Here is a 144,179-nt window from a genome sequence, read left to right as displayed (position 1 = left end):
AGGATGGCTTGTCTTTGATTCTGCTCAACCACCACAGGAAGTAGCTAAAGTGGCGAAGTGATGGTAGAGGCAGAGATTGAAGCAGATGAAGTCATCATCATCATGAAGCATCAAGGGCCAGAAATCCATCTTGGAGAGCAAGCCAAGGATGGAGAGCTCGGATTGATGAAGAGTGATGATCGACCAAGGAAGGACTAGAGGTAATTGCATGTTGGGTTTAGCATGGTTATCTCTTCTCTCTCTGGGTGGCCGAACCGGTTATGTGTGAAGGAAAAGACGTTAAGCTTGGTTTTTGGCTTCAAAAGTGGAGGCTTCTCTCTTCTATAAAAAGAGTGAACAACCACTGTTTAAAGCAATGAGCTAGAAGTAAGCAGTAAGAGTGCAAGGCATAGGATTCTCAGAGCTACCTAAGTTTACAGATTTTCTTCTCCTTTAATGTATTCTGTTTAGTATTTTTCTGTTTAATTTTGTCATGTCTTGAGTCTCATGGAAAAAGGCAAACAGTGAGGTTTGTATGAAAAAGCCATAGAGCGGAAAAAGGCAGAGAGTTCAAAATTAAAAGAAAAAGCCATAGATGTCTTAGAGTTCCTTTGTTCATCTATGTTGTGTTTCATGATTCTGTGGGAATCCCCTTGTAAGTTGGGTTAGCACTTTACAGTTTGTAATTAGATTGATTATAGTGAAATTCCATCATGTTTGTGATGGAGACTGGATGTAGGCTGCACTGCACTTAGCAACTGAACCAGGATATATCTGGGTGTAATCTTCTACTCTTCTCTACTACATTTCTGTTTCTACTGCACATGAGCAAAAATAAAAAATATCTCGTGCCAAGTGACGAGACAAAAAGAAAAGTCTCGTGGCTAGGGACGAGACAAAAGAAAAAGTCTCGTGTGAAGTGATGAGCTAAAAACAGAAAAGTCTCCTCTAAGTCCAGCAAGTGTTAGCAAGCAAAAAGGGGGCTAAGATTCAACCCCCCTTCTCTTAGCCACTGAAACCATCAGTGGAGTATCTTGTCAGTTCTAACATAAATAGATATTTATTTTATATGCATTATTAATGTAGAGGATTTTGCTTTTTATAGTTTAGTTATTTGTTCATGTAGCAAATTCTCTCTTATTAATTTAACTCTTATTGTTCTGGGAGTTGCATTAATTTATGAATGATGATAGGAAATGATTGCATCATATCTTAAAAATGTTAACCATCCGGAAAAATTAGGCTTAATTATATGATTCACTAGCCAATTCAAATGAAACAATCCTAGGATAATTCATATCCTACTTTTGTTTGAATAATACTTAATGATGAAAGCTGATTTAATCATTAGTATTATTTATTATTATAGATAACTTCTAGTTTCAACATTGTGATGAATGAAAAGAGTCCTGAAATTGGAAAATGCCTATAATAATGGTTTTGACAATGGATTGAGGACTTAAAGTGGCATCAACCCTAAGTATTCCCTCAGATTCATCAATCTTAAGCAAATCCAACTGAGATTGCAAAAGAGATGCTGGCATATAATGTGTCCCTTCTGCTCTTTTATTTAAACGAACACTTAGCACCTCAGCAGAAGCTTCCAGTAGTACAAAGCTAACAGCACTTGTTACATAACTTCCCAATTTGTAATCAGGGTCACTTGATCTTAGTGTTTCTCTATATTGCTTCTTCAATGCAGAACACCCAAGAATCACACCATTTCCGTTAACTGTGTTCTTTTGTGGCATCTCTTAGTGATTCAAGCCATGGCATCCTTTCTTCATCAGTGAGTGGGATTCCGTTGCCCATCTTTTCTGCAATATTTAGAAGAAACGAAATAGGGGGGAGAAAAATTAATAGAAATGTTATTTCAACATTGCTAAAAGCTGTCTATATAGTTGGTAACTATGTAAATAATTTGTAATTTTAGCTTAAAAGCTGTCTATCAAGAACAATATTCCCCAAACTCACAGCATCAATACCCTCTTGATAGTCCACCCAGCCTCGGAGTTCGAAAGAGGCCTTGACTCGGTTGTCGTGGTAGACAATTTCAGCAAAGGTGGTCTTACCAATCCCTTCAACGCCCACGGTTGCAATCACAGACGTGTTGCCAACGGTACCACTGGATCGATCAGATAACAAATAGTCAACCATCTCATTCTTTTCTTTTTCTCTTCCGTAAACATCAGCCTTCAGATACGAAGATCCTTGCTGTTGCTCTTGATCTTTCTCACCTTGTAATTTCTCGGTCAGCAGAAGAAGATGCTTCTGCTTTGTCATGACTTCGATTTTTTTGGAGTATGAACTCCCAATCAGGTTCAAAATCCGCAAATGCATCTGCATATGCGCTGTTTCGCAGCACCTCGGACAAACGGTACATCACATCATGGAAGTGATGCATCCACTCCGCCACGACTCAAGTTTCAGATTTCAGATTTCGGATTTACAAACATGGTTTCCATTTCTGTTAATGAGTGAAAAAGAGGTAAGAAATATAAAGAGGCAAGTAACCAAAGTTTTTCATAGTTTTATAAGTCATAAAAACAGAATTCTAGATCAGGGAAAACTAAGCACTTAAGTAACTAAATATTTACAAAAAGCTCAGGCCAATCATCTACCATTCCTAAATATTTACATAAGTATGACCCCTCAAACACACATTTCCACTCCCCAAATTCTCTCAAACAAATTAACCAACCTCTCCTTCACTCACTAAACAACAACGGTAGCCCAAGAAGCCCCTTTCCCCTTGGATATGAAAGCTCAGCAATCATCACCAAAGGAATAACAACACAAAATCAAATAAAAATGGCAAGGCTTTTTATTCGTCCTAATTGCGTCAAACAACACAACTATACCTCATTTCCAAGCTCATCTTCTTGCTCATGCTCACCTGATATCTCCTCCAAAGATCTTTGGCCATGTATATGTAATTGGGGGAGTATTCTGTTTAATTTGGAGAACCAAAGATCAAACTTCAAGTGCTAAATGCACTTGATGCAGCTAAGACACAATTCTATCACTTTACAGCAATTATCGTGACAGGAATGGGTTTCTTCACGGATGCCTATGACCTGTTTTGTATCTCCCTCGTAACAAAGCTACTTGTCCGCATATACTACCTGGTGGACGGTGCACCAAAGCCGGAAACGTTGCCCCCCAATGTCTCCACCGCAGTTAATGGCGTAGCCTTCATCGGAACACTTTCTGCCCAGCTCTTCTTTGGCTGGCTAGGTGACAAGCTCGAGAAAAAGAAAGTCTATGGCTAGGCTCTGCTGCTTATGGCGATTTGCTCTGTCGCTTCCGGCTCTCGTTCGATCAGGAACCAAAGTTGGTTATGACGACGCTCTGCTTTTTCCGGTGGGTTTGGAATCTTGACCGGAGGCATATTTGCAACCATTGTCTCATCGATATTCAAGGCGAAATTCGATGCTCCGCCATTTGAGGTCGATCCGGTAGGCTCAACTGTTCCAGAAGCAGATTTTGCGTGGAGAGTAATTCTTATGGTTGGGGCTCTTCCCGCTGCACTGACATACTGTACTGCAGAGAGTTACTCACCACGCAAAATCTGCTCTTGGAACAGTTGAGCCTACCGGATGATCAACCTCATATGGTGGAGCATCGAATTTCGCCTTGAATATCGATGAGATAACGGTTGCAAATATTCCTCCGGCCAAGATTCCAAACCCCTACATTACCAAGACGGCAGCTATAAACGCGCCGCGAGTTTTCTTGTTTGCCTCCGATACCGAATCCGAGCCAGAACCGGAAAAAGCAGAGCGTCATCATAATCGACATTGGTTCCAGCGGAAGGAGAGGCCGGATGCGACAGAGCAAATCACCATAAGCAGCAGAGCCATGCCGTAGACTTTCTTTCTGCCGTAGACTTTCTTTCTGCCGAGCTTGTCACCTAGCCAGCCAAAGAAGAGCTGACCGAAAAGTGTTTCGATGAAGGCTACGCCATTAACTGCGGCGGAGACCTTGGGGAACTTTCCCGGCTATGGTGCACCGGCCACATGGTAGTATATGCGGCCAAGTAGCTTTATTATGAGGGAGATACAACACAGGTCATAGGCATGTGAAGAAAGTGCTAAAATGTACTTGAAGTTTATGTTTGGCCATGTATATGTATAGCTTTATCTAATCCCAAATAAACTACACAAAAACAGTTATTCTTCAAAACAAAAGGACAAGTAACGACCTAAGCTTATTTGGCTAATGTAACATACCACAATTTTCTTTCTCTAATGATGATTACTGAACATGTAGTCACATAATGTATGCATACATAGTAAAGTTAAACAAGAAGAGTAAAAGAGTGAGAAAAAGAATATGATTAGAAATTAGATATGAAAGGAACTTACCAGCAAGAATGTGAGAAACTTTAATGAGTTTTGAGGGAGAGGAGCAGAAAGAAAAGAGAGTGAAGGGAAAAAGAATTGGTTAGCACAAATGAAATGAAGAGAATGGACAATTATTTATAGGCAAGGTTATAAAAATTAGACTAATCAAACCGTTTTAGTTACTGATTTATTAGTCTAATTGGTTTAAATGTGATTTAACTAAAAAAATTATTTTAAATAAAATAATAAATAAATATTTTAAAATATAATTATAGTTTATATAAATTTTAAAATGTCATCTAAATTTAAAACAATACATAAAATACCTTTAATCCAAGTGTTAAGAAGGATAATATTATATGTAAAATGAAAAGCTAACTAAAAGACCAAAGTTTATTAAAATCGTAATAAATCTATATACAGTAAATCAAACAATTTTTTATAGTTAAGTTGGCAATAATTTCATGTCCTATATCATAATTAGAAGGAAATAGTTAGTAAACAAGTTAAACAACCAAGGAAAACTAAGAATAAATGAAGCAAGATGAGATCCATATATAATACAGCAATATATTGTGTTCCTGAAACAAAAGAGGATTATAGTGACAAGAAGGACCTTTAACCCTTGAATGGCTATAACAATTCAGAACCCAACTGCTAATTAACTGGAGCAATTAACAGCAATTGCATGTGATTCATATGCCAGCTGATTTCTAAATTCCTGATGTGCTCACTAAATCACTATCCACTATCTCTTTTAAAAAATTCAAGAACAAACTCAGAGTGGTTTCTCAATCCACTATGAGTTTGAGGAGAGCTGTAGATAATTATCATGCATCAATAACTGAAATAATTAATTTTTAATTATTGTGATCATTTTTTTATGTATTATAGTTGAGGTGTTAGTTGACTATTTTCACCTTTTAATTCTCTGTTATAGTTAGTCTATATATATATATAGAGAGAGAGAGAAAAAGTACACTTCTAGTTAAATAAATAAGAGAATACAATTGAAAGAAATATTATTGATATATTAAGAATTCAAAATCTTTTTTGTTGCACAAATCTTTGTTCTCTGCTTCCGCTGCATAATTCATTGCAGAATCAACTTTCCACAGTTGTGAAACTCTTTCTCCCGTTTTGAGCAACTACACGACCCACGAGGCCACGACATTGTTTGGTATGTTTTGGTGAGGACCTATTTCTCTATACACACAGTATTATTATGGTCACATTTCTCACTTAATGGCCACATGGGATTTCTCTGATATGCTCAACTGTTCTCACAAATAAAAGAACTTATTTATCTTACAAAAATAAACTTAAGAACCTCGAATATAATAAAATTTAGTTAATAACAAAAGTTTTCAATTTAAAAATTTTTTGAAGACCAAGTATATACTCCTTGAAATTCGTCGAGGACGAAAGTTTCACTGGCTATGCTATTTTTTAATGGCATGGGCTCCTCTTTTTATTACAGCTTTACAATTTGTGGGGTGTAATTCACTGTTATAAAAAAAATACCAAGAGAATAAGAAAAAAAACTGTAATGTAAAGAGTCTAAAGACATGAATAAGAAATTTTACCAAAAATGAAAAAGACATGAATAAGAAGAAAAGAAAAGAATGACCCAAAAAAAAAAAGAATAAAAGAAAAGAAACTCGTTATGACAATATAAAAATTAAAAATTTTATTATATTTGGTTCTTTATGTTTTTTTTTTTTTTGGTGACTGGTTCTTTATGTTTTTAAGATCAAAAGACAAAAGAAATGTTTCAGTTTAAAAAATTATCTTGGTAATGTTTCAAAAAAAAGCAATTATCTTGCTATTCAATTTTTTATATTAATAAACTTAAGCATACTGTTGATTAGAGCTAGCGATATTCAAGGACTAAAACTTTTGTTATAAGTTATACGAAACATTTCAAGTGCACTGGAGAGTACTGGTGCACCAGTTATTTTAACCGTTGATTTCAATTAATATATATTATATATATTTTTTATAATTCAGATCAACGGTTAAAACAATTGGAGCACCGATATTTCCGATGCACTTGAAATGTTTCCTAAGTTATATAACACATAAATTTTGATACGAGATTTTCCTTCTTTTTAATGGATTTTGGATATAAAAATAATTTATTGCTCTACAGATATCTAGGTTAAGTTGAATTCATGAACATACATGGTTAATTATCTTATGACTCATAAATTTACTCATAAATATGAGAATTTTTTTTTTAACTTTTCAATAGAAAAATGATACATTTTCTTGTTCTCATTTTTAGTAGAACCCAAACACACTCTTTTCCTTTGATCAAAGAATAATATTCTTTGAATTTTTTTTATAAAATTGAAAAAATAAATAAAAAGATATTTCCAAAAGTCTTTAATTTTTATGTTTAGAAAGCTAGTTTATTTATTACTTGCTATTTTATATTATTTTTCTATTCGAATCTTATTTGTTTTTTCAAAATTTTTGCATGCGCATGTGAAACACTTTAATTCCCAAAATACGGATTGAAATCTTTCTGAAAATGCGCAGCTCCATTTCTTAGCCTGCATCCGCGAAATGGATTTTCATATCATTTCAAGCCAGGTGCCTACAAAATGGGACAACCATATCAGGTGCAGCTCCCACGAAATGACTACCCCCATTTCCTTGGTGGCAGTAGCGAAATGGAAGAAACAACTCTAGGGACACCAGGCGCGAAATGGAGGCACTGATTGTTTGCCAGCTTAATATTGTACAATGTTAATACTTAGTTGCTAATAAGAACATAAATTGAATCCAATACAAAGTACTTAATTGAGAAAGCATTCTTTGTGCACTAATTGTTATTATCAAATTTGTCAACAATATATTATCTACCTTAGATTTTCAACTATATCTTAATTAACTTTGCTGCCCTTTAATGGTAAGTAATATGAATCGACAATACCCACAAAACATATAGCAGCATAAAAGTTAAGCAGCTTATCCGAAACTGTACAAGTAGAAGGAATAACCTTTGTTGTAAGGTTGCAAGAATTTCACTAAGTGAAGGTGCATGAACTAGCAAATATAAAATGCAATTATATGAATGAACCCAAAATCTCTTCTACCATGATAATAAGAAAAATGTGTCACTTCTATAAGAGGTAATAAGCTGCAAGCTCATTAGCATCAAAATTACAATATTCCAAAGTAGCTTTTCTGAGTTCTTATGGATTGTCTGCCTATGATGATATCCCATAAAACAATTTTATAAGAAAGCAGTGGCATAATATCAAATCAATAATGAGCAACAACTAAATCATACACTTGACCTGCAAAAAAATCATTATAGGACTAGTTTGAATTGGCTTTTGAAAAAAAGTATTTATTTTTTTATCTTTTTTAAGAAAATCATTTTTTACAGATAAAAGTTATATATTTTACTTTGGGTAGACTTTTTAAAAAGATTTTTTAAATATTAAAAACGTCTTTTGCTTTTGTTTTTTTTTTAAAAGCAAGGTATTACTGGCTTTTAGAAAAAAGCAAAGAATTTGCTTTTTTAATAAAAATACTTATTCTCAAAAGATGTATCAAAATGTGTTTAAAACTTAAAGTATTTTATTTTTTTTTATAAAAAGTACTTTTTTAACTCAAATAAGCTAATTCAAACCAACACATAATCAGAAAATTCTTACTCCTAAGTACGTCCAGATAATTATGATCAACTGTCCACATAATTCTGCAACACACACAAACACAAGTAACCTAGAGATAACATTTTAAACAAAATCTTTTTCAATATAAGGGCAATAATATCCACTTTTCTACATCAAATTATGACTATACCATAGAGTGAATATGAGAGTGTCCTCAACTCCGCAGTGCCCCCATTTCGCACCAGGTGTTCCTGAGTTATTTCTTTCATTTTGCTACTGCCACCAAGGAAATGGGGGTAGCCATTTCGTGGGAACTGCACCTGATATGGTTGGCCCATTTTGTGGGTACCTGGCTTGAAATGATATGAAAATCCATTTCGCGAACGCCGGCCAAGAAATGGAGCTGCGCATTTTCAGAAAGATTTCAATCCATGCGCATTTTGGGAATTAAAGTGTTTCACATGCGCATTTAGGTAAAAAAGCCCATTGAGCAATATTAAGAAATTTGCTACCACTAATTAAAAGATGAAGTTTTCTCATTTTCTATTTCTCAAGTAATTTATACTTGGGAAAATAAAATGAACGATAGAGGGTTTCAACCTAAAAACTAATCTAACCCATGCTCAAAGGATTTGATAAGTGTTGCCTTGCTGATCAAGTATATAAAATTATAGATGTGAAATTATCTAAAGTTCCAAACCAGAGAGAACTGTTAAGGGAATTTCTTAGAGAAGAAAAGGTGATTTTGGTGTAAAATGATGATACTGAATTCGTTCACTTGTGTTGAGCTTCTGCTTAAGTATTTATAAAGTGAAATACAATGACTAGTACAGAAGCAACTAAGTGCCACGTCATTTAAGTGACTAACTAACTTTCTAGCCATGCATAACATCCTTAACTAATCTAAACCCCACAATTTAGACAGCTTGGCAGTACATAGAGCAAGAGTATAGTAACATTAACAATAAGCTTTAGGTAGCAGTGGCAACAGTATTTCTGGATCCTGTCCTTACTTTATTTTCATTATAAAACTCGAGATCAAAAGCTGCAATTAAAACGTCCTTTGCCCTGTTCCATGTCAATATTAAGCAGCCATTTGGTTAGTGTAACAGATATCTACAAATAACATTAACATTAATGTTATTCGTACACTAAAATTAGTTATTAATGTATTTGTATATAAATACATATATAGTTTAATTTATTTTCAATGTGTATTTTATACTGGTGGTTGATTTTAGTGTACACGTAGTATAGTCGTTCCAATAATCCAATTATTATAAAAAATGCTATTCGTACACTAAAATCAGCCACTAATATATTTGCGTGTAAATGTTTAATTTATTTTTAATGTGTATTTATATTCCAACATGTATTTTATACTGATGTCTGATTTTGATAGCTTATTTTAGTATATACATAGTAAAGTCGAATTATTATATGTAACGACAGTATTAGTGTAAGTGTAACTAGGGATGGCAAAATTCCCCGAGACGTGGGGATCCCTGTGGGGACTGCCCCGAATGGGGATCCGATTGTGGGGAATTTTCCCCGCGGGGATGGGGATGGGGGACAAAATTTCCCCGAAGCAGGCGTGGGGACCCGAGCGGGGATCCCCGCCCCGTCCCCGCTATTCCCCGAAATTTATGAATTCCTTAAATTATTCTTAATAGTTTATTTCTCATATATGTTTTTTAGTCATTTCTCGCACACACATATATAGAAACCCAAAACTCCTAATTTTTATTTGCATAACCCTTCTTCAATTCAGAGATCCCTAAGGCTGTCCATACTCCATCTAACCTCTCTGCAGCCACCCCCTCGTCACTCTTCTCACCGAATCGTCACACCTCACCGTGCCATCACCCTTATCGCGTCGTAATTTCTATTTGCGGCGTTCTTTTTCATAACTCTGCCGTCGTGTCCATTCTCCTCTCTGTTGCCACGTCTCTTACCTCGTCCACTGCTTTGTCCTTTAACTCGTCGTTGCGTCCCCCTATTGCGTTATTTCGAGAGAAGTCACCATCGTATCATTTAGACTTTTTGTATAAAATCTTGCAGTTTTTGTATAAGATAGATACTTGCAGCTCTATTCATATGAAAATTAATAATTAGTTAGAACTATTATGTAGATGGGGAATGGGGTCCCCGCGGGGAATGGGGCCCTGTAGAAATGGGGATGGGGAGCAATATTCCCCCACGGCGGGGAATGGGGCAGGGATGGGGAGCAAATCTGAGGGCGGGGATGGGGAGCAGGGAGGCATCCCCCGCCCCCGCCCTGCCCCATTGACATCCCTAAGTGTAACAGTGTCATCTTTAAATTTATGATTTCCGCAACTTTACTGCATAAGTTATTTCATTCAACCCAAAATGATAAGATTTTTAGTAAATTACGAGAAACTCACATGGTTTGGCAAGAATTTCACAGCACAGACAAGTAGAGAACAACCTTCACTTCAGCGTTTCCCCTTATTTGGGATTGTGACAGCTTCAGAACCCTCTCTTAGGTTGCGGCTGAGTAAAGCTTCCTGATGCAGCTTTAATTTGATAATTTCCCTTCAGAACTACTTTTGGAGCTTCTTAGGATAAATCTAATTCATACCTACCTTAACTCCCATGAATAACTCAATCATCAATTTGTAGGTTGGGAATATGGGCTATCTTGCTCCACTCAGACGCTGTTTTGTAGAAGAGTTTCTGGGTCAATATTGAACATTCTTTGATGCAAAGACAATTCAAGGATGACGGCAACCCTTCTGGCAAGGAATAAAGCCCATGGCAACCATTAATCTCCAATTTCTCAAGGGCGATCAAGTTCTGAATGCCATTCATGACTCTGAGATCTGAGAGCCTACTGATGCGTAGAGACTTGAGACTTCTTGGAAGAAGATCCTTATCTGGAAATGACTTCATGCCAATGCATCCACCTTCAATCTCTAAATGAGTTAGAGAGGGAAGCCTATGCAGATTCCACTCCTTTTGAGGTACAAGCTTGTCAGAAAATGAAATTGAAAGTAAACTTAAACTGGACGGCACGCCCCCATCAGGAAGAGACTCAAGTTTTGGACATGTGTCTATAAGCAATGACCGAAGTGATGTAAGAGTTGCTAGATTACTGGGCAATGAATTCAAACTTGTGCAATTAGATATTGTTACTGATTTAAGATTGGGAGCAGGCAATCCTCTCTCTGGAAAGGATACCAGGTTAGGGCAGTCCAGGATTCCCAAGGACTCAAGTTTCAGATTCTGATCATGAAACCCCTCAACCATCGACAACAACTTGAGATTGGGACAACCCTTGATGTATAGAGTTTGGAGTCTTGGGAAAAGATTTATGGAGATGGATACCAGAGATTTGCAACTACTGCTTATGCAAAGATATTCTAAGAGTTCAAACTTATTATTGTGTTCTCCAAGAGGGTTAAGGAACTCCAGATTTGGACATTTGTGGATATAAAGTGTTCTCAGGGAATTGGGGTGCAGAGCATCAGCAAAGCGCCTGCCAGAAAAACAATCGGTAAGAAACAACTCAAAAATATCTGAACCAAAAACTCCATCTGCTAGCAAATCAAGATTCTGGCAGCCTTCAATTCTAAGGCTTTTTAATCCACATGGCAGATTGCACAGTTCTGATGCATCTGAAACTTCCACAATGTCTAATGAAGACCTAAAGTCAAGCATATCTCTGTCAACCTTACTATTGGTAACAACAGGGGACATTATGGTTGTTCCTCCCTCTTGAACTTCCGGGGCATGGTGTGAGGAGGATTCGGGAGTCACTTCAGCCACACTTGTGAGAATCTCAGTGCAGTGTTGTTCTCCACCCATCAACTCATGGTCATCAACTATCTTTGGGTGTGGAGTCTCAAGGCGATCACATCGAGATATCTTAATCTTAAGTGAAGGAAGGTGTCTGGGCAAGTCATGCAGCAGCTCCGGGCAATGCATCACATAAAGCTCACGAAGGCATGGAAATTGAGGGCTTTGATCATCTAAGAGAATCCACTCTTTCCAGTTGGGCATGTCGACAAACCACAGGATCCGCAAAGACTGAAACGGGACATGTGAATTGGTCTCACCATAGAATTCATTGCCTATTGATCTCACGCTGTCACAACCTTGAATATAGAGCTCTTCAAGAGATGGAAGTTGTCCAAGTGGTGGCAAGTAAGGCCAATTTCTACAGTCACGAATGTGTAGGGTCCCTAAAGTCCAGAATGATACATCTCCTAACCAACCAGGAAAACTTCTTTCAGGACAGCCCAATATGTTGAGCATTTTTAGCTGTGTCGGCGGCTGCAAATATTCTAGCGCTTCTCCACAACCCGCAAAGCGCAGTTGATTCCATCTCAATGTAAGACTTTCTAGACGACTCTTTTCTTTCAATCTAGCTTTGGAGGCACTATTAGCATCGGCAATGTTCTGCAAGTCTGTGATGCTCAGTGTCTGAATGTTTGAAGCATTAGCCAACTCTGCCAAATTCGACCCTGAATTCACGCTGAAGCCATGTAGTGTTTCAAGATTTCTCAAACTTGCCAGCTTTAAGGACATGTCTTCCAGCTTGGTGCCCCTGAGATCCAGTTTACGCAATCCAACCAAATTCGCCAGAGTACTTGGCAGCCGATGGAGATAGCAGCAGAAAGACAACTTCAAAGTTTGCAAATGAGACAAGGCGCTAATTGAATCAGGCAGCGTGCATATGTCAGAGAAAGAGAGGTCGATGTGTTCAAGCCTTCGTAGTTCTCCAATCCCATTTGGCAAATCTTTTTTCCGAGCCCCTGTAAGTTTCAGGGAAACTAGGTTGTTAAGAGACCAAGGATTCAGCGTGAGAAAGGGGTCGGACAAGATACTACTTGCTTCATTTTCATCAGCAACCAGAGATAGCTTTCCAGATTCAAACTTTCTCGCCAGTCCCAGGCTTTCACGTTCTCCGAAATCATGCTGTAGAGACAAAGAAGGCGAATCTTCAATCGACAGGACGTAATCTGAACGCATCTTGATGGCAACATCCCCTCTTGATGTGGTGAGGATGACCGCGCTTCCACAGGCAGCACCAGCAAAACATGGCCGAAGGGTTTCCCAATGTGGAAGATCTTCAACATCGTCCAACACTAGAAGAACCTTTTTGGGCCGCTGCAAGCACTTGTTTAGGCGACGTGTCAGTTCAGTTAAACTGTCGTCATAGTGAAAATCTTCATTGAAACTATCGAGAGTTATCTTGGCCAAACTCTCAGCATCAAGCTCTTTGGGAAACTGTATCCAACCACGGAGGTTGAAAGAGGACTTGACTCGTTCATCATGGTAAACAAGGTCAGCAAGTCTGGTCTTTCCAGTCCCGTTCATGCCAACGATGGCAATCACAGACACGCCAGTGCTACCATTCGCTCGATCATCGGACAGCAAAAATTGGACCATCTCATCATTTTCTTTGCAATAAATGTCAAGTGTTAGCTTCTGATGTGAAGTTTGTGGTTGCTCACCTTGTTCTTCTTCTTGTTCCGCAGTCTGGAAGAGAAGGTGCTTCTGTCTTGCTATGATTTCGAATCTCCGAAAGATGAGGTCAAGTTCGGGTTTGGCATCTGCACCTGCTGCTTCTCCGGATCTGAACTTGTGCAGAACCTCCTCCAAAAGATACATCATATCTTGGAAGTGACAGAACCATTCCATCACGTCCCTGCTTGTAGATCTGGCAGTAGCAGAGCTATTCGCTTCCATGTCATCGGCCACAGCAACGATGGTCAGCAACAACTGCCGCGGAACATCCATCTTCATATGTTTCAACAGAGATTCCTTGAATTTTGGATTTTCAAGCTCATTAAGCATCTCCCTAGGGAAAGCGGACAGTAACCTCCTGCTCCTGCTCATGGCCATGTGGAAATTATCAAACGTTTGCTTGAGACGGCAGAATTCCGGACAACAGCAAAGCAATAATATATCAAGGAAGGTGCTGCTTCTGTGTTCTCTGGTATTTGCTTGGTTGCTTCTTTTTTATTCGTTGCTTTCGCCTCAAAGCACACGACAATCCGTGGTTTCTGATTGGTAAACATCTTATCGCTAGGCAATTTCTCATTTTCTCTTGTTGACTTGGTATCCAATCTCCAAAGTGTGAGTCAAGCTTTCTTCAACAGGACAAAATTCTAACGAATGGCTAACCTTTAAGATCTTTATTAGTAATTACCTAAATTAGTCCCTGATTTTAGAAATGGACATTTTAGTATTTAAAAAATTAATATGTAAAAATATCTCTAAAGTTTTATTTTAATAGAGTAATTATCTAAATCAATCCTTACGAATTTTAAAAGTAGACATTTTAATTTAGAAAAATTATCAAAAGTACCCATGAAATTTACGAACGTTGACAAAAGTATTCATAAATTAAGAAAATTAACGTTGTACCCATGAAAGATGGATTTCGTATAACAAAAGTATTCAAATTCTAATTTTTGTTGCTTTTTTAATAAAATTCCTAAACTACCCCACCCTAATCCCATTCTACCGTCACTCCCTCTCTTCTCTTCTTCCTCTCTCCTCACTTATCCCTCAAAAACCCTCACAGAGTCACAGAAACTCTCTTCCTACCTCCTCATTGCCGTCCACCACCCACCTACTCCATTACCGCCAATCTCTTCCCCTCTCACTGCTTCTCCCTCTCACTATTAAGGTGAGTACAACACCTTCATCGCACACCTGTGACCCAACCTGAGGAGAATGTTGCCGTGGCGCGCCTGTTGCAGCCGAAGAGAACGTCGTCGTGGCGCATCTGACCCAGCCGAGGAGAACACCGTCGTCGCACACCTGAGAAGAGAGAGGGGTCGTAGTACTCTTGCATGCAGAAAGCGGGTTCGGTCAGAGAAGAAAGGGAGGCGGCACTGTGGATGGAGGTTCTGCCATTGACGATGTTACAGTCGGCTGATGAAGAAAAAGGTATTTCTTTTTTTTAAAACATTTTTATTTTATTTTTCTTCTTTTCAGAAATTGATTTAGTTATGATACTGTTCTATTTTTTTTTAAATCTGCTTCTATTTTTTATGAAGGCTGAGATTGATTTACAGAAGATTCAGTTGATGGCTACTTCTACTTCTGATTTTTGCTGAAATAAATTTTAAATTGGATGAATGGATTTCTTGATTTTTTATGGTTGATGGCTTTTTCTATTTCTAGTTTTGTTAAAGTGAATTGAAATTAGATGAATGGATTTGAAAATTTTATGTTTTGAGTATTTTTTGGTGTTTGATTAATTTAGTTTGGGTATAGATTATAAACTTATGAGTGAATCGGTTGAGGTCCGATCCTCTACCACTACCACCACTACCATTGATTTCGGTCTGGTTTGTTGTAGGAGTAGTTTTGGATTCCATGGCAAGAGTTGGTGCAAATTGAGTTATGAAAGGTTGAAAAAGTGAGTTGAGGTTGAGTGTAGGGTAGTTTAGGAATTTTATTAAAAAATCAACAAAAAATTAAGATTTTGATACTTTTGTCGTATGGAACCCATCTTTCATAGGTACAACGTTGATTTTCTTAGTTTATGGGTATTTTTGTCAGCGTTCGTAAACTTCATGGAACCCATCTTTCATAACAGTCTCTCATCTATTTTTCGGCTTAACTCACTAAGGGAGAATGTAAAATTGACACAATTTTTTGTTAACATAGTTTTTGTCACATTATAAATAAAAAAATAATATGTATGTGCCACATGGATATATATATTAAGTTAGTCTAATTATGGAGTAGGAATTTACTTAGTTTTTTAAATTAATTAATAATTTAGTGATTAAGTTGAGATTCAAATGAAAATAAAAAAATAACTTTGATTATACTTACTTCTTAACTATCACACTAAACTAAGTTATATTAAATACAAAAATATCGAATGATTTCAACTTTAAGTTTCTTGTAGAATACCTTCTAATAACTTTATTGAACAACATTTGTCATGATCCAAAATGAGCCATCACCGGATTCAGGAAAATAATCCCCTAACAAATCTAACTGACTCAAAGATAAATTGAATAAGAAAGTTACAAATATTTTAAATAAATTTACAATTTCTAAAATGAATAATTATATATTTTTAACAAAAGGTAAAATAAATAAATATAGATAGATATTGCCTATGACATATAAAGCATATACATTTAGGAACTCTACGAAGAATAAGTACTCATTGCAGATAGTTAATTTTGAATAGAAAGTCTCACATAATTAAGTATTTGTTCCTGAAAAATATTTTTAGAAAAATGGGGTGAGTTTTGCAACTCAGATACTAGACAATACATCTATAATCAACATGAGATAATATAAATATTATTATCAAAGTAATTTTAATTAGAAAATAGTAGTTGATAATAATAAGTGAATCAATAAGGGAGTTCTCATACAGAAATCAAATCAAAAGTCCACACTTGGGCGGCTCCACCTCTATGGGTAGTCCTTTCCTCTAGTGTGTCCATATGGAATAACAGATCCAACGTGTGGCCTATATGTTAGGCTAGCAACGCCCCTGCTAGTTGAGGTCTAAGCCAGATGCATCTAGGTTAATGTCATAACCATCGTTAACTACGGTTTTTTAATACGAGCCTCCCAAACCAATTCAAAATATATAATTTCGAATATAACAAATTCTTTAGTCTTTCAAACATGAGGTATCAAATTAAATAATACTTTCTCATCCAATTCATATTCAATCATATTTTCTCAATTTTAAGGCATTTCAAACATATTTTACAATTTCAAAACAAGTGAGTACCAACAAAACTTCAATGCTTCAAAAATACATATTCGAATAAAATCAAATACTTTAAAATAACATAAAACTTGTTCATACATACATATAGTCTCATAAAAACATATAATCTCATGTGCATATTAAAATGAGCTTAACAAAAATCAATATTTAGTTCTAATAAATCAATTATTAAAATTAACTTTAAAATCCTTTGATGATAATCTTTGTAAGTATAACTAAGTTCAAAGCACCGTATATCAAAATAATTATAGACGTAAAGTCAAACAATTATAAATGTAAAGCCTACTCACAATTTGGTCCTAAAAGACCGAAAAGACCAAACCCGGAATACCAAATTAAAGGGTGAGGATGGTTGGAATAGAATGGATCGAAAGAACGGGCAGTGACAACAACTCCAACTAATCCCACTGCAATAACATTGTAATAATCACAGCTATGGCGGTTGAAATAGAACAGAACGGAAACAAGGTAGCATCAACGGAATAGTAGCAGAGCAAAAGTAGAAACGAGGCAAGTTAAAGGAGATGACCTAGACCATAACAGAGGCACTTTAGCGGCGTCTTCTCTAGAAACCGCAACAGCGACATAAGATCTGGTAGGATGCTTAAACCAGAAGCAGAGGCAACCACCAGCAGCGGTGCCAGCAAGGAACGACTCTGATGGCGGTGTGCAGCTCGACAGTGACCTTCTTCCCCAGCAATGGCAACAGCAGCAATAGCTTACACCACCGCTACCTCTCTTCCCGGTGACGAGCTTTGTCGCGTTCTCCTTCCCCCTTCATGAAGTCTCTCTTTCTCTCTTCGGCCTCATCGGCAGTACAGTAGTTCGACGACGGCGAGGCTAGCTTCAATGGCGGTGGCTAGGGCTCCAGCAGTGACGGCAATGGAACCTCCTCTGTTCACCATGCCTCTCTTCTCTCTCCTCGGGCTCCCCTCAGCAACACGACGGTCCTCCATGCGCAACCACCACTTGCAGCCACCACCACGACAGCGTGACCCTAACCAGCGTCGTCCTCCTTCCTCACCCCCTTCTTCCTTTCTTCTCCCTCTCTGTTTTCCCTCTCTCTTTTTCCTCCTTTCATTTTTAGCCATGTGTGTGTGTTAGGAGAGAGTTAGGGTTTGGTTTGAGAAAAGGGGGAGTAAGAGTATTGTAGAGATTTTACATTCTATCCTTCTTACAAAAATTTTCGCCCTCGAAAATTCGAAAATTGATATAATCTGCAAAAATTTACATAGTTTTAGCACTTTACCAAATATGAGAAAGAAGTATAATGAGGTGCAAAAGTTACAAGATAGGTTTTTGTTAAAACGATGCGATTGGCATTCACCTACTATCGTTCCCTTGACAACTTAGATATACATAGCACTTTTCACTTAGTTTGTCAATCTCCTCAAAATACACTTTTACTTCATAATCTCTTGGTTCTGTTGTACATCTCCTTGGTAGTAACCGGTCTCACGTCAAGCCTTAGAATTACAACTTTTTGAACTTCAACATCGATAAGTTGTGTCCTAACAAACTAACGTATCGCTTGCTAATCTAGGGATCACACGTGACACCGAAACACACTCGAGTTTACTCAAAAGGACACTCGAGTTTATCGGTATCGATTGATCATAACTTGATTTTAAAGGTGTAAAATTATCAATATTTTCTTTTCTTTTCATGTGTTTCCTACTTTTAGTTGGTTCATTTATTTCAAAATTTTTTTTCATATGTTTCCTTTGCTCGTTCTAAATATTTTCTTTATTACTATACTTTGATTGATTGTGTTTGAATATTTTGTTTTGTTTATTGTTATTGATGTTTAGAAGTAGAAATCTTCAGGTGATACCATTTTTTATATACTAGCTTCTAATTTTGGATGCAACATCTATGTCTTTTTTCTAATTTGCTCTTTCAATTATTTGCAATACTTGTCATTTTGGCCTTTTTAGAGTCTTCATGATGTTGATGAGGAATATGGTGAAAATTTTTTCGGTGATTTCAACATTTACTTGTGCCCTAAAGCCTTTTATGCTATGATGATATTGTTCTGCTGGACCTTATTTTGTTTTGTTTGCTTTCTAGTTTTGTTGGAAAAAAAATCTATATTCTATCTAGCGTTGTCACATCTTGTGGTATGATTGCTGAGTATGGTGCATACAGAGGACTAAAAATTATAACCTGCGAGGAATAGTTCTTCTAAACTCCCTCGTTTCTTTATCCAAGTAATGGTAATCGTTATGTTTAGGAACATTAGGTATTCTTCTTGGGATAGTTTATGTTGAAGTATGCGCTATAATCGTGCCACGTGATTTGACGTATCATTCATTTTTCTATATTTCATATCGGGAGTTTCTTGTTTCAATTCTTGTTGAAATAAATTTGATTATTTTGTTTCATGTCCTACATCTTATGCAAATCTTGATTTGATCGTGCTTTTGACTATACCAGATATTCTCGACAACACAAGTGCTAACATTTCATTCCTTTACGTGAACTATGTAACTCCTTGATGTAATTTGCAATTGCTTTACTGTGTTACATCGTATCTTCTAGTATTCTCCTGGAATTCTTGTTCCAGATCTTCTTTGAAAATGTTTTTTGATTTGATTCTTCTCTTACCTGATCGCGTCCTTAATCATCCTCTTAAATCTTTGTAAAAATAGTCATTGATTTTGGTTAACCTCTTTTTGTGAACTTTGTACTTCTTTAATTCAACTTGAACTTATTTTGACCTAATACACCATATTTTCTTTTTATTATTTCCATCAAAATTTCTTGATTCAGATTTTTTTGTTAAGATGCGATTGACTCTTTCTGACACACTTCATTATTCTTAAGCATCTTTCTAGCACAGTTCCAGCACGAGGGTAGCACAACTCTCGGGTTAGCACGCATGAGGGCCAACAATGCATACGACGCGTGCGCGTCAGGTACGCGCACGCGTGAACGGCCAATATGTAAAATCGACGCGCACGCATCAGGGACGCGTACGCGTGATGGTGTTTGTGCTACTAGCACAGTTCCAGCCCCAAACCAGCACAACTCGCGGGTCATACACTCATTTACGTCGATCTCCAGGGTCACGCGTACGCGTCAGGGACTCTTACGCGTGGTCTAGTGAAAACGCATGCGACGCGCACGCGTGAGGTACGCGTACGCGTGGGCTTGCTTGTGCGCAAGGCACGTGTCCAGCACCACTCCAGCCCAACTCTCTGTTCAATCCTGGGTGTTGCGTATTCACGCATGACGCGTACGCGTCAGCGCGCGTCGCTCATCCCCCCTCCCCCCTTTTTTATTTTATTTTTTATTTTTTTATGCAAAATGTAGAATGCAGAATGCAGATGCTAATGCAGACATTATGAATGAACACTAATAAAAATAGAATAAAATAAAACTAAGAATAAAATAAAATAAAATAAAACTAAGACTGAAAAAGAACGATCATACCATGGTGGGTTGTCTCCCACCTAACACTTTTAGTTAGAGTCCTTAAGTTGGATAATTGGTGAGCTCCTTGTTATAGCGGCTTGTGCTTGAACTCATCCAGGAATCCCCACCAATGTTTGCAATTCCAATAACCTCCGGGGTCCCAAACTAGGCGCAGAAAGCCTTCAAGCAAGTTGAAGCAAGTGACAAGGCCCCAAGAGTGTTGATTGCTAGAATGAATTCTAAGGCCCCAAACCTTACTTTTGCACCCGTCTTCGTGTTGATCACCATTGTTCCAACCGGATGGCAAGCAATCTAAATTCCCAATAAAGTACCCAAACAACTTCCTAGACCCATTTAATCGAGCTTTACACCAACTCTGACAATTAGGCCTTGAGCTTCCAACCCTAACGAACCTAGGATTGTATTGCCAACCACTAACCATCTCTCTTTTACGCTTAAAGCCACAAAGAGCTCTAAGTTGCCCATCCGTCTCAAGCAAATCATATTCAAGGGGAATTATAAAACTTAGAGATAAGAGGTTTACCCGCTTGAATGAAAGGATGGATGGTGATGGCTTGGGGAGAGGTGTTTCCAATGGCCTTACAAGCTCCACTCCCTTGTGCTCTTCTTTGAATTCTTCCACCTCCTGGCAAGCCTCTTCAACTGTAACCGCGCCCTGATCAAATTCTTCTAATTCTTCCCCATCACTCAAGTCATAAGTTGGAGGTTGAGAAAAATCTACCTCCACATCGTCTTCAGATTCACTTGGAGAAGGTTCTTCAAATTCAAGGGGTTCAACTGCAGATGCAGGTTCATCACTAGAAGGACTTGGTTCATGATCATCATCACCAAGGGGACTTACCTCTTGATCTATTCTGTCCAATTCTTCATAAGAAACATGCCTTGAAGGTTGTGCACTATCCTCCTCAACATCGATTTCAAGCTTCTTGGCGGAATTCTCTATGACTCTCGATTCCCATGGAGGTTCAGCATCTCCTAGGTCTTCAACCACTTCTTCTTCTCCGATAATTATGGGTTCCTCCAATTGTTCTAGTACAAAATCACAATCCTCATTTTCCACCGGAGTTTTTAGTGACTCTTTCATGCTACGTTCTTCATTAGATTCTCCACATGAAGCCATGGGGGTTCCTTGAGTGTCCAAATGTTGGGAAGCTAATCGATTTATCGCTTGCTCCAGTTGATGAAGAGTTGCATGAAATAGATCCACTGTTTCCTTGAGACGGTCCCTTGGCTCTTGTTCCTCTTGGGTAACGTGATTGGGATTATATGGCTCATGGATCAATGGATATGGAAAAGGTGGCTCTCGGGAGTAATTGGATTGGAATTGGGGTGGCTCTATGTATGGTTCATATGGCTCATAAGGTGGTTAGTATGGTGGATAAGGGTTAGAGTCATATGGTGGTGCTTGGTAACACGGGACTTGTGAGTATGGTGGTCTAAGGGTATATTGAGGAGGGGGTCCATAGGTATGTGGTGGTGGTTGATGACACGTATAGGAAGGACATGGTGGAGCTTGTTGGTAACTACAAGGGGGTCCACCATATCCATCATCTTGGTACGCATCCTGGAATGGCTCTTGACCATAGTAATTTGGTGGAGGTTGGTTGTAACGAAAGGGTCCACCATAACTATTGTCTTGGAATGCATCGTGGAATGGTCGTTGCCCATGGCACATTGGAGGAGGTTGTTGCTGAAAGGGTTGATCAAATCTTTGTGGCGCCTCCCATCTTTGATTGTTCCGACCTCGATGCATGTTCTCATTATAGCGTCCATTCCATACAACATAATTTGAACCAAACTCATAGCCAAAGTGATGAGAATTCATAGTAGCAAATAAAAACAAAAACTAATAAAAATAAGCAACTAAGTCCTAAAGCTAATAAAAACTAACAAACAAGCAAAAAAAATATTTACAGTAACCAATAATAAGGCACACGTTTGCAATTCCCCGGCAACGGCGCCATTTTGACGAACGGATTCTTGTGTGGTCTAGAATTCACAAATAAGTTCTCGTTGAAAGTATAGCTTCTAAACCAACAAAGAATCATTTCATACAAAAGTTTTGGTTGTCACAAGTAACAAACCCCTAATAAAATTGATAACCGAAGTATTTAAACCTCGGGTCGTCTCTCAAGAAATTGCAGGGAAGTGTACTTATAATTGGTTATGAGATTGTATCTTTTTGGGGTTTTGAATAAGGAACAAGAAAAGTAAATTGCAAGAATTAAACTAATAGCTAAGAAAGTTCTTGGCAAGGATTGATAATTAGAAGTCTTATCCCTATTATCCTTCTCAATTGTGATGAGAATTATCTATTGCTCCCACTTAGTCAACCTCTAACTATGAAGGTAAGTCAAGTGGATGAATCAATATGAATCCTCGAGTCCTAGTCAACTCCCAAGGAAAGACTAGAGTTAGTGGAATTCAAGTCAATTAGCAACTTTCAATTATCAATCAACAAAAGAGTTTGATAACTCAAGAGTCTCTAATTACTCAACCAAAGCCAAGAATATAAAAAGCTAATTTAAAACCCTCCCAAGTATTTTATCAAACACTTGGAAGGCACAACATAAAAGCATAGAAAACTAACAAGGAATATTAAATCCAAACAACCAATTGCAAACATCAATGACTAACAAATAATAGAAGAAGCAATAAATATGAAATACCTCAAATTGCATTAATAAGAAATTGAATCTAACATGGAGTTCATAAACCAAATTGGGGAAATAAACAATTCAACAAGAGAAATAGATAAACTAAAGTTCTAGAACTAATAAGAGTAGAAGAGAAACTAAATTAAACTAAGTAGAAATCCAGAATTAAACAAATCTAATCCTAAAATCCTAAACCTAGAGAGAGGAGAGAGCCTCTCTCTCTAGAAAACTACATCTAAAACCTAAATTTTGTGAATGAGAAGTGAATGAATGAATCTCCGTGATTCCTCCACTCTATAGCCTCTAATCTATGTTTTATGGGGCGAAAACTGGGTCAAAAACAGCCCAGAAATCAACCCAACAATTTTTGATACGTCAAGCACGTGGCTCTGTCACGCGTACGCGTCGTCCACGCGTACGTCTGGATTGAACTTTCGCCAGGTCATGCGTACGCATGACCCACGCGTGCGCGTCACCTAAAAGCATGACAACTATGGAAAATTATATATCATTTTGAAGCCCTGGATGTTAGCTTTTCAACGCAACTGGAACCGCCTCATTTGGACTTCTTTAGCTCAAGTTATGGTCGATTTAGTACGAAGAGGTCAGACTTGACAGCTTTAGCAATTCCTTCAAATTCTTGTATTCCTTCTACTTTTGCATGCTTCCTTTCCATCCTCTAAGCCATTCCTGCCTTATAAACCGTGAAATCACTTAACACACATATCACGACATCGAATGGTAATAAGAGAGGAATAAAATTAGCAAAATTGAGGTCAAGGAAGCATGTTTTCAATCATAGCACAAAATCAGGAAGAAAAATGTAAAACATGCGAATTCTATGAATAAGTGTGAGAATAGTGGATAAAATCCACTCAATTAAGCACAAGATGTACCACGAAATAGTGGTGCATCACGCACCTATTGAACTGGGCCCAAATGGGTCCGTGGGCCTAACCGGCCAGCATTTAAGTGAACCCAAACCCAAACCTAAGTAGAACAATGTAAGTAGTAACAACCTAGAACAAATAAAACAGAGTTTCAAACTAATAATTATGTCCTAACAACCTTCCACAAGCAAAAAAGAGTTCTAAATTTCTACTAGAGACCTACTGCTAAAGCTACAAACTATGTTCTAGTTCTTCGCAACTACTCTAACCATGGCCACATACAAAAAAATTTTCCATACGGGATTGCAAAGAATTAATCAGAACAAAACTAACCTCAAAGTCGGATGTCCCGGCGTAATGCGATGTCTCGTTCAGCCTGTTGATGTCTCCGACGTTTACCGCCTGGCATGCCATCGCATTATCAGTCGATAATACGGTCAGAAAGGGATAATAGAGAGGAGAAATTGGGTTGACAAGGTCAAAGTGGGGCCCAAAACACGCTGTGAATGACATATACTTATAGGCGTCAACATGTCTTATCTCGTTTACAGTGTATACGAGATATACACGTGTTAGGCTGCCGTGTCTTATCTTGTTCACACTGTAAACAAGATATGTGCATAATCATCTCGTTTACAGTGTAAATGAAATAACACTGGGTTATTTATTTTGGTAATTATTTTTTAAATTATTTATTTCAGTAATTATTATAATTATTTTATTTATTAAAATAAAAAATCTTGATAATATAGAAAAAGAATAATTTTAAGTAAAAAGATGAATTTTGACTGAATGACTAAAATAGAATAAAATAATATATTTAAAACAAAATAAAATACTTTAAATATATGAAACAAAACTAAAATTTAAATAAAAGTTAGAAGCAAAATAGGAATTTAACTTTTTGCATCTGGCAAATTAAATCCAATAAAATATAATAGAGAAGTTAAGGCAAGAATAGGTGTGTGTCTAGCAATGGCAGTATGGATCGGGAAGTGTGAGTGTATGTTGGAATAACTGAAGATGTAAATGGAGGAGATGGTGCAAAAATCACCATGTGAGAATAGAGATGAAAATAAAGAATTTTTGTGAAAAATTTTAAAGTGAAGATGAGAATTATATCTCTCACTCCGTAGGAAATTTTTACTCGTATATATATATATATATTATCATCATTTTAATATGACTATACTACGGTGATTACGATAACTATAGTATTTTAAAATTAGAGTAACATTTTTTATTTGTTTAAAAAGTATTGCTTGAAAAAATGTTATAAAAAAAGCTAAAACTAAAAATTGTTTAAAGTTATATAATAATTTTATAAATACTAATAACTCCATTATAATAAAAAAGCTAAAACTAAAAATATTGTTGAATTATCATTAATTATAAGAACTTGCATTGCTCTTTTTGATATTAAAAAGTAAAGAATTGTCAAACGACAAGACCTAATATAGCAGCCATATTTTTTTTAATGATAAAAACGCTAATATTTGAATATTAAAAAATGTTATAAATATGAATTCTTCAACATTTACAATTTTTTTGTTATTTTTAAATTATACTGTATATTGTATTTAATATTTAAAAATTGGATATTTATTGTTTTTATCATTTGATATAATTGAAAATATTAAATTTATTTTATCTTAATAATAATAGAGTAAATTACCAACTGTGCCCCCGATTTTGTAAAATGCTAACAATAATAACCTTAATATTTGTTAACGATAATTATACCTTTGAAAATTTAAAAAACGCAACAAATCTGCCAAACCGTGAAGAGAGCCCTTCTTCGTTAAACGGAGCTTGGTGATGTGGCAGACGGAATTTCAACGTGGCATCCGTTAAACCCTAATGTTTTTTCCAATTCACCAGAAGCAGAGGCATGTCCAATAACAATCGAAGGACACAATCAATGGAAAATAGTAGCTCTGAAGGGCTCGAAAAACACGGGAGCAAGCCCTATGACGAGACATGCTTCTGTCGTCTTCAGGTGGTGGCGTTGAAGTCGAAGACGAGAAGAATCCCAGGAAGATGGTTTTTCAGGTATTCTCTGTGGAAGGTATGTTTGAATTTTCTGGTGAATCTGTCCCTTCCCTATTGAGAATTGAGCTTGATGAATGGCTTTTGTGCTGGGCAGACGAAGAACATTGGGTGCCGTTATTTTCAGTGGATGGACGAAATCAACGAGAAATCTGTTGGGCTGGAGGAATCATCCAAGAATGGAACACTAGTATGCAATGAATGTGGAGTATTGAAAGAGAGATTTACTAGTGTTGAGACTGAGACCATACACAGAGATGGAAATGATAATGGAGCACATAAAGAGAGTTGAATTGTTTCTATGCATCCTTCTGTGTGGAATTGTACTGAGTTTGATTATGAGTGTGATTTGTTTGGTTAGAAACAATTGTACTGAGTTGAATTGTTTCCATTGACTGTGTCCTTCGATTGTTATTGGACATGCCTCTGCTTCTGGTGAATTGGGGAAAACATTCTCTCTCATCTCTATATAAAGGAGAAACGAGACTGAAGTCCTTAACGGATGCCACGTTGGAATTCCGTCTGCCACATCACCAAGCTTCGTTTAACGGAGAAGGGCTCTCTTCACGGTTGGACAGATTTGTTGCTTTTTTTTAAATTTTCGAGGGTATAATTGTCGTTAACAAATATTAGGGTTATTATTGTCAGCGTTTTACAAAATCGGGGGCATAATTGGTAATTTACTCATAATAATAACTCGGCCATTACATCTTGGTCCGTTCCATATTATTCGATAACTACCACATATTACTCAGAGAACAAGTCCTGATCCATTACCTATAACTTGGTCAATAAAATTTATACATTGGCCCAAATAAGTTATAACTCGGCCCATAATTCAAAAATGGGATAGCACTTAGCATAACGGTATGATGATTCCATCACACACGTTATCACCAACAATTCAGTGAAATAGTCAAAATAGATGCTGAGAATATCAAGGTAACTACATTGTGACTCTCACCACAATCATAACTTATGATTCGCTAACTCAACATATTCGAAATGTTTAGTCTCTATTCAGTCTATATAATATAACATTAGATCAAGGTAAATGATATCTAAAAAACCTAATACTCACTCAAGTCACTCTCGCCATATCAGTTTCAAAAGCCTGGTACCACTTGAAAAATTTATGATGGCATTTTAAAATCACAGTTCAAAATAGTTTAATTTAGGGTTAAGTACGATTTTAGTTCTTAAGGTATAAGCTATTTTTTTTATTTCCAACATTTTTTTACATACAAAATCGTCTCTAGGGTTTAACTTAGTTTTAAAATCATCCTTTTAAATTAAATTTTAAATTTTATTACCAAATTACCATAACTAAAAATGATATATATATAAAAGAGAACGGATTTGAAGAAGAAGGGAATCACGTAGGGGCAGGGAAGAAGAAAGGGGGAAGGAAAGGTGGGGGGAAGGGAATCACGCGAGGGGGGAGGGAAGAAGAAGAAGGGGGGAAGGGAGGGTGGCGACAATGCTGGCAAGAGAGGACAGATGTCGACGCCAGCAGATCAGTGAAGAGGACGTCCGCCGCCTCATCGTTCTACTGATCCTCCTCGCTAGCTCGCTGGTCCCTGTTACTCCTCGTCGCTCGCCGCTGCTCCTCTTCCTCGCTAGTTCACCGCTGCTCCTTGCTGCTCGTCGCATGTCACCGCTGCTCCTCGTCGCTCACCACTGCTCCTCGCCACCAGGTTCTAATTATGTTTCTGATTAAGTTGATTATTTTGCTTTTGTTTCTGATTTTGTTAATTAAGTTGATTATTCTACTTCTGTTTCTTTTAGTAATTACATTGTTAAATTTGTTTATTTTGTTAATTACATTATTGTTGTTGACTCTGATTCTATTCTGATGGATTCCATTATTTTTTATGTTTTTGTTTTGCTTCTGATTATATTCCATTCTTCTATTTTTGTTTTGCTTTTGATTCTATTCCATTCTTCTGTTTTGTTGCTGCTGTTGAAATTATGTTGTTGCTGTTGAAATTTTAGTTGAAATTTTGTTGAAATTCTAGTTGAAGAAGAAGAAAAAGAAGAAGAGATGCTGCTGTAATGGAGAAGAAGAACGGGATATTTTGGTGAAGAAGAAGAAGAGTATTTTGATCCAAAAGACAATTTTAAAACTAAGTTAAATCTTAGAAACGATTTTGTATACCAAAAAAAATTGGAAACAAAACAAAAATTTCAATCTATACCTTACATTAGAGACTAAAATCGTATTTAACCCTTTAATTTACAACCATAATTAGATGCACAAATAAGCATAGTAGGATCATAATTAGATGCATGCAACCAGATATCAATACTTTGTTATAAATGTCAATTCAGAATTACCTACTAACAACAAAGTTTAATTTACAATGAGATACATGATTAATTATTCCTTGAAAATCTAAAATCAATTAAGACCGGAAATACAAAAACAAGCTAACATTCACCAAAAACAATAATACATGACAATCATAACTAGAAGACCAACAACTAAAATCAGAGACTAACAAACTATTCAAACAGGTAATAGAGGCAGCCAAGGCCTTGGATCAATGGCAGCTGGGAGTTGCATTCGGGTTCGAATTTTCAGTGAGGAATATAGAATCCATGTTAGTAGTAGTATACCCATGTAGTGTGTGAGAATATATTATGTGAATGTGTAGTACATGAGTGTAATGCTTAAAATTGGGGGTTGTCAAATCCACTTGAAAAAAAAAAAAAAACAGGTACTAGTGCATGCTAACATTTACCAAAATCACAATCCTAATACCAATAACCCAAATTTTCTATCACAGAGTCAAATGAGAGAGCAGGTCAGCAGGGTCAAGGAGAGAGCGGGATTTTCGTGGTATGGTGGGGACTCGCTGCGCTTGAGAATGGCGACGTCAAAAGAGGTGGAGCCTTCTAGAATGAGTAGTGTTAGCGGAGGAAGTGGAATAATCAAAGAGTGAAAGAGAAGAGGAGCGAGGAGTCACGATGAATTGGTTTTTTCTTTTCCAAATGTGGGAAAAGGAAAAAGATGAAGAACAAATTTAATTTTTTTTTTTTTTAGATTTTTGTTTTGTGTTGTTTTGAGGAATAAATTTGGTTTTATTTTTTAAATTATTTGAAATTTGATAAATACAATAGGGTTGTTTTTATCAAACATACAAATAAGAACATTTAAGTTTTTTTTATAAAATTAAATTGAAGGATATTTTTGTCTTTTTAACGTAATTGTAGGGATGTTTTAAACTTTTAGAGTAAGATAAATAGGTCCTTTCGCGGACATTTTCGTCCATAACCATTGAAAAATACTTTTAAGTTCCTGACGTTCTTAAAAGTTGGACAGATCAGTCTCTCCGTCTAAATGCCTCCGTCAGACTCAACGGAAAAGTCTGACGTGGCTCCCGTAATGCTTGTCACGCGTACGCATATGCGTCACCATGAATTAAGCAAATCCTCATTTCTTCATGAATTCTCCACTTTACATGTTTTTTTTTTCATTTCTTTCAAGCCATTCTTGCCTTCAAAACTTTAAATCACTCAAACAAACATATAAAGGCATCGAATGGGAGAAAAGTAAATTAAATTTAGCAATTTAATAGCATAGAAAGCATGTTTTCAATCATTAAGCACATCTAGGAGAAATTCACAAAACCATGCTATTTTAGTGAATAAATGTGAAAAAAGTTGATAAAATCCATCAAATTCAATACAATATAAACCATAAATTTGTGGTTCATCAACTTTCCCACACTTAAACATTAGCATGTCCTCATGCTAAACTCTTGTAGTTCATCAACTAATATGCAAAATACGTCTACCTATTTGGTTAAAAATGAATCAATCTCCAAGAACATATATGAACAAGTAGGGCTAAGATAGTATGATTATTTATGAATTCCACTAATTCAAATCTCAAAATGAAGTATAAATATACTTGCAAGAAGAAAGCTCGTGAAAACAAGGAACAAGGGATTAAGCATCGAACCCTCAACGGAAGTGTTTGCACTCTAATCTCTCTAGTGTTTGAGGGTCAATTCTCTCAGTTCTCTACTAATCTTGCTTTTTAAAACTTGCTCTTCTTCTATCAATCAACATATATTCAATGCATGAATACACATATCAAGAGGTCTTTTCAAGGGTTGTAATGGGGTTAGGGCTAAATTTAATTTACTTTTCTCTCATTCGATGCCTTGATATGTTTGTTTGAGTGATTTAAAGTTTTGAAGGTAAGAATGGCTTGAAAGAAATGGAAAAAAAAGCATGCAAAGTAGAGAATTCATGAAGAAATGAGGATTTGCTGAATTCATGGCGATGCGTATGTGTGTTCACGTGTACGCCTGTCAAGCATTACAGGAGCCACGTCATATTTTTCCGTTGGGTTTGACGGGGGCATTTAGACGGAGGGACTGATCCGTCCAACTTTTAAGAACGTCAGGGATTTAAAAGTATTTTTCAATGGTTAGGGATGAAAATATCTGCGAAAAAAAAGGTCAGAAACCTATTTGTCATTTACTCAAACTTTTAATAAAGATAATAAAATAATATAGTAATAATAAATAAATACTAATATGGATAATATAATCTATGTGTCACGTTTTTATTTATTGTTATTTTTATTATATCGGTATATATTAATTGAACTCCACTAGAGAGACAATGAGAAATCATGACATGAGAAATCATGACAATGTGTACAATGAGTTTTAAATTTGATTCAATACAAAGAAAAAAAAGAAATACAAACAATTATTTTAAAAAATTAACATCTCAACGCTAATTTACTCAAAGAATTCACCCAAACATTCTCTTCCTCCCAAACTTTTTGCCACCCCCCACCCTCATAAATCATCCCATCTCTCCGGCGTTAAAAGCTTTCTCATTGGCCATTAGTGTCTACCCCCTGTAGCCCCCTCTTCCATCACCATTGTGGAATCGTCATCAAATAACCATCCACGTAGTTATTAAAATAACCATCTAGCTACCTAGTGAAATGACCATCCAACATTTGCTAATTGTATATACTTAAACTGAATTAAAAAAATAACCATCCAATTAAGAATTAAAATAACCATCTACATATCTAGTGAATTAAACATCTAGCGCATTCGCGGGGTGAAGAGAGTCGACGACGACGCATGGAGATAGGGGAGGAGATCCGGCGACGGAACAGCTACGCAACGACAACTTCGACTAGGCGAGGTTGCGAATCTCCCCCGTAGTATTAATCAAAATTAAAAACTAAAATACCTTGATAATGTAACGTGGCAATGGTGGTTCTGATGTCAACGGGAATGGGGGCGTCCATAAAAGGAGAGGCTGCAAGTAAGAATTTGCCGGTCTTGAAGTTGGCTTTTAGAAGAACATTTGTGGTCTGACCGGGTGCTATGACAATGGTGTTTGTGTTGAATGGTTTTATGTATGTGACATCAACCTCAACCATCGTGAGTTTGTGTCCTGTTACTTTAAAGAAAAGCTCTTCATTCTTCGCACCATTTATTAGCAGCGTCGACTGGGCGGTGTCGGACCGACTGTGGGAGAGGGGCTGCACGACTGGCGCGTAGCGGAGCTTCGCAAATGACGCAAACTACGCGACTATGCTGTTTGGCGTTCGCGGTGCGCACAGCAGCGTTAGCCGAAGCTATGGACGACAGCGGCTACTGTCCGTGGCAGCGCGGCATCGGTGAGATAGGAGGAGACTGGGCGAGAAGGAAGTTTGTCACATGGGGGAGAGGGAGGTTGTTTTTGATGTATACGTAACTGTTACAAATCTTTATTTATTTTGAATTTTAAATTGAAAATTATTAAAAATTAATTAACTTAATTATCATTTGATGTTAATTTTAATTTTATCTATTGTACACATTATCCACTAAATTTATTGGCTCCCCATACTTTCTCATATCAATTTATCATCGTACTGAAATAAATAGATTTATTATAATTAAGCTTTTAATGTTATTTTTATTTCCCATTACATTTATAGAATATTAAATAACAAAGTATTATTATGCTTAAAATAGTTTTGCAAAATGAAGTCTGGTTTTATTTTAAAGATACCTTTGAGACTATAAGATTCAATTTCTACATAATTATATATCTTCGTGAAGACTAGTTTCACTTCACAAAATAGAGTTCTGTATAATCTTAACAGTTCTGAAAGGTGGATACTATAATGAAGACTTTATAATTGTCTTCATATAAAAATATTCTCTTTTGACCTTTGGATGATAGATTGAATGATTAGATTTTAATATTTATAAAAGTGTTGTCTTTGTTTAAAGTGTGGCTAAATAAATAAATCACACTTTTTAACAAAGCATCTTCATAAAAAGATGTTTTTACCATCTTCATTTGAGTAATTGCCTTTCTAAAAACCCCGTGGAACAAAATAAAACAACGAAGTAACGAAGCTATAGATAAATACGACTGCGAATTCCTCTACATATGCTGACATATGTATAAATATATTGTTTCAACCATAGGCTTAGTTTCCAGTCCAAAAAAAAAAATAGAAAAAAGAACAGGCTTAATTTATTTGCCTTTTTGAAGTCTTATTTTGGCCATCTCTCATCTCTGAATTGCTTATGCAGAACAAGAATTGTACCCTGAAAATTCCGACCAAACACAGGATTTTGTTCTGAAAACGCGACAGTGCCAGATGTGGTTAGTACTCCCCAGATTCATATAAGCAATATATCCCAGCTAGAGTTGGAAAAGTGCTCAGGTTAATTACCCTAGCTTCTCCACCATAAACCTGAAACAATAAATTCATTACCGACCAAGTCCCAAAAGAAATGAAATATACGCTATCAGCCTGTAACAGAATCACAAGCCTCAATGACAGAACCTAACATGACCATGCATATATAGTTGTACCCGCAAACTAACCGAGCAAAATATGGATTATATAGTTCCTTACTTGGCCACTTTCAACCAGGTACATTTACCATCAGTTAAGTAGTTTAACCCTTCTTTAAAACCCATAAACCAAAAACGTGACTTATATGGTAAGATGAAAAAGAATTGAAGCATGATGGATAAATTGAATTTCATGAAATTTCTATACCTTTTCTGGGAAGTGTCAAAGGTAGACCAGGGTATCGACCTACATGGTAACGAAAACAAAAAAAAATTAGTTTTAGTGCATGATACTATAGCTATTGGTGTTAAACAAAATTACGTCAATTTATAATACAACAGAAATCCTGAAAAACTTGTGATAATTATACCTCAGGCACAAAGCACAGAAAGCAGGCCATCTTGATGCATTCCAAAAATATTAACAGAACATTGCACTTATTGTGATCCAAAGCACAAGGAGATTCATACACAAGCAGAAATGGCAACTTATCAAAGGAACACTCCAGTTATTCATTCTTCTAGATATCATTTCTTCGCACAATGTTTCTGTCGCGGATATGGGAAATGAGGGACCAATAGCTTCCTGTAGGCTGACAGAGAGGAGCAAGCAATGGACAATCCACAATATCAAGTTTTGATAAGGAAGCTGGAAGCCCCTCCGCAGGTAGAGAGTCTAGCTTCTTGCAACTTTCAATCATCAGACTTTTGAGAGAGACAAGGTGTTGAAGACCAGCATGACTCAGAGACTTGAGATCTTCAAATCCTATGATATGAAGATCAGTTAAGCAAGATGGAAGCAGTCCTCCATCTGGAAATGAATCTAAACCAATCAACTTCCCCTTAATCTCCAAGTACGCAAGCGATGTCATTTGACGAAGACTAGACCCTGCTTCGGGCAACAATTCGTCACAGTTGCAAATTGATAACTCTTGAAGATTAGTAGGAAACCCTCCACTCGGGAAAGACACTAGCTTGGGGCAGTCCTTTAGCTGCACCTTCTTAAGGTGCGACAAATTCTCAGTAGAATCGCTTGATATCTCAAGAGATTGAAGATTAGGACAGCCTTGTATATGGAGATCCTGAAGGGCCCCAAAAGAAGATAAGAGAAACACTTGCAGCGTGTGACAACTGTCTTTCAAGTGCAAAGCCTCAATTGCTTGATAACGGTGCAAGTCATGCAGTGATGAAAAAAGAACTAATTCCCTACACTCGTTGATGTGAAGTAACTCTAACCTTCCGACATGTTCAAGAGTACGCAGAGATTGAAGCAACTGACAATTGCATATAGTCACCTTGGTCATTTGTTGGTTCCCCCACATCATTTCTTCAGGCAGGGAAACCAATGAATTACAATTAGTTAGCTCCAGTTCTTTCAACAATGGAACCCTTGGAAGTGAGTCGGTAACAATGCTACAGTCAACAATGACTAGTTTTTCCAAAGAACCCAAATGTTGGGGTAAGTTCCCAGCAAATTTAGGACAACTCAAAATGTGAAGCTCTTTAAGAGAAGGGAAGTGCTCTTGAACATCATCTGATGGCAGCCACTTCTTCCAACTAGGCATGTTCTTAAACGTCAAAGTTTCAAGGGACCTGAAGGGTGAATTTCTATTTCCATAGAATTCAAAATCCACGGTTTCTAGCCATGTCATTTTTTCTATCAGGAGTGTCTTCATGGAGGATAATTGCCCAAGTGGTGGCAAACTCAAGCAGAAGCTGCAATGAATGAGTTTTACAGACACCAAGTTAGAGAATGAAGGGTTGCCTAACCAATCTGGGAATGTGTTACCACCATAGTTTTCTATCTCAAGCTTCTTCAGATTTGTGCATGGCTTCAGGTTGTAAAGAGTGATTGCTTCATTTTCTACATCATGGATAGTCTTGGTCCATTTTAACACCAGCTCGTCAAGAAATGTCTTCTCAATCAAGTTGGCCCCTAGTGCATCCTTGCCATCATTGACATACTGTAGATTCACAATTGAAAGTGAACCATGAAGTTGAGATAGAGCTCCCAACTCAGTAATGCTTGATCTTGCGCTTTCGCTCACAACAAAGGTAGTAAGATGCCGAAGAAGCTTCAATCTACCAAAATTTGGTGGCATTTCTTTTAAGGGAGCACCGGTAACATCAAGCTGGAGTAAATCAGTCAAATTCTCCATATCTTTGGGCAAACTTTTGAGATAAACACAGTTTGATAGCAGCAGGATTTGTAGATGATACAAGGAACTTGCGAATTCTGGTAATTCTTCAATCATTGTGCCAGAAAGATTCAGATACCGCAAATGTTTCATGTGCCCAATACTATGCAACGTAGAAATTGGATAATCAGGCAAAGAAAGAACACGAACACGCTCAAATGTTGGTATCAATCCATAAAAAAATTGATTAGTTAATGCACCAGATGCACTAGAGTTTGCCTCTCTAAATGATAGAAAGGTTCTTAACTGTGAAAAATAATTTGGAGGTTTATCAGGCAGACCTTTTGAGAATGACAGGTGACGAACTTTCTCTGGGATCATCTGAAAGTTACCTTCCTCAATGGAGTGGAAAAACTCGCCCCCCACGTATTGTGCTAAGTCACTTATGAGGTCATGCATTGCAACACATGACTCACTCTTGGTTGATCGTTGTAGTAGTGACCTTGACAACAGTTCCTGCAAGTATTCCTCACCAACTCTGTGCATCGTTTTAGTCTTTGATGGTTGCAGAAAACCCTCAGCCATCCATAAATGGATTAGGTTCTGCTTATCAATATCATATCCCTTTGGAAACAGAGAACAATAAGCAAAGCAGGCCTTCAAATACGAAGGGAGAAGCTGATAGCTCAATCTCAATGCAGGTAATATGTTGCTCTTGTTAGCTGGCAGATCCCACATTTTACTTTGCAGTATGTTGTTCCATTCTCCAACATCAGTCACTGAACGTAAAAGACTCCCCAGAACTTTTGCTGCTAAAGGAAGACCTTTGCATTTTGTTGCTATTCTTTTGCCAATCTCCACCAAAGCTGGATCAGATGTATCAGGTTCAGGGCTTCTGTTTCCAAAAGCATAGTAGGCAAAGATGTCCCAGCAATTCTTATATAGTGGGGAAAGTGGATAAGTGACAGCAGCATGCATGGTATCTGCAACATTTTTATTGCGCATGGTGGCAAGAATAACACTTCCAGGCATTGCATTGGCAAATACCATTTTGAAAAGGTCCCAATCAAAAGAGTTCAAGGACCAAAAATCATCTAAAACAAGCAACATCCTCTGTGTTTTCAGCTTCTCATTTAGCTGGACTTGAAGCGCGTCCAAGCTCTCACTTACTGACCCGCAAACCTTCTTGGTTAAGTGGACCACATCGGATTCCCCCGAAACTTGAACCCAAGACAGCGTGTCGAACATCTGCACCACCCCACCATCGTTGAACAAGAGCTGAGACAAAGTGGTCTTTCCGACCCCTGCCATCCCAACAATTGCAACAACACATACAGGTTCCACTTTCTGCTCCATCGCATCTTTCATTTTTTGAATGATTTGCTTTTTGTCATTATCTCTGCCAAATACCTTGGACTCATCTACTATACGGGTTGTCGGTACATACAATAGATCAGTACCACTTGAATACAGGCTAGATCGCTTTTCTAGTTGTTCTTTGAGGCCTAAGCAATCTTTTTGATCCCTTAAAATTTGTATTCTACTGTTTATCTCAACAAGACTAGAAGTCAACTTATTGGTAATATGCAAGAATTCTCTTACCCTGTCCATGGCCTTGTATGATCGGTCAACTTCAAGAGCAATTTGGTCTAGAACGTCCTGCGCCTTGTAGATAACTTCTCGAAGCTCATCAAGCCATATCTTGACATATGGATTGACGATCTGCTTCTCCTCTGCATCATCAAGTACTGTATTCACCGATAGCAGTTGGAATTTCAGCTTCTCGGCTGCTGCTTGTGCTTCATTTGCTGCTGAAATTTTCTGACGAAACAGTTTCAGAATTTGACGAGAAGCCAACCTGTCCAGCAAGACTTGCAAGAGTGCTTGAACGAATGCACTCAACAGGAAGGCCACCATTATGATTTCTTTGTGAGTTGTGACGCTGACACTCAATACTTTCACAAAGAACACCAAGCAGAGATCCAAACAAAGTGAGTAACTTGCAATAACATGTGCTCCCAGCTTAGCCTTTAGCTTGACCCAGACACACGACCCTGCTATTTTAGTTGACTTGGAAGTCTCCTCCAACAAGTGCTGTTGACTACAACATATCAAATTAAAACGACCAGTGTTTTTTATATTCTCAATTATTATATGATATATTCTCAAAGGAAATTCCCAGCGTAAAAAAAATGGGGAGCCACTCAGAAGACATCTAAAACATTTTTTTAAAAATATTTTTTAATAATTAAAATTTAATATATATAATTGATTAAACCGTATTATTTCTGTCATCATTAGATCGGACAAACTGATTTGGCCGAAAAATCGAAGAACCAAATTTTAAATTGATCTAAATTAATATATTTTTTTATAAAAAATTACTACAATACCTTTATTATAGAAAATAACTAAAATACTCATATTATTTATATATATATTAATTTTGAAAATCATAAATCTTAATCCCATGATGGCTTAGAAAGAAGAAAAAGGTTAGGATTTAAAGTTTTTAAAATTAATATATATTTTATATATTAGTAGTATTTTATTATTTTCTATAATAAGGATATTGTAGTTATTTTTTATAAAAAAATATTAATTTAGATCGATTCAAAATTTAGCTCATTCATTTTTGGTCAAATCAATTTGTGTGATCTAATTTATTTACTTAATATATTAAAACTGGGTTTTTTCTTAACTAATGGAAGTGAGGTGTCGATTCCTCATGAATCCATTTTTTCGCCAAAATGAATGCACTATTTTCTCTTCTAAGTTTATTTTATAAAAATATCTTTATTATAATTATACTATAATTAGCATTTAAGTAATAATGCATAATTATACTAATTTAGGAAAATATCTTTATTTTTAGAAAATACTATTCTCATGTAATGAAAGCACTATTCTCTCTTCTAAAATTATTTTTAGAAAAATATCTTTATTATAATTATATTACAATTAGCATTTAATGAATAATGCATGATTATACTAATTTAGGAAAATATCTTTATTATAATTATATAAAATAATCTACTTAATATACTAAAATTGGATTTTTCCCCAACTAATGAAAGTAAGGTATCAATTCCTCATGAATTTATTTTCTTTTCAAAATAAAAGTACTATTCTCTCTTCTAAATTTATTTTAAAAAATATTTTTATTATAATTATATTACAATTAGCATTTAATGAATAATGCATAATTATACTAATTTTAAAAAATCTTAATTATAATTATATAAAAAATTAAACATAAATTTATAATTCTAATTGCTATAAATATGATACTAACGTTCATAGTGGTAAATTGATATTACAATAATTAATTTCTATAATTATTTTTTGTACTACTAAAGGCTATATATAGTGTTTCTTTGTGATTAGTGACTCTAAATCTAAGAATTAAAATATTCTTTTTTTCTAATCTATTATTCTTTTTTGATCGAGCAATTGTTTCTAAGGAGTTTTGTAGGTCAAGTTCAAGTCACATTCCCTCCACATTTTCTACGTTTGTTCGAAAATATTCAAAGTGGAGCATATAATGAGATTGAATTTCCTCAATTTAGGTTCAGTTTTGAAAAATTCGTGCCAACATTGAAGATGCAATTCAAAGATTGGTACTATATTTAAATTTTCTTCTCTTAAACTTTTTGTATTAAAAATAATTTTATAACATATTGTGATTTTTTCAGAAACTACCGGCCTTCTGGTGCATTAATGCAATGCTATTGAGAAGAATAAAAGTCAATTTAATTTGACAATTTTGACAAGAAGATAGTCTGAATTTGTACGGATTCTAAGTGTTCGATCTTATGATGTTATTTTGCTTGGTTGTTACGAGAATGATTCTAATTTATACGTATTTAAGGATTAGAATAGATTAAATATTATTTAAATAATTTAGTTCTAATATTAGTAGTTGATTAAATTAGTTTTAGAGAAATTTAAATTGTTGTCTCAATTATATATTATGACTATTCTTTTTGGATATGTTATTTTTAAACTTTTTAATATGAAATTTTTTTATTATTTTTAAGTTTGTTTTCTTTTTTGGATATATGTATCACCTTTTTTTTTGTATTTCAGATTAGTAATGCAATTATTAAGAGAAATGTAATTCATCAATAAATTAGAATGATTAAAAGTTTAATTATATTGTGTGGACACAAGATTGATTATTAAGATTAAGGTGTGAAAAAGGTAAAAAGAGTCACAATACATAGTTTTGCTTTCTTACTAATATATAAAGATACGTGAAAGAAAAAAATTAAAATATCACCATTTAAAGAAAATTGTTAATCATGCATATGAAAAGTGATTGGGGAATATACATGGATATAAAAAAAATATTACTAAAAAATAATTATATATATAAAAAAAATAATCATAACAAAAAAAAATAATTAATATATGTGACTTAAATTTTTATATGTACAATTAATATATATATATATATATAAACAAATATTTAGAATTATTTAACAAAATTAATATCTATGTATAGATAAATAAAGAAATTATTATGATTTATAAAAATTACACATACGATGACATTAATAATAAAGAATAAAAAAATTATTAAATGATTGTAGGCTCAAAAAAAATTAATCATGATCAAAAAATAATTAATATAGGCGATTTAAATATATATATATATATATAAAGTACATAAAAAAGTATTTAAAATTATTTAACAAAATAAATATATTCTAAAAATAAAAAAATTATTAACTAAACAATTAATATATATACATATAAATAAATACGTAAATTAGTATGATTTATAAATATTATTACGTGTAGGATGATATTAATGGAATAACAAAATTATTGAATGATTGTAGGCTAAAAAAAATTATTGACTTAATATATATGTATACTTAAATAAGGAAAGATTTAAAATTATTTAAACAAAATAAATAAATATATCCTACGAATAAAAAATATTGACTAATTGATTAATATATACTGGTAGTATAAATAAAAAACTATTAAATAAAAAAGAAATAGTATGTTTTTAATTTTGGGAATAAAACGTAAATAATTATAATATAATAATTTGTTTAATTATTAATATTTATAATTGTTATTTTAAATCATAAATTTAGAAAAAAAGTAGATTAACAAAAACGATTAATAACTATATTAGAGTTGATACACATAATACTAGATTAAGAAAAAATAAACGCATAACATGTTACTTTTTATTAATCAAATTACTACAATTTAAATTAATTTTAATAAAATAATTTAAAATTAAAATTTCAACCTTATCACGTGCATAGTATGAATTATTGAACAATTTATTATCATGTACATGGTACAGATTATTAAACAATTTCTCATGTATTTTTTTTCAAAATAAAAATACTGTTTTTACTTATAATTATTATTCTTTATCAGTTTTTTTATTTAAACACTAATATTATTTATTATTTTTTTATTTTTATTTCTCACATTTATTAAAAATTTCTTTTCAATATTTTAGATATTAATTATTGTTATTTAATTAACTTATTTTAGGTATTTATTTATTAAAATTTTAGGTATTAATTATACCTCAATTATAATATTAAGACTTTGAACATAATTTTAATTTAATTTTGGACAATATAAAAAATAAATAATATATATATATATATATATATATATATGATATTTTAGGTATTAATTATTATTATTTATTAACTTATTTTAGGTATTTAATTATTAAAATATTATATATTAATTATATTCCGTTTACCATGTTAAGACTTTAGATATAATCCCAATTAAATTTTGGACAATATCAGAAGCAAATATATATATATAATATTAAATTAGACGAGTAGATTTTAATTTTACATAAAATAATATAATAGATATAGAGTATAAATAAATTTACTTGACAAATATAATTATTTATAATGTGATATTTTATTATAATAACATATCTTTGTGTATTGATTCCCTATATAGCAATTATATATATATATATATCTTTTTAGTTTATTATTTTTCTATCACATAACATATTTATTATTATATTTCAAATTATATATATATATATATATATATATATATATATATATATTTCTTTTTAGTTTATTATTTTTCTATCACATGACATATTTATTATTATATTTCAAATTTAGAGTTTTCTTGATCTAACATTGCGGTGAAAAATGCCAAGCAAATGAAATGAAAAAAAAACATGGGTTCCAAACTAATCTTTTTTTTTTAGTTTTCAAATATATTATTTATTTTATTTATTTAGAGTAATAACTAAATTTATTATAACTATAGTAAAATTATCTTTAAACTATTAGTATTATTAGTAAATTTTTAAAATTATTGACATATTAGTATATATAATAAGTAATATTAAATTTTCTTTCATGTTTATCATTTAAAAAATTTATAATTTTCACATGGTCTTTATTCTAATTTTTTTTTCATACCTAATGACTATTGACTACGATCCTAACAATAGTATTACCTATAGTAGATTATACGAAGAGAAAGTATGGAAAATAAAGATAAGAATTATAAGGCTATAGAAAGTCTCATTCAAGTTTGAGGAGAGCAAGATGTTTTACATAGAAATAGTTCTAATAGATGATAAGATTAGTTGATTCATTTACTAAATTTTTTCAAGTAATGCTAAGTTTAATTTATAAATAGAGTTTAATTTTGATGCACTGACAGTGTTAAGCGTTTTACACAGTCGTGCAATCACATCCGTTCTTTTGGATGACCATTCACTCGGTTAATGTGAAAGGTATTTATTTTTATTGATGTGTCATTACGTAATCGGATACATGTGTAAAACTACTTTACACTGTCAATGCATCAAAATTAAATTCTAAAAAATATTTGTAGTTCATATTTTAAGTTAATTTTATAAGTACACCATTTCACAAGTTAAAAACAATTCTTTTTAATAGCTTTGTAATAAATGCTAATAGCTTTTATATTTAATTTATTTAGCAATATGATAAAATTAATTGTTCAATCAAGAATTATTTGACAAAAATATTTAAGAATGAATTGGTAGAAAGGAAGATCTATGTCTTCTCAAATTTTGAGATTGAGAAATTAAGCAGAATATATCTTCTGACTGTACACACGTGCAAAATATCTTTTAAGATGGAGTCACGTATAGTACATACGGTCGATGACCATAAAATTCCGAATAATCATTTTAATTTGCTTGCCCATGATGATATTTGAAACAAACAAATGAATGATTCTACTTATTTGATACGTAATTAATTTATATTAACCCACACAAAATTATTTTTCTTTTGATTTTAAATTTTGCCAAAAAATTGTATAATACTAAAATATGATAGCTCGAACATTACGACGACACTTATACTATTTAATACTAAAATATGAGCCTGTTTAAAACTTTAAACCGCAATACCAATTTAAAAATACTTTCGTTCAATAACGTACATCCATAGATACCATACAACTTACAAAAACTCATAAAGAGTACATCCATATATATACGTATATATATAAATAATATTACAAGCATTAACCAATACAAGTTCCTATCCCTCTTACAGAATATATCAAGGTAAAGGCGAGGGTTCAATAAACCATAACTAAAACAATATAGAGCATCTCAACAACAACTAAATAAACTCTTTGTGACTTCTGCGCCCATATCCTGAAAGGAAAAAAAATGTAGGGGGTGAGAACATCATCCTCGAAAGGGTTCTCAGTAGAGTGTTTTTGGAAATTATTGTAATAGGGTACGTGAAGGTAAACCGTACCAGTGATTAATAACCGTCTTATGCCTCTTTTCAAAAACAACGATTTGTAATAAAAGTAAAGTCTGAAATCTTTTATGAAAAAGGAACTGTTCAATTCTCAAAAACTCAAAAGCCTTTCAAAAAGGTTTATCTATACTGAACCAGATTAGCCTTTCATACTTTTCCAAACCAAAAACAGAAAAATCGCAACCAACCATCAGTCCATCTCATTTCATTCACAGCCCTAGGCCCAAACAATCCAACAGCAACTAATCCACTACAATCCAACAGAGTTTCAATCGCAAACACAAGTAGGAAAGTTCAAGCACAAACAAACAGTTACAGCAAGTAGAACAATTAGCAGTTAATCACAAGTAATCACAAAGGCAAACCAAGTACAATATACACACCCAAACAATGTCACATAGATGCATATGATGCATGCCTGTCCTAGTGGCTGATGATATCATCTGTCGGTTATATAGCCAACCCGACAAGTCCTGGTAGCTAACTATTGGACTATCCCTCTGTCGTGCATCCCCAACTCGAGTTATACTCAACATAAACTTGATCATAATCATAATCCATATCCAACACCCCACTAGTGTATATTCACGGGGGCGAGCTCATCCGGGGCTTTCACAGTGCCCGGCCACCCTTACGACATAGGGTCAACAGAGTCTCGAGTCTCCACCTGGAGCACGTGGTGGCTAACCACTGCTTTCTTCCAGGGAACTCGTGTCTCAGATAGTGGAAGTGCAAAATCACAATTATCAATATCTCAGCATATATGCATTCATTCTCAACCATGGATCAACATCCATCTCAGCCATCCGGCTTAAATTCATAATTCATAGTCAGCCATACGGCTCATAACTCATTCGGCAATCAGCCATAATTCAATATCATACACAGCCATTCCGACTCATAACAAAATAGCACTTCCACCATTCAACATCATCAAATTCATAAAATCGGCATTTAAGCCATAAATCACTTTTCTCAATTCATTTCACTTTGAAATCAAGTTTCAACTCTTTTCAGCCTTGGCTTTAAAGATCGCATTTCTCAAATCATCTAAGGCTCATAAGCCCCTTTTTCTCAAGGTAGGTTCCCTTTTTAAAACAAAGCCACTCTCGGCATCCTCTTCCAAAACTTCCAAAACCATGAAAAGTTAAAGATTCATTTTGAAACATTCAAAATCATCCATCCAACAATGAGATTTTATAACAAAAGTTTCTCGACAGAGTCTCAAGCCTTTAGGGGAGAATAACATAACTCATTTCATCAAATTCACTTAAAATCATTAAAACCTTGACTTCCTAATTTGAGTAATAAAATAGGTTCTAAGCCAAATCGAGTCATGTAATCAATTACCCCTTTCAAAGCCATTTCCTTTACTTAAACAAAACCGGCTTCAATTCCATGATTAAATCTGAAGCGTTTCAAACTGCTAAGAGAATCATCTTTGTTGTGTTAAACTAGAGTTCGAAGGATACTCTGAAGCTTATTTAAAACGTCAGAATAATGAGGTTCATCAATCGAAATCCAAATCCTTTTAAAATCGCGAAAACTCTTCCAAGGGGCAATCTTTATGTAATAATAAAGAAAAACATAAACCCATTTTACCTTTTTAAAACAGCTTCAAAGCAAAATTCTCTTTCGAATGCCTTCCACCCAAAGACATACTATTTTTCTTAGAAAGTAAGGAGAAATCAAAATTCTCTTTTCAATAATTCTTTCAAAGCGTAGCTTCATCGCTTTCACAATTGTTCTAAGTAAAGTTAATAAAAGAAGCCCTAAATTCACAATCCTCCAAGTAAATAGGAAAGGCATTAAACTCATAATTTCTACAAATGACATTTCAAATACAGACTCGGATTTTATAAAAATTTCGGCAACATCTCCCCTAAAACTTGGATTTTGCCACCCGGTTCGGGTCCCAACTAAACCGTTCCTCAATCCCTTTCAACAGTCCAAAATCCAAATCAATTCAAAATCAAGCTAAATCCAACAATCGCCTCATTTGCATATCTCAAGGAAACCATTTCAAAACTAATTCATTATCAATCGATAAAACTCATTTTTAAAGCTTTAGAAAAATGGTTCAGCAACAATTCATTTATCAAAACCAAATCAATTAAAACAAACCAGGCTAAATTTCAAAGAATATTCTATTTTTCACATTATCAAGAAAGTCAATTCAACTCAAATCAATTCCCAACGAGTTAGACTCAAATTTCAAATCTTTAAAGAACCAATTTCAAAAACAGTCCGTTTCACAAAGCCGCACAATAATTTAGCCAAACAAACATTTATAATCATTCGAGATAATCAAATAATACATAAGGCTGCTACAATCACCAAATTCACATTGTCTCAGATCATTATCCATATATAATAATTCTAATATATAAAATATAGCTTTCGGAAAGTGTCCCTACTTCGACAAATTGAAACTATAATCCAGACGCTTCTCAGAAATCCATAATCCATTCGTCTCGACTCAAAACCAACGCGGCAGCTTCAAAGCACAGCCCCACACATTTTCGCAGCAGCATAAACAGCTCGAAACTAAGAAAGAACGGCTGAACCGAAACAGTGGCGGTCTCCGAGCCGATTCAGCGGCAGCCCGGCAGCCACCTCAAGCGGCAGCGGTGACAAATTCCAATCTCGACAACTGAAACCAACACGCAGTGACTATAGTATTCTCGGAACTCAAAGGAACAGAAACCACAATTAAAACCCTTACCGCCAAACTTTTTCGGCGACGGCAGCAGCGTCTCAAGTGGCAGAAGCTCAGCCCGGAGCTCCGTCGGTGATCCCGGAAGTCACAGAACCTTCCTTGGCGGCCCAAATCACGGTGACTCAGCCTGCTCCTCTTCCTGTAGCGATTCCCGCAACATCACAAGCCCAAAGGGGCAGGGAGTGGCAGAGCTCAGCCACGGTGAAGCAGGGCGGTACAACGGCGGCCAAGCATAGCCCTCCAAACGGCAGTGACGCGGCCACAGCTCCTCTTCTCCGTGCTCGTCGGCGATCGTGAAGCACAAAGGCAGCATCTTCCCTTTCTCAGCGGACCAGAACAACGGAGACAGGAGGACTCATCTTGCTCCTCCAGCCCGCGTCTTCCTCTCTGTTGGCAAGGATAACGACTACCCAGCTCCGGCGACGGCGAGCTCGCAGTAGCAGCGGCGATATCCAGGTGCGACGGCGGCGCGCAAGACAGCGTCCCTCTCTCTTCACCGCGAGCTCCCTCTCATGCGCCGCCCTCCACTGTTAGCCTCTTCCTTTTCTTGTGCAAAGATGGCAACGGCGGCGCTGGCCTCGCGGCAAGGACGACGGCTCGGATGACGGGATCGACGGCAAGGCGCGGCTCTACGGAGCGGTGATGCATGCGAAAACGGCGGCGGTGAGGCAACAGACGCGACCGGCTGTGGCGGCAGTACCCTTCCTGGCCGGCGCGCTCTCCTCCTTCCTTCTTCCGCGACTCAGTCTCTCTTTCTCTTTTGCTTCTGTTTCGTTCTTTTCATGGAAAAGGAAAAAGGGAACCGTGTGTGCTGCTACTTGGGGGGAGCTGGGTGTGGGGAAAAAGGAACCGGGTCGGGTAACGGGTCGTTGGGTTAGGGTTTTATTATTTTGAAAAATTAGGGTTAGGGGTGATTTGGTAATATCACATAAAATTGAGAATGATACTATAATTGAAACCCAAATTAAATCTAACACTAATTGCATATAGAAAATATTATTTGCTCATCAATTTTATAAATTATTTTCAATAAAATGTCCAAATCAAATAATTAGAAATAATATAATTGAATCCTTTACTTTTCCAAAACAGTAGTATCAATATTTTAAGATATTAATTATTTAATTCAAATCATATAAAATTATTATTATTTCATAACTATCAACTTTATAATTTAAATATAGAAAATAATCCAATAATTGTAAAATTAGATAGTAATCATAACTATCTCAAATTCAATAAATCACAACTTGCCTTAATTATCTTTAATAAAATAATTTCTGAAATTAAGGTTATAAATAACTATATGATTTGAAACTTGATCACAAGAAGACTTTTCAAAGATTCTGGGTCTTACAATGATGACTAAGTAATTTTCAACTCAAATCACTTGATTCAATGCATTTATATAATTTGTCCTAGTAGTACAATCAAAACATGAGTATTCAAACCCACTAGATACTAGTAAATTAAGGCAAAGTTTGCATTGATGAAATTCAATCAACAAGCAACCCAATCAAACATCAAGCAACCACTTGCAATTTATTTAAGTAGCAACAAGTAAACCAAAACTAATATAACTACTAAAATAAAAATTAAATGCAATAAAGACTAAGTAAAACAAGAAGAAGAACATGGAAAAAGCAAGAAAAGAGAGGGGTGGAGGGGGCGAAAGTGTGTTAGGACTTTAGGAAAAATACAAACAGAATTTTGCCCAAAACAGCACTTGTGCGTACTAGGGGTGTCTGCGGATCGGATATGGCCGAAAATTCGATCCGATCCGGACAATTTCTATCGGATCAGATCGGATATGATATCCGCACTTTTTAGTGCCGGATCCGATCCGATCCGATCCGCACATTTGCGGATCGGATCGGATCGGATATCGGATATATCCGCATAATTAAACCTTATCTTTTTAATCATATTTCTATGTAAAAAAATTTCGATAAAAATATTTCTTTTATACTTTTAAACTTATTTATTCCTAAAATATTTTTAATCAAACTCTCTCTAAATAACAAAAATAAAATAATACAATATATGAATAATAATTACTAACTAAAACCTACAAACAAGTAAATATAATACCAAACATTTATATTTATTTATTTTTTAATTATTATAGTGCGGATCTGCGGATCGGATACGGATATTTACCGTGGATCTGTGAATACGATCCGATCCATGGACACCCCTAGTGCGTACGCACACAAGGTGAAAAGTGGAAGGTGTGCGCTCGCACAAAGTATGCGAGTGCTCCAAACAGAGAGGGAAACAAGACGTGTGCGTACGTAGGGGTGGCAAACGGGCCTAAACCCGCCGGGCCGGCTCGCGTAACCCGCCAAAAAAGGTGGGCCGGGCTGGAAAATTGGGACCGCCAAATAGCAAAAGCCCGCTTAACTCGCACCGCTTAAACCGCTGGTTTTGGCGGGCTTTGGCGGGGCGGGGCGGGCTTCCCCGCCGGGCTTAGTCTTTTTTTAGCAAGGGGTATTTTTATAATTTTTTTTACCAAAACCCAACTTCCCCAACCCAACTTACAAGAGAATGAAGATGAAAATTGGGTGTTTTAGATTATGTTTGTTTTGTTTTAGAGACAATATTGTTAATTATGTTTTGGATTATGTTTATTTTGCTTTGGAAACAATATTTATAATTACAAAGACTTTAATGTTTGTGAATACAAAAATTATAATTTGTTTATACTTTTAGAAATTATAATAGTTAAAAGTAAAAAACAAAAGAGATTTTTTTATATCTTTATATATATTATTTAATAGTTAAAAGTAAAAAAAAAAAAAAAAAAAAAAAAAGAGGATATTTGGCGGGCTTAGCCCGCCGGCCCGCCAGCCCGCCGTTAGGCGGGGCGGGCTAGGATTCTGGGACCGCCTCACTAGGCGGGGCGGGGCGGGCCAGCCCGCCAAATGGCGGGCTTCTGGCGGGGCGGGGCGGGGCGGGGCGGGGCGGGCTTCCCCGCTTGCCACCCCTATGCGTACGCACAAACAGGTGCGCACGCACAAACACTTTTTTTTTTAGACAAGGATCATGCGTGCGTGCGCACAATGATCCGTGCGCGCGCACGAATCCGTGTGCGCACAGAAGCGAAAAGGGGTAAGGGTTCACACGCATAGGGTGTGCAACCGCTTCCACCAAAGGGAGTGTAAGGACGTGTGCGTACTCACATGGTGGTGCGCACGCACAGAGCGCAAAACAGAGGGAGATGCGCGCACACATAGCGTGCGAGCGCTCCCAACAGGAGGCATGCAGGATAGTGTGCGTACACACATGCCCTGTTTTTTCCCAAAAAAAAATTTTCAAATTCTAAGGCACTTTACCTTAGCCCAATCAAAGTTCAACCCCACAACATTCAAAAACTCAAACATTCATTATCCATATACAAAATTAACCTATCTACTCAAATTAAACTAATTCTAAGCTAACTAAAACAAGCAAAGATGCAAGAAAATCAAACTATAAACAAGGAGAAATGGTAAGAAAGATGTTACCATGGCGGGGTGTCTCCCACCTAACACTTTGGTTTATAGTCCTAAGTTGGACTTTTTTGAGGAGACTCTTGCTAGGATGGCTTGTGTTTCCACTCCTCCTTGAACCTCCATCCAAGCTTGCACTTTAAAGCTCCTCTGGGATCCCATATCCGAGTTTTCCGTTCTCCTTTTTGCGGATTTTTATGCTCCAAGACGGACGGACAAGCTCCTAATTGACCCTTGAAGTACCCCAACACTCTCCGTAAATCACTGAATCGTGCTTCACACCATGCTTGAATCCCAAAGCTTGAATTGGCTTTCTTAATGAGCCTTGGACTCCTTCGGCAACCCACACTTCTTTTTTCACCATGTAATAATCCAAGAAGGACCTTGAGTTGGTAATCCGTCTCCAAGATAGCATATTGATGGAGGCCAATGAAACTCAATGGTGAAATTGCCACCCACTCGATATGTTCTTGGAACGGAGTTGCTTCCTCACCAACTTTCTCTTCCCCATCACTCAAGTCATAACAAGGATGTTGTGAGAAGTCTACCTCCATGTGTCCCTCAAACTCAATGGAAAGAGGCTCATTAGGCTCATTGAGGGGATTGACCAAGGAGGACAAAAAATCATCTATGATGGAATCCTCATCTTGATCAGTCTCTCCCAATTCTCCCTTTCTCTCCTCCGGTTCACATACTTCACTTTCTTCCTTTTGTTGCACTTCAAGCTCTAACCCTTCTTCTTTCTCTTGTGACTCCATGCTCTATTCTTCACTACATTCATTGGTTGATCCCTCATATTCCTCAAGAGGAATGCCTTGATCGGATGAGCGTAGGAGGATTAAGCGGTTTACCGCTTCGCCTATGGTAGCCATGAAGTGCCCTTGTGTCCTTCGGAATCCTTCTTGCTCTTGGAGAAAGGCTTGAAAGTCTTGTGGTTCTTGGGCCAAGGGTTGAAAAACTTCACAATTAGGTAAGAGGCAAGGTTCATTAGTTGGGAAGAAGGTTGGATATGTGGGAGGTAGTGCATGTTGATGAGTATCTTGAGGTGATATGTAAGAAGGTGTATGGTGGTGGTGGTGTGGTGTTTGAAAACATGGTGATTGAGGGTTATATTGGGGTATGGATCATAGGTATATGGTGGCGGAGGTGTATAATCAAGATGAAATCCACCATATCCTTGGTTTGGGTATGCATATTGGGAAGGGTTTTGTTCACTATAGTATAGAGGAGGTTGCTCCTTCCAAAATAGATGCTCCAATCCCATTATGCAATCCAAAATTGAGGTTATAAAGCCCTACAAAGTGATCACAACCAAATTCCAAACCAAGAGGGTGATAACTCATAGAGAAAATTGAAAATAAAAACTAAAGACATCAATTAACAAAAGAAACAAAATCCTAATTAATAGCAAAAACAAATAAACCAAAAAGTATCTATTCACACTATTCACATATACACAACAACCAAAATATAGCACTCATGACGCTAGCTCCCCAGCAACGGCGCCAAAATTTTGATAGAGAGAATTATGCCAATTCGAAAAACTAGATAAAGTAATTCCGTTGTGAGTATAGTCCAAACCGGCAATGGATCCTCTCAATCAAAATTCAATTCAAGATATTGTCACAATTCAATACAAAATTAACCAAGAGTATTTAGACTCCCGTGTCGTTCTCCCTAGAAATTAATGACAACAAGTGCGTACAATTTTGGTTGTGAGAAAGCAAAGGGGGTTTTAATGATTGAAAGCAAACAAAATAAAAGAATAAAAGAACAAGACAAAATTACAATTGATAAACTAATAAAAGAGTAAAAGAACTATGTTTGTAATATGGATAAGTAATACTATAAAGTAATGGAAATGTGGTTCAAAACATAAAAGAAACCTTGACTTGGAATGAGTTAAGAAATCCCTTACTTACCATAACCACAACTATGATAATTATGATGGATTAATCTCACTAATTGCGTCAAACAACACAACTATACCTCATTTCCAAGCTCATCTTCTTGCTCATGCTCACCTGATATCTCTTCCAAAGATCTTTGGCCATGTATATGTAATTGGGGGAGTCTTCTGTTTAATTTGGAGAACCAAAGATCAAACTTCAAGTACTAAATGCACTTGATGCAGCCAAGACACAATTCTATCACTTTACAACAATTATCGTGACAGGAATGGATTTCTTCACGGATGCCTATGACCTGTTCTGTATCTCCCTCGTAACAAAGCTACTTGGCCACATATACTACCTGGTGGACGGTGCACCAAAGCCGGAAACATTGCCCCCCAATGTCTCTGCCGCAGTTAATGGTGTAGCCTTCATCGGAACACACACCGCCCAGCTCTTCTTGGGATGGCTAGGTGACAAGCTCGAGAAAAAGAAAGTCTACGGTATGGCTCTGCTGCTTATGGCGATTTGCTCTGTCGCTTCCGGCCTCTCGTTTGGTCGGGAACCAAAGTCAGTTATGACACGCTATGCTTTTTCCGGTGGGTTTGGAATCTTGGCCGGAGGCATATTTGCAACCGTTGTCTCATCGATATTCAAGGCAAAATTCGATGCTCCGCCGTATGAGGTTGATCTTGTAGGCTCAACTGTTCCAGAAGCAGATTTTGGGTAGAGAGTAATTCTTATGGTTGGGGCTCTTCCCGCTGCACTGACTTACTGTACTGCAGAGAGCTATAAGTGTTTGAGCTCTCGCGATCTTGAAAACTTCTTCCAAAGCGTTCATGGTTTTTGCAAAAGGAATCCAACCGATTGCCCTGAAGATATCTTTCTGGAAGAGATTCTGACTGTAAAATGCAACATCAAGCAAGAACCATGTACTCGCTGTTCCAAGAAAATGTAAACCATGGCGCAACACGAATTGCTTAGAGAACAAACCAAAATCCTTAGTTTGATCTTCTTTCTTAGATTCCTCTGTTTGGAGATCCACTTGCATAGCTCTAGACATATCTTTTGCAGCCTGCTCCATGTTCTTTGCAACCAACGCCTTGTAATGCGGGATTTCCGGCATCTTCGTCCTCCAATAGTATGTCAGTGCAGCGGGAAGAGCCCCAACCATAAGAATTACTCACCACGCAAAATATGCTCTTGGAACAATTGAGCCTACCGGATGATCAACCTCATCTGGTGGAGCATCGAATTTCGCCTTGAATATCGATGAGATAACGATTGCAAATATTCCTCCGGCCAAGATTGCGCCGCGAGTTTTCTTGTTTGCCTCCCATACCGAATCCGAGCCAAAACCGGAAAAAGCAGAGCGTCATCATAACCGACATTGGTTCTCGGCGGAAGGAGAGGCCGAAGGCGACAGAGCAAATCACCATAAGCAGCAGAGTCATGCCATAGACTTTCTTTCTGCCGAGCTTGTCACCTAGTCAGTCAAAGAAGAGCTGGCCGAAAAGTGTTTCGATGATGAAGGCTACGCCATTAACTGTGGCGGAGACCTTGGGGGAACTTTCTCGGCTATGGTGCACCATCCACATGGTGGTATATGCGTCCAAGTAGCTTTATTATGAGGGAGATACAACACAGGTCATAGGCATGTGAAGAATCTCATTCCTGTCAGGATGATTGCGGTGAAGTGATAGAATGTGTCTTTGCTGCATAAGTGCTAAAATGTACTTAAAGTTTATCTTTGGGCATGTATATGTATAGCTTTATGTAATCCCAAATAAACTACACAAAACAGTTATTCTTCAAAACAAAAGGACAAGTAATGACCTAAGTTTATTTGGCTAATGTAATATACTACCACAATTTTCTTTCTCTAACGATGATTACTGAACATGTAGTCACATAATGTATGCATACATAGTAAAGTTAAATAAGAAGAGTAAAAGAGTGAGAAAAAGAATAAGATTAGAAATTAAGATGAAAGCAACTTACCAGCAAGAATGTGAGAAACTTTAATGAGTTTTGAGAGAGAGGAGCAGAAAGAAAAGAGAGTATAGGGAAAAAGAATTGGCTTAGCACAAATGAAATGAAGAGAGTGGACACTTATTTATAGGCAAGGTTATAAAAATTGGACTAATCATAAAATCATTCTAGTGACTGATTTATTAGTCTAATTGGTTTAATTGTGATTTAATTAAAAAAATTATTTTATAATAAAATAATAAATAAATTATAAATAAATATTTTAAAATATAATTATATTTTAATATAAATTTTAAACTGTTATCTAAATTTAAAGCAGTATATAAAATGTCTTCAACCAAAGTGTTAAAAAAGATAATATTATAGGTAAAATCAAGAGCTAACAAAAGAACCAAATTTTATTAAAGTCGTAATAGATCTACATACGATAAGGAAAACAATTTCTTATAGTTAAGTTGGCAATAATTTCATGTCCTATATCATAATTAGAAGGAAATAGTTAGCAAACAAGTTAAACAACCAAGAAAAATTAGGAATAAATGAAGCAAGATGAGATCCATATATAATACAGCAATATATTGTGTTCCTGAAAAAAAAAGGATTATAGTGACAAGAAGGACCTATAACAATTCAGACCCCAACTGCTAATTAACTGGAGCAATTAACAGCAATTACATGTGATTCATATCCCAGCTGATTTCTAAATTGCTGATGTGCTCACTAAACTACTATCCATTATCACTTTTAAAAAAATTCAAGAACAAACTCAGAGTAGTTTTTCAATTCACTATGAGTTTGAGGAGAGCTGTAGATAATTATCATGCATCAATAACTGAAATAATTAATTTTTAATTCTTCTAACAATTTTTGATGTATTATTAGTTGAGGTGTGAGTTGACTATTTTCACTTTTTGGTTCTCTGTTATAGTTAGTATATATATATAGAGAGAGAGAAAGAGTACACTTCTAGTTAAATAACTAAGAAATCTTTGTTCTCTGCTTCCGCTGCATATATAATTCATTGCAGAATCAACTTTCCACAGTTGTGAAACTCTTTCTCCCGTTTTGAGCAACTGCACGACCCACGAGGCCACGACATTGTTTGGTATGTTTTGGTGAGGACCTATTTCTCTATACACACAGTATTATTATGGTCACATTTCTCACTTAATGGCCACATGGGATTTCTCTGATATGCTCAACTGTTCTCACAAATAAAAGAACTTATTTATCTTACAAAAATAAACTTAAGAACCTCGAATATAATAAAATTTAGTTAATAACAAAAGTTTTCAATTTAAAAATTTTTTGAAGACCAAGTATATACTCCTTGAAATTCGTCGAGGACGAAAGTTTCACTGGCTATGCTATCTTTTAATGGCATGGGCTCCTCTTTTTATTACAGCTTTACAATTTATGGGATGTAATGCACTGTTATAAAAAAAAATACCAAGAGAATAAGAAAAAAAATGTAATGTAAAGAGTCTAAAGACATGAATAAGAAATTTTACCAAAAATGAAAAAGACATGAATAAGAAGAAAAGAAAAGAATGACCAAAAAAAAAAGAAGAAAAGAAAAGAAAATCGTTATGATAATATAAAAATTAAAAATTTTATTATATTTGGTTCTTTATGTTTTTAAGATCAAAAGAAATGTTTCAGTTTAAAAAATTATCTTGGTAATGTTCCAAAAAAACAATTATCTTGCTATTCAATTTTTTATATTAATAAACTTAAGCACACTGTTGATTAGAGCTAGCGATATTCAAGGACTAAAACTTTTGTTATAAGTTATATAACACATAAATTTTGATACGAGATTTTTCTTTTTTTTTTTATGGGTTTTGGATATAAAAATAATTTATTGCTCTACAGATACCTAGGTTAAGTTAAATTCATCAACATACATAGTTAATTATCTTATGACTCATAAATTTACTCATAAATCTGGTATAATTTTTTTTTTTAACTTTTCAATAGAAAAATGATACATTTTCTTATTCTCATTTTTAGTGGAGTCCAAACACACTCTTTTTCTTTGATCAAAGAATAATATTCTTTGAATTTTTTTTATGAAATTGAAAAAATAAATAAAAAGATATTTCCAAAAGTCTTTAATTTTTATGTCTAGAAAGCTAGGTTTTTTTATTACTTGCTATTTTATATTATTTTTCTATTCGAATCTTATTTGTTATTTCAAATTTTTTGCTTTTAGTGTAGGGTTGATCTGCATTGAGCAATATTAAGAAATTTGCTACCACTAATTAAAAGATGAAGTTGAATAATTTTTCTCATTTTCTATTTCTCAAGTAATTTATACTTGGGAAAATAAATCTTAATATGAACGATAGAAGGTTTCAACCTAAAAACTAATCTAACCCATGCTCAAAGGATTTGATAAGTGTTGCCTTGCTTATCAAGTATATAAAATTATAGATGTGAAATTATCCAAAGTTCCAAACCAGAGAGAACTGTTAAGGGAATTTCTTAGAGAAGAAAAGGTGATTTTGGTGTAAAATGATGATACTGAATTCGTTCACTTGTGTTGAGCTTCTGCTTAAGTATTTATAAAGTGAAATACAATGACTAGTACAGAAGCAACTAAGTGCCACGTCATTTAAGTGACTAACTAACTTTCTAGCCATGCATAACATCCTTAACTAATCTAACCGCCACAATTTACACAGCTTGGCAGTACATAGAGTAAGAGTATAGTTAACTCTATTAAATGTTCCAAACAAAACCAGGTGCTTAGTCCAACCACTCCATCCATGAATAATAATATCCCACTAACATAATATAACATAAACATAACTCTTATAAGTACAACCCCTCAAACACACATTTCCACTCCCCAAATTCTCTCAAACAAATTAACAAACCTCTCCTTCACTCACTAAACAACAACGGTAGCCCAAGAAGCCCCTTGCCCCTTGGATATGAAAGCTCAGCAATCATCACGAAGAGAATAACAATACAAAATCAAATCAAAATAGCAAGGTTTTTTATTCGTCCTAATTGCGCCAAACAACACAACTATACCTCATTTCCAAGCTCATGCTCACCTGATATCTCCTCCAAAGATTTTCCATTCGGCTCAGGCACCAAGAATGTAAACAAGAATCCTAAAGTATTAACCACTCCTAATATCAGCAAGGAATTCTTGATACCGATACCGGGAGAATAACCGGCATCTGCCTTGGTCTTGTCCAGACTCTGCGTCAAATATAGGAATCCAAAAGCACCAATCATAGCACCAAGCTTGCCGGAAGCCGACGAAATCCCATGGCACGTAGAGCGGAATCAAAGATATGTCTAAGTTATGCAAAAGATAGGTTACGAAGAACATGGAGCAAGTATGCAAGTGGAACTCCAAGCAGAGGAATCAAAGAAAGAGGATCAAACTAAGGATCAAACTAATTTTCTTTTTTAATCATCATCCGGTAGATGTGAAAGGAAAATAAACAGCAGCACGCATAGTGATTGCCACATTTTCATTGCGGGTGGTGACTAGAATAACACTTCCAATAGCAGCATCCATAAAGGCCATCTTGAAGAGTTCCTAGTCAAAGAAACTCTCAGCCCAAAAATCATATAAAACCAACAAGAACTTCTGTCCAAGCTTGTACTCCCAACACTAGAACCCGTCAATGACTCATAAACTGTTGCAAGCACCGATCCGGATCCAGACCCAATTCAACAACCCAATCCAAGTGAAAATTCTGAAGTCTCAAATGAAGGAGTAAAAAAAAAAAAAGCCCCAATTAAGAGTGGAAGAGAGAGCAAGGCCCTGTTTGCGCTAAGGACTACCATATGTGAAGGTGAGGGTGAGAGTACACTAGGAATGTAGGAGGAGAGTTAGTTAAGATTCAGCGGGATATAGGAAAAGTGGGGGAAATAGAGTGGGAGAAGAGAATCAGTTTGTTAGAGGTGGAGTCCCTTCCCTAGACAAAGAAGGGAGTGTTACTGCTATAATTTGCAATCATAATAGTCAATTGTCTATCTCATACCTTCTTCTATTTTTCTAAGCTTTGCTACACTAAATCTGAATTTTGTATTGTGAATTTCAATCCTAACAATTTGGTGCTTTTGTTGAGAGAATTCAATGGAATCAGGAACTCCCATTTCACGGCCCGAGGATGTTTGCAAGCAAAATCGCTCCGAGATCGCTGCATTGCAACGCGGCCAGATTGAGACGATCGCTCAAATAGGGGGTACCCAAGAGCGGCTCGGTTCCGTTGAGACCTCTGTCAAGAACATCGAGAAGATGTTGCGTGATTCGCTGAAGCTGAAACAACCCATTCCGGAGTATGGAACGCCCAGCGACTTCTCCGCGGTTAAAGGAGATTTGCAGCAACCTCGCTGGCCAAAAGGGGTGAAAACAGAGCTACCCATGTTTGACGGAGAGGGGGTGAAAGAGTGGACGTTTCGGAGAATATTTCGAAGTATATACCGTGCCAGAGGCGTGGAGAGTACGAATGCTTTCATTCCACATGACCGGTCCCGCTTATACATGGTATCGTTGGTGCGTGAACAATTCCATTAATCACACTTGGGAGAGTTTCTTGGACGCGCTCTGCGTTCGGTTTGGCCGCAACATCTTTCATGACCCCAAGGTAGCCTTGAAGGAGCTCAAACAAGTCACAACCGTGGCAGCTTACCAGCACCAATTTGAAGAGCTCTCGAATCAAGTAACGGGGTTGAGTGAAGAATGGCTTACCTCATTATTTGTTGTTGGGTTACCTGAGACATTGAAGTGTGAGCTCATGTTGGCTAAACCCCGCACGTACGTCGAAGCTGTGGCACTGGCCAAGCTTCATGAACAAAAATTTTAAACCAGCAACCTAAATTTGAGGCCACATGGGAGTAGAACCATGGGAAGCTCCTAGCTCGCCCAACTGGGTGCAAATCGCACTCCACCTCCACGCTCTCCCAGCTGCATCCCACCAGCCACGAGGATGAACACTGCATCAGAGAAGTCTTCCAACATGCTTCCATCAGTTAACCAAACCCACAAACACCTTTCTACTGCTGAAATTAAACAAATGAGGGATAAGGGGTTGTGTTATTACTGTGATAAAAAATACTCCAGAGGCCATAAATGCAAATCAACGTACTTGTTGTTAGTAGAGGGAGAGGAGTTGGAGGAGTTAACTCGGGAAAGACCAGATGAGGACAAGAGCTTCGAATTGGACATTAATTCACCACAATCTGGTCCGGAGGAAGGAGTAATGGAGATCAGCTTCAACGCCATGGTGGGTGCGTATCATCCAGAGACTATTCGGATTGCTGGAACTTGTGACGGTCATCTAGTTATGGTGCTAGTTGATGGCGGCAGCACTCACAATTTCATGAAAGCAGCTACTGCCCAGAAATTGTGCTTGCCCCTGACCCCAGTGCACCAGCTGAATGTGTATGTGGGTAATGGGGAGTGTATCAGTTGTGCGTCCAAGTGCAACGCGGTGCCATTGCATATGCAAGGGTATGGTTTTCAGTTGGAGACCTTCTGGCTGGACATTAAGGGTGCAAACGTTGTTCTAGGGGTGCAATGGCTTATGCAACTTGGTGATATTACGATGAACTACATGCACTTGACCATGGAATTCAAAGTGGGTGAAATTACTATCAAGCTGCAGGGGGAGAGGTTGTTCCAGCCGGGGGCAGTAGGGAACCGAGTCCTCAACAAGATGGTGTCGGCAGATGTAATTGCCTCATTTTTGCATCTGCGTGTGATTGAATTGATGCCTACAACAGAACCGAGTGCACAAGATGAAGAGGTACAACTGTTACTAGATGAGTATCAAGAAGTATTCAAGGAGTCAGAGCAATTACCTCCACAAAGGGAAATTGAGCATCAAATTCACTTGCTGCCCGAAACCAATCCAGTGAATGTCTGGCCCTATCGATACCCACATTTTCAAAAGAAGGAGATTGAGAAGCTGGTTGAGGAGATGATGCAGGCAGGGGTGATTAGGGAAAGTCACAGTACTTTTTCCAGCCCGGTGTTGCTAGTGCAGAAGAAGGATGGTAGTTGGCAGTTTTGTGTGGACTATCGCGGCCCCAATGCCATTACAATCAAAGATAAGTTTCCCATTTCCACTATTGATGAAATTTTAGATGATCTATACGGTGCTGCTATTTTTCCATAATTGATTTACGCTCTGGTTATCATCAGATTCGAGTACGGGATGAGGACATTCACAAAACAACGTTTCGGACACACCTTGGACACTATGAATTTGTCGTGATGCCTTTCAACCTTACCAATTCCCCTTCCACATTTCAAGCCACGATGAACAAAGTGTTCAAACCCTACCTTCGAAAGTTCATTGCGGTTTTTTTTTATGATATCCTGGTTTATAGCAGATCTAAGGAGGAACACCTTGTTCACCTTAGAATTGCTCTTAGTATGTTGCAACAGCATCACTTTGTGGCCAAATTCTCCAAATGTGCTTTTTGTTAAGAACAGGTTGAGTACCTTGGGCATGTGGTTACCAAAGAGGGTGTCCAGCTAGATACCTCCAAGATTAAGGCAATAGTGGAATGGCCAAGGCCGACGACCTTAAAACAGCTTCAGGGGTTCCTTGGTCTAACCGGGTATTACCGCAAATTTGTGGCTAGTTATGCGCATCTTGCTGCCCCTCTTACTGAACTACTAAAACGCAACAACTTTCATTGGGATCAAGCTGCTTATTGTGCCTTTGAGAGTTTAAAGTTGGTTCTAACACAAACACCGGTCTTTGCCTTGCCAAATTTTAGTCTTCCCTTCACTGTAGAAACTGATGCCTCATCACAAGGAATTGGAGCGGTGTTGTCTCAACAAGGACACCCTATCACATATTTCAGCAAGAAGCTCAATAGTAGACTGCGGGTGGCTTCGGCTTATGTACGGGAACTCTATGCCATTACCCAGGCTGTCGCTAAATGGCGCCATTACTTGTTAGGGAACCAATTCTACATCAAGACAGACTACCAAGGCTTGCGGGAGCTTATGAATTAGGTGTTGTTAACCCGGATCAACAGTTTTATCTCACCAAGTTGGTGGGATATGACTTTGAGGTAGTATTTCGCTCAGGCAAGACTAATCATGTTGCTGATGCACTATCGCGACAGGATGAGGATGTTGAGGTTACAAGCTTTCAAGCATTTTCAACGGTGCAATCATCGTTGTTACCCTCCCTCTTGCATGCCACCGCAGAGGATCAAGAGACCCAACTCCTTATTAGTCAATTCAAGGAGGGAACTCTGCCTCCTGACTTTCATTTTCAGGTAGGATTGCTGGTGTACAAAGGTAGAGTCTGGGTTCCTGATTTTGATGGTCTGCGGTCTCAATTACTTAAGGAGTTCCTCAATACACCCATGGCGGGACACACCGGAGAGCTCAAGACGTTTAAGGCATTGGGCAGTGCTTTCTTTTGGCCTGGCCTGCGAAGGGATACTCACAAGTTTATTCAAGAATGTACAATTTGTCAATCAACAAAATATAGTACTTCTAAACCACAGTGGATGCTCCACCCATTACCTGTTCCGAGGGGACCATGGATAGAACTCTCCATGGATTTTATTGTGCAACTTCCAAAATCTTCAGGATATTCCGCAATCATGGTGGTGGTGGATCATTTTAGTAAGACGGCACACTTTGAGGCCATGCGTACCGGGTTTACCGCTTCTTCGGTGGCTAAGATTTTCATTGGTTCGGTGGTTAAGCTTCATGGGTTTTCTTCAATCATAGTTTCAGATCGTGATCCCTTATTTCTCAGCAGGTTTTGGCGTAGCTTATTCAAATTTAGTGGTGCACAACTGCACTATAGTACTACCTATCATCCTCAAAGCGATAGGCAAACCGAAGTTACTAACCGTTCATTGGAACAATATCTTCGTGCCTTCACACATTCACGACCCCATCTCTGGGCCTCATTTTTAGCTTGAGCGGAGTTTTGCTACAATAGCTCCTTCCACACGACCATTCAAATGACCCCTCATGAGACTCTACATGGATTTCCCATGAATTTACCCCCTGGCTATATTCCTGGATCTTCCCCAGTTCTAGAAGTAGATCAGTTTTTGTGCACAAGAGAGATTCTCAATGATGAACTTGGTTTTTACCTGCATTAGGCACGAATCCGCATGAAAAATCAAGCAAACAAGCACCGTTGTGATAGGGAGTTTAAGGAAGGAGACTGGGTTTTGCTCAAATTAAAACCATACCGGCAAATCTCCTTGTTCCATGGTGAACACCCGAAGCTGGGGCGGCAATTTTTTGGCCCATATCGGGTCCAGTGACAAGTAGGTAAGCTTGCATACCGGTTGGAGCTGCCCGCCAGTAGCACCATCCACTCGGTGTTCCATGTTTCAATGCTGAAGGAGTTTCATGGTGAGCCACCAACCACATCCCCTGTTCTGGCGACAGCACCTGCTACCTTCCAACCGCTGCTTTCGGTAATTATTGTGAAACTCACGGTGATGAGAGAAGGCAAATCAATTGAACAAGTGTTGGTGGATTGGGAGGGAACAAACTTGGGTAGATAGAGAAGAGTTACAGAGGTTATTTTCAGATCTTGACCTTGAGGACAAGGTCATTGTCGGGGAGGGATAATTGTTGCAAGTACTGATCCAGATCCAGACCCAAACCAACAACCCAATCCAAGTGAAGGTTCTGAAGTCTCAAATAAAGGAGTAATAAAAAAAAGGCCCAATTAAGAGTGGAAGAGAGAGAGGGCCCCTGTTTGGGCTAAGGACTACCATATGGAAAAGTGAGGGTGAGAGTACACTAGGAGTACATTAGGAATGTAGGAAGAGAGGAGAATCAGTTTGTTAGAGGTGGAGTCCGTTACCTGGACAAGGAAAGGAGTGTTACTGCTATAATTTGTATTCATAATAGTCAATTGTCTATCTCAAACATTCTCCTTTTTTTCTAAGCTTTGCTACACTAAATCTGAATTTTGTGTTGTGAATTTCAATCCTAACATAAACGTTGGTAGTTAAGTAGAGAACATCAGAATCCTAAGAGACAGAAACCCAAGACCGCATATGGAAGTACACGTTCATCACTGAAGACAGAGTAGTTTTGCCAACACTGCAACTTCCTCATCCATGGTTCCAAGTATACGTTGTTTGATTGTTTCTTTCACAATGTCCCTGCCATAAACCCTAGCCCAATCTACCCTACTAGTAGTAGGCACATTAGATAGCAGTGGGAACAGATTCTGTGGGTCTTCCCTAAGGCCCAAACGGTTTTTATATAATAAAATGGAAAGAGTACATAAAGAGTACGCAAAGATAATAAAATTGTGAAAGAATAATGAAAGAAAAGAAAGATGAAGAAATTTTATTGATTGTTGATTGATTGAAAATTGTAAACTATGAAGGTAAAACTAAGTATATATAGAGCATTGGCCTATGAAAGATAAATACAAATAAAGATAAGATAAAGATAAGATAAGATAAAGGCTAAAATTATAATTGAATTTGTGTATTCTGTTTGGCTAAATTTGTGGGCCGTGAGACGTCTTTATTGTTGTCATGGGCTAAGGTGGAAGAGTGGTTTAATACGCCCCCGCAAGCTGGAGGATGAAAGATGTCAAGAACACTAAGCTTATTCATATTAAGATGGAAGGGTTGAGAAGACAAAGGCTTGGTGAAGATGTTAGCCAGTTGCCCAGGAGAGGAAATTGGGAGAAGTTTCATCACTCCAGCTTGAGCTTTTTGTCGAACCAAGTGACAATCAACCTCTAAATGTGTAGTCCGTTCATGAAAAATCGGGTTAGCAGCAATATGAAGAACACTCTGATTATCACAATATAAAACTGGTGGGCGAATAGGAGAGATGCGTAAAAATTGTAACACATTTAGTATCCATTGAAGTTCACAAGTTGTGTTGGCAAGTGCATGATATTCTGCTTCCGTGGATGAGCGGGTAACGGTGGTTTGTTTCTTGGTCTTCCAAGAGAGTAAAGTACTTCCTAAGAAGAAACAATAACCTGTTAAAGATCACCGAGTGTCAGGACATCCGGTCCAATCAGAGTTTCTGATTCCCTTGGAAAGAAAAGTCCTTTGTTGGGACTAGTTTTCAAATATCGTAACACATGCTTGGCAGCTTGAAGATGAGATTCAGTAGGAGATGTCATGAATTGACTTAATTGTTGAGTGGCATACATGATGTCTGATCGAGTAGTGGTGAGATAGATAAGACGGCCAACCAAACGGCGATATACAAAAGGATCAAATAGCAGTGGACTTTTGTCTTGATAGAGTCTTGTGGTACTATCCATTGGAACAGAGGCAGGTTTAGCACCTAATAAACCAGAATCCTCTAAAAGTTCAAGAAAATATTTTCTCTGAGATAAGCAAATTCCCTTCACTGATTGAGCAACCTCAATACCCAAAAAATATTTTAATGGGCCCAAGTCTTTAATTCGGAAGTGTTGGTGCAAAATAGACTTAATGGCAGCAAGTTCAGAAATGGAATTACCAGTGAGAACAATGTCGTCAACATAGACTAAAAGGATAGAAATTTGATCACCAATGAATTTAAAAAATAGACTATAATCAAATGAGGTCTGCTGATATCCATGAGATAGCAAAAGATGAGAAAGTTTGTCATACCACATACGACTAGATTGTCGTAAACCATACAGTGACTTTAGTAGCTTACAGTATTGATTCGGTTGAGCAGATGTAAATCCGGGTGGCAGAGTCATATAAACATCCTTAGAAAGATCCCCATGTAAGAAAGCATTATTGACATCCAACTGATGTATCGGCCAATGCTTCATAGAGGCCAATGCCGAAACTAATTTGATGGTGGCAGGCTTGACAACATGAGAGAAAATTTCCAAGAAATCAACACTTTCAATTTGAGTGAACCCTTTAGCCACAAGGCGTGATTTATATCGATCAACTGAACCATCAGGCTTGCATATGATGTGATAGACCCATTTACAGCCAACCGGCTTAACCCCTGCAGGGCAATCAACAAGACGCCAAGTTTTGTTCAGCTCAAGAGCATCCAACTCATCTTTCATAGCACTACGCCAATTAGAGTGTTGATTGGCATTCTTAAAAGACTTTGGCTCAACGTCAGAATATAGAGATAAAAGAAACTTTTTATGTGAAAATGAAAGAGAAGAAAAAGACATGACTGAAGATAAATGATACTTGCACTTTGAGGGAGATTGATTTGTAGAGATGAGAGAGGAATTACACAAGTAATCAAAGAGATATGTTGGAGGTCGGTGAGGCCAGTCGGAATGACGAGGATGAGGTTGCTCAAGTGGTGAAGAAGGTAACAGGGGATGAGAAGGTAATGGTAGACTGGTGTCTAGTGCGGAAGGAGAGATGGGTGTGTGTGTTGAAAGTGATTCGGTGGTCATGGGTTCAACTTGGTTAGGAAACGATAGTGAGGAAGAAGGAGAGGTTGTTGGAGAAAATAAAGAACTAGATGGAGTTGGGTCAATGGGCATTAGTGAGGGTTTAACTGGAAGACTAACTGAATCTTGTTTTTGAGAAGGTGTATTTGGCAATATTGGGTTGAGTGTATGGAATTAGACATTTTTGTGACTAAGGGCAAGATCATTTCATAAAAAATCATGTTTCTAGAAGTATCAATTCTCTTATCTTCTAAAACATAAACAATATATCCTTTAAAACCATGTTGAAAGCCAATAAATACAGCCTTTTTGGCTCTTGGATTAAATTTTGATCTGTTTGCCATTAGCGTAGAAACAAAACATAAGCATCCAAAAACTTTAAGGTCATGATAATTTAGTGGATGATTGAATAAAATTTCAAATGGTGTTTTAAAATTAATTGCGGATAATGAAACTCTGTTAAGTAAATAAACAGCATGTCTAACAGCATACGACCAAAAAGATGATGGTAAATTAGATTGAAACATAAGAGCACGAGCTATATTCAAAATATGTTGATGCTTGCGCTCTACCCTTCCATTTTGTTGAGGAGTTTCAACACAACTACGTTGATGAATAGTGCCCTTTGAAAAATAAAAATCATGTAAAATAAATTCTGGTCCATTATCGGAACGAATAGTTTTGACTTTGGAGTTGAATTGTGTTTCAACTAAAGTAATAAAATTTTTTACATGATTTTGCACTTCTCCTTTTAATTTTAATAAAATAACCCATGTAAAGCGATTAAAATCATCAATAATAGTAAAAAAATATTTATGATTATGAATAGAATTTTGTCGAAACGAACCCCAAATATAAAAATGTAATAAATCAAAACTTGCATTGGCTTTGTTAAAACTTTGAGAAAATGAAAGTTTCTTTTGCTTAGAAAGATGACAAATGTCACAATCCTCGTCATGATGCATGAAGATAAAAGGAAATTGTTTATGTAAATGATTAAGTCATTGTCCAGAAAGGTGTCCTAAACGAAAATGACATATATTTGAAGGTGTAATGGGTGGAGATTTGATTGAATTTATGGAGCGTGTAGTGGATGAATTTTTACCGAAATTGGGTTCAAAGACATATAATTCCTCTCTCATTCTGACCAAATCAATCGTCCCCAAATTGTTGCTTTGTAGAGTGCAAGAAGAAGATGAAAAAGTGAGTTCACATATGAGTGCTGAAGTAATTTTTGAGACAGAGATAATATTAAAGTTGAAATAAGGTAAATAAAGAATATCATGAAGAACCAAGGATGGTGAAAATTGAACGATGCCTTTATAAGAAACAGTAGTTTGAAAACCATTTGGTAAATGAACAATAATAGGAGAAATTTGTATGTAAGAAATAAACCAAGACAAATTTGATGCTATGCAAGGTTCTGAAAATCGGACCGGACTGGCCGGTCGAACCGGTTCAACCGGAAACCGGCGACGCAAGCGGTCCGGTCCTCTCCCTATAACCGCTTGGGAAATAACCGTCTAAAAACCGGCGAACCGGCCGAGAACCAGCCGGTTCTCTTAAAACGACGTCGTTTTTTACTTTTAAAAAAAAAATAAAAATCCGATAACACTCGTTCTCCACCCCCCATTTCCCCATTCACTCAGATTCACCTAATCACCTCACAGCTCACTCCAAGGACTCCATCATCGCCGAACCCTAGCCCTAGGAATCCCGAACCGTAGCCCTCCATCGTCGCCGCCGTTCAGAGGTCGTCAGCGCCGCCGCCGTCCCAAGTCCTCAGGAACCCAGTAAGTCAGGTGAGTGCTCCTCGTCTTCATCTTCTTTGAGCTTCTTCTTCAATTTTTGATCCATATTGTTTCAATTCTTCTTGGGTCTTGGTTTGAAGTTTGGTTCTTCTTCTTCTTTGGTCTTCAGTCTTCGTTTTTTAGACTTCAGTCTTCGTTCTTCGTTCTTTATTCTTCGGTCTTCCTTGTATGTATGGTTCTGATTGCTGTGAAAATTCGTTCTTTGTTCTTCAATTCCTTGTATCTATGTTCTTTCTTGTATGTATGTTTGGATTGGTTGCTAATGCTGAAAACTGTCTCTGTTATGTGATTTGTATCCAGAACACCTAATAGGCTAATATTGCTGTTTTAGTATTTTGCTGTTTTGTAATTCTACCTGTTACTCTGTTTTGGTCTAGAACACCTAATATGCTAGACAATTGTAACTGTTACTCTGTTTTGGTCCAGAACACCTAATATGTTGAAAACTTACTCTATTATGTAACTGTTACTCTGTTTTAGTGTTTTGTTGTTTTGTTAATGCTGTAAACTTGTAATGTTTTGCAATATTGTTGAATGCTGTAGGCAGAATTTAGATATGGTCTTGTTAATTTCATATCTGTTTTTAATGCTGAAAACTTACTCTTCTTGGGTCATGGCTCCTGTTTTTAATTGCTGATGGCTCCTGCTTTAGGTTAAGAATATGGTTAATCATTGTGTTGTGGCTCCTGTTTTTAATTGCTGATGGCTCCTAACTTGTTATTGTTCATTGTGTTGTGGGGCTATTTTTAATTTCATATATGTTTTTCATTGTGTTGTAGTTGCTGGTTTTGCTTTGATTTGTAGTTGCTGGGTGAAGGTTTAGTGTTTTGTAATTGCTGGCTTTGTTTTCTAATTGTTGGTTTTGCTGATGGCTCCTAATTTTTTTGTTCAAATTTGCTAATGGCTTTGATGTGTAGTTGCTGGTTGTGCTGGTTTTGCTGGCTTTATTTGTAATTGCTAGGTGAAGGTTTAGTGTTTTGAATGTCTGATATTCTGATTTGTGATTTTTGAATCTGAAATTAATTAAATCATTGATTTTGTGTTGTTGAAATTGTTGATTAAAATGGATTTGTTATGCTGTTGTTGCCGTTTTTTAATTTTTAAGTATGATGTTTTTTAATTTTTGTTGAAATAGTTATTGATTTCAGGGTTTAGAGTGATTATTTGTTGCTAGTATTTAACTTTTGTTGTTGTTAAGTTCTGTTAAGTTGCTACATTCAAACGTGCATTGGCCCATTCATCTTCACTTGCAAATTGCAATAACAAAAAGCTTCTCATTTGATGATCCATTAACTACCTCATTTTCTGGTACTATTCCTTTTGTTATTGGTTTAGCTGAAGAAATTGGAGGGGCTGGATGAGGAGACATTGATGCCTCGGAAAGACACCACCACCATTAACATATCCTTGTTACTTGAAGGTTTCTTTAGCACAATAGTTGAAATCACAATCATAATTACATAATATATTTAAATAGTTATCCCAAAACAAAAAAAAAAACTCACAAGAACATCTTGAGGTTTTGATGATTGATAAATCTTTATGTTGACATTTAATATTTGAAATTTCTTTATACTATTTAATTTGAGTTTGTATATTAATAAGATTATATGAATTTGATTGATGACATTTAATGTAGTTTTTTAAATTTGAAAACTATTTTAATATTTATATTATACTATAATTATATTTTAGGATGTTTATTTATAATTTATTTATTATTTTATTTTAAAACGGTTTTTTCGATTGAACCGCCGGTTGGACCGGTTAGACCAGTGAACCAGTAGCTAGAACGGTTTGATGACCGGTCCGGTTTTCCGAACCTTGATGCTATGTGATCTGTGGCACCAGAATCAATGACCCAAGTATTCAAGAATGAATCTCGATTTAAAAAATTGTTAACAATAGAAAAAGTATTGAAAGAACAAAGATAATGAGTAGTTGAATTTGACAAAAGCCCAAGTTGGTTTGAAGGACGAGCTTCTTTATTGGAAGGAAGTGTTATGAAAGAAAAGTACTGGACTGACGAAAAGTTCAAAAGAGGCTTCGAATGAAGTTGCTGGTAAAAGAAAAGATGAAAAAATTTTATTAATCATTAATTGATTGAAAATTGTAAATTATGAAGGTAAAACTAAGTATATATAGAGTATTGGCTTAAGAAAGATAAAAAGATAAAGTTAAAGATAAGATAAAGATTTTTTACTAAAATTATAATTCTATTGGATTAAATTTGTGGGCCGTACTCTTTATTGTTGTCATTGGTAGAAGAGCAGTTTAATATGATAGTCTCTCAAAACACGAAGCCTTAGATTTATTTTCTCAAGGCTACGATTCAACGACTTAGCGAAAGGAGAAACAGAATCAAAGTAGTCTATTACAGTGTCCAATGTGGTGTGTGACTGAGACCTCACCTTGTATTCCAAAACCTGAGTGTCAAGCTTATCAAGAAGATCCTCGGCATAGTAGAGAGCTTCTCGAAGCTCGTTGAGCCATATCTTGACGATCTGCTTCTCCTCTGCATCCACGAGGACACAGTTCACTGAGAGTAACCGCAGCTTCAAATCCTCGGCAGCTTCGTACTTCGTAGGTCTTGTTGCGAAAGAAGGACAGAAGCTGAGGAGAAGCTAACCTGTCAATCAAGAAACTAGAAATGAAGTAAGTGGAGCTGTGATTTACTTGACATGTGTTGAATCTTGAATCTAAGCAAGTTGACTTCAGCTACTTGTGTTGACTTGGAAGCTAGAGTTGAGAAGAAGAATGAGCTAGGCAGTTGCAGCAATAATAACTGTTTATTGTTTGGTTTTTTTGGGCCTTACTTGAATTCTTTGGATCTGTAATTGAACCAAATAGGCAAATATTAACTCTCTTTTTTTTCTCTTCTTTTTGGATAAGTTTTACTTTCTGGACCTGGACCAGGATCTATTTAGAACTATTTCAAATGTTTCGAATCTAATACCAAAAAAAATAGAATGTTCCAAATTTCGCATTATATTTGCATCAAACTTATTGATGAACAACAAATTTTTAAATGGGATTAATTCTTAATTTATCGAATTAAAAAATATCATAAATAACTTTTTTAATTATAAATATCATAATAATATATATTATAAAAATTTTTAACTATAAATATTTAAATTTTATAATTTTTATATATTAAAATTCTTATTATTATATTACTTGATTTATTTTTTTTTTGTGACTTTATTACTTGATTTATTTATACATAGTACTTGTTGTTCTTTATTTTTTAATTTCTCATATTAATTATTAAAAAAATTTAAATAAATTTAAATTTGATACATATTTTTATTAAGTATATTTAAATATATCTAATTATAAAATTAATTCATAATTTTATATTATATTTTTTTTCATTTATTCGTTTTTTTATTTGTAAATCAAAAAACATCGCAATATCAACTAAATGTAAAAAAAGAAACAAATTTAGGCGAAGACCAGTTGCTGCTAGCGGGAGTTCCTCTATGAACTTTTCCCTTTTTTTTCATGGTCAGTGTATCACTTTTTCAAGTAATGCAATTTTTTATTTGGTAAAAAAATATTAAAAAAATTATGTTTTTTTTTAAATAAATAAATTTAAATATTTAAAATAATAAATTAAATTTTAAGTTATATTATGTTTTAATTGAATAATTATATAAAATAATATATAAATTATCAAATAAATATTTTTAATATAAATAATTTATTTCTCAGCGCACATCACATCGTGCGAGTCTCGTTTTAATTTTATTAAAATCGTGATTTTTCCAATTTCAAAATGTCTTTTTACTCTAAAGAGATCATTAACAAAAATGTCATTTATAAACATATGACTTGTGCCAGCCGTTAATGAAGCTTTAAGGCTTATAAAAACTTACATGGTCTGAAATCTGAATGACAAGTAAGTAAAACTCTCTCTTGATCCCAAGCGACACAATAGAGTATATATAATATACTATAATATTCAACTCAACCTTAGCTTATTGCATTACATTGCATCCCATTATTCTATTCTATTCTATTCATACAACTGTTCTTCTTGTCTGAACCGTTTTATCCTGTCTTCGAAGAAAACGATGTATGACAATGGTTTCCTTGCATTGGAAGGCTCTCCTCGTACACATTGCTTCGTTAGTTTACCTCTAATTAATTAATCTGGATATTCCTCCCAAATCCCAATGTCAATAAGCTATTAACCAACATTTTATTCCTCCTGATTAATATGCCAGGAAAAGTCTAGAGAGCCAACAACTTTATTAAATTTTGGCCAGCATGTAACCAGCAAAGAAAAGTGAGTCATTGGATAAAATTTCACACCATTAGAATCATCATTAATGGTTATTTGATGGCTACAAATCACAAAAGTTGCTGTCCCCCTTAGCATTCCTCTAATATGCCATTTACCAACATTTAGTTACTAAACATATATATATGGCTATATATTATTATAAATAAACCCGTACTAAGAAGTGTGGTGTTAAATTTACGAGGGGTGTATGTTTGAGAGTTTGAGAAAATGGGAATTTCGGGTTTCCCTAGTTTTGTAACATTAGCCTTGGCTTTGTGTTTGCTTCTGAATGTCACAGCCTTGTGTAGTGGACATGTAACCAGCATTTATGTTAGGAAAGTGGAGAAGACTCTAGATATGCCACTGGATAGTGATGTCTTTGCTATACCTCTTGGTTATAATGCTCCACAGCAAGTACCTTTCTTCCATCCCTTTTATTTTAGTCGATTAGATATATAATCATTCATGTAATTTTATTTAGAGTTTAATTTTAATATACTGATAATGTAAAATGCTTTATATATTTATACAATTATATCTATTTTATTGGATGACTATTCACGTAGTTAATGTGAAAAGTAGTTATTTTTTTTATGCGACGTTACATAATTGAATACATATGTAAAATTACTTTACGTTAATAATACATCAAAATTAAATTTTTAAAATTTTTAGGATAAATAATTTTATGATATGTTATACCAATTTCTATCATTGAAATGTTTAAAGTTTGGTATGAACGAATTTTAGCATAAGACAAAAATAAATATATGCATAATTATTCACACTTTAAATGTAAAGGTTCATATAACACAAGGTGACCTTAATGGGAAAGCAATGTTAGTGTCATGGGTGACAATAGATGAACCAGGGTCCAATGAAGTGCGTTATTGGAGTGAAAACAGCAAGCAAAAGAAGCTTGCTAAAGGAAAATATGTTACTTACACATTCTTCAATTACACTTCTGGTTTTATTCATCACTGCACCATCACCAATTTGGAGGTACTACCTCAGCTCTCTATTATTCCATTGCACTCCATCTTATATATATTTGTAGCAATTTCAGAAAGAGAAAAGTGTCATTTGTGTTATCATATATATGCTTCAATTTTGGGCAGTATAACACCAAATATTACTATGAAGTTGGACTTTTGAACACAACACGGCGGTTTTGGTTTGTGACTCCTCCTCAAGTTGGTCTTGATGTGCCATATACATTTGGTCTCATAGGTAAATTCAATTAAATTGTATCCCTTAAATTTTATAGAAATTAATTTTTAAATAGTTCTTTAGTTGGTATATTGAATGGGTAGTTGAAGTAATATACAAAAATATGGGTTAACCTATTTCGCGTTACAGAAGAAAATATATACCTACAAAACATAAAAAACCACAAAACCACAAAAAATATTGCATTTCGTAACTTGAAAAAGTTTAAGTCCATGTTTCTGAAATTAACATGCATGACCCATTTTGAGAAGTTTCACTTTTTTTAAAAGCATATACAAATTTTTCAGTTTAAATTTTACTCTCTAATTTTAAAAAATCTTATCTTAATCTTGCTATTTGAATAGTTAACAAGTGAAAATAAACTGACATGGTAGTCATGTTATAATATTAATAGTAATAACTAATAACCAAGAAAATGAAATTAGGAACAAAATAATGCTGCATGTTGTTTTGCCCCCAATAGGCCTATACGTTAGTTATTAATTGATGTGGCATTATATTGTGCAGGTGATCTTGGTCAAACATATGATTCAAATAAAACTCTTACACACTATGAAATGAACCCAAGAAAAGGACAAACTTTGATGTTTGTTGGAGACCTTTCTTATGCAGATCATTACCCTTATCATGATAATGTTAGGTGGGATACTTGGGGAAGATTTATAGAAAGGAGTGTTGCTTATCAACCATGGATTTGGGTTGCAGGCAACCATGAACTTGATTTTGCTCCAGAACTTGTAAGCCTTCTCTCATAATCCTAATTGAATTCCTTGCATTTGATCCAAAATCAAACTCTCTAGTTGGCTTTACCACCCATGTTATTAGAAATTTTGTGAGTACAAACATTTGATTAGATAACATCATGCATGTTGTTTATACACTAGCAGTGCATAACAATTAAAATTTTGGTTTAACTCATAATTACATGAATTTGCCAATCAAGTAACCTATAGCGTATCAATGTACAGAATCACAATTCATTTATAAGAATATTATATGTATGCTTCCCACATAACATACTTTACTTTGTTGTATCATGTACCATATACCCAATTTCATAAAAATGCAGTTTGGTGCACAAACATCTCATGTTAACACAGAATCTAAAGAAGGACCACATCAAAGTGTGTAATGTATGCAACCTAACCTAATAAGTAATAACACATAGTGGCTATTTTTACGGCTTGAACCTGTAATCTTGAGGTCAAACCAAGACAACTCAACCGTTTCTCTATGGCTACCCTTCAACATATACCCGTTTCTATGGCTCTCATTTTCTAGTAAAGTTTTGATACAAATAGATAATTTCTTTTGCAGGGTGAAAGTGTACCTTTCAAGCCATATACACATAGGTATCATGTTCCTTATAGAGCGTCACAGAGTACAGCACCCTTTTGGTATTCTATCAAGAGAGCATCAGCACATATTATCGTATTGGCCTCATATTCAGCTTATGGTAATCATATAATTACATCATTTTTAATAATTAGTTAAATAAAACTTTATATAAAAAATAGTTTCAGTAACTGACACAAAATTTTTTTCCTTTAGGGAAATATACACCACAATACACATGGCTAGAAGAAGAGCTACCAAAAGTTAACAGGACAGAGACTCCATGGTTGATTGTTCTCTTGCATTCACCTTGGTATAACAGCTACAACTACCACTACATGGAAGGTGAAACAATGAGAGTAATGTTTGAGCCCTGGTTTGTGCAGCACAAGGTTGATGTCGTGTTCGCCGGCCACGTTCATGCCTATGAACGATCTGTAAGTAACAAAATATAATTTCTCAAAATAAACTAAGCCTATTGAATTTTGAGTGTGACACTAATTAAATAAGTCTAATTAAGCCTCAAACATTGCACTTCAAATTTGATATATGTTATGTTTGAAGGAACGTGTGTCCAATATTGCATACAACATTACAAACGGGCGATGCAATCCTGTGAAAGATAACTCAGCTCCAGTATATATAACCATTGGTGATGGAGGAAACATTGAAGGCTTGGCAAACAAGTAAGTTCTATACATGCATAATGACTCACGTATTGGAATCATACAAAAATTTAAGATTCAGCAATTTTAATTTATATTAGTAACTTAATACTTTTAGTTTAACAATCCAATAATATATTTAGTCAATATTTTTAAATATTATTGGCTAACCGGTTGGTCACTACTGATATGATAATGGTTAGTTGCTCTTTTCCTTATAAAAATATCAATCACTTAAAAAATTTAATACATTAAAAATTCAATGTATTTGGATATCGTTTTTCTAAAAACACATTGAATTTTTAATATATTAAATCTCTAAAGCGACATATATTTTAGAACGAAAAAAGTAATTATTACGCGACAATATCTAATATGATCATTATTTTAAAAATGCAGCATGACAGAACCACAACCAGATTACTCAGCATACAGAGAAGCAAGCTTTGGACATGCCATTTTTGACATAAAGAACAGAACTCATGCTTACTATAGCTGGCATAGGAATCAAGATGGATATGCTGTGGAAGCTGATTCCATGTGGTTTTCTAATAGATATTGGTATCCTGTTGACGATTCCACAACTCATGTTTCATATTAAGTCACGGATGTACCTGTATTTTATTTTATTTTTGAGAATAATTATATTATATTATCTTATCCTCAGTGTTAAGTAGGATTTTTTTAAATATATAATTTAAATATTTTATTTATGGATATAGATCATTTATAGCATATTTATTTATTTTTATTTTTATTTTGTTTACAGTGTAAACGAATTAAGACACGATTTTATTTGGCTTTATTTCGTTTGCAAATGAGATATATGAAATTTGAAAAAATATACCTATCTCATTTAAAAATGAAATATGTATATTTGTAAATATAAAAATATAATATTTAAAAATAATAAAAAATATTAATATTTTAATTTGGACTAATTTAAAAAATAAAAATCAATATATTTTGTTACTATTTAGATCATTTTTAATTAATTTATATCTTATCTATATTTTAATTTTTAAATTAATAATTTTATTTGTTTATTCTGAACTCTTGAAAATAGAACATTTCAAAAATAACATGGAAGATAGGGTGGCAAGCGGGAAGCCCGCCCCGCCCTGTCTAGTGAGGCAGTCCCAAAATCCCACCCCACCTGCCAAGCGGCGGGTTGGCGGGCTAAACCCGTCAAATATCTTTTTTTTTTTTTACTTTTAACTATTATAATTTTTAAATGTATAAAAAAATTATAATTTTTATATTCACAAACATTAAAGTCTTTGTAATTATAAATATCTAATAAACATAATTATAAATATTGCCTTCAAAGCAAAATAAACATAATTCAAAACATAATTATAAATATTGTCTCGAAAACAAAATAAACATAATCTAAAATATTCAATTTTCATCTTCATTCTCTTGTAAATTTGGTTAGGAAAAGTTGAGTTTTGGCAAAAAAATTACAAAAATACCCCTTGCCAAAAAAACACTAAGCCCAACGGACCCGCCCCGCCAAAGCCCGCGGTGCGGGTTAGACGAAATTTTACTATTTGGCGGTTCTAATTTTCTAACCCAACCCACCTTTTTTGGCATATTACGCGGGCTGGCCGGCGGGTTTAGGCCAATTTGTCACCCCTAATAGAAGGTGGACAATTTCATAATAATATGAGCGATTTTAATTCACTAATTAGTGGGCGACTATCTATTTAAAATAAGCACAATATTATTTTAAAAACTAACACATTTAAATTAGTATTCAAAGAAATAAAAAATAAATAAAAATTTTAAAATTTTTGTTATATTAAAAATTTAATTTAGTACCAACATGCACACATATTAAAATTAAATTATTGTAAAAACTAACATATTTGAATTAGTATTAAAGAAGAGTATGTGAAAAGGTTTAAAAATTATTATATTAAAAATTTTAAATTTAAATTATATATAGTTGAAATTTTATTTATAAAAATTTTTAATATTTCTTTTCTTTTTGAATACTAATTTAAATATGTTGGTTTTTAAAGAATAATGTGTTGATTTTAAATGAGTAATTTTAAATCACGTGTCGCTAACTATTTTACCAGTAAGAGTTCAGTACAATAACAACTTATTTTTTATATTAGAACTCTAACATGCCTTATTTATAGTTGACTCACTGATATGAATATTCCTCCTAATTCTTAATATTCTATTATTTTAAAATCAGTATTTATTTGATTTTATCTCATTTGCAAATGAGATATATAGAATTTGAAAAAAATACATGTATCTCCTTTAAAAATGAGATAAATAAACGAGATATTTGTATTTATAAATATAAAAATATAATTTTTAAAAATAATCAATAATATTAATAATTTAATTTGGATCAATTTTTAAAAAAATTTGATATAGTTTGTTACTGTTTAAATCGATTTTAATTAATTTATATCTCATTTATATTTTAAATTTTAAATTAATAACTTTATTTATTTATACCGAACTCTTAAAAATAGAACGTTTCAACAATAACATGATTTCAAATAATAGAGAAGATGAATGGTTTCAAAATAATAGGAGAGATGAGCAGTTTTAACTCACTACTCAGTGATAGAGGTGTAAGTTACCGAACCGAACCGAAAATTACCGCAAAACCGAACCAAAAATTACAACAACCGACTTGAAAACCGAAAAAATCATTTTTTCTGACAAAACCGATTGGTTCGGTTCGGTTTTCAGTTGGCTCAATAGAAACCGAACCAAACCGAACCGAAGATATGCATACATTTCAATGTTTTAACCATTTTAACCTTTAACCTAACAACAAAAATCTCCAATCCCAAGGCCCAAGTCACTCAGCGTCTATTAAGCTCTCAGCGCCAAACCTAAGTCCCTAACCCCTCATTTTTTCGCTTCTGAATTCTCCATTCTGTGTTTGTTTTATGTTTATTGTTTAGTTATTCGGATGGATTAAAAATGTACTGAATTTGAATGTGATGTACTCTTATTATTTCAGTTTATTGACTATTTTAAACCTCTAGTTTTTGTGATTCATATTATGTTCATTAGGAATTAAAAACCAAAAAACTGACCGAACCAAACTGTTGTTGGTTCGGTTTGGTTGTTATAAGAACAGCAAACCGAACGGTTGTATATCTGTAAGAACCAAACCAAACCGATAACACTCCTACTTAGTGAGCGACTAGACAATTTTAGAACTGTCCATTTAAAATCAGTACAATATTTTTTATAAACTAATACATTTAAATTAATACTAAAAAAATAAAAAATTTAAAAAAATAAAAACTTTGTTATATTAAAAATTTAATTTAGTATCAATATACACATATTAAAAACTAAATTGTTATAGAAATTAACACATTTGAATTAGTATTCAAAAAGAATACAAGAAGAATTTTAAAAATTGTTATATTAAAAATTTTAAATTTAAATTATATATAGTTAAAATTTTATTTATCAAAATTTTTATTTTTTTATTTTTTTAATACAATTTAAATAGGTTGGTTCTTAAGAAAATAATGTATTAATTTTAGATAGGTAGTTTCAAAAGGCCTACTAGTCAATGAATTAAAACCGTTTAGTTTTTCTATTATTATGAAATCATCTATCTTTATTAATAAGTTATAGCTCAAATGACATAATCTTCCTATACTCACTTAAAAGGTCATGGGTTCGAATTTCCTATTTTTGGTAAAAAAAAAATTGTTTATCTTTTCTGTATATCTTTTCTATTATTTAAAACTTCTATTTTTAAGAATTTAGTATAAACTTACAAGATTATTAATTATAAATTTATCTCATTTACGTATAAACGAAACGAAATAGGTAAAAGATGAAAATTGGTAAATATATTATAAATTATTTCATTTAAAAAAAATCGGTGTAAAGTAATGTCGGTAGTTTCATTATTATTGATTTGGTTGGTCATTGATTTTGTTGGTCAGTGAATGATATAAATAATTAAATACTATACATAAAAGAGATCATAAAGTAACATAATCAACATTACATACACTACAAGAAAATAAAATATTTGTAACAAAAGTTTTGTAACAAATTTAAAATTATTACAAAAAATTATTTTTATATAACAACAATTAGTAATTATTACATAATAATAATAATATTTTGTAACAACAATACAATTTTAAAATATTAAATTTTTATAAGAAGCCTAATTTTTTGAGATAAATGGTAATTTTAAAAAGCAAAGCAGTAATTCGATAATGATTGAAATAATGAGATTAAAAGTTAAAGTGAATTACAATGAGTATAGTTGCTAAGATTTAAATTTTAAAGGTTTTGTATTAACTGGAGAATTAGTTATGATTTTTTAAAGTTGAATTGTGAAATCTGATCTTCTGCATTACTTTTAACTGAAGCCAGAAATTTTGAAAAGTTATAACTAATTCTGTGATGATCGGAATTGTGTGAGACCAAGTCTGGATTAAACTTGAAAATGTATAGAGCTGGACTGAAAAATTTGAGGCATTTTCGTTAAATACACAATTTATGGCAAATTTTTAAAATTAGATTGATAAATCCGTCCTGCAGCAGAAAAGTTCAAACAGGGCAGCAACTTGTTTGTCTTGTTGCGATTTCAACAAGCTGTGTTTTGGGGCGAAATCAATTTTGTTTTAAAATTTGATTTACTTGGTTCATTGCTCTAAAACTTCAGAATTTTAGGAGTTAAGGATTGGGAGTTGTGAATTTTTGAAAGTTAATGATTAAAGCTAGAGAGAATCAGTTTTTAGCAAGTTATGTATCAATTTTCAATGCTTGTAACTCTTAAAATTGAAATGCAATTGGGTTGCAACTAAGACACACTTGTTGTTAGATAAGTTAGGAGTCTATAAACCAAACTTTAACCTATTTAAAGTTTTGTAGTAAAAGTTATACGAGTTGAAAGATACTAAACTTGTTGGTTTCTAAAACAGATTTTGACTTATTTTTACCTAACTTTCAAATTATGTAACTTTTTTATTAAAAATGATATTGACCTGGAACCAATTGAAAAAGAAATTTGGATAAGTTAAGTTTAACCATGTTAATTCTGAAGGTGGTTGGATTTAATTTGGATTTTATATGGAATTTTGAACGTTGTACGCTCCTGTTGTTTTCTAGTTTTTAAGACACTGCAAAGCAGTCACGGTTTTGTTTATATTCTCGAAGTTAGAGTAAGCGAAAAATTGTGATTTTTGGTTTAATGGAAAGCCTAATCCGAGACGGTTGCATGGATATAAAGGTTGTGCAATTCCAAATTCATTTGGTATTTAAAAAATATAATTGAAATTAGACTGTCGTAGTTATTTTTGGTAATAACCTTGGCTATGGCCTATGAGACTTAAGAATAGATTTTTATGCTATTATCAGATATTTTTGAGAGTATATTATTTTGATAATTGTAGAGAAAATGTTGATGAGTTGTTGAGGTTGAGAAAACCCGTAAGGGTGGTTTAAATATATTTTTAGTAAAAGTTATATCCAAATTTTTATAAAAATACAATAATTTAGTTAAACCTTTTGGTTATGTTGACTGTGTGATTTTCTCACATGTTTATGCTAACTAAACAATTTGAAATTATAGGTACTAGAGAAAATAAAGTTCAAATTTTCTAGACAAAATTTTTTAGAATTACATTAATTGACATCATATTTTTATTGATCTTGTCTTAGATATTAATTGCTAATTTCATTTTATAACTATCTTTTGATCTTATAGATACTTTACATCAACAAAGTATTGGTGTTGAAGGTTTGAAAACTGTTTTAAAGCATATAAGTAGTGTTGCTTTTTATTGTGTTGCAATATTATGCTTATTATTTCAGATTTTGTTTGTAACTCCTTTAAAGTGCATGAGTAGCTTGTGTTTCGATGAAAAGCTATTTGTTCTGTCACTTTATCAGGTGAATTAATTTTCTTAAACTTTTATTATCTCATATTTGATAACAACCTACTCTATTACATAGATTTCGGAAAAAGAAGTTCTAAGAACATTTTCTTTGTGCAGGTCTTGGTTTCTATCTCAGAAGCTGCTCCCATCATTTTATACATTAGAGATGTTGAGAGTCTTGTTCTACAATCACCAAGGTTATACAACTTGATACATAATACTTCACTGTTTTTGAAAGGAGATGTATGAACATGATGGAGTTTGTAATTTGTAGTTTATATTTTGGAGATCTATAATTCCTTGTTTTTCTTGTCCTATGTATCTATCTAGTTCATTAGGATTTTTCAATGTGTCTTGTTAGTTTGTACCTTAAAGTTTATAGGTTGAAGATTTATAAAACAATCTTAGTTAAATGAAAGATATTTGAACTATCTATGCTAATATATATTATATAAATGTTGACTTGCTAAGTAAATTAGTTAATATATTAATTAATTAAAAAATAATATAATTTGGCAAATTATACGTGTAATTTGTATTAAAAAATTATTATAAAATAAATAGTGTTTTGTAACTAAAGAAAAAAATATTACAAAATCAAGTTACATTTTGTAACAAAATTTTATGATAGGAAAAAATATATTGTCACAAAAATATTTTGAAGATAAAAATTTGTTATCACTTTTGTAACGACTTTTAATTTTTTGTATCAGAAAAATTTGTTACAAAATATTACTTTAAATTTTAATAGTTTTATTTTTTATTTTAAAAATTTTTTATAATGGGACATACTGCAACGGTCCTTTTTTTATTACAAAATTCTTTTATTTCAAAATTTCAATTTTTTGTAATAATTTTTTTTGTTACAAATATTACTTTTTTTTATGGTGATAATTTGATCCAATCAAATTATCATTCAACAAAGAAGCAAAGAGTGGGAGCAAAGGTTTTTTTTTTTGGAAAAAAATTGTGGACTTTTGAAGTTTGTTATTTGAAAGTTTAACTATAACTAGCAAATTAATATTTAGAGAGTCAACTATTAAATGTTTGTTTAAAATTTCATAAAAGTGTACATTTCAAAGTGGGAATGAGGGAGAAAAAGATTATTTTAGACGAGAAAGAAAAAAATGCTTGAAATTGGTTACTAAATAATTGATTTTGTATGCTTTCTTAGTTTCTTTTCATTATTAAAAAGTTTATTTTATTAAAAAGACAAAATAAAAAAAGGTTTAATTAAAAATACAATATTTTAAAATTTTAATGAAGAAGAAGTAAAATGCTAATTAAAATATAGAGTTAAATATAAGAGAAAATTTTACTCCCTTTCTCTGCGAGATGCTAAAATGACGCTCCCCTCCCCTCTATTTATAAAATATACATTCTTCTCCTTTATAACTTTTAAAAAATTCATCTTTAATCTATTTTAAATTTTTTTATTAACTAATGTTAACTTTATCTATTTTTCAAAAAAAAAAATATTTTTTACAAAAATATCCTTTAACAAATATTTTATTTTTTTATCATTAAATTTTGCTTACCAAAATATCATTTAATAAATTATTTTTTATTTATTAAATTATATTTTTACCAAAATATTTTTAAAAAATTTAATAATTAAATTATTTTTTCCTAAGATATCCTTTAATAATTTTTTAATTATTAAAATATAATTTTATCAAAATTTTGGTTAATAATTTTTTATATTTTACTGTTAATTATTTATATCAATGTATATTATTTTAAAATTAAATAAAAAATCTTACCACTATTAATATGTATAACAATTAATATATATTGATATTGAAAAATAATCTTACTAAGATTTTTTTTAATATTAAAATAATATATATTAATATCAGAAAATTAATAGTAAAATATAAAAAAAATTTTAACAAAAATTTTGGTAAAATCATAATTTAATAATTAAAAAATTATTGAAAGGCATCTTAGAAAAAATAATTTAATTATTAAATTTTTTTAAAAATATTTTGGTAAAAATACAATTTAATCAATAAAAAAATAATTTATTAAAGGGTATTTTGGTAAGCAAAATTAATGACAAAAAAATAAATTTTTACTAAAAGGTATTTTTGTAAAAAAATAATTTATTTTTCTTGAAAAATGGATAATGTTAAAATTAGTTAACACAAAAAAATTAAAATGAATTAAAGAGGAGGTTTTTTAAAAGTTATAAGGGAGAGAAATGTACATTTTATAAATAAAAGGGAGGGAAGTGTCATTTTAACGTCTCGCAGGGAAGGAGAGTGAAATTTTCTCTAAATATAATGAGGGATTTGCCCATAAATGATATTTTAATTTAATTTTTGACGTATAGATGATTTATCACATGTAAAAAAGATTTGTATTTTCTGTTAACAAGGTATATCTCAAATAATATAGTCTCATCTGCTTATTTAAAAATTTGGAATTCGAGTCTCATTCTTAATTTAAAAAAAAAAGGAGATTCATATTTTTTTCTACGTGTTTGTTTGGCTTATTTTTTTTAAAAGATCTTATAAAAAAAGTAAAAATAATTTTATCTTTGAATATCTCATGAAAAATATCTTTTTTTATCTATCAATTATGTTTATGTACAATAATATAAAAATACTTTTGTTTATTCATTATAAAAAATATATCTTTTAAGAAAAAATATCTTTTAAAAAATTATAACTTCTCAAGAAGATATTTTTTATTTTTTTAATATTTTTATTTTTACTACTACAAATTTACTAAATACGTTAAAAAATAAAAAAATATATTTTTCATTAATAAAAAATCTTTTTTTTAACTTAATGATATCCAAATAAACGCTAATTTATATATATATTTAAATATATTTCACATAATAAATAAATAAATAAATACTTTATACTGTTATATCTATATATAATTGATAAATAATAAAATTTTTTGTATGAAATATTTAAATATAAAATTATTTTTATTTTTCTATATAATCTTTTAAATAAAGATAGCTCAATCATTTTAGAATCAAACTAATTCTTATTTTATATAATTAATTTTAAATTTAGTAATTTATTTTTAATTCAATTCATTCCAAATTAAAATTAATTCCAATTAAAAAACTTAGAAGTTAAAACTGTGTCCGTTTCACTTGCAGGTTAAGAGTGTATTTGGATTGTGGTTTGTCAAACTGGAGTTTAAAAAAAATGATTTTATAGAATTGATTTTGGGTAAAAATAAGTTTATAGAATTAATTTTAGGTTGAAGTAAGTTTGTGTCAACATAATTTATACTTAGCAACTCTTTACCAAAATTGATTTTGATAAAATAAATATTGTTTGGATAATATTAGATAAAATCACTTTGAGATAAATAATTACTTAAAAATACATGACATTAAATTATAATATTATTTTTTATATATGTTTAATTTTTTTTATACTTTTTTTATATATTTTTTATATAGTAATACTCTTAGTACTCTTTTAGTACTTTTTTTAAGTAAGTTAAGTATTGTCTATGCTCCCTTTTCTCTAACAAAATTGGTATGTTGAGTTGAGCATGATGACTGATACCCACTTTTCCGGTTTCTCATCTCAACAAATCCAAATCGGCTAGTTTGTTAGTCCAAGTCTTCGTCTTCATCTGAAAACTGTTTTGTTTAGTGATCTCAGGAAAAAAAAGAAACGAAGCATAATAATAGTTTAGCGTATTTTTAGATTAGAAGGCACGTAATTTGGTACTTTAAAGGAAGAGGAAGAGGAATGTTGTAACAGCCACCAGATTCGAACTCTAACAAATTTCTCTCATATGTTGTTTATAGTTGACTAGTTGAGTCACTAATCAGAATATTCTTCCTAAATCCTAATATTCTACTATTTTGAAATTAGCATTTAATTTAAATAATTAACATGTTTGCTATGATAAAAGCCACATTCATCAAAGGTATTCCCCACACTTTGCAAAAATGGATTCAGTGAGTTTCAAAGTCTTGGTTTTTGGATTGGTTCTTGTGAACGTAGCAGTGTTGTGTAATGGAGGATCAACAAGCACCTTCGTTAGGAAAGAAGAGAAGACTGTAGATATGCTATTTGACAGTGATGTCTTTGCTATTCCTCCTGGTTACAATGCTCCTCAGCAGGTACCCTTTTTCTTCTATTGTTTTGTTTTGCATGTGATATCATATCTCAGTTTTGATATGGAATCTACTTTGGAAGTTTCCTTGGTGTTCTTTAGTGTTTGATACATCATAAAGTTTAGTGTTTTTTCGTTCTTGGTTTAACATTTAGTTTCAAAGTTTTAATGAATGAATGTATGTATAAAAGGTTCACATAACACAAGGTGATCACGAGGGGAAAGCAATAATTGTGTCGTGGGTGACGATGGATGAACCAGGCTCCAGCGAAGTGCGATATTGGAGCGAGAACAGCAAGCAAAAGAAGCTAATTGCTAAGGGAAGACATGTTACTTATAGATACTTCAATTACTCATCTGGTTTTATTCATCATTGCACCATCAGAAATTTGGAGGTATTTCTTCTGCTCCGTTCCATTGCATTCCATGTTTTGTTTATCAATTTCAGTTTTATTTTTGTTATGCAATCAATCCATTATTGATTCATGTGGTTCTTGTTTTGGACAGTACAACACCAAATACTACTATGAAGTTGGAATCGCGAACACAACGAGGCAATTTTGGTTTGTTACTCCTCCACAAGTTGGTCCTGATGTGCCATACACTTTTGGTGTCATTGGTAAGTATATTTTATCAACTAGTTAGCATTTTCCTAATAGAGAAATTATAATATGGTGGACTAATTTGATTCACAAGTATATACAAATTTAAAATATTATTTTTCGTAACTTGAGAAAGCTTAATACCATGTTTCTTAAGTTAACATGCATGACCCATCTTGAGAAATTTCACATTTTCTTTAAGTTATATACAAATTTTTAGCCTAAATTTTAGTCTCTAATTTTAAAAAATCTTATCTTAATAACACTGCATGTTGTTGTGCCCCAAATAGGCCTATACGTTAGTTATTAATTGATGTGGCATTGTATTGTGCAGGTGATCTTGGTCAAACATATGATTCAAATAAAACTCTTTCTCACTATGAAATGAACCCAAGAAAAGGACAAGCTTTGATGTTTATTGGAGACCTATCTTATGCAGATGATCACCCTTATCATGATAATGTTAAGTGGGATACTTGGGGAAGGTTTGTAGAAAGGAGTGTTGCTTATCAACCATGGATTTGGGTTACAGGCAACCATGAAATTGATTTTGCTCCAGAAATTGTACGCCTTCTCTCACAATAATAATTTAGCACTCCCCTTTTTTTAATTAGAATATATCGTTGTTTATACACTAGAGGTACGTAACAATTAAACTCTTATTTCTTTTGCAGGGTGAAGGTGTACCTTTCAAGCCATATACACATAGGTATCATGTTCCTTATAGAGCGTCACAGAGTACAGCACCCTTTTGGTATTCTATCAAGAGAGCATCAGCACATATTATTGTATTGGCCTCATATTCAGCTTATGGTAATCATATAATTACATCATTTTTAATAATTAGTTAAATAAAACTTTGTATAAAAAATAGTTTCAGCAACTGACACAATTTTTTTTTCCTTTAGGGAAATATACACCACAATACCAATGGCTAAAACAAGAGCTACCAAAAGTTAATAGGACAGAGACTCCATGGTTGATTGTTCTCTTGCATTCACCTTGGTATAACAGCTACGATTACCACTACATGGAAGGTGAATCAATGAGAGTAATGTTTGAGTCCTGGTTTGTGAAGCACAAGGTTGATGTCGTGTTCGCCGGCCATGTTCATGGCTATGAACGATCTGTAAGTAACAAAATATAATTTCTCAAAACCTCATTTAACATACATTATAATATAAACTAAGCCTATTGAATTTTGAGTCTAATTAAGCCTCAAATATTGCACTTATATATGTTATGTTTGAAGGAACGTGTGTCCAATATTGCATACAACATTACAAACGGGCGATGCAATCCTGTGAAAGATAACTCAGCTCCAGTGTATATAACCATTGGTGATGGAGGAAACATTGAAGGCTTGGCAAACAAGTAAGTTCCATACATATATAATGACTCACGTATTGAAAAGAGTGATTATTACCTGACAATATATAATATGATCGTTATTTTGATAACGCAGGATGATAGAACCACAGCCAGATTACTCAGCATATAGAGAAGCAAGCTTTGGACATGCCATGTTTGATATCAAGAATAGAACTCATGCTTACTATAGCTGGCATAGGAATCAGGATGGATATGCTGTGAAAGCTGATTCCATGTGGTTTTTTAATAGATATTGGTACCCGGTTGATGATTCCACAACTCATTAAGTCACGGATAGAAGTGATTTGAGTTATAGGTGATTGGTCAGAATAATTTTATTATATTATGAAGTAATGTCGGTAATTTCATGATTATTGATTTAGTTGGTGAGTGCATGATATAAATAATTAAATACTATACCTAAAAGATGATAAAGTAACATAGTCAACGTTACATAGTTTGCTCCAATCAAATTATTATTCAACAAAGAAGCAAAAAGTGGGACGAAAGAGTTTTTTTGGATAAAAAAATGTGGACTTTTGAAGTTTGTTATTTAAAAGTTTAACTATAACTAGCAAATTAATATTTAGAAAGTCAACAATTAGACAGTTTGTTTGAAATTTCATAAAAGTGTGTGTTTCAAAGTGGAAATGAGGGAGAAAAAGATTATTTTAGACGAGAAAAAAAATTGCTTGAAATTGGTTACTAAATAATTGATTTCGTATTCTTAGTTTCTTTTCATTAAAAATTTTATGTGATTTAAAAGACAAAGTAATTAAAAATATAACATTATAAAATTTTATCGAAAAACAAATGTTTGTTAGTAAAATCCTAATTAAAATACAGAGTTAAATATAATGAAAATTTTGCACATATATGATATTTTGTATTTAATTTTTGACACATGCAAGACCAGTCACATACAAAAGAGATTGGTATTTTTTTTCTATCTGTTTGTTTAGGTGCTACTAATTTGATAGAAAAATATTTTTTTCAATTATTTTTTTTATTTCTTAACATGTTTAATAAAATTTTAATAGTAAAAATATTAAAAAATAAAAAAAAACATATTTTTTAAGAAACTATAAGAACTTGTTTAGGTAAGCTTTTAAGATTTTTTTTTTAAATTATTTTTTTTAAAAGATTTTATAAAAAAATAAAAATAATTTTATGTTTGAATATCTCATATAAAAATTTTTTTTTTACTTATCAATTATATTTGGGTATAATAATATAAAAATATTTTTTATTTATTTATTATTTAAAAATATTTGTTAAAAAATTACAACTTCTCAATATTTTTTAGTATTTTTACTTTTACTACTAAAAATTTATAAACACGATAAAAAATAAAAAAATATTTTTTTATTTAATGACACTTAAATAAGTACTCATTTATATCTTTTTAAAAAAAAAGAATATTGTTTACATAATAAATAAATAAAAAATATTTTTATATAAAATATTTAAATATAAAATTACTTTTATTTTATTATATGATGTTTTAAAAACAATAATTCATAAAAAAAAAAAAATTTAAAAATACAACTAAACACATCCTAAAACTTATAAACTCTCTTTCCCTTAAAACGGGACGCTGTGAGACTATATGTTAATGAGACAAAAATGCAAATTACGGGTAAATTCCAATGTTACACCATTATGCATGCCACAACTACTTTTATATATATGGCAAAAAAAAAAAGCTATATCTATATATCCTATAAATTTATCCTATATATATATATATATATATATATATATATATATAGAGAAAAATTCTATAGTTGTTATTACTAGAAATCCAATTAACTTAATTGAATTATTGTGAAAAGATAATTGAGTTAAAATTCTTGAGTTAAGAAATTAACTAAATTAATTGATGATGATAAATATTATTTTTATTGGGTTAGACACCCAATTAATTTTAATTGTGTTTGAATAGCGTTGTGGGCCAAAAAAATAATGATGCAAGAGCCCAATAGGATGGAAATCAAACGAAAAATAAAGTGGGTTATAAAGCACTAAAGTTCAAAGTTGTTAAACAAAAAAATCACTTAGGCTGAATAAGAAGAAAGCCAACTCAAGCTTAAGTTGCTCACCCAAGTTAATCTCTCCAAGTAGGTATACTCCAAAACCAACGTTCATTTCTCTTTTGGTCAGACTCAGAGAAAAGAAAGAGAGAGCTTCATTTCCCATTCATTCACCATAGAAGAAAGAAAGAGAAAGCTTAATCCAAAAGGCAAAGGTCTAATCACCCAAATCAAACCATTTCAAGCTAAGTCAGAAGTTAAAGGTGATTTGTTTCCATTTGCATGCAATTTACTTTCTTCACCTCTTCTCCAACTCTCTGCTATTCCAATTTGGGATAAATGGAAAAAATGATTTTTGATAATCACTGCTGTGAATCAAAGGTCAAAATTATTTCTTGGGGACAAAGTTGTAGCTCAAGAGTTTAGATATGAATTTTATCATTGAACAACTTTTTCTTTGCTGTTCTGGGTCATTCGGTCAAGCAAAAAGAATCTATTCCAAGATTCATAATTTGGGGATTAATGGAAGAAAGTGAAAGCCTGAAAGGTAAGTTAGTGAAGCATACAACTCGAGGAGTTGACTTGAAAGAGAACAACTCAACAACATGCAAGAAGATACAAAAGAAAATTTTTGATCCTGCTGAAGGAAGGAGAAAAGAACCAAAGTGTGAGTTTGATAGAGCTTCCTGAGAAAGTTCAACGTTTTGGACAGTGCTATCTAAAGAAAGAAGCATTCCACTAAGATGAAGAACTTGATTAATGTTTGCTCAACCTGGTCCAACTCATAGCAACATAGGCTGTTGAAACATCAATCTCCTTCAAGTTTTATAATTTCCTTTTAATGTATATCTTTCTGTAATTTCTAGAGTGGTAAAAGGCTAAATAAGAGAGTTCATGAAAAAGTCAAAGAGTGATAAAAGGCTGAGTGATACACTTGAGTAAAAAGTCTAGAGTAATTTCAGATTTCTTTAGGTTGTTTCAAATATCTTGTGTCTTGCACCAGTGAGGTACCCCTTTCTTAGTTGGGTAAGCATTAAAAGTGAAGAGTTAGGTATTAGCATAGCCAAGTCAAGTTAGGTTAGAACTTGAGAGAGAAAGGATTGTATCAATCTTGTGGAATTGGTGTATTTAATACTTTAACTATAGTAAAAATTCTACCACTGTTATGGTAGAGACTGGATGTAGGTTACATTGCACAAGGCAACTGAACTAGGATACATGATGGTGTCAGCTTCTCTCTTCTCTTCTCTGGTATGTTTTTTCTAATATTCATGAGACAACAATGAATTATCTCATAAATTTTTTGCTACTGAATTCAAACAGATTCAGACTAAAAATTTGTATTTAAAAGGTTATTTCATTAAAGTAAAAAAATGTCATAGATTCAACCCCTTTTTTTAAGCCTTCTACAACTTTTAAAAACAATTATTAGCAATATCCAAAATAAACACCTTCAGCTAATTAAGGAATATTAATCAATTAAAAAAACTTGATTGAGATAGAAATTTGGTTAAGGAATATTAATTTTTAAGAATTAAAACTACTTTAGTATAAATATAGATTTTTTCAATTTTTGTATCTGAATTGATAATGTAAAATATAATTTTACATCATACGAAATTTTCTTTGACATATATTTTTTATATCCCTTTAAATTTTATATAGCTTAAGATTAGGGTTAGAAGTAAGTCAAGCCAGCTTATGAATCAGTTCAAGCTCAATTTGTTAATAATTCGATAAGCTGAACTCGGAGCTGATGAGTTGAATTTGAGCCTAAAATTGAGCTCATAAATTAAATGAGCCGAACTTAAGTTTTGATAAGTTCAACTCATTAGCTCATGAGTTGGCTCGATATATATATATATATATATATATATATATATATATAACCTTGCTGTGTTACCCGACTGAAAGTAGCAGTTTATATAGGTATTGAAGAGCTGGATGTGTTTGGAGATTCTTCACTTTGCGGAGACCTGTGTTTTTGGTAAACAGTCTGCGCGCGCCGTTTTTCTTTTCTACCATTATGAATCAATTGATTTCACTTACCGAACACTTTTTCAATCTAAGTTTGCATCTCATTTGTATCTATTTTTTATGATATTATGCATGAGGAGCGAGGAAAGAGAGAAAATGGACTATCTAGTTTGGCCACTACATTTTATGAAAAAGGTAGAGGGCAAGCACCAAGTAAGAAATCTACCTTTCCTCAACTCTTGGGCTTGAGGCTTCTTTATATATATATATATAAAATAATAATGTGTAATTTTATATATATTAATATTTTTATTTAAAATTTTATAATTATTTTTATATGATTTTGATGTAGGATATAAATAAAAAAAATTTATAATTAATAGATACATAATATATAAAATTAATATTTTTTTAATATATATACATTATAATTTATTGATATAGAATTATAGATTATGTTTTCTGTTATTTAAGTCAGTTTGTAAACTCGAATCAACTCATAAATTTTCGGTAAGTTAAGCTTGAGTTTAAGAAATAGCCTCGATCATTAATGAGTTGAACCGTAAGTCTTAATTTTTATAAGTCAAATTTAATTTTTGTGAATTAAATTTAAATTTGATCTAATTCGATTCAATTCCGTTCACTCCCAGCCCTACTTAAGATCATACCTTAAGAAATTAATTAAAAAAAATCAAGAGGTTTCATTACGTAACCTTAGTATAATTAATTCTTCATTACTTCATAAATGATGTGGTCTGAATGACACGTAGGTGGCACATTCCTGTTCCAAAGAAAAAATACAACCCAATAAAAATTAATATTCAAAGTCAACTTTTTCGCCCTCATTATTGCGACCCCATATCATATTATTCAATGCAATTCAATTCAATTCAATTCATACTCTTACATCTACAGTTTTCTCGGTTTCTCATCTCAACCAAATCCAAAACCACTAGTTTTTGCTAAAGGGTTTGTTAGTCCAAGTCTTCGTCTTCATCTGAAAACTGCTTTGTGTAGTGATCCCAAGAAAAAAAAAAACGATGCATAATAACAGTTTACTGTGTTTAGATTAGAACTCTAATAAACTTCTCTCATACGTTGTTTATAGTTGACTCACTAATCTGAATATTCCTCCTAAATCCTAATATTCCATTATTTCGAAATCAGCATTTAATTTAATTACTTAACATGTGATTTGCTATAAATAAATGCCACATTCATCACGGGTCTTCCGCACACTTTGCAAAAATGGATTCAGTGGGTTTCAAAGTTTTGGTTTTTGGATTGGTTCTTGTGAACGTGGCAGTGTTGTGTAATGGAGGATCAACAAGCACCTTCGTTAGGAATGAAGAGAAGGCTGTGGACATGCCACTTGATAGTGATGTCTTTGCTGTTCCTCGTGGTTATAATGCTCCCCAACAGGTACCCTTTTTCTTCTATTGTTTTGTTTTGCATGTGACATTATTTCTCAGTTTTGATATGGAATCTACTTTGGAAGTTTCCTTGGTGTTCTTTGATGTTTGATAGATCAAGGGATCATTCATTGTTTTTGTTAATTTTTAGTTGTTTTGGGTTGGTGGAGGGTTCCTCTAAAGTGAGGATAAGATAATGGAACTTTAGGGAAGTGGGGGTGATGATTAGTGAGTAATTAATCAACTTTTTAATTAGATACTAACCACTAACTGTATTAGTTTAACCAGAGGTCTTAGGTTAATGGTCCTATCTACTTGAGTAGAATTGATTTTGAATTTTGATTGGTGGATAAATGTGGTTTTTAACCAAAAAAAGAAGACAGACTGTGATTAGATAATTAATGTTAATTAGGCTAAGATTGGTGACTGACCTGATTAGGTACTCTTCATTAACCAATCCCACCTGTTTTTTTTTTAAAGGTAGGATAGCTTTTTAAGATTTAGAAACTTTCCTCTGTTTGATTTGATTAAATTTTAGTGTGTTTCACAAATTTTAGTGTGTTTTTTTGTTCTTGGTTTTACAATTAGTTTCTAAGTTTTAATGAATGAATGTATGTATAAAAGGTTCATATAACACAAGGTGATCATGAGGGGAAAGCTGTGATTGTGTCATGGGTGACGGTGGATGAACCAGGCTCCAGCGAAGTGCGATACTGGAGCGAGAACAGCAAGCAAAAGAATCTTGCTAAGGGAAGACATGTTACTTATAGATACTTCAATTACTCATCTGGTTTTATTCATCATTGCACCATCAGAAATTTGGAGGTATTTCTTCTGCTCCATTCCATTACATTCCGTGTTTTGTTGTAGCAATTTCAGTTTGAGTTTTATTATGCAATCAATCCATTATTGATTCGTGTGGTTCTTGTTTTGGACAGTACAACACCAAATACTACTATGAAGTTGGAATCGCGAACACAACGAGGCAATTTTGGTTTGTGACTCCTCCTCAAGTTGGTCCTGATGTGCCATACACTTTTGGTCTCATTGGTAAGTATATTCTATCAACTATGTTAACATTTTCCTAACAGAGAAAACATAATATGGTGGACTAATTTGATTTACAAGTATATAATGTTAGGGAACTAAAACTAAATTTCCTATAGTTGTGACCTACTTGATTGATGTTTACAAATTTACAATTTCAGCATTTGAGGTAGTTAATGTACCCGAAATCAATGCCAATATGTTTGTAATTAATTAATTTGGCAATGATCTTGCAGGGGATCTTGGTCAGAGTTATGATTCAAATAAAACACTCACTCACTATGAAAAGAGCCCAAGTAAAGGACAAACTGTGTTGTTTGTTGGAGACCTTTCTTATGCGGATAATTACCCTAATCACGATAACGTTAGATGGGATACTTGGGGAAGGTTTGTAGAAAGGAGTACTGCTTATCAACCATGGATTTGGGTTGCAGGGAACCATGAAATTGATTTTGCTCCAGAAATCGTAAGGCTTCTCTCGTAATAATTGTTTTAATTTGGTTTTGAGAAGTTTAGAAACTTAGTGTGATTTGTCATCGTCGATTTTTGACACTAGCGAATGATATTTTGCAGGGTGAAACTGTACCTTTCAAGCCGTATCGCCATCGCTATCATGTTCCTTATAGAGCGTCGCAGAGTACCGCACCCTTCTGGTATTCTGTCAAGAGAGCCTCAGCACACATCATTGTCTTGGCCTCATATTCAGCATATGGTATTCATAAATACATATTTTTTGACCTATTGTTATGATCTGTTTGTAAACATCTTGAATTAAATGTATAAGCTTCAATTTTTGTTTCAGGGAAATATACACCACAATACAAATGGCTTGAGCAGGAGCTACCAAAAGTTAACAGGACAGAGACTCCATGGTTGATTGTGCTTATGCATTCGCCTTGGTATAACAGCTACAACTATCACTATATGGAAGGTGAATCAATGAGAGTAATGTATGAACCCTGGTTTGTGAAGTACAAGGTTGATGTCGTGTTTGCAGGGCATGTTCATGCCTATGAACGATCCGTAAGTGCTAATACTAGTCTTGTTAAACTGGAAAGATAACAATGCAACTGAATGTGTCACAAAGCCTCAAACAGTGCACTTCAATGAGCTTTTTTGAACTCAAATTAACCTGAATCGTTGGCTGTTATGTATCAGGAACGTGTCTCGAATATTGCTTACAACATTGTGAACGGTATTTGCGTTCCTGTGAAAGATGAATCGGCTCCTGTATATATAACCATTGGTGATGGAGGAAACCTTGAAGGCTTGGCAACCAAGTAAGCTCTAAACATAATAAATCCTAATTCAGTTACTTTGATGTATCCGAGTCTGATTTAAATATGCATTAACCTGCAGCATGACAGAACCACAGCCGGCGTATTCAGCGTACAGAGAGGCTAGCTTTGGACACGCCATATTCGACATAAAGAACCGAACACATGCTCACTATGGCTGGCATCGGAATCAAGATGGATATGCCGTGGAAGCGGACAGCATGTGGTTTTTCAACAGATTCTGGCACGCAGTTGATGATTCCACGTCTCATAGTTCTCATTAACACACATGTGTATTGGTACTTCGAGAAGAATTCGCAGTCATGGTTGCTGACATCGATTATCAATCGTTATGTCATTGTACTTTTCTGTCCCATAAATGCAAATTGTATGCTTCAATATTAAATCATTTCTCCAATTAGGTTGCATAAATTTCTCAAATCCACTATTAATAAGAAGGTTGAGATGATTCTCAGAATACTTTGTTAAAGTAGCATTTTGGCCTCATTCATTTTTGATGCATGACTGATAGCTTTTGTTCATTTTATCCAAAGTAGCCGGCCACCATTTTCTTTTTCTCTTTTAATACAAAGCTTACATCACTTATAGTAAGAACAGAAATCAGAAGCAACTTGAACCGTTGAATAATTTCTGTGAACATAAAAAACTATAACTGAACTATTTTGCTTCTAAAATTTAAAACTGCAATGAAATTTTAAAAAATTAAATGAAAGATAATCCACTTTAAGAGCTGAATTTCAAGAACGTACAATTCATAAATATAAACCTAAGCTTGTTCATGTTAAATATTATCATGACTTTGCTGATATATACTAACAAAGTTAGAAATTCTTGACATATATCTCTAAGTGGTTGAATAATCATCTTGTGTCAAGTTAGTTAAATTCTGTTATTTCGGTTATGATAGTTGGTTAGAGTAATTGTGAGCTTTTTCCTTTTTTTTTTGCTATGCACCATTATGGTGCATAAATCAACTAGTAGTATATAACTATATATTATTCACTTTTACGAAAGAAGACAAAATAATATCATCACGAGTTGAAATTTTTGTAAGTTTTTATTTTACTTTATCAATCTTTTGGGGTCACAACTTTTGATTCCATAAAAGGACACTCCATGAGGTTATTTATTTATTTATTTTTAAACTGGATAGAGAGCACTTGTGGAATAGTTCTTCATCAACTCCTAATATCTGACATATCATGATGCTACTTTGAAATTTTTCATTTTACACATAATACAATTTCCCTTACAAATCGTTTTTGGTACCGGGAGTTTGTTTTTTCTTTTCCATCATAATTATTAATACATAAAAGATAATTAAAAATGCTATGTATTTACCAAAAATCAGTGACCACATATTTATGTATAAAAATATAAAATACATATATTATTTAATTTATTTTTAATGTATATTTCGTATTTCAATATATATTTTATATCAATGACTGATTTTTTATGTACACATGGCATGGTTGAAAAATAATTTATAGACTTGAAATGTTAAATTACCTATATTTTTCCACTTGAGAAATTTTGTTACAATTGCCTTTATGTAACTTGTGTTGTCACTAGTTAGCGCAATTTAAGTTACATTATTACACAAGAAATATATTGGTACTCATTGTATTTCGTATATCACTTGACTGATGTATATTTCTGTGAGGTCTTATCTAGTGGTAGAACGATCTATGTTAGCAAGATTACGAGACAAAAATGAATACAAATAACATAACTCGTAATACATGGATGCAGGATTGATAAGAATAATAAAAGAGGTAGATGGGGTCATGATGGTGACCAGCCAAGTTCTTTTCATGGAGACAAAATGGTGTGTTTTGGATGAATTTTTGAGAAGTTCTTCAAACAAAGGTGTCTCACTCACTCACTTTTTTATGCTCTCTCTCTCTCTCTCTCTGTCTCTCTGAATTTACCATCAATCCACTAGTACTTTCTTTTTGCCTGGATGATCAATGATGGAAGGGGAAGGAAAGGTGCCAGAAGAAGAAATAAAGCAGAAAGGAAGGTTCCAAAGAATATGTGTCTTCTGTGGTAGTAGACCTGGATACAAATCTGCATTTGGTGATGCTGCTCTTGAGCTTGGTAAATTGCTGGTAATTTCTATCATACTATATTGTTTACCAATTCATTATTATGAATATACTTGTGTATTCTACTTGTTTTTTTCTTCTCCTTTGAAGAACTTTTGCATGTGTTTTATTCATAGTTGTTGTATTGAAAGGTTGAAAAGAAGATTGATTTGGTTTATGGTGGAGGAAGATTAGGACTAATGGGTTTGATCTCTGAAACAGTTCTAACGGGAGGTGGCCATGTTCTTGGGTAATATTTCTAATTTTCTTGACATGTTATATTCTATTTTTATTGTAAATTTTATTTCTAAACTTTCATGAACTTCATTTGTTTATCTTTCCTGGGTTAGAGTGATTCCTAAAGCTCTACTGCATCATGAGGTACAATTCCATCTTTAGTTACTATATGATCATGTATGTGAATCTTTCGAACCGAATTTTCACTCATGAAAAGCTTATGCTGATCAAATCCCTCTTTTAGATATCCGGAGAAACCTTTGGAGAAGTGAAAACAGTTGCAAATATGCATGAAAGGAAGTCAATAATGGCTAAACATGCTGATGCATTCATAGCTCTTCCTGGTATATTCTTTATTAACATAAATTGCACTCTTCTTTTCTGTTCTAAGAATATTCTAAAATTCAATCAAAGTTGTATATTGTTCAGGAGGCTATGGAACAATGGAAGAGTTGCTAGAGGTTATAGCTTGGTCCCAATTAGGAATACATGATAAACCAGTAAGATTATTTTCGTTATCTACTAGATGAACCAATATATCACTAAACTAAATGAAAAAACATGTTCAAATTCTTCTTTTTCAATAAAAGGATCATTTCTTATTGAATTTGAGATGTGGATTTTCTTCCACTTTTAAGTTGTTATTAATTTTCTTTTTCTTTTTTCTTAACTTTTTGAATATGAAGGTGGGGTTGCTGAATGTAGATGGGTATTTCAATAGCTTACTAACCTTATTTGATAAGGGGGTTGAAGAAGGTTTCATAGATGACTCTGCAAGGCATATAGTGGTCATAGGAGACACATCAGAAGAATTAATAAAGAAAATGGAGGTATGATTTATAAAATAAGGGGTAAATTATACTAATCTCTCAATTTATAAAACCATATACTACTCACTCATGTTGGTTTAAATGATATTACTATGCTTAATACACTTATATTTTGTGATATCAGTGACTTACCCTATAAATATAACTTTGAAAAATGTTAAATAAAAATGACAAATCAAAGAATACGGAGTATAAACATTTTATGCTGGGGCTAATTTCTAAATCACATGGAAAAAGAATTGTTGGTTAAAATCAGGTAAATTTCAATCATTCGTTTGTTTTGTTTTTGTTTTTCTTCAGGAGTATGTTCCTGTGCATCCCAAGGTTGCACCAAAGCAAAGTTGGGGAGAGGACCAATTTTTAGGGCCTACTGAAAATGGAGAACTTAGATCTTAAAATCTCCATCATCCATTTGTGTAAAGAGGATATAAACCAGTTAAGCTCCATTTACTTGTAAAGAATACAATATATATAAAAATAACAAGCATGAAACATGCATGTTGTAGCTCCATCAAGAGCAATTGAATAGTACTAAAGTTCCAAGAGGTTAGAATCTCTTTTTCCCCGAAAATAGCATTGACTCTAATTAAATTATACACTATAATGTGATGGGCAGAAGATAACAATGGTTATATATATATATTTTTTAAAGCTGTGTGGGGTTGTTAGGATCAAGGTCCTAGTCCACTAGGCACTTGACACCTAGTTTTCTTTGTGTACTTCTAATTGTTTATTAGATTCTCAAAGTGTGAATTTAGATTTTGTCAATATTGCTATTTGATTATTCACTTTGTGGACTAAACTTGTTACAAAATTGACATATTTGTCATCTAGTGTCTTTACCCATAACAAGTTGACTATTAATTGGATGGTTCTACCCTGGATAATCTCTATATATCTTTTTATTAATATGTAATATTCCAAAAATGATATGATGCCTATAATTTATACTTGTCTTCTAAGTATTGCTTATAACACTCTGGTCTTGATGGAACTCACCCAAGTGTGCGTACTTTATTTTGTTTATTCATGTAAATATATCAAAACAGATTAAAATAATTTATCAATATATACGGAAGAGAGTAGCTTGAAAACTTAAGATTTACTACATGGGTTAAATAGAACAAATTTAGTTGTTAAGATATACAAACTCAATAAATGGTACTAAAAGGATCATTTGACAATAAGGACAATTAATAACACCTTACTACGAGCTACAAGAATATGCTCAAGACGTGGCTTCATGCCGACTCTTATACGGATCAAAATTAGTATAATACTATAGTGTATTATATCTTTCAATGAAAAATAAAAATTATTTATTTAATAAAAGATCGCTCAAAAAATAAATTATGTATAATACACATTCTCTATCAATTTAATAAGAATCTTCACTCTTTAATAATTCTACTTTTCACTAAACAAACTCCCAACAATTCAATGAGTGACATATGCTCTGCTTCATCACGCAATCTTGCACTGAAAATCATGCCCTTAAGAATTTAATGATTGAATAAGAGATGCACAACCCCCATGTATATACATCACCGCCTAGAACACCTTCTCAGTGCTTGCGATTTTGTCATTTCTTATATAAAACCAGTTTCTTTCTTTTTAAACTAAGAGAATACAGAATAACTAATCTATAAATTAATTTATAAGCAGCTCAAAGGTGTAGAAAGAGAGTGCAAATAAAGGTGTGGCTAGTGCTATAACATGAATACATATACACATGATTTTGTCCGAAGATTGGTATCAGTGGAGATCACTGCAAATTTTAAAATAACACGAGCAAATGGACATCTAACATTTTGAATATACAGCAAATAAAAACCTACCATATGTTACAGTACAGGCAGGTGCAAACTGCAGAGGAATGCAATGTTTGTGGAGATTATGCGATAGGTGAATTTTGTCAGAAGCATTTCCGGTGAACAATGGAAGGTCCAGTTTCATCATAATCTCCCTTGGTTATATGTTGATTTTGAGGGAAAACTACTTTGGCAAGTATGGCACCTCCCACCCATGCAGAATATTGGGTTAAGTTCTCTGGCATGTACTCTGGAGGCTGTAGTAAACACAGATTATCAATCAGTGGGTATATATATTATATTGAACACGAATTATTATGATACCGCTCTTGCGATTTTCAATTCATCACTGTATTAGGATGAAGAAACATTTTTTGCCTGTCTCTTGTTAAGTTATGCTCTTAAAATTGACAGAAGAGGAAGTTAACAATCATTTGGTAAAATCATATGAAACTTTAAAAATTTAGATGAATTTAGAAGATAGCAATCTTACCTTAACCAGAGCAGGTTGAATGGCAGACGAACTTAAGCTACATTCCTTCTGAAATCTATCTTCAAAACCTGCAGTGAGATTCAACATTAGTCTACACTACAATAACCACAAAGAACAGCATTCTCAAAAAGATGTAACTCAAAGGAGAAAATTTCCCATTTTCTGAATATTTATATATTAATGATCACACCCAAATAAATCATATTTTTCTTATATATCAAGAAGCAGAACAAGTATAACATATTAGAAGTTCATATCCTAATTCAGCAGAAATCCTTAATGGAAACAAACAAACAACAAGAACAACATTTACCGGTCATAGAAGCAGTGCCCCCACAAACCACAGTATTTTCCAGCAGCTGCCGATGATTATCAGGTGACACTGTTGAAACAGCACGGACAAGCTGCTCAACAATGCCATGAGCCTCCAAACCCAACAGACTTGGTTGGAACAAAGCTTCGCCAATAGTATATCTTTCCCTCCCAATTGTTATGACCTATATAAAGATCAAAGGAAGTTGTAAACTACTGAAAATGTTCATAAGCTCTAGTTAAATTCAAGTGCAACCCAGCTCTCTTAACTGCTACTCCCCACTCCATGTTTCTACTAACTCTATCAAATAATCTATCAAAAAGAAAACATAAATCTTAAGAAAACTCAATTAGCAAGTACCAATGTCAAAAATATCAGAGAATTAGTAAGCAGACCTGTCCATCAGGAAGTGTATGTTTCTCCACAGGACATGAAACAGTCTTTTGATAAGCTAATTCATCTTCAGCAGCACATGAGTATTGCTCTTTTATTCTCTCCACATCAGACAAGCTGATATTTACTTGTGGATTGGATTTCCCAAGTTCTTGTGCCAAGAAATTAGTTAGATCAGTACCTCCAAACTCAAATCTTCTCGATGCAATGTGGTGGACAGCACCCTCGATTACTGGCGCAATATCTATTTATAAAGCCAAAAAGATTGGGTAGCACATAACCAGCCAGACCAATAAAATAACAATGTGAAAAGCAACATCTGTGTATAGAAAAAGTACAGAATTCGTACTGTTTTGCTTGAGCGATAGAAAAGGGGGCAAATGAAAATGCATATCTTATCTCGTAGGATGTGTTTGACATGGGGGTAAAATTTCACAGATAATCTCCATGCAATCTTTACCCCATAAAATTTAATATACTATATAATTTAAAATTATTCACATGGACATCTACCATCCGTCCACTATAAAATTTAGCAACATAATCTAAATTAAGTTCCCATTGCTTCACATATGGATACCTATTTTTCCATGTCCAATATCAACTGTGCACCCTGAGATACGTCCCACAGCATACAGTGATAAAACTGCTTGTTCTGAGGCATAAAACCCTGATATGTTGAATGTTTCAAACATTAATTGCACTAGCTGTTCCTTGTTGGCCTGGGAGACAATAATATATACAATATTTAGAGAAAAATACCCTATTATACATATTAAAAGAAGGTCACCGACTGAATACTAGCAATTTGATTTAATACAAAAGGACGCATGATAGCAGTTCTAGATCAAACAGGACAAAAAGGAGGACAAATCTGCTCAAGAAGATTCTTACGCATTTACAAAACGAGAAATTCTTATAGATAACCTTTCAGTTATTAGGAATGCCCAAGAATTTTCTGCATGCAAAGGGTATACGAAATTACAAAGTCTAGGAAAATATATATGTGTTAGAGAAGATAAGGTTATCAAACTTCCAAATTAACTCATAAACTCTTTTTAAGTTTACAACTTGAGCTCTAAGCTCCATAATCGAGTTTATATGAACTCTCAAGTTTGATAACCTTGCAGATACTACATAGGGTTTCCTCAAACCTTGGGGGTACAAAGTGGATCTGTGAATAATATCTGTCCTTCATTGCCAATTTCCCATCCAAGGCCAGTATACAAGACATGATGCAATAAATCCTCAACGGCGTCCCAATCTCTGATAAACCCTCGCACCACTGGATCAACAGTAACACTATCAGCTACTGAATTATCGTCACTCACAGACCCACCATCATCAAGCACTCTTTTCATCTGAGTGGGAATTATCTGAGCCATATCAAAAAGAGCCACAATCAAACGAATTAGGGAATTCTGAGGATAAATAATCACACTTCACAATCAAGAGAAAACAAAAGAAAAACATTGAAATTGATGCAATTTAAATTTAGTCAAGAATTGCAAGTGCTGGAAAGCTATACACAATTGAGCTAAAATGAATGGTAACCATTCACTACGTGCCTCTACCTATAAACTTAAGCTTTTGGGATAAGCAACTTTACAAGAGCCTCTATAACCAGAGGGGAATGTTAGATGTATAACACTACAACAATTCATGTGCATCTCCCTAAAGCATACACCTTAAACCCTACACCTTAAGTGGCTTCACGACAGAAATGAATTAAGCAAAACAGTAAAGTTTAGGAGAGAAAGCACATACAAGTAGGGCACAATTGAGATGAGAATGACGAAAATTTCGGCGATTTGGTTGTACGGTTGCATGTTATAATAATAATAATAATGAGCGGGGCATATAGATATATATACCATGGCAGGAGACTGATCAGGAATTGCGAAACCAGCTTTGAGGAGCTTAGTCCCGACGTCAACCACGGCAGCTTCCATGGGCAGAAGTAGCCACTGTAGTCGCAGTAACAGTGACAGTGGTTCTCGGAGACCAGAGGGGAAACTAGTCTACTCAGCTCACTCTCGCTTCGGTTCAAAGACCTTTCGAGTTTCAGCAGTCAGGGAGTCAAAAGTCAAAAGCCCAAGGCCCAAGCTTCCCTGCTCAGCAAATGCCATCGAATAAAAACATACAAAATAGATCCGACAAAAAATGTCACATGATGTTTTTTTTGTGTGCAGCCTGGTATGTGACGGATAATCTTGAAGCTACAATGCTAAGTAATTCTTTGGCCCAAGGACGGACTTAACACACCATATATATTAATAATTTAAAAATGTAATTTACACACTAAAATTAATTATTATATATTTATGTTTAAATATATATAATTTAATTTATTTTTAATATATATTCTATATTTTAATATATATTTTGTTTTAATGATTAATTTTAACATACATTTAATATAATTATTAATAATTATTTGGATAAATTATATTAATAAATTATTTAGCACTCACTATTACACAAATATCCTGACTCTATTTGCATACTCGCTTGTCTTTTCTTTCCTAACTTATGTATTAATGTTGTTAGACTGTTAGTAAAACCACGGTTCATACACAGATACACTTATTACACCCACAAAAAAAAAAGGTGTGCCTATCTAGTTAGTATAATCGTTTTAAGCCTTGGTTAGGGCACAATAATATGATGTTCTAAAATGAGACACTTAATTTCGTTGTATCAGGCATTAATTTTAAGGGCAATGTTACGGTGCTGAAGAGGAAATATTTCAGCAGATAAAGAAATGCGTTGGCGATTATAGTTGGTAGACACGTGTTGGTGTTGGCACTACAAGTGCTGATCAGACGCTGACCGAATATGACGTTTTGCATTGGTTGCAGACAGTGCTCCACTGGTGTATATTTTGATTTAAAATCATCCTTAAAGTAGCATTTGAAATTAAAATCGTCTTTTATAATATTTTCGAACGTAAATGCCCTTGCGTCGTTATGAGGCAGTTATGACCACCGAAAATAATTATATATATAAGAAATTAAAATGAATGAAAAAGTTTAATAATTATACATTGAATTAAAAGGAAGAAAGGGTAAAGCAGCGTAGAAGCCATTGTTGCAGAGTTCACCGTGGAGGACCTGCTGGAGGGAGAACACCATGGCCGCACGAAGCTCAACCTCGTTTCGAAGCAGGGCTTTGTCACAAGGTAGGCTACTACTTTGTTCCCATGGTGAGAAGCCGGTGTTGCGAATCTCGGGGACCAAGAAGAACCCAGGTCGCAGATTTTGGGGTTGTGTCTACTTTGAGATTTGTTTTTTTACTTTTTCTCTGAATTGGGTCTTTTGGGTGATGGAATTGATGGTGATCTCGGTGGGTATGTGCAGGTGCAAGAAGGCTACAATTTCTTTCGTTGGGCAGATCCAGAGACAGAGGTGGAACATTCAGAAATTGCTAGAATAAGGAAGAAGCTTTCGATGATGAAATCAAGAACCAAAGCGGCAGAGTGGAAGCTGAAGTTCGTTGCAGTTTTAGGATTTTTTGGGTGGGTTGGGTTTGTATGTTTGCTGTTGCAGAGTTGGTCTAAAGCAACGCAACAGTGTCTAATTCCATTGAACCTAGTATGAAACATGTGTAGGTGTATTCTCCTGTTGTTTTTGTTGGTGAATTGGGCTAGGATTTATCTATTAGGGGGGTTCCTGATTGTGTTATGTTGAATGTATTTCAACATGTATATATGACTGTTTTGTAAGCATGGTTGGATATTGAAATGAGAGTGAAACTTTTTCTTGGCAAAACATGATTTTCATGACTGAACAATAAGATAACAGTGTCATTAAAATGGTAAATGTCTAAATACATAATAAGCATAGCGTTTGACATTACCAGAACCTTAAAAGAAACTTAACTCAAAATAACCTAACCATCAAAAGGATTGGCTGGGAACAAGCCAATATTTCAGTACAACAGCCAGTAGCACAAAGGCAAAATATAAGCAACAAAAAGCAATCAACAAGTCCACACTGGATTAACCAGAACCTTAACACAAACTTAAAACAAAATAAACCAACATGCTAAGTGTTGTCATTTTCCTAAAGCAATCCCCATTTTCTTGGAGGTAACTTTGCCATTAACTTCAGTTTCCTGGGAGAAACATGAGGTCCTCCAATAAAGCTAATAGAGTAGTGCCCAGTGGGTTGGCTTGAAGCTGTGGCAAAGGATGGCTGAGATGCTGGAAGAGTTGTGGTGGTTGGCTGTGATGATGAAGTAGAAGGTGCTGAGCTTTTTGGGCTTGCAATCCTCCTGGGAGGTGGATCAGGTTGAGCTGAAGGTGTGGGCTTCGTGGTCCCTTTGGGCCTGCCTCTAAGCCTTTTTGGCTGTGCTACAGTGTTGGACTGGGCTGAAGTTGTTGGCTGTGTTGCTGAAGCAACTTTTCTCTTGACAGTGAACTTAGGAGTGGGCTGTGTAGATGCTTCCAAGCAGATATAGATCCTTTGAAAGATACAGTAGCTGGTCTGTGATGAGGCTACCTCATTATCAAGGTCAGGGAACCTTTACACTTGTATGTGAACGGAGGAACCTTGATTTGCCTGCATCAGCTCATGTGCATAATCATATATCCTCTTATACTGCTCTCGGAAGGTTCCCTGGATTTCATCCAGTGCAATCTGCTTGGTCCTCGTTGCCATTGACTTGGTGACAGTCAAGTTCCACTTTTTTTGAGCCTTTGACACGAACTCCCTAATCTTCACCTTCGAATTTGATTCGACCTTCTTCTTGAATGCCTTGCCTAGCCATCTAGAGTGCAAAATCCCCACCCTGTGTGCTTGTGTACATGTGTGAGTCAAATTCATGTTGCGAAGCTGCCAAGTATCCTCTTCTTTCATCTTCGCAGCATATAGCCAAAAGGGACACTTGCCAGTGCAAACTGCCCTAACCCTTTGCAGATCACATTTCCTAAATGTGATTGCCCTAGCGGTCTGCATGGCATATGCAGTCACAGTGTCCTTGAACTCTTCCCTGGTAGCATATACTGTGCCCACTTCCCACTTGTATTGGCTCATGTCTTTTTTATGCTTGTAAACTGGATAACTCTGTCCTTGGTGGTCTGAATCTGACATAGCACCTCCAACCTCGTGGTCATTCTCTATTTCATCACTCCTTGCTCCATCCTCATCTTCAAAGTTTTTAGTTGCAACCCCCTTCTTTTTCACTGCCCTACTTTTTTCATTCACCACATTAACATCTTGAAACCCACTAATAGCAGGATCAAGCTCATCTTCACTGTTGGTAAAGTGTAAATCATCTTCAGTCTCTTCCTCTTCCTCAGATGGTTTATACTCTGAATCAACGCTGTCACTATCACTATAGTTACTCATATAAGCTTCCAGATTAACATCATCACCACCCTCCGTATTCTCGGCCCCAGAGATATCAGCAGCTGCTTCAGATTTGTTTAAACCATCATCTTCTCCTCGATACACAACCAGCTGTTGTCCCACATCATCCATCCTATGATCTCCCCAACATCAATGTAGCCAGATGCAGGAAACACGTCTTCCTCCTCAACCTTGTGCACTACATACAATTCAACATAATCTCTTAACTCAGTTATTTTGCACATAGCAATGGAATCTGCATCAGACTTAAACAACTTCAATTTTTTCTCCAACTCTTCATGTGTAGGATCCTTGAACCACAATGAAGGGATATTCTCCTCCACATAACCAAACTGCTTTAACTCTGCATAGGCTTCAAATACGGACCATCGATCACCATCAATCTCTTCTATCACTGTTGTTTCTCCCCTCACATACTCTAACGGCCCATTTCGATACGTAAACCACCCCCATAGTAGACTTTCAGTTTAAAGTACACCACTGTCTTCTCCAACAACCTATAGACATTGCCAAATCACAAAAATAGAAGAAAAAATTAAAACCTAAACCACACAGTGATGTTTATCCTTAATCTCAGTAAACAACGAAACATACCTGATAGAATGTGCACGACCCTGCCTTTCAGTAAACCGGACTCGGCTGCGATCTTCACTCCAAGAACACCTTCTAGCGTTTTTTATTCTTACTTAGGGCACGGTGCAACAACATTGGTGAAGTGAAACGTTCTGATTAATGTTGGGTTTATGTTGAGGGTTTGGAAGCATATGAAGGGGTGAAATATTTCGCGCGAAACACAAAAACTTCAGAAGGGTATCATCATCATTTACAAAAAGTTTACTTTGTAAAGGATGATTTTAAATTCAAATGTGACTTTAAGGATGATTTTAAATCAAAATATATACTAGGGACGGGTTCGATTCCGACTCTCAACGTGAGGGACCAAAATAATACTTATCCCGATTTTTAATTATTATAACAACTGGGTTGATTTTATTGTTGGAATTAGACTTTTTTATAGGTAGATGGATTGGGCTGATTGGAGGTCTTTGGATTGAAATTATCCAAAAATAATCAATTAATTTGACAATAAATTTTTTTTTCTAATTTTGTTTCTTTTTTCTTTATGACTGATGTCTCTATAGAGTACCAAAAAATAAAATAAAAATTTTATCAAAAATAATAACAATAATAACAACTTTTATTTTTTTTCCTTCTTATTTTTATTTTTTCAATTAAATAATAATAAAAACAAATCTTTAGAACATGAAGTACTTTTTTAAACATAAAATTACACTCGCATAAAAATTTAGCATAAATGTATTATGTTGTTTCTTTCATTTCAAGAACATACCATGATGATTCGGTTTGTGTCGCTGTAATAAATTGATTTTTTATGGTCAAATTGCATGTCTCAGAACACTTTAACATTATGTTTGGTTTAAAAGAAAATAAGAGAAAAGAAAAAAGATAAAAAAAAATGAGTGAAAAATTTTATTTTCTTTTGTTTGAATGCTAAAAAAAATAGGAAAAAAAATTGATATGGGTCTCACTAATTTTTTTTTTCCATTACAAGCAAAAAACCAAGAAAAAAATATTATCTTTTATGTATTTACAATATTACCCATAGTTTTATTATTATTAATGATTATCAATATAAATTTAGTTTTAATTGTTTTAATATATTATTATAATAAAGATTCATATTTAAATATTATATATGTATTAGATAAATAATTTAAATCAAATATATAAAATTATAACATTTTATAATATTTATAGAATGCAATAAAACATAAATAAATAAAAATATTTATGTTTTATTTTATTATAAGAGTATTAATGTAATTTTATACTATTATGATTTTTTTCTCTCACTTTTCATTTTTTTTCTATTTTTCTCCTCTTGTTTTTTCCTTTTATTTTCTTTCCTATATCCAAACAAAACCTAATAGATGCAGGTATTTTGTGATGTGTATTTAAAGAAAAATTCTATGGTGTAAATTGAGAAAACATTCACACATGTAGATGGTGAGGTGTGTACACCAAACAGCAATGCGTGGTTTTCTTCTTCTGACTCGCATGGAGAACCGCAAACACAAAAGACTACAGATTGACATAAGATGTTGTCATAGTTGGTCAACCAAAAGCAAGAAAATTTCTTGAAGGTCATGTGTAGCAGGTAGCCGTCTTATTTTTTTTTATATCTAGACAAGAACAAATAGATTTTTCCTTTCATTTTTTTCTATCATTTTTCTTTCCGCAATATTTCGCTCAATCCGAACATATATAGTGTAAATATTCTGAAATATGATCCTTATCTACCGGTCTAAAATTTTTTCAGTTATCAGTGGACCTATTAAAATAGAAAAGACGTTGTTATAATATCAACTCATACGAAATAGAATACCGAAAAATCATGTAATTCTAAATGAATGATAGTTACTAAGTAGACATACTATTTACTTTATCAATGCAATTAGAATTTATAATTTTTTTCATCAAATCTTACAAGATAAAAAACATAAAAAATTAGAGTAAAGAACTCTTAAGAAGATTTAATTATTAAACAAAAAATATTTAATAACAAACTTATTAAGAAGGACCAAATCTTTCTTAAATTAAATTTTTGACTATGACAACATTTGTGTCAACCTGTAGTGGTAGCCTTTTGTGTTTGCAGTTCTCCATGTGAGTCAGAAGAAGGAAGCCACGCGTTGCTGTTTAGTGTATACACCCCACCATCTACGTGTATGGATATTTTCCCAATCCACACCATAGAATTTTTCTTTAAATACACATCACAAAATATCTGTGTCTATTAGGTTTTGTTTGGATACAGGAAAGAAAATAAAAGAAAAGAAAAAAATGAGAAGAGAAAAAATAAAAAAAAATCAGAAAAATGAAAAAAAAAATCATAATAGTATAAAATTATATTAATACTCTTATAATAAAATAAAATATAAATATTTTTATTTATTTATGTTTTATTGCATTCTATAAATATTATAAAATGTTATAATTTTATATATTTAATTTAAATTATTTATCTAATATATATAATGTTTAAATATGAATCTCTATTATAATAATATATTAAAACTAAATTTATATTGATAATTATTAATAATAATAGAACTATGGGTAATATCGTAAATACATAAAAGATAATATTTTTTTCCTTTTTTTTTGCTTGTAATGGAAAAAAAAATTTAGTGAGACCCGTATCAAAATTTTCTTTCTTTCCTATTTTTTTTAGCATTCAAACAAAAGAAAATAAAAATTTTCACTCATTTTTTTTATCCTTTTTCTTTTCTCTTATTTTTTTTTAAACCAAACATAGTGTTAAAGTATTCTGAGACATGCAATTTGACCATAAAAAATCAATTTCTTTTAGCGACACAAACCGAATCATGATCGTATGTTCTTGAAATGAAAGAGACAATATAATACATTTATGCTAAATTTTTATGCGAGTGTAATTTTATGTTTAAAAAAGTACTTCATGTTCTAAAGATTTTTTATTATTATTACTTAATTGAAAAAATAAAAACAAAAAGGAAAAAAAAAACAAAAAGTTGTTATTATTGTTATTATTTTTTATAAAATTTTTATTTTATTTTTTGGTACTCTATAGGAACATCAGTCCATAAAGAAAAAAGAAACAAAATTAGGGAAAAAAATAAGTTTTATTGTCAAATTAATTGATTATTTTTGGATAATTTCAGTCCAATGACCTCCAATCAGTCCAATCTATCTACTTATAAAAAAACCTAATTCCAACAATAAAATCAACCCAGTTGTTATAATAATTAAAAATATATAACCCAGATAATCATTGTTAATATCGGATTACACAAACGTTATTAGATGGAGCACTGTCTGCAACCACTGCAAAACGTCATATTCGGTCAGTGCGTGTAGTGCCACACCAACACACATCTACCAACTATAATCACCAACGCATTTCTTTACCTGTTGAAAGATTTCCTCTTCAGCACGGTAGCATTGCCCTAAGATTAAAAGTGTTTGCGGTATAGTTTAGATCGATTTTTAGTCAAAAAATTATTTGATCTGAACATTAATTTTATTTGTAGTATAATTTGGATTGGAAGGTTTTTTTTAGAGTATTTGATCCAATTTCAAATAGTTTAGATTGAATTAAATTTATAGTTTTATAAATTAAAAAATAAATAAATATACATAATAAACTTTTGTATTAAATTTTGAATTATCAATAATGTCATAATAAACCTCAATAATATATTAAAAATCAACAGCTAGAACTAAATTTATAGTTTAGTTAAAATAAATATGTCTCATTTTAAATTTATAAAATATTCACTAAATAATAATAATATATGAATAACATAAAAATATATAACAAATTGAACATATTATAAATAAAATTTTAAATATAATAATAAAATAATATTATTATAGCACATTATATTGTTTGAATTAAATTGTATTGATTTTAAGAAGTAGATCTAAAATCTAATCTAATTCGTAGATTTTACAAAAAATAAAATCTAATCAAATTTAAATTAGTGCAATTTTCATCAATTTTTTTTTTTTTGATTGAATTAGATAAACATTTTATTTTATATTGATTTGAATTTAAACATTAAGATAATTTAATAGCACAAGTCTTAAGTCTTAACATAATTTTACATTAATAACTTCTATTGAATCTACACGATGAAATTGTCTTGGTATGTTCCATGTGAAACTTTGATGCATTTAAGTCATCTCTTAAGTTGAAAAGTATATTACATCCTACTAAAAAGTTTATAACTAGATTTATGTAAACAAAAAGAACAACAATCCAATCCGGATATGATCCCTTTGGTAAAAATTTTGTTAAATAGTAACATGTTGTGAAATAAATAACTAAGGAAGATATAATAAATATAAAATAAATAAGTATAAATAAAAGATTTTAGTATTAATATTCGCTAATATAATTATCTTACTATAATAAAAGTAATTTATATATATATACTAGTATATTGCTACTTAAAAATTTCAAAGAGAAAGAAGAAAGGGAGAGAATTTTATATTGTAAAGAAAGAGAGGAGAATATTTGTTATTGCTGTGTGTTTATTTCAGTTTGATGCTTTTTCTATTTATACACACAAATAGTCATCTCTTTTCAACTTTTATTAAATTCATTCTCTCTTGAGAATGGACATCCACATAAGTTACCTTATCAAAATACTTCCTCTTAGATGTCCATTTAGGATTATACCTCATTAAAACTTTACTAAAGAAAAATCCAATAGAAAAAAACTTTAGTAAAGGAAAAAGAGTACAATATTCTTTGTGATGTGACTGTCTCGTTAAAAACCTTGTCAAGAAAAACCCGTTAAGGACAAAAACCTGACCAAGAAAAAAAGAGTACAATATAATCTCCCCCTCTTGTCAATATTATTTAATGTTTCGGAATCGGCGCATCCCAATTTGATGTACCAATCTTTCAAAGGAGAATTTTGGGAGTGACTTGGTAAATAAATCTACCAGATTATCACTTGAGCGGATCTGTTGGACATCAATTGTCCCTTGATTTTGAAGATCATGAGTGAAGAAGAATTTGGGAGAAATATGCTTTGTTTTGTCACCTTTGATGTATCCACCTTTAAGTTGCGTAATGCATGATGTATTATCTTCAAACATGACAGTTTGAGCTATCTTGTGATCAATCAGTCTACACGATGACAGAATATATTGGATCAGACATCTAAGCCAAAAACACTCGCGACTAGCTTCATGTATCGCTAGTATTTCAGCATGATTAGAAGATGTTGCTGCAATTGTCTGTTTTGTGAACCTCCATGATATAGTTGTACCACCATATGTGAACATGTATCCTGTTTGAGATCTCCCTTTATGTGGATCAGACAAGTATCCCACATTTGCATAGCCAACTAATTGAGACTTGGATCCATAGGGATAAAACAATCCCATATTAACCGTTCCATGAAGATATCGAAAGATTTGTTTGATTATATTCCAATGTCTTCTAGTTGGAGAGGAACTATATCTTGCTAGTAAATTCACAGCAAATGATATATCGGGTCTTGTATTATTAGCAAGATATATTAGTGCTCTAATGACACTAAGATATGGTACTTCAAGACCAAGGATATCTTCATTTTCTTCCTTAGGACGGAATTGATCTTTTTTCCATATCCAAAGATCTTATGATAATTGGGGTACTTAATGGATGCGACTTATCCATATAAATTCACTTCAAGATCTTTTCTATGTATGTTGTTTGATGAATAAAGATCTCGTTTTTTGTATACTTGATCTGCAGGCCGAGACAAAATTTAGTCTTTTCAAGATCTTTCATCTCAAACTCTTCTTTTAGAGTTTTTATAATTGTTGGAATCTCTGCAGGAGTTCCAATGATATTTAAATCATCAATGTACACAGCAATTATAATGAATCCAGATGCAGATTTCTTTATAAAAACATGGGCAGATATCATCATTCTTGAATCCATTTTTGGCCAAATACTCAGTAAGATGATTATATCACATTAGTTCAGATTGCTTTAGACCATATAAAGATCTTTGTAATTTAACTGAGTATAACCCCTCCGAATATTCATTGGATGGTTTAGACATCTTTAGTCCTTCAAGGACTTTCATATAGGTATCAGGATCTAATGAGTCGTATAAGTAGGCTGTTATCACATCTATTAAATGCATATGTAATTTATGATATGCGGATAAACTGACCAAATAAGGCAATGTTATTGCATCCACTATAGGGGAATATGTTTCTTCATAATCTATCCCGGGCCTTTGTGAAAAATCTTGTGCCACAAGTCGAGATTTGTAGTGTACAACTTCATTTTCCTCATTTCATTTTCTCACAAATACCCATATGTATCCAACAAGTTTTACATCTTCTGGTATACGGACTACAGGTCCAAAGACTTCACATTTTGCAAGTGAGTCTAACTCAGCCTTCATGGCTTCTTTCCATTTTGGCCAATCATTCCTTTGTCGATATTTTTCGACTGTGCTCAAGATCCTTACTTTCATGTATGATATTTAATGCCACATTATATGAAAATATTTTATCGACAATTGTCTTATTTCGGTCCCATTTCTCTCCTGTAAAAACATAATTTATCGAGATCTCGTCATTTTCACAATTTTCAAGTACCTAAATATCTTCTGGCGTTAAAACTATATCAGAATTTTAGATAACTGCAGGTATCTTTACTATGTCTTTTTCAACAGGAATAGTATTTACCTATTTTCTTTTTCGAGAATTTTTGTCTTTGGAACCGATAAGCCTACCACACTTCTGACCTGAATTTGCTTCGGTGGCAATTTATCCGACTGGGACATCAATTCGAATTGGAATATTTTCAACCGGTATATAGGATTTAGTTATCCTTTTCGTATCAGAAAATACATCGAGCAATTCATTTGCTATTCTTTGCAAATGTATAATCTTTTGAACTTCTAGTTCACATTTCCCTGATCGAGGATCTAAATGTATCAAGGATGATGCATTCCAATTAAGTTCCTTTCCATGAAGCTTATTCTCTACCCCTAATGTTGGAAATTTTGATTCATTAAAATGACAATCTGCAAATCTGGCTTTAAATACATCTCCAGTTTGTATTTCAATATACCTCACTATAGAGGGAGAATCATAATATCCCCAATTTTCTTTGGGGTCCTATTTTGGTGCGAGAAGGTGGTGCAATGGGAACATATATCGCACATCTGAATATTCTTAAATGGAAAACATTTGGCTGCTGGCCAAAAGCTAATTGCTTAGGAGAGAACTGATGGTAACTTGTTGGCTTCAAACGAATAAGTACTGCGACATGTAAAATAGCATACCCCAAGCCGAGGTTGGGAGATTTGTTTTCATAAGTAAGGGTCTAGCAATTAATCAGAGGCGTTTAATAAGTGATTCTGCTAACCCATTTTGTATGTGAACATGAGCTACTAGATATTCAACACTTATTCCATTAGCCATACAATAAGCATCAAAGGCTTAAGAAGTAAATTCACCAGCATTATCAAAACGTATTGCTTTAATTGGATTTTCTAAAAACTGTATTTTTAATCGAATAATTTGAGCAAGTAATCTCGCAAATGCCAGGTTGCGAGAAGACAATAAGCATACATGTGACCATCTCGAAGATGCGTCTATTAGAACCATAAAATATCTAAAAGATCCATATGATGGATGAATAGGTCCACATATATCACATTGAATCCTTTTTAGGAATTCAGGGGACTCAAATCCAATCTTTCCTGGTGATGACCTTAGAATTAACTTTCCTTAAGAACATGCAGCACAACAAAATTCACTAGATTTAAGAATCTTTTGATTCTTTAGTGAATTTCCATGGGAGTTTTCAATAATTCTCCGCATCATGGTTGTTCCTGGAGACTCAATTGATCATGCCAAGTTATAAATTCATTTGGACTAGTAAACTTCTGGTTTACAATGACATATAATTCAATTGCACTAATCTTGGTATAATATAACCCAGATGAAAGTGAGGGTAACTTTTTTAATATAAATTTTTTATTTAAATCATGAGTTGTGATATATAAGAACTCATGATTTCTCTAATTCATTGTTTCAATATGATATCCATTTCGGCGAATATTTTTAAAACTCAATAAGTTCCTTAGGAACTTAGTAGACAATAGTGTTTTATTTATTATGAATTTTGTTCCTCCAGGAAACAAAGTTATAACTCTTCCGGAGCTTTCTATCATATTGTCCGAGCCAATAATAGTATTAACATATTCTTCTTTTGGCACAAGATGGGTAAAATATATATTACTTTTGAGAATAGTATGTGAACTTGCACTATCCGCAAGGCAAACATCTTCACTATATGTCCTTGCCATTTTTTTCAAACACAAATAATAATAAAATGGGTAGAAATATTTACGCAGTAAAATTATTTCCTTGATTGAAAATATTTTTCTAAAAAGTATAGTATATACTAAAAATTTAATTATTATTATCTTGGTATATTCAATAATTTTGAAATTCATAAATATTTTATCAAACATTATTTATATACCTCATACTTCAAGTTCAGATGTATAGAAAATAAAATTTAACAAGAAGTTTATTACATTATTTATTTACATGAATACTTAACAAACACACATATTAAATTATTCCATCATTGATCAAATGACTAATATTTCCTTCAGGGTCCTCAAAGAAATCAGATACATCATAATGAGTGGTGTAATTTTCAGCATCATTTGAAACAAAATTTGTTTCCTTTCCTTTGTCATCCTTTTTTGCTTGATAAACATCGACTAAGTGCCTTGGGTTACAACAGGTACGCGACCAATGACCCTTTCCACCACAACGGAAATATTTATCCTCTGCTGATTTATTTTATCCATTACTTCTTTCTTTATCCCACTTCTGGTGAGATCCTTTCTTGTGAACATAATTCCTTTTCCTTCCATAATTTTTCTTGTTACTAAAATCTTATCATTTACCTCTTCTGGGGTAATGATTTGCCGCATTTGCTTCAGGGAATGGTGCGGCGCCAGCTGGGCGCACTTCATGATTTTTTAAAAGCAATTTATTGTTGCGTTCAGCAACAAGAAGGCAAGAAATTAGCTCATAATATTTTTTGAAATTCTTTTTTTCGATACTGCTGCTGCAGAAACACATTCAAGGCATGGAAGGTCAAAAAAGTTTTCTCTAACATATCATTATCAGTTATCTTTTCCCCACATAATTTCATTCGTGAGGTGATTCGAAATATTGCTAAATTATTCATTTATGGATTTAAAATCCTGGAGACGCAAGTGCGTCCATTCATATCGGGTTTGAAGAAGTATCACCGTCTTTTGATTATTATACATTTCTTCAAGGTCTTTCCACATATCTGTAAGATCTTTTAATGTGAGATATTCATTTTTCAATCATTCGTCAAGATGACGACGAAAAAAGATCATCGTTTTGACTTTATCCTTCTGGGATGTATTATTTTCAGTCTTAATAGTATCTCCAAGATTCATTGAATCAAGATAGATTTTAGCATCTAATATCCATGATAAATAGTTGTTTCCAGATATATCAATAGTATTAAATTCAAGATGAGAGAGTTTCGACATAATGAAAATTTGTTATATGAATCTTCCTAAAATTTGATCAGAGTCTCGTATTGATAACGTGTTGTGAAATAAATAACTAAGGAAGATATAATAAATATAAAATAAATAAGTATAAATAGAAGACTCTAGTATTAATATTCACCAATATAATTATCTCACTATAATAAAAGTAATTTATATATATACTAGTATATTACTACTTAAAAAACCCACAGAGAGAAATAGAAAAGGGAAAGGGTTTTATATCGTAAAGAAAGAGAGGAGAATATTTGTTATTGCTGTGTATTTATTTCAGATTGATGCTTCCTTTATTTATACACACAAATGGTCATCTCTTTTCAACTTTCATTAAATTCATTCTCTCTTGAAAATGGACATCCACATAAGCTACCTTATCACAATATAACAATTTAATTTTTATTTGTAATTTGTGAGAATTTTAAATCCTTTATAAAAAAAATTTTAACAATATAACCAACTATGACCATTACTACCACCACCTTCTTCATTCTCATCATTCTCACTTCTACCTCTACTATTTCTATTGTGTAACCATATTTTATCACCATCGTTTTCTACTGTCATCATTACCAATACAAATATCATCAACATTAATATTATGTTATTTCATTTCTTGTTCGATGCTTTTTTTTTTCTTAAAAGATTTTCATACTGAAATTATTTTTTTTCTTGTGACATCATTTTCAATAATAGTCTTTCTCTACTTAACTACTACCGGTAAAAGAATTTTTTAAAAATAAATTTATTAATAGTTTGTGTGAGTTTAAAATTTTTATAAAATTAATTTTTATTACTATTTAACAGATTTTTTAATAGATAGATCATATTGTCCTAAAATAAAAAAATTAAGAGACGAAGTATTTTTTTTTAACAAAAAAACAGCTTATCTTTTGTAAGAATGGCCTTTGAAGTTTGGATAAATTACACTCGTCTCTCTTGTGATCTACCAAAACCATACACCTCTCTGTCTACATTTTATGGTACATATTCTTTCCCAGATAGTAATAATAAATTAATAATGCACAACTTATTTTCCTTAGATCACATTCAAACACACTTGGGAACATAAAATATAACAGTAGTTAGCCAAAGAAAACATGGCGTCAAGAATTTTTATACGAACATTATACGTCAACGACACACATACCAACAAAGGTCTTCTGATTATTTAATACCGATCTATAATTTCAAACGATGCATAAAAAAAAATATAAATCACCTTTGGATCCAAATCATTCTCCTGCTTGATGAACCTAAGTGTGATTGGCTATTTACAATTGAAACTTGAAACTTAATTCGTACTGCTTCTGTACACATTCAAACCTACAACCACGCCATATAAACATAACAGCTGGCCAAACATGTTTGATGGTTCTACTTAGCAACTCCTATTGACTCTTCAACGTTTAGGGCACTGGCAAAAGCAAAAACATGAATCATCAAATATGATGTAGATTAAAATCCAAAGTTCATAAACAGGACGAACGAGCTTCATATCAGACTCGAGGCAGATATTTCATCAAGCTTGCGTTTATGATCCCCGGGCACATTATCGTCCTCTCTGTTAACAGGCCCAGTCATCAGAGTAGAGTAGTCTTTTTCCGCAGCAGCATCGCTAGTGCCAGTGGGATTCACTGCTTCCTCATCATCTACTGAAACCAAGTTAGAGTGCTCCTCAAGTGAAAGAATGCCATCGGTCTTCTCTTGTTCCTTATGGGCCAGATGATCACTGGTTTCCTTTCCAGAAGAGTCTTGGGAGTTTGTTTCCGGTGTGTCAACAAGAAGAGCTTCTAGCAAAGGGTCAGTGACAGGACTTCTCTGTGAAATGAATTTCACATCCAGGAGTGAGGTTTCAAAATCTACTGCAGAGGAAGCAATTGAAAATCCAAGAACATTCTCTATAATGTCTTCATGGGAAGGTTTTTTCCCAACTTCTGTTGCAACTGTTGCAAGTGATCCTTCCTGAGCAATGCTAGTTAAACCACTTGCAGTCTGATTGCCAAGCAACTCATTCGAGGTTTCATTTCCACTGTTGAACAAATCATCGGTTTTATAAACACTGAGTTCTCTGCTTTGACCATCTTCAAAGTTGTTAGTTAAACCTATCTTTGGATTATGATCAGCTACAGAACTGGTTGTAACAGATACTTCTTGATCTCCTGCCATACTACAAGATTGACCACATTCTTCAGTGTGTTCATCTTTAGAATCCTCATCTACCTGTGCTCCATTTTCCAGAGAAATATTGGATGATGTCAGCACTTGGATGTGATTAATCTTCTCACAGTCCACAGGATGAGCTGATTCATTATTCGCTGTCTCGTTATTACTCTCACGATCATCCTCATCTTCACTAGAAAAATCAGGGGCTTTGACTGTTAAACTTTTAGTATACTTTGGAGACTTTGAAGAGCCTGTGGATAAAAAATTAGCTAACGCAGAAGATAAAGCATCGTCAATTGATCGCTTTACTTCAACACATGAAGAACCCGTTTTTTGCCCTGATGCATTATCTTCTTCATCCTCACCATCAGGAAACTCGGGAGCCGTAACTATAAGACCTGGGAGCATTTGACTAGTATTTGCTGAATCAGAGATATGCACTTCTGTAACTAATTCTCTCTTCTCTGGTTCATTTTCCCTAGTGAAAGCATAATCAATAGCATCTGATTCAATGAAAGAGCCTTCAGGAGCACACCTTCCACAGGATGATGATCCAGGATTTTGCAATTTCTTGGTCAGGGTATCAAGTTGCTGCTCAACTTTCTGGAGTCTTGCCTCAATGCTGCTCATGGGCAATACCATTTTCTCCTGAAACCCCAGACAGATTTGTTCAATCCTGTCCATTCGTGATACAAGCTGTTCAAAGGCCCTTTCAATATTGCCACCAAGAGAACCACCATGATTGCTCTTGGCAGGAGCAACCTCAGAGGGGGCAACACAATTAGTACTATCCACTGTATCAGCTTGTGAGGGTACAGCAGTACAGTCACTATCCAGTTTAGAGACTTGAGAGGATGTGCATGGCAAGGATGGAACCACCCAACCACCATTCACCTCTTTCAACTTCACTTCTTGAGGACCAGCTATGCTAGCTTTTCCCTTCAGTTGAGTTTTGGTTACTGAATCACGTGGCTGGGTTTCTTCCAAATCATCTGCTGAAAAAGATTGTTTTTCCTTCTTGACAGCATTTAGATGGCCGAGACCTGATGTCTTAGATAATTGCATTATAGTTGGAAGAAACATAGCCATAAGAGAACCGCTGGATGAGTTTCCATTACGGCTCTCTTGGCTTTCTGAATCAGTTGAATCATCAGGATCACCAAATATATAAATCTCATCAACATAAATGCAGCCTTTACTCTGAAGTGAGAGCAAACGAAGTGTAACAGAAATGCAAGGACTGACATCATTAAGCTCAGCTGTAGCCTCAAAAAGGTCCTGCGAACAGGAAAAGAACATCGAACAATAAAAAAGAAATCAATCTAAGATTTGGTATGATGCCATCAGCTTCATGTTTCAAGAGACAGCCCAAAAGTTCTGGAAAAGAACAAAACATAACAAAATCATATATCTATTTTGCTTTTTATTTCCTTGAAAAAGAAATTAGAAAATCTACTTACCTGACTGATTTCAGTTGAGTTGGTGCATTCAGGGATCTTCACTTCAACCCAGTCATCTTCACTTTTTATATTTTCCTCACTCGACTCTCTGCGAGAACCATCGACATGTGGAACATTAGGAGCACGAAGAACTTCACCATCTCTAGACGCAACACCGCAGCGAACCGTACAGAGATACTCATTGCTGCTCTGCAGATCAGATGCAGTGTAAATCTCATACACCCGAGCCGTACTACGAACATAGACTTGTCTGAGTTCATGTTTCGTATTAAAACAAACTGCACGAAACCGAATCTCGCATCAATCACAAGAAAAATGTGCAAAAGTTCAAATCCGATCGTCCTTCTTTCTTAATTTCTACAATGAGCAAGAGCTCACTACATTCATATGAGGAGAATCACTAATCTAGATGAAAAATCTTATCATAAAACCGTCCAAATTAATATAACCCCTACGATAGTAACTTACAAAACAGAAATCGAATTTAATCAATGACTTAGCTCTATATACGCAAATCCACAGCGAATATGACAGGTTTATCACAATTTTTCCAAGTATAAGAAACAGCTATAACTAGAAGAACAATTAGTGCAATTTAAAAAATTGAAAACAAAAAAAAGCAAAAAAGAAACGAGACGAGACAAAGTTAAGTGTAGTGAAAGTGAAACGTACTCTTGATCTCGCAAGGAGAGGAATCGGGAGAAGGTGAGCGGAGAAGAAGTGGAGATGAAGAAGCTTGTTGGTGATTATCGTCGTTTAACAGAGAGAGTGAGGATTCGAAGGTGACGCAGTTGGCGACGGAAACGGAAGACGAAGCAACGTTCCAGTTCGTTTCGGTGGTCTCCATCTCCGTCATCACAGAATCACGTGTCTTTTCTCGGATTATTAAAGATGAGATGGGTTTTATTATACGGAAATTACTCTTCGTTCTTCTAAGTAACGCCTCTGAAGAACGGAGGAGTCAGAAACTCGGAATTAAGTTATCTCCTTCTCTCTAATTCTTTTTCTTTTTATATATATAAAAATAAAATGGGGAAGTAGATAAATATTAGCTAGTTAACATTATTGATTATTTGGTTCCTGCGAGTTTTTGTCTCCCAAGTATTTTAGATGTGAAACGAGGAAAATAATCAAGCCAACATTTTTCATTTTAAAATGTTAATAAAATGAAGAAAATATCTTGCAACTCTTATTAATCAGGGTCACGAGAAAATAAAAAAAAAATCTAATAAAATGTAAATTTTTTTTTTTATTTCTCATATATTTTTATTTTGATAAACTCAAAATTACTTCATTTAAAAGTTTATTATTAACTAATAAATTAATATATAAATATAAAATTGAATTCGAATTTTTAACACTTATAAACACATGAATAACTTGCCTTATTCAAAATAAAAAAGTAAAAAAATTAATATATTATACAGTATTTTTTATTTCTCTTACCTTTAACAACTTTAACACTTTGTTTGGATGGAAGATGGAAAATAAAAGAAAAAAAATAAAATAGAAGGAAAGAAAATAAAAGGAAAAGTTAATTTTTTTTATATTGTTTGGATGAAGAGAAAATGGATGGAAAGAAAATAAAAGAAAATTTTTCTTGTGTTTGGATGAAAGGAAAAGTAAGAAGAGAGAAAATCATATCCAAGTAAAATTACATTAATACCTGTTACGATGGGTAACCGGAGATTGTTGGGCAAGACTTGCTGGGTTGGCCCAATCGTCTGAGGAAGGAAGCCTTCGAGCGGGTCAGCGTCTTGGGGCCTCCGTCCGACTTGTGAGTGTGAACGAATGGGGGTGGTATCTGCAAAGACACTCCGATGCCTAAGTCAGCAAGAGTGTGAGCAGATCTAGAGAGTATTGGGACTTAGAGATACTTGAGAGGTGTCAGTGTATTTATAGTGGTGAACCAATAACCACCGTTGAAGTAGTGCCACTTTTTTAGGGTGTTAACCGTCCCTGTATCTCGGGGAGGTTAGGATATGACTCTTGGAAGTGGTTAGAGAGATTCTAGGGACAGTTACTCACTCAAGCGAATGTTTATCTGCCAGCTAACTCTCGTCCCCGACTTCTTCAGGGTAAGTCGTGGCAAGAACCGACTTCGCAGGAGGAAGGTCGGTGCTAAGTGAGGCTCAATCCTTCAGATTGGGCCTTTTATTTGTACCTGAGCCTTATCGTTGGGGCAGGGTATGAACAGTACCCCTACTCGAGCCCAATTTCTTTTAAGATTTGGGTTCGAGTATTCTACTCAGGGTCGTAGCCGACTTGTTGGAGGACCGACGTGATGGTCTGGAACCGACGTGACTTTTCGTGACCTTTTGGTTCTTACAGTTACGTCTAATCATGCGTCGCGTCCGTTAGGGATTTGCGTAGGGATTGATGGCCTTGGTAACGGTGCATTCTTATTAATGACTGCTCCGTTTTTACCATTGTGCCCCTAGCATTTTTATAAATACTTTCCCTCTCTTTCGTTGTTTCGTTTCTGCGATTTTTCGAATTTTCCTCTTCTTCTTCATTTGTTCGTGGTGCAACCTCCGTTTCGAAGGCTTTTACCTTGCCTTTCACTCTCTCCCGGACAAAGGTTAGTCTTTTTCTCTCTTTTCCACGAAAAATGCTTCTTGCTTGCATGCTTTTATTTCTTAGAGAGAAGTCGGTTCGTAGGTTCTGACTCCGTATTCCCCTTAGAGACCATATTTTTTATTTTTCTTTTTCTTTTTCCTTTGTAGGTTTTTCTCACCTTTTAGGAAAAACAATGGCATCCGTAGAAATTCTTGCTCAATGGGTCGATGTCACAGTTTTAGGAGAGGAACCTTTGGTTGACGCCGAATTTGTCACCCACATTCGCACTCATCACAGGCTTTGTACTTCTGAGGAGGATGAGCCGAAGTACGAGTTAGTGGTCCCGGGTCCGGAGGACCGGGTGTGCTTCGGGAGGGTCACTGAGGCAGCCCCTCATTTCTTTTTTATGTACGAAAGCATGATTACCCATTTGGGTGTTTTTCTTCCATTTTCTGACTTCGAAATGTCGGTGTTACGTCACTGTCGAGTTGCTCCTACTCAGCTTCACCCCAACTCTTGGGGTTTTTTGAAAATTTACCAGTTTATCAGCCAAGCCCTGGAGTTTCCGACTTCCTTGAGGATTTTCTTCTATCTTTTTCATATGGCCAAGCCCTTCAGTAGGCAGAATAATAAACAACAATGGGTGTCCTTCCGGGCTATTCAAGGCCGGAGAGTTTTCACCCTTTTTGATGAATCTTTTCATGACTTCAAAAATTATTTTTTCAAAGTGCAAGCTGTAGAGGGTCACCACCCCTTTTTTCTGGATGAGAATTCTTCCCCTCGCTTTCCTCTGTATTGGTTGGAGGCCTCCCCCTGTGAAAAATATGGTCTGGATGACCTGGATGAGGTGGAGGCAGCCATCGTGGGGTTCCTCCGAGAAGTATGGGGGAGAGCCCCATATCTGGATACTAAAAAATTTCTCCAGGGTTCTCCGACCTTTGTTCAGACACAACTAGGTAGCTTTTATTTGTTTTTATTGGATTTTCGACTTGTCTGACTTGCTTTTTCCGACTTGTCTAATCTTTTGGCTACTATTTGTTCTTACAGAGATGGCGAAGAGGAATTCGAATGAGTCTTACCAGAGGGTCCAGGAAGCTAAAGCGAGGTCTAGGGCCAGGACTGGTGGTGCCAGGGCGGTTATCTCTCCTCCTCCTCCTCCTCCTCCTCCCCGAAATTTGGGGTCTCCTTCTGAACCCATTGTGATTTCTTCTTCAGCTTCTTCTCAGCCGCCCCCTTCTCCCCGACCTTCTCCTGAGCCAGAAAGGAAGAAGCGCAAGGCTTTGGAGCCTGGCTCTTCTTTGGAGGGTGAGGTTAAAGTAGATGCCCCTGCATTCATCCGGAAATACATCTACCCCCATACCCGTATAGGTATGGATGATGTTTCTGTCCAGAACCATCTTACCACTCTGGCTAAGGAGAGTATCAGGGCGGCGGGGGTCTGTGCCAAGTTCTTAGATATTTTTGAGAAGACCCCTCTTAGCTCTTTGGGTTCAACCTCAAAGGTTGAAGAGCTAGAGGGAAGGCTTCTCATGTATCAGGAGCATGAAAGGGAGTTGAAGAAGGAAGTCACCAAATTGAGGGAGGAGAGAGATAGCCTTCGGGAAAAGGAGAGCAAGCTGCAGGCCCAGTGTAATATGGAGGTGGGCCTGAGGAAGACAGCGCAGGAGAGTTACCAGAGGTTGTTTGAGGACCTTGTGGTCGTTAAAAAAGATTTGCTGAATGCTCGGACTGCCTACGCCGAGTTGGAGGACTCTATTGCTGAGGGATCCGAGGAGGCCTGGAGGATTTTTAAGGAGTAAGTCGGGGTCATTGCCCCTGACTTGGATCTTTCTCCTTTAGATCCCGACAAGGTTGTAATTGATGGGGCCATAGTTGATCCCTCGGTTCCCCAGGTTGTCACCGAGTCAGATTTGAAGACTCGAGGGCAAAGAATCATTGAGTCCCCTCCTCGTTCGAAGGATGCTCCGAGTTCCTCGAAGCCCCAAGGGTCCTCCTCTCCGACTCCCATGGATACTTCTCTCCCTAATCCTGACGCTGCTCCGACCACTCTTCCTGGTTCTGGTGGTGATCCGTCTACTCCTCTGAAAAAATAACTTTATTGGCTATATGGGGGCCCAGCCTGTGAGTCCCTCTTTTTTAAACCTTTTATATTTGTTGTTGGTAGTGGTGGTAACTGAACAATTTCCTTTGGCCTTTTAAGGCCGTAAACAAAATATTTATAATTGCCCCTTTTTTGGATAAGGGTTTTATTTAACAAAAAATACCCTTTTTTGGTATAAGGGTTTTTAGCCACCTTTTGATGTGCATGCTTTTCTGATTTTTCGAAGTTCCCTTGATCTTTTCTGAAAACCTTTTCTTTGGCTTGTCTGTCTATCTGAACCCTTCCGCTTTAAGGATTTTAAGACAGTTTTTTAAGCTTTTTCCTAGGTTTTTTCAATCTCTTTTTCTATTCCTTAAACTCAACTTGGTGTTTTATTGAGTTTTATGACTTAGGTTATTTTTGCGATGCGTTTTCTTTTCTACTCGGTTGTTTATTTCGACTTATAAGTCGGAATATCTCCGAGTTTCTCACGATCAACTTTTATAACCTCTTTACGCCGACTTGTACCTCGTCGTTTTATCCTGACGACCATCTAGGTCGGTTCAAGGGATTTTCACGTTTTGTCGAGCTTAAGTCGGTGCGTTTCGTAGGAAAAAATAAACGAGAAGGAATTTATAAGAGATATTGTAAAAGATCTTTATTAATTTTGGGAAGGTACTTTTACTGCCACTAAGGTTTTTTAATAATTTTCCCCCTTAGCCTCTACTATGATGCCTCATTAAAAACCCTTCTTCAAAAAAAACCCTCTATCGTTTGGGAAAAAATCGTGAAGTTGGAAAAAGAGTACATCAGGGAGTAGAGTTCGCTCTTAGCTATAGTACCTTTTCATATTACAAGCATGCCACGATCTTGGTAACTCGGCGCCGCTTAGGTCGGTCACCTTATAATAACCTTTTCCTAAGACCTCGCTGACTTTGTAGGGTCCTTTCCAGTTGGCAGCGAGTTTTCCTTCCCCCGACTTGTTGACTCCTATGTCGTTTCTGATTAAGACTAGATCGCTTAATGTGAAACTTCTTCGAATGACTTTCTTGTTGTATCTGGTAGCCATCCTTTGCTTCAGCGCTGCTTCTCTTATCTGGGCTTGTTCTCGGACTTCGGGGAGCAACTCTAGCTCCTCTTTGTGCCCCTGTATGTTTCCGATTTCATCATGGAGAATCACCCTTGGGCTTTGCTCACTGATTTCTACTGGTATCATAGCTTCTACCCCATAGACAAGTCGGAAGGGCGTTTCTCCAGTGGCAGATTGTGGCGTTGTCCGATAAGCCCACAACACTTGTGGGAGTTCTTCTGTCCAGGTTCCCTTTGCTTCTTGTAGTCTTTTCTTCAGCCCTGCCAGTATGACTTTGTTGGCTGCCTCAGGTTGTCCATTGGCTTGTGGATGTTCCACCGAGGTGAACTGGTGTTTGATTTTCATACTGGCCACCAGGCTTCTGAAGGTAGAGTCGGTGAACTGGGTTCCATTATCTGTAGTGATGGAATAAGGGATCCCATACCTTGTGATGATATTTTTGTAGAGGAACCTCTGACTTCTTTGGGCTGTGATGGTAGCCAGTGGTTCTGCTTCTATCCATTTTATGAAGTAGTCTATTCCCACGATCAAATATTTAACTTGTCCTGGCGCTTGGGGAAAGGGGCCTAACAAATCCATTCCCCACTTTGCGAAGGGCCATGGAGAAGTTATACTGATGAGCTCCTCGGGGGGAGCCACGTGGAAGTTTGCATGCATTTGGCATGGTTGACATTTCTTCACAAATTCTGTGGCATCTTTCTGCAAGGTCGGCCAGTAGATTCCAGCTTGGATTACTTTTCTGGCTAGCGACCTGGCTCCAAGATGATTTCCGCAGATCCCGTTATGGACCTCTTCTAATACCTCCGTGGTTCTCGAGGTCGGTACGCACTTTAACAATGGTGTTGATATTCCCCTTCTATAGAGAATATTTTTCACCAGAGTGTAGTGTTGTGCTTCCCTCCGGATTTTCTTAGCCTCTTTTTCCTCCTTGGGGAGGATGTCGTATTTCATATATTCGACCAAGGGGTTCATCCATCCGAGGTTTAGTCCGGTTACCTCAAGGACCACTTGCGTTTCCTCCATTTTTACCACAGAGGGTTCCTGGAGAGTTTCCTGGATCAGGCTTCTGTTATTCCCTCCTGGCTTGGTACTTGCTAACTTGGATAGGGCGTCTGCTATGCTATTTAGATCCCGAGTTATATGTCTGACCTCGGTTTTCGCAAAGCGCCCAAGATGTTCCAGGGTTTTTTCCAAGTACCTCTTCATGTTTGGGTCTTTTGCCTGATATTCTCCACTTATCTGGGAGGTCACCACTTGGGAGTCGCTATATATCATCACTTTTGTAGCACCGACTTCTTCTGCCAGCTTCAACCCGGCAATCAGGGCTTCATATTCTGCCTGATTATTTGAAGCTGGGAATTCAAATTTGAGGGAAACCTCTATTTGGGTTTCCCTTTCGTCCACTAATATTATGCCTGCACCGCTTCCTGTTTTATTTGAGGATCCGTCTACATAGAGTTCCCATGCAGTTGGCTTATTCTCTTGATCTCCTGCATACTCTGCTATGAAGTCGGTAAGGCATTGGGCTTTAATTGCCATCCGAGTTTCGTACCTCAAGTCGAACTCGGAGAGCTCTATTGCCCATTGAACCATTCTCCCTGCGACATCCGTCTTTTGGAGGATTTGCTTCATGGGTTGGTTCGTGTGGACTCTTATTGTATGAGCTTGAAAGTAAGGCCGTAGCCTTCGTGAGGCTACCACTAAGGAGTAGGCAAACTTCTCTAGTTTGTGGTACCTTAGTTCGGGGCCTTGTAGAACTTTGCTGATGAAATACACTGGATGCTGACCGACCTCGTCTTCTCTTATCAGGGCCGACGCGACAGCCTTGTCTGCTACAGATAAGTATAGGACGAGGTCTTCTCCAACTACAGGTCGGGTCAGAACCGGAGGTTGACTCAAGAATCTCTTGAACTCCTGGAACGCCTCTTCGCATTCAGGAGTCCACTCGAACTGACATCCCTTTCTCAATAAGGAGAATAGTGGAAGGGATTTTAGTGCTGATCCTGCCAAGAATCTGGAGAGGGCTGCAAGTTGGCCATTTAGCTGCTAGACCTCTCTTAAGCAAGTCAGGGTCTTCATTTCCAGGATAGCTTTACACTTATCGGGATTTGCCTCAATCCCTCTCTGTGTTAGCATAAAACCCAGAAATTTTCCAGCTTCTACCTCGAAGGCACACTTTGCAGGATTTAGTCTCATCCCGTGTGACCTTATGATGTCAAAGACTTGCGAGAGGTCTGTCAAGAGGTCGATTTCTCCCTTAGTTTTTACTAGCATGTCGTCAACGTAGACTTCCATTAAGCTTCCAAGGTGAGAAGCGAACACCTTATTCATCAGCCTCTGATATGTAGCCCCTGCATTTTTCAATCCAAATGGCATGACCACATAACAGAAATTAGCTCTGGGCGTGATGAATGATGTTTTCTCCTGGTCGGGCTCATACATCGGGATTTGGTTATAACCCGAGTAGGCATCCATGAACGATAAGTATTGATATCCCGAGCTAGAGTCTACTAGGGTATCAATATTTGGTAGTGGATAAGGGTCCTTAGGACATGCCTTATTTAAATCGGTGTAGTCGACACACATTCTCTATTTGCCATTTTGCTTTTTGACTAGCACTACATTGGCTAGCCATGTTGGATATTTAACTTCTCTGATGAAGCCGGCTTCTAAGAGTGCCTGTACTTGTTCTTCTACTACTAGGGCTCGTCCCGGGCCGAGCTTGCGTCTTCTTTGTTGTACAGGTCGGGACCCTGGGTATACCGAGAGCTTGTGGGACATGAGCTTGGGGTTTATCCCGGGCATGTCGGAGGCTTTCCAAGCAAAGAGGTCGGAATTGTCTCTTAGGAGTTTAGTCAACCCTTGTTTTAGGGTTTCCCTTAGGTTGGCTCCTATGTTGGTATTTTTCCCTTCCTCTTGACCGACCTGTATTTCTTCGGTTTTTCCTCCCGACTGTGGTCGCAGCTCTTCTCTAGCCTTTGTACCGCCGAGCTCTATGGTGTGAACTTCTTTGCCTTTTCCCCCTAGGTTCAGGCTTTCATTGTAGCATTTCCTTGCCAATTTCTGATCTCCCTTCACCGTTGCTATTCCCGCTGAGGTCGGGAATTTCATGCAAAGGTGGGGAGTGGACACCACTGCTCCGAGTCGATTAAGGGTGGCTCTGCCGATTAAAGCATTGTATGCTGACCCTACGTCGATGACTATAAAGTCTATACTCAGAGTTTTGGATTTTTCTCCTTTTCCAAAGGTAGTGTGTAGGGGTAGAAATCCTAGTGGTCTTTTTGGTGTGTCGCCTAGTCCGTACAAGGTGTCGGGGTAGGCTCTTAATTCTTTCTCATCCAACCCTAGTTTGTCAAAAGTGGGCTTGAAAAGGATGTCCGCTGAGCTTCCTTGGTCTACTAGGGTTCTGTGGAGATGGGCATTTGCCAGGATCATGGTTATTACCACTGGATCGTCGTGTCCAGGAATTATTCCTTGCCCATCCTCTTTTGTGAATGAAATGGTAGGGAGGTCAGATGATTCTCCTCCGACCTGGTAGACTCGTTTGAGATGCCTTTTGCGAGAGGATTTGGTGAGTCCCCCTCCCGCGAACCCTCCTGAGATCATATGGATATGTCTCTCCGGAGTATGCGGTGGTGGGTCTCTTCTGTCCACATCGTCCCGCTTTCTTTTCCCATGACTGTCCGACATTTCTATGAGATATCTGTCAAGCCGACCTTCTCTAGCCAGCTTTTCTATCACATTTTTGAGGTCGTAACAGTCATTTGTCGAGTGACCATATATTTTATGGTACTCACAGTAGTCGCTGCGACTCCCCCCTTTCTTATTTTTAATGGGCCTGGGAGGTGGCAGCCTTTCAGTATTGCAAATCTCTCTGTATACATCCACTATAGAAACCTTTAGAGGAGTATAAGAGTGATATTTTCTTGGTCTATCGAGACCGAGCTCTTCCTTCTTCTTGGGTTCCCTCTCCCTCTCTTTTGTTGAGGGGAGATGCCCAGGTCGCCAACTCGAATCTCTCAGTCTAGCATTTTCCTCCATGTTGATGTACTTTTCAGCTCTTTCCTGTACATCACTTAAGGAGGTGGGGTGTCTTTTAGATATGGACTGTGAGAAGGGACCTTCTCTAAGCCCATTGACTAACCCCATTATGACTACCTCGGTGGGCAGGTCTTGGATTTCTAGACATGCTTTGTTGAACCTTTCCATATAGGCTCGTAGGGATTCTCTGACCTCCTGTTTTATTCCCAGGAGACTTGGCGCATGTTTTACTTTGTCCTTCTGGATGGAGAACCTCATCAGGAACTTCCTTGAGAGGTCTTCAAAACTGGTGACCGACCTCGGGGGGAGGCTATCGAACCACTTCATCGCTGCTTTCGATAAGGTGGTCGGGAAAACTTTGCAGCGCGTCGCATCAGAAGCATCAGCCAGATACATTCGACTTTTAAAGTTGCTTAAATGATGCTTCGGATCTGTGGTTCCGTCATAGAGGTCCATATCGGGGCTTTTAAAGTTTCTTGGAACTTTTGCCCTCATTATGTCCTCACTAAAAGGATCCTCCCCTCCTGGGGGCGACTCTTCTCTATCGTCACGGGAGTTCCGACCTTTTGAGGGAGGATTCTAACTTTAAGAGTTTTTTCTCTAACTCTTTTCGTCGATCCATCTCCTCTCTTAGGTGCTTTTCTATCTCCCTTTGTCGCTCCCGTTCCTGTTCTAGCTGTTCCAAGCGACTTTGGTGGACATGGACTAATCCCATGAGTTCAGTTGCGTGGGACTGTCCGTCCTTCTCCGATTCGCGCCCTTCTGAGGAATTTACCTTCAGAGTTTTGACTCCGGAGGTACCCTCTCTGTGTTGATCGTTGGTTCCCTGGTGGAGGGTTAGGTCCACGTCATTATTTCTGGTGTCCAGATTTTCTTGTTCGGAATCTGTCTCCACATGACCCTCCTCAGGGGATCTGTCCGCCATTACTGGTTAATCTCTCGGGTCCCCGACAACGGCACCAATGTCACGATGGGTAACCGGAGATTGTTGGGCTGGACTTTCTGGGTTGGCCCAATCATCTGAGGAAGGAAGCCTTCAAGCGGGTCAGCGTCTTGGGGCCTCCGTCCGACTTGTGAGTGTGAACGAATGGGGGTGGTAGCTGCAAAGACACTCCGATGCCTAAGTCAGTAAGAGTGTGAGCAGATCTATAGAGTATTGGGACTTAGAGATACCTGAGAGGTGTCAGTGTATTTATAGTGGTGAACCAATAACCACCGTTGAAGTAGTGCCACTTTTTTAGGGTGTTAACCATCCCTGTATCTCGGGGAGGTTAGGATATGACTCTTGGAAGTGGTTAGAGAGATTCTATGGACAGTTACTCACTCAAGCGAATGTTTATCTGCCAGCTAACTCTCGTCCCCGACTTCTTCAGGGTAAGTCGTGGCAAGAACCGACTTCGCAGGAGGAAGGTCGGTGCTAGGTGAGGCTCAATCCTTCAGATTGGGTCTTTTATTTGTACCTGGGCCTTATCGTTGGGCTAGGGTATGAACAATACCCTTCTTTATATTATATATAAATTATAATATACCAATGTATTTAAATTATTTTTTTAATAAAAAAATATCCAAATTATATTTCAAAATTTTAACGTGTTATCTTCGTTAACAATAATATTTTTTTGAATTCATTCTTTTCTATTATCTTTTAATGTCATAAATAAAAATATATATTATTCTTTTTAAAAATATATAAATAAATAATCTTGTAAGAGAATAATAAAAACTACTCATACTTTACATCATTAATCTCCTTAAGCATATTTAAAAAAAGTTTCACTAAATTGAATTTACAAAATAAAATATTATCAAAAGTGGGTAGCATTTCTTTTCAAGTACGTGCGACCAAAAATCATATACAATTTTTATAGACATATAACAAAACGCCAAAAAAGTAATAACCAAAAGAACTCCTAGAGAGTACTATTTTATCACCAGATAACACTTTTTAAAAGGGTATTACTTCGTGGTCAGCGTCATCGCCTACTTCCAAAAAATCAATTCTACATAGCTTGAGCCATCTGTACTCATCTACTTCAAAAAAATAAAGTTTCTCCGAGTCAAAAATATTAACACATGATCGATAGCTACTTGTACTAAGCAGTGTACTTGTTGTTCCCAAACATTTTCAAGTATTATGATTCCTGCACGAGCATATACAACAAAGACAAATTAATTCAAAGATCAGAGTTGATCATGATAATCTATTTTATCGATGTCTTTCTATTTAAACAACCAATCAATCTCAAAGTATATATACATAACGTGATTTCCTACCATGGTTAACATAAATAAAACAAAAAATGATATCTTCTTTAAATACATCAAGATATACCCATAGTATATGGCACTCAGAAACACATAATCAATTAATGAAAGCAATAACCTGAAATTAATCAGAAATTAAATGCGTATGAAAGTTATACCTCTAATGGTTAATGTTTTATGGAAGTACCATATCTCCTAAGCGAACACCAGTAGCTGTCATGAAATGAAAAAGAGCATCCAATCGCATTTCAGGTGGGATCCCAAAAATTTGGCGCTTTTTCTGCTCATTTTCACAAAAAAACTAATAACACTGCATTCGAGCTGAGCCAATCAGACCCAATTCAGTCAACATATTCCATACATCTGATTCGCTATAAAGGCGAGGCCTACTTTGTTGCATAATAGCTAACCCTTTTTCAACAATTGCAACTTGTCTTTCAATTAACGACATTTGTTTTTCGACAACCGAAACTTGTCTCTCAGCCACAGAAGCTTGTCTCTCAGCTGATTCAACCTGCCTCTGAGCTACGTCATGTAGCTTGCTAGATAGATAACTACCCTCTTTGACAGCATCGGCCATGGTAGTAATTTCCAAAGCAACTTTCTCATATTGTGCCTCCAAAAAATCATTCATAGGAGACTTACGCTCTATTCCTCTTGATGTTGAAGTCCCACCTAATTGATTTGGTTGACTATGAAGAGCACTTGGTGAATCTAAATTAGCAGAAAACGTTGGGGTATCATGTCCCATATTAACATCTATGTCAGAAAATCCAATGTTTTCAAACGAGTCATTCAAATCAATGTGATCTCTATCAAGTTGTTGAATTCTTTCTCGTGAAGTAGTAGCCCCTTTACCAGTAGCTCTATCAGCTACGAACAACTCCTTCAAAGTATCATAATGCTTAATTTGCATTTTCTTCCATTTTTCTGCATGTGGTTTCTCCTGCATAAAGAAATGTTAAAGTTATTGTAACTAACTTGGTCATATGTATAAGTAATAAAAAAGTATAAGATACCTTAATAAAGTCTTGCCACTCTTCTTCTTCAGCTTCAAACTTTCTAGTAACAGGATTCCATGCAAATCCACTTAAATGATGAAATAAGTCATATGTCTCAGCAAAATGAACTTTCAATGTCTTCATTCTATTCTTAATGTGGTTCTTTGTTATGTGTGGGCCTATTGCTAAGCTCAAAGTCTTCACAACATTAACATATGCTTTAATTGTTTACGAGCCATCGTGTCTATTACCTTTCAATGCTTCTTCTGCTAATACATTCAGCAGAACTTCATTCATCTCATCAGACCATCTTAAGTTGTCTTTAGAAAATTGATTAGCTTCTGTTGTTTTATTTTCTTTATTTGGCATTACTTAACCTGTAAAAAAATCCCTCAAAAAAATCTAATTAAACAATTTTGACTGTAAAATACAGATATTTACATATTCATATAAAGGAAACATATAATCACATAATCACTTATAAAGTTTGATACACATTCCACATTTCAGCTGCAATATTATCTCGTAGCATTGCTGCATATCTATATTCCTCATCACGTTGTTGATTTGATTGTGATCTATCTATGTTGCGTTCTTGTAGCAATTCTTGGTCAACCGCCTCAATTATAGATTGATCAATATCGACACCCATTAAAAAGTTATGCAATATACAACATGCTAAAAAAATGTCTCTCATAGTTTCAAACGAATAATAAGGTTCAGTGTCACCAGTTATAATTGGGAATCTTTTCTTTAGAACTCTGAAACATCTTTCGATGACATTTCGTAATGAAGAATGGCAATGGTTGAATAGTTCTTTCGGATTTTGGGACTCACGTACTGAATACTCTTTTAGGTGATACCGAACACCTCTATATGGTGTAAGTACCCCATGCTTTAGCATAAATCCAGCATCGCCTAGATAAAATTTTCTTACAACAGTTGTATACACAAATTAAAGTACTGTCTCTATGAATTTGAATTTATGTAGACAATTTTATAAATTACACTATTATAGACCTTTGGGAATTTGATATTTTTGTTATCCATCTATGAAAATATAATGTTTAAAATGGATAGATCGATAGTAAAAGTAAACAGAAAGTAACATATCTTGTTACATTCTAACAATTCATTTGTTGAAGAAAAAAAAAACGAAACTAAATGCCGAGAAAATATGGTTTCACCTTACGCAATATAAACATACCTTGTTATGAGACACTTATCTCCAACGCCTAAATGGCAAACTCAATGCCAAAGCTCTCTGTCATAAATAATAAACATACACTGTAAGGCACATGGCATATTAATTAATGCATTAATTTATCACCAAAATTAAGTGGACTTAGCTACCAACAACACTTAATAATTTAGACGGTAAAAAATAAGTTAACCAACACAGGATTTAGTATAATTTCTAAAAGAATGGGTTCAAGATACGTAGAACAAACGCTTTGTAAGTGCACCAATGAAATAAGCACATTATTTTGCTTAGCTATTTAGAAATTAGTAACAACTAAACCATGGACAATTAATAACACATTATATCCAGAGACAAGTAAGAAAAGCCATTTAATTTAAAGAACTTTTGTATAATTTGAATTTCATCATAAAAAGAAAGATAGACTAAAATACTCATGATGACATTCAAAAAAAATTTAAGGTTTCAACATGTATGTGCTATGTTCTATGTCCATTAATTTTCTTTAAATTTTATCAAAGATCCTAAAGAGAGGAATGTCCAAATATTTTATACCTATAGTAATGGTCGTTTTTTTCATATTATTTTAATACAAAAATTAAAATAAAATAATCATAGCAACTGAAGATAAGATCTAACCAGTTGAAAAAATGAACATACTTTCACACAATAAATATTTTTCGTATTAAATTTTTAACCTTTAATTATTTACCCTATAATTCATTAATTATTTCATTTGTCTTGTTTCAATTTAAAAATTCTTAACCTAAAACAAAACTAAAAACTCAAATAATAAATAGCAATTTACAAACAATTTCTAAAGATAAAGAATGATATGTACTCCCATGTAGGTACTCTTAAGTTAGTACCTTCTCTTTGAACCTTTGAACTTGAACTTGAAACTGAAAGCGATCTGATTCAAAAAAAAAAAAATCCTAACAAAACATAAGCATTCTGTAAACAAAGTTTTTCACTTCCAATTTAACCACTTTAACTCTTAGCTAATTCTTTTTTTTTTTCACTGTTTGGTTAAAAGAAGTGACCTTTTTTCCTTTGTTATTACAATTTTTTGGCTCTTTCATGATGGGGGATTTGGGATTGGGTGTGTTCAATTTTAATCATGTTTTATGCTTTTGGGTCATCAAAAAAATTTTTAGTTTATGATTTTTTTTACCATTTAGGAAGCTTTGGACTTTTGAATAAACTATAACTATAATATTGATTTAGCTAATCACTACACTTGGTTGCAAATGAAGCAGTAATGAAGAAATCAAATCAAAATTAAAAAGAGGAGAAGAAATAAAAAATAAAATTACGAAATCAAACATGCAGAAATCAATAAAGAAAATAGTTCACAATATCATATATATTAATTCAACTTTTGAATATAGCAACAATACCCAAACGGGGATCACCAACACACACAAGCCAAACACTAGGTAGCAGGTACCCTCTACTGTCGAACTCTATGGAGTATTCAGATTTCACAGGTTGAACCCTAGCAAGCAAGCATGCACAAAACGGTGGATTTGAGGAACAATAATAAGAAACCAAAGCAAGAGGATCTCAGTTGAAAAAAAAAAAGAGCACATACTATGTGCATGATTATATTATTTTTCCAGTTTGTTTTTGGAAAAAGTACAAAATCGAACGAAAAAGAACTCACCTTTAGCTTGAATTTGCAAGGATGAAGAGGAGAAGGAGCTGTCACGACGATGACGAAACTACCGTGGCTTGTGGACAACGAAAATGAAGCTGCGGTAGCACTGTCGAGCACAACGATGAAGATGTACTGGAGAAGAGAAGTCTCTCCAAGTTTCAGAGACAGATAGCTTACATTAGGAATTTTTCTTCAATGTTAACAGCATGGGTAAATTTGTCATTTTACTTTCATTGTAGAGTTGTCATTAGTTTTCTTCGCAACTTTGGAAGGAAAAGTTGAATGTGGGTCCCACGCCACTATTTTCCCTTTCCTTTCGATTTCTATTCACATCCAAACAATGAAAAATGAAGTTTTCTGTCCATTTTTCTTCATTACATTTTCTTTCTTTCTGTTTTCTATTGAACCAAACAGTGTGTAATTATTTATTGACTAAAAAAATACACCTTAAAATACCATTTTGGACTTCTATTAGAAATATGGTTAAAGAGCACATGTACATTATTTATTTGTTATAATACATATTTTTTTACTGATATAGTAATACATAAATATACATAAAATACATATTTTTAATATTTTCTCTCAAATCAAAGACATCGAAACATGATCCACAAAACACATATTTTGACACTTTCATTTTTAAATATTTTTATAAATTGTCAGTTTTATCTTAATTCTAACCTCATTTTTTTCGATTTTTTTTATCTTTTTTTACTATTGTCCTCTTCCTTCATCATTGCTCCCTCTAATCGCTAGATCATCCTCCCCTTGTCCCACTCTTTGTTCCGCACTTCTTTCCTCTGTTCTATGTTTTTGTATATGTCAACTCGTTTTTCTACTCTCTTTTGTTTGTAACGTCAGTTTGCGACTAGGGCTGGCAATGGGTAGGTAGAGTACTAGAGTAGGGTTTGGACTCTACCCTAACCCTACCCGCAGGTTGAAAATTTTATTAAAATTCTACCTTATCCTACCCGCGGGTTGAGAATCTCTCAACCCTAACCCTACCCGCACCCTAAAATTCAAAATCCTACCCTACCCTACCCTACCCTACCTGCAGAAATATCAAATTTTTTTCAAAGTAAATATAAAATTCAATCATTTTAAATTTTATACATTTTAATAACATAAAAAATAAAAAACTAATGCTTTAAATTATTAAATTAACTAGCTAGTTTAGTAGTTGTTCACTTATTGTAAGTCATTACATAAGAGAGGTTGTGGGTTCAACTCTCACTTCCTTCATTATATACCTAATTTTTATAAAATATATGTTATATATAAGGTGCGAATAGGGTAGGGTAGGGAGTACACCCTAAACCACCCCTACCCTACCCTACCCGCAAGCATACTCGTATCAACCTCCCCACACTTAAACACTGGCATGTCCTCATGCTAAACTCAAGAGAAGCTATAAAGGAGTGAAGAGGAATGGTAGAATGTATGAAATGCAACCTATCTATATGAATGCAACTATATGCAAAATGTTTCTACCTACTTGGTTAAAAGTAAATCAAATTCTCCAAGAATATACATAAATCAGATTTCACTAATTCAAATTATACAATAAAAGACAAGTAAACTTGTAAGAAGATAGCTCATGAAAGCAGGGAACATAGAATCAAGCATTGAACCCTTACTGGTAGTGTATATCACTCTAATCTCTCAAGTGTCTAGGGTTAATCACTCTACTCTTCTCTAGTCATGCTTTTTAAAACTTTGTTCTTCATCTAACCAATCAACAATATTTAATGTATCAATGCAAACATCATGAGGTCTTTTCAAGGTTGTAATGGGGCTAAGGTAAGGGTAAGGGTATATATATGGCTAAGTGAGATATAAATTGAATCTTTGACTAACCTAAGCTCTCACCTAACATACATACACTCTATATATTCTAATTCATACCTAGCTACCCAAAATTCCCACTTTTGCATCACATACTCATGTATCAACTTTTCTTTTTAATTTATCACATGTGCATTGATCTTTCATTATTAAGCTTAGCATTAGGGTAATTTTGTCCCCTTATTTATTTACTTATTTATTGAATATTTTTTTGGATTTTTTTTAACATGAAAATAAACATAGCTTATCAATGCACATGGATTTTTAATTTTTTTATAGTTTCACATGAGTAGGTATCCAAATTCCTAATATTTTATCAAAGTAAAAACATAACACATTCCCTTATTCACCCATTTTCCCACAGTTTTCCCACACTTAATTGTTACACAATCCCTATCTTAAGCTAACCAAAGATTCAATTGGGATATTTAATTATTTTTCTGCTTAAGGCTAGTGATGTGGTTATAGAAAAGAATAAATGGAGATAAAAGGCTCAAGGTGGCTAACAAAGGTGATGTAAAAGGTAGGCTTATTTGGGATAAGTGAGCTAATAACAAGTAATGGCCTCAATCATATGCAAGCATGTAAATACACTAAATATTGGATATATAGACTGAAACAAAGCAAAGATTGCAATCATAGAGAAGAAAACACACAAGAATAAAATATTTATGGTTAACTAATGTAATCATGTAATTAATCTCAAAATCTCACAGGTTGTGTGTTCTTAGCTTTTTAAACTATGTTCCAAATACAACTTCAAACAAGTTTATCACAAATTTTTCAATTTTTAAATTAGTGAAATACTATAAAAATTTCTTGAAAAAGAAAATATTACTTCAACCAAGTAGTGACTAAATGCATAAAATCAAATGCAAATGCAACAATAAACAAACAAAGAAAATAGAGTATTAGTGTTGAAAAGAATGTAACTAACCCCTGGAAGTCGGTATCGACCTCCCCACACTTAAGGATTGCACCGTCCTCGGTGCATGCTAAGATGTACAAGTGGACGGGCTACTCCAACTGATGCCTTTCTCTATAGATTGTGCAGATTGACTTGCCTATCTCCCCATGTAAACGTCTTCCGATTCCCTTCCGGGTGGCCATCCTGAAAGAAAAAGGAAAGAAGAGTAACCCAGAAATAAAGATAAGAAAATAAATGAAGTATGGGTGGGTTGATGCCAAATGATAAGGGTCTCAATTACATGGTAGCTACAACATGCAAGTGAAAAAACAGTAGAAGTACATGGCAAATCAAGAGTGCAAAAATTTGCAACAATGGGGAAGAGAGTGCAAGACAATATAAATTAATGTCAATGCAAAATTAATACAAATATCATAAAAGATTAGCATTGACTTAAATAATATTACCCAACAGTGTAAAACAAGTCATTGAGCACCAAAATAATACCTGAAAAGACACAACAGTTGAATATGAACAAGTGACACCAATGAAAAAATAATAGATTTAGAAAAGAAAAGAAAAATATGCACAAAATTAAAATGCAATGAATGAAATATGTAAATAAATTAAGTAAAATAGAATGAAGGTAAAAAAGAATGAGAAGTGAAAGAATAAAGTAAGAAAGAAAGAAGAAAAAAGAAAAGATAGAAGAGATTAGGATTAGAAAAGAAAAGACAAGATAATTGGCGCTGATCTGGATAAGTTGTGCGGCGCAGGCGACGCGGACGCGTGAGTGACGCGGTCGCGTGGTGCGCGATAAGGTCAGGTGACGTGGACGCGTGGGTCACGCGATCGCGTGACCTGATTTGTGCGATTGGCGCGAGTGCAGCCTCGCGTTCGCGCAACTCTCTGTTCGAAACTCTTTTTGCCAAATTTTTGGGTGACGCGGTCGCGTGGTTGACGCGATCACGTGGATGGCCATTTTTAGAAAACGACGCGGCCGCGTGGGAAACGCGTTCGCGTGGTAGGGCTTGTGCTTCTAGCATGGTTTCAACCCCATTCCAGCCCAACATACTGCCATACACCCCTTTACGTCGATTTTATAGAGCCACGCGTTTGCGTGGGTGACGCGGACGCGTGGGGAAGCTATTCTTCAAATGACGCGGCCGCATTGGCGACGCGGTCGCGTGGGCATATTGTGCCTAAGGCATGCCTCCAGCCACGCTCTCGCGTGACTCTCTGTTCACTTTTCTTTTCTTCCTAATGCACTTGTGACGCGGACACGTCAGCGACGCTTGCGCGTCGCGTGCTTTTTTTTTTAATGCAGAATGCAGTATGCAGATGTTATGAATAATTCCAGGTTTAATGAAATAAAATAAAATTCAAAAACAAACAAAACTAAATAAAATTATAGTTGAAAAAGGAACGATCATACTATGGTGGGTTGTCTCCCACCAAGCACTTTTAGTTAAAGTCCTTAAGTTGGACATTTGGTGAGTTCCTTGTCATGGCAGCTTGTGCTTGAACTCATCCTGAAACTTTCACCAATGCTTGGACTTTCAATAAGCTCTATCAATACCAAGTAGATTCCTCAAGCTTTGATGGAGTTCTTCACAAGATTTGAGCTCCCAAAGTTGATCCTCATATATTCCCGGATCCCAAATCTTGTTTCTACACCCGTCTTCAAGTTGATCATCATTGTTCCAGCCGGGTGGCAAGCAATTTAAATTCTTACTGAAGCGTCCAAACAACTTCCTAGACCCATTTAATTGAGCTTTACACCAACCCTTGCATTGACAACTCCAACCACTAACCATCTTCCTCTTACTCTTAATGCCACAAAGAGCTCTAAGTTGACCATCCGTCTCCAGTAGCCCATATTCAAGTGGATTAGAAAGCTAAGGGATATGAATTTTACCCACTTGAATGTTGTGAAGGATGATGGCAACTTAGGGGGAGGTATTTCTAACGAATTTGCAAGCTCCACTCCCTTGTGCTCTTCTCTGACAACTTCCACCTCTTTGCAAGTTTCTTCAATATCAACCTCTTTCTCTTGGTAGCTTTCTTCCAATTCAATCTCTTCTTCATTGCTCACCAAAGGCATGGGAGGCTGTGCTTCTTCTTCTATAATATCCATCTCTTGACCAACCTCTTCCAAGTCTTCAACTATGATATGCCTTGGAGGTTGTACACCCTCCTCGACATCAAATACAACCGTCTTGGAAGGAAGCTCTATGTCTTGACTTTTCCATGGAGGTTCAGCATCTTCCAAGTCTTCAACCACTTCTTCCTCTGCAACTATTATGGCTTCCTCCACTTGTTTCAATACAAAGCCATGTTCCTCATTGTCCACCGAAATTTCCAGTGTCTCCTTCATGCTACACTCTTCTTTTGATTCTCCACATGTAACCATGGGAGTACTTTGAGTGCTCAGATGTCGGAAAGCTATTATATTTACTACCTCAGTTAAGGCAGTAGTGAGTTCCAGTATACTCCTTTGCATCTTCGCTTCCCCTTAAAGAAGACCACGAAGTTTGTCATCCATTGGAGATTGGGGTGGATATGAGGGTTCATTATTTTGGAGAAAGGGTTCATAATAAGAAGGTGGTTCTTCTTGATAAGGATATGGAGATGGTGAATATTGAGGTGGTGGTTCTGGGTGTGGTTCATATGGTGGTTGGTGTGGTGGATATAGGTTAGGGTCATATGGTGGTGTTTGGTGGTAAGGGACTTGTGAGTATGGTGGTTCAAAGTTGTGTTGAGGAGATAGTTCATAAGCATACGGCGGGGCTTGTTGGTAACTACAAGGGGGTCCACCATAGTCATCATCTTGGTATGCATCACAGAATGGTTGTTGGTTATAGTGTATTGGAGGGGGTTGTTGCCAAGAGGGTTGATCAAATTCTTGTGGCTCATTCCATCTTTGATTGTTCCAACCTTGATGCCTGTTCTCATTGTAATTTCTATTCCTTGCAACAGCATTGGGACCAAACTCAAAGCGATGGGGGTGAGAACTCATAATAGCAAATAAAAATTAAAAACGAAAATAAAAATAAATTTAAATTAAAAGGTTACTGAAATTTAAATTTTAAATTTTGAATTTTAAATTTTTTATTTTGAATTTTGAATTTTAAAATTTGAAATTTGAATTTTGTAAAAGTCAACAATATAAGATAAAGTTTTGAAAAAGATTTAAATTTTGAAAAGGTTTGATTTTTTAAAATTTTAAATTTGAATTTTGAAATTTGAATTTTAGAATTTAAATATTGAATTTTGAAATTTGATTTTTGAAATAAGATAAGATAAGATTTTAAAAAAAATATGATTTTTGAAAAAGATTTGAATTTTGAAATTTAAAACTAAGATAAGATAAGATAAAAATTTTAAAATAAAAATCTGAATTTTTTTTATGCAAATTTCGAAAATTCAATTAAAATAAATAGAAAATATATTTTTTTAAATTTAATGATGAAAGAGAAAAACAATAAAATGACACCAAACTTAGAATTTTTTTAGATCAAAGCAAAGAAAATAACTAAGAACAACTTGAAAATCAAGATGAACACCAAGAACAAATTTTTGAAAAAATTTTTAATAACTAAATAAAAATCAATAACCTCTTAATTTATGAAAAAGCAAAAATAAAAACAAAAATAAAAACAAATAAACAAGCAAGAAGCAAATATTTACAATAACCAATAATAAGGCACGCATTTGCAATTCCCCGGCAACGGTGCCATTTTGAAGAACGAAACTCTCGCGCGATCTAGAATTTTCGCAAATAAACTCCCGTTGTAAGTATAGCTTCTAGACCGGCAAGAATTCCTTTCTTACAAAAGTTTTGGTTGTCACAAGTAACAAACCCCTTTAAAATTGATAACCGAAGTATTTAAACCTCGGGTCGTCTTCTCAAGAAACTGCAGGGAGGTGTTCTTATTATTGGTTATGAGTCTTGTAGATTGGGGATTTTGAAAGTAAGAAACAAGTAATTTAAATGGCAAGTAAAATAAATAAATAACTATAAAATTAACTCTTGGCAAGGTATAAGAACTGGAAGTCCTATCCTAGTTATCCTTAACAATTGTGATGAGAATTGAATTTTTCTCCCACTTTGTTAACCTCTAACTATGAAGGTAAGTTAAGTGGATGAATTGATTTGAATCCGAAAATCCTAGTCTTTCCTTGGGAAAGGCTAGAGTTATTGGAACTCGATTTAATTCTTGAAGAATTCCAACTTTCAGTCAACACCTCGAGTTTGATAACTCTAGCGTCACCAATTATTTAACCAAAGCCAAAAGGAAAAATTCTAAATTAAATTGAAGACGTCATAAATAGAATAAAGCAATCATAAATCTGAAACACATCAAATTACGTTTAAACATAAATTCAAATCTAACATGAAAAAGTTCATAAATTAAATTGGAAAAATAAATAAAAGGAACATTGAACCTGATAAAAAGAAACAATCCTCAAAGTAAGAGAAATCTTAATCCTAAATCCTAAGAGAGAGGAGAGAACCTCTCTCTCTCTAAAACTACATCTACTCCTAAAATTATGAATGAATGAGTATGTATTGTTGTCTCATGAATGGATGCATTCTCCTACTTTATAGCCTATAATATTTGTTTTCTGGGCCGAGAATTGGGTCAGAAACAGCCCAGAATTCGCTGGTTGCGAATTCAAACACGCTGATTTTTCGTTACTGCGACGCGTCCGCGTGGAGCACGCATTCGCGTTGCCTATCGTCAAGGCAACTATGGCATATTATATATCAAATCAAAGCCTCGGACGTTAGCTTTCCAACGCAACTGGAACCGCATCATTTGGATCTCTATAGCTCAAGTTATGACCGTTTTAGTGCGAGAGGGTCAGGCTGACAGCTTTGCAGTTCCTTCAACTTCTTGTATTCCTTCCACTTTTGCATGCTTTCTTTCCATCCTCTAAGCAATTCCTGCACTGTAATCTCTGAAAACACTTAACACACATATCAAAGCATCGAATGGTGATAAGAGGGAATTAATTTTTGGTAATTAAAAGGCTCGGGAAGCAAGTTTTCAATTACAGAATAAAATTAGGAAGGAAAATATAAAACCATGCAAATAGTATGAATAAGTGGGTAAAAACTTGATAAAAACCACTCAAATTAGCACAAGATAAACCATAAAATAGTGGTTTATCAACCGTACCCTACCTTACCCGCAGCGGGTCGGGTAGCCTACCCTACCGGATTGGGTACCTGTGGGAGGGTATGAATTGCCAGCCCTATTTGCGACGCTATTAATGATATCCTCTATTTTGTAGATTTGCTCCATCTCTTCATTTTTCTTTTCTCGTCGTCTTTATATTTTATTTATTTTGATATTTTTTCAAAAATATGTTGTATATATGTATGAATGAAATATATATTGTTGGATAAAATATTTTATGTATTAATGAAATATATATTGTTGGATAAAATGTATTTTTTGTTCTTTAACATTTGCAGTTTTCTTCAAAAATACTATTGATATTTAATTTTATTCAATTTTGTCTATAACGTTTTTATTCTTTCAAATTTTTTCCTAACATTTTTTATCTGCATCAAAACTACTCCTGGACTTTTCAATTTTGCCCTAATGTTTTAGATGGAATTAACATTTAGGAATAATTTTGAAATAAATTAAAAATGTTAGAGATAAAATTGAATAAAATTAAAGTTAGAAGTATTTTTTAAGAAGAGTAAAGTATCGTTTTTGTCCCCAACGTTTGAGGTAAGTTTCAAAGTTGTCCCTAACGTTTAAATCGTTATATTTAAGTCCCTAACGTTTCAAAATTGGCTCAATGTTGTCCTGCCGTTAGGGAACTGTTAACAAAATTGACGGCGAGACAAATTGAAACGATTTTGAAACGTTAGGGACTTAAATAGGACGAAAATGTTGGGGACAAAATTGATACATAGAAATAAATTTTAATTTTATCCTTCAATAATATCATTTTTTATGGTACATAGTTATTCATTCATTTTTTAATCACATCTAAATAAATTACACTTAATCACATTACTTTCATTCTAAATAAATTTATTTTTTTATAATTTTATTCTTAAAGTTTTGTACTCATTATCAAATATTTGTAGAATGACTAGTATATAAACTTACGAAAAAAAATAATACATATACAATAAAATATAAATTGTATCTTTTGTCTCTAATGTATCAAAATTTTGTAATGTTTAATTTAGTTAAACTTTATTTTTAATTTAATTTTTCAATAATAACAAATTTTTACGATATATAATTATTCAATTATTTTTTTAATTTTATTTTTAATCAAATTAGTTTTTCTAAGTGAATTTATTTTTTATTAAGAACAAAATTAAAAAATAAATTAAGTAATTATTTATCGAAAAAAAGTAATGTAACAAAAGGGACGACATATAGCCCTTTAATAACCCATGTTTTCATATTATAGCAACAAAAAGAGGGGCAACATATAACCCTTAGAAAAAGTATGATCCAAAATAAATAACTAGAGATCCATTAGGGGCCTAAACTTGCCAACAACATTAACACTTTGTTTGGATGTTTGTTAAAAAATAAAAGCAAAGAAAATGGGAACAAAAAAAATAAGAGGAAAGAAAATGAAAGGAAAAGTAGATTTCTTTGCATGTTATTTGGATGTATAAAAAATAAATGGAAAGAAAATAAAAAAAACTTCTTTTGTTTGGATAGAAAGAAAAGTAAGAAAAAAAAAATTATAATAGAATAAAATTATTTTATTATCCTTACATATATTATATATAAATTATAATTTATTAATGTGTTTAAATTATTTTTCCAATAAAAAATATTTTAAATTATTTTTCAAAATTTTAAATGTCATAAACGAAAAATATATATTTCTTTTGCAAACAAATACATATAAATAATTGTATAAAAGAATAATAAAAATTACTCATAGGTTACGTCATTAATTTCTTTAACTATATTGCAAGAAACATGTCACTAAATCGTCCTTAAAAAAATAAAATAGTTAAAAGTTGCTAGTATTTCTTTCTTACTACAAGCAACGAAAAATCATACGCAATTCTTATAAACATATAATAGAATACCAAAAGAGTAACAATGACCAGGACTCCAACAGAATAATATTTTAATCCCACACGCCAGTTTTAAAAAAGGTAATACTTCATATTTAGAGTCATCA

The 144,179-nt window shown here is 34.5% G+C and overlaps 9 protein-coding genes, 1 long non-coding RNA gene and 2 pseudogenes across 18 annotated transcripts; 4 read left to right on the top strand and 8 right to left on the bottom strand.

The window, feature by feature from the left end:
• Window positions 1-1,315: 1,315 nt before the first annotated feature.
• LOC112732723 (gluconokinase-like) lies at window positions 1,316-2,262 on the bottom strand (annotated as a pseudogene).
• A 5,716-nt stretch (window positions 2,263-7,978) lies between these two features.
• LOC112737366 (putative disease resistance protein At3g14460) lies at window positions 7,979-15,005 on the bottom strand. Of its 4 annotated transcripts, XM_025787236.3 has the most exons (3): window positions 10,363-15,005; window positions 8,971-9,025; window positions 7,979-8,360 (listed from the first exon to the last, which is right to left on the bottom strand). In XM_025787236.3, the coding sequence occupies exon 1, from the start codon at window positions 13,826-13,828 to the stop codon at window positions 10,583-10,585; it is 3,246 nt and encodes a 1,081-aa protein (XP_025643021.1). In that variant the 5' UTR covers window positions 13,829-15,005; the 3' UTR covers window positions 7,979-8,360; window positions 8,971-9,025; window positions 10,363-10,582. The 4 variants fall into 4 exon arrangements, with proteins under 4 accessions (XP_025643021.1, XP_025643022.1, XP_025643024.1 ...); XM_025787237.3 differs by lacking the exon at window positions 8,971-9,025; XM_025787239.3 differs by lacking the exon at window positions 7,979-8,360 and having other exon boundaries at window positions 8,701-9,953.
• Window positions 15,006-32,108: 17,103 nt separating this feature from the next.
• On the bottom strand, window positions 32,109-36,836 carry LOC112732721 (putative disease resistance RPP13-like protein 1). Its single transcript, XM_025781483.3, has 3 exons — window positions 32,949-36,836; window positions 32,786-32,824; window positions 32,109-32,473 (listed from the first exon to the last, which is right to left on the bottom strand). Exon 1 carries the CDS (start codon window positions 36,630-36,632, stop codon window positions 33,099-33,101), a length of 3,534 nt encoding a protein of 1,177 aa, XP_025637268.1. The 5' UTR covers window positions 36,633-36,836; the 3' UTR covers window positions 32,109-32,473; window positions 32,786-32,824; window positions 32,949-33,098.
• Window positions 36,837-44,761: 7,925 nt separating this feature from the next.
• LOC140177451 (probable inorganic phosphate transporter 1-7) lies at window positions 44,762-52,520 on the bottom strand (annotated as a pseudogene).
• A 2,569-nt stretch (window positions 52,521-55,089) lies between these two features.
• LOC140177860 (uncharacterized) lies at window positions 55,090-61,424 on the bottom strand. 2 transcript variants are annotated; one of them, XR_011869379.1, is made up of 5 exons: window positions 60,793-61,424; window positions 60,107-60,690; window positions 58,417-60,009; window positions 57,702-58,329; window positions 55,090-57,615 (listed from the first exon to the last, which is right to left on the bottom strand). It is a non-coding gene; the product is annotated as an uncharacterized lncRNA (long non-coding RNA). The 2 variants fall into 2 exon arrangements; XR_011869380.1 differs by having other exon boundaries at window positions 55,090-57,612; window positions 60,793-61,153.
• An 8,381-nt stretch (window positions 61,425-69,805) lies between these two features.
• LOC112737362 (purple acid phosphatase) lies at window positions 69,806-74,004 on the top strand. The gene is made up of 8 exons (XM_025787232.3): window positions 69,806-70,469; window positions 70,857-71,057; window positions 71,174-71,285; window positions 71,793-72,022; window positions 72,603-72,741; window positions 72,837-73,057; window positions 73,185-73,306; window positions 73,685-74,004. Exons 1-8 carry the CDS (start codon window positions 70,284-70,286, stop codon window positions 73,884-73,886), a joined length of 1,413 nt encoding a protein of 470 aa, XP_025643017.1. The 5' UTR covers window positions 69,806-70,283; the 3' UTR covers window positions 73,887-74,004.
• A 9,076-nt stretch (window positions 74,005-83,080) lies between these two features.
• Window positions 83,081-85,610, top strand: LOC112735762 (purple acid phosphatase-like). Its single transcript, XM_025785269.2, has 8 exons — window positions 83,081-83,290; window positions 83,475-83,678; window positions 83,791-83,902; window positions 84,220-84,449; window positions 84,560-84,698; window positions 84,794-85,014; window positions 85,138-85,259; window positions 85,351-85,610. The coding sequence occupies exons 1-8, from the start codon at window positions 83,117-83,119 to the stop codon at window positions 85,541-85,543; spliced, it is 1,395 nt and encodes a 464-aa protein (XP_025641054.1). The 5' UTR covers window positions 83,081-83,116; the 3' UTR covers window positions 85,544-85,610.
• Window positions 85,611-90,016: 4,406 nt separating this feature from the next.
• LOC112737361 (purple acid phosphatase) lies at window positions 90,017-93,495 on the top strand. Its single transcript, XM_025787231.2, has 8 exons — window positions 90,017-90,688; window positions 91,303-91,503; window positions 91,617-91,728; window positions 91,962-92,191; window positions 92,299-92,437; window positions 92,528-92,748; window positions 92,884-93,005; window positions 93,085-93,495. Exons 1-8 carry the CDS (start codon window positions 90,515-90,517, stop codon window positions 93,284-93,286), a joined length of 1,401 nt encoding a protein of 466 aa, XP_025643016.1. The 5' UTR covers window positions 90,017-90,514; the 3' UTR covers window positions 93,287-93,495.
• A 1,149-nt stretch (window positions 93,496-94,644) lies between these two features.
• LOC112737360 (cytokinin riboside 5'-monophosphate phosphoribohydrolase LOG1) lies at window positions 94,645-96,751 on the top strand. 2 transcript variants are annotated; one of them, XM_072213168.1, is made up of 8 exons: window positions 94,645-94,895; window positions 95,007-95,137; window positions 95,266-95,363; window positions 95,464-95,494; window positions 95,595-95,694; window positions 95,780-95,850; window positions 96,037-96,180; window positions 96,481-96,751. In XM_072213168.1, exons 1-8 carry the CDS (start codon window positions 94,769-94,771, stop codon window positions 96,574-96,576), a joined length of 798 nt encoding a protein of 265 aa, XP_072069269.1. In that variant the 5' UTR covers window positions 94,645-94,768; the 3' UTR covers window positions 96,577-96,751. The 2 variants fall into 2 exon arrangements, with proteins under 2 accessions (XP_072069269.1, XP_025643015.1); XM_025787230.3 differs by having other exon boundaries at window positions 94,758-94,895; window positions 94,972-95,137.
• Window positions 96,752-97,866: 1,115 nt separating this feature from the next.
• Window positions 97,867-101,302, bottom strand: LOC112737359 (actin-related protein 7). Its single transcript, XM_025787229.2, has 7 exons — window positions 101,065-101,302; window positions 100,345-100,566; window positions 99,771-99,912; window positions 99,193-99,434; window positions 98,798-98,981; window positions 98,485-98,552; window positions 97,867-98,248 (listed from the first exon to the last, which is right to left on the bottom strand). The coding sequence occupies exons 1-7, from the start codon at window positions 101,140-101,142 to the stop codon at window positions 98,096-98,098; spliced, it is 1,089 nt and encodes a 362-aa protein (XP_025643014.1). The 5' UTR covers window positions 101,143-101,302; the 3' UTR covers window positions 97,867-98,095.
• Window positions 101,303-115,801: 14,499 nt separating this feature from the next.
• LOC112737358 (uncharacterized) lies at window positions 115,802-119,505 on the bottom strand. Of its 2 annotated transcripts, XM_025787227.3 has the most exons (3): window positions 119,015-119,505; window positions 118,343-118,620; window positions 115,802-118,160 (listed from the first exon to the last, which is right to left on the bottom strand). In XM_025787227.3, exons 1-3 carry the CDS (start codon window positions 119,196-119,198, stop codon window positions 116,211-116,213), a joined length of 2,412 nt encoding a protein of 803 aa, XP_025643012.1. In that variant the 5' UTR covers window positions 119,199-119,505; the 3' UTR covers window positions 115,802-116,210. The 2 variants fall into 2 exon arrangements, with proteins under 2 accessions (XP_025643012.1, XP_025643013.1); XM_025787228.3 differs by lacking the exon at window positions 119,015-119,505 and having other exon boundaries at window positions 115,802-118,259; window positions 118,343-118,480.
• Window positions 119,506-129,870: 10,365 nt separating this feature from the next.
• On the bottom strand, window positions 129,871-134,447 carry LOC112737357 (uncharacterized). 3 transcript variants are annotated; one of them, XM_072211273.1, is made up of 6 exons: window positions 134,246-134,435; window positions 133,449-133,492; window positions 132,586-132,642; window positions 131,397-131,755; window positions 130,536-131,323; window positions 129,871-130,253 (listed from the first exon to the last, which is right to left on the bottom strand). In XM_072211273.1, the coding sequence occupies exons 4-5, from the start codon at window positions 131,520-131,522 to the stop codon at window positions 130,679-130,681; spliced, it is 771 nt and encodes a 256-aa protein (XP_072067374.1). In that variant the 5' UTR covers window positions 131,523-131,755; window positions 132,586-132,642; window positions 133,449-133,492; window positions 134,246-134,435; the 3' UTR covers window positions 129,871-130,253; window positions 130,536-130,678. The 3 variants fall into 3 exon arrangements, with proteins under 3 accessions (XP_072067374.1, XP_025643008.1, XP_025643010.1); XM_025787223.3 differs by having other exon boundaries at window positions 131,397-132,642; window positions 133,449-134,077; window positions 134,246-134,447; XM_025787225.3 differs by lacking the exon at window positions 133,449-133,492 and having other exon boundaries at window positions 134,246-134,393.
• Window positions 134,448-144,179: the final 9,732 nt, after the last annotated feature.

The sequence above is a fragment of the Arachis hypogaea genome, chromosome 13 (genome assembly GCF_003086295.3).
Source record: "Arachis hypogaea cultivar Tifrunner chromosome 13, arahy.Tifrunner.gnm2.J5K5, whole genome shotgun sequence".
NCBI lineage: Eukaryota > Viridiplantae > Streptophyta > Magnoliopsida > Fabales > Fabaceae > Arachis > Arachis hypogaea.
The sequence above is the reverse complement of the archived record's forward strand: the minus strand, read 5'-3'. Positions and strand labels throughout refer to the sequence as shown.

Bases quoted from the DNA above. Each gene is read 5' to 3' on its own strand.
- LOC112737362 (XM_025787232.3), top strand. From the start codon at position 70,284: ATGGGAATTTCGGGTTTCCCTAGTTTTGTAACATTAGCCTTGGCTTTG. The intron at 70,470-70,856 runs GTACCTTTCTTC...TTAAATGTAAAG, and splicing joins GTTATAATGCTCCACAGCAA to GTTCATATAACACAAGGTGA. The intron at 71,058-71,173 runs GTACTACCTCAG...AATTTTGGGCAG, and splicing joins GCACCATCACCAATTTGGAG to TATAACACCAAATATTACTA.
- LOC112737357 (XM_025787223.3), bottom strand. From the start codon at position 131,522: ATGAAGACATTGAAAGTTCATTTTGCTGAGACATATGACTTATTTCAT. The intron at 131,324-131,396 runs GTATCTTATACT...TTCTTTATGCAG, and splicing joins AGTGGCAAGACTTTATTAAG to GAGAAACCACATGCAGAAAA.
- LOC112737366 (XM_025787236.3), bottom strand. From the start codon at position 13,828: ATGGCCATGAGCAGGAGCAGGAGGTTACTGTCCGCTTTCCCTAGGGAG.
- LOC112735762 (XM_025785269.2), top strand. From the start codon at position 83,117: ATGGATTCAGTGAGTTTCAAAGTCTTGGTTTTTGGATTGGTTCTTGTG. The intron at 84,699-84,793 runs GTAATCATATAA...TTTTTCCTTTAG, and splicing joins GGCCTCATATTCAGCTTATG to GGAAATATACACCACAATAC. The intron at 85,260-85,350 runs GTAAGTTCCATA...TTGATAACGCAG, and splicing joins ATTGAAGGCTTGGCAAACAA to GATGATAGAACCACAGCCAG.
- LOC112737360 (XM_072213168.1), top strand. From the start codon at position 94,769: ATGGATGCAGGATTGATAAGAATAATAAAAGAGGTAGATGGGGTCATG. The intron at 95,138-95,265 runs GTAATTTCTATC...TTGTATTGAAAG, and splicing joins TTGAGCTTGGTAAATTGCTG to GTTGAAAAGAAGATTGATTT. The intron at 95,695-95,779 runs GTATATTCTTTA...TATATTGTTCAG, and splicing joins TGCATTCATAGCTCTTCCTG to GAGGCTATGGAACAATGGAA.
- LOC112737358 (XM_025787227.3), bottom strand. From the start codon at position 119,198: ATGACGGAGATGGAGACCACCGAAACGAACTGGAACGTTGCTTCGTCT. The intron at 118,621-119,014 runs GTACGTTTCACT...GGTTTCGTGCAG, and splicing joins CTCTCCTTGCGAGATCAAGA to TTTGTTTTAATACGAAACAT. The intron at 118,161-118,342 runs GTAAGTAGATTT...TCCTGTTCGCAG, and splicing joins ACTCAACTGAAATCAGTCAG to GACCTTTTTGAGGCTACAGC.
- LOC112737361 (XM_025787231.2), top strand. From the start codon at position 90,515: ATGGATTCAGTGGGTTTCAAAGTTTTGGTTTTTGGATTGGTTCTTGTG. The intron at 92,749-92,883 runs GTAAGTGCTAAT...GTTATGTATCAG, and splicing joins TTCATGCCTATGAACGATCC to GAACGTGTCTCGAATATTGC. The intron at 93,006-93,084 runs GTAAGCTCTAAA...ATTAACCTGCAG, and splicing joins CTTGAAGGCTTGGCAACCAA to CATGACAGAACCACAGCCGG.
- LOC112732721 (XM_025781483.3), bottom strand. From the start codon at position 36,632: ATGGTGGCCTTCCTGTTGAGTGCATTCGTTCAAGCACTCTTGCAAGTC.
- LOC112737359 (XM_025787229.2), bottom strand. From the start codon at position 101,142: ATGGAAGCTGCCGTGGTTGACGTCGGGACTAAGCTCCTCAAAGCTGGT. The intron at 100,567-101,064 runs GTATATATATCT...GATATGGCTCAG, and splicing joins CTGATCAGTCTCCTGCCATG to ATAATTCCCACTCAGATGAA. The intron at 98,553-98,797 runs GTAAATGTTGTT...ATCTCACTGCAG, and splicing joins GGGCACTGCTTCTATGACCG to GTTTTGAAGATAGATTTCAG.